This window comes from Lepisosteus platostomus, chromosome 5, assembly GCF_059453375.1.
Source record: "Lepisosteus platostomus isolate fLepPlt1 chromosome 5, fLepPlt1.hap1, whole genome shotgun sequence".
NCBI classification, from domain to species: Eukaryota; Metazoa; Chordata; class Actinopteri; order Semionotiformes; family Lepisosteidae; genus Lepisosteus; species Lepisosteus platostomus.
In genome coordinates this window covers 28,688,244-28,832,422 of record NC_142615.1, presented here as the reverse complement: position 1 = coordinate 28,832,422, position 144,179 = coordinate 28,688,244, and the positions used below count along the sequence as shown (strand labels likewise).

General features: G+C 39.9%; 1 protein-coding gene across 1 annotated transcript; it reads right to left on the bottom strand.

Moving 5' to 3' along the window:
• Window positions 1-42,496: 42,496 nt before the first annotated feature.
• Window positions 42,497-79,643, bottom strand: LOC148665493 (uncharacterized). The gene is made up of 4 exons (XM_088631630.1): window positions 79,160-79,643; window positions 66,172-66,264; window positions 47,138-47,254; window positions 42,497-43,008 (listed from the first exon to the last, which is right to left on the bottom strand). Exons 1-4 carry the CDS (start codon window positions 79,557-79,559, stop codon window positions 42,986-42,988), a joined length of 633 nt encoding a protein of 210 aa, XP_088487756.1. The 5' UTR covers window positions 79,560-79,643; the 3' UTR covers window positions 42,497-42,985.
• Between the last annotated feature and the right edge of the window lie 64,536 nt (window positions 79,644-144,179).

The window sequence follows — 144,179 nt, the reverse complement described above, 5'->3', positions numbered from 1 at the left end:
GAACCCATGTAAGTTACCAGGTTAAAGATTTTGATGCATAATATATTTATGCATAACTAAAATATGTATGATGAAGGTGGAGGGTTGTTTACTTTTGTCCAACTGAGCAATTTTGCTTTTATAAAATATTCAGAATTGTAAATGTTTAATGATTCACATGCTATAATACACAGTTTAAAATTCTTAAAAGTCTAAAGAGTATACAACTTAAATTCTTAATTGGAAAAAGATTGTCCCTCAGAAGTGACCGTGATTTGAAACCAGGCATTTTCTGGCTATAGCTCAAATACTGTATATGAAACGTTAAGCTTTATTAGCTCCACCTGGCAGTTTTACAAGGCGCTTCCGGATATTATTATCATATTTCAATTAACATGCAGTATGATGCACATATTACATTAGTTATTCTATTGATAAATGCACAATTTCAGTAGATATTGCTAAAAATATTTATGTATATTTTAACATTTTGGACATGTGGATCGCTATGGTAACCTTGTAGCCCATTTGGAAATTTACTGTGGATCTCCTCTTTGTAGGCTGACAAAAAATCTATAGATGGCAGGTATGTGTAACCATTAATTGTAAGGGAAAGGGGGAGCGGGTAACTGTATTCACACAGGACAGTAATCTTGAATATAGCTTCGATGAGTAAATGACCGAGGGGACAGAGGGGAGGTAGCAGTGTCTAGGGGGGTTAGTTATGTTAGGTGTATTGTTATTTACTACTACTACTACTGCAGTGGTAGATTAGTAGAGCTATAATTTTGCAACTTCCTGTGATGTAAGCCTTCATAAATTCTAATATTTGAACCACCTGGTGTGCAATTGTGCAAAGGATTATACTGTACCAAATAATGCAAGCTAAAAAATCAAAAATATTTTTAAAATTGGAACAAATCTCTATGCATGAAATATCAGCAGAAATCAATATACTACTGTCCATTTATTGTATTGTATAGTTACACAAATAACAGTTATGCTGCATTTTTTTAATTGACAGAATCTATTTCGGATGGACACAGTAGTTCATTAGATGAAGAAGAACCACAGATATACACAGAACCAATAAGTACGGTGTTCCCTTTTGTGGAAGACCAATAATAACAAAATACATGTAACACCAGAGTGGAAAGGATCTCATCTTCAAGCAACTTGTGTTAGCAGTCCAATACAGTACTTCAGTACTCTAGTTGAGATAACATACTTGAAGATATAGTACAGCAGTCCAATCTCTTTGCATGCCAGAATGACCTCAGCTCTCCACTGCAGCTGGATATCAAAGAATTGGATCAGTTTTTAGCACATGCTTTTATATGTCCCTCATGGCCATGCCTGCCACAAGGAAATAATGGGGATACAAATTCAACATTCCATAGGTTGCAGATGTGATGTCACTACAGCGCTGGGAGGTCATCAAAAACAATCTCCACTTCATAAAATACCAGTTGATAACACTGACTGCTTCCTCAAAATAAGGCAAGTATTTGACCAAAAAAGGGGCAAGTTGAACAAGGTATGATAGGAAATGTGCCTGTTTGTGGATGAGAAAGTGATTCCATTTAAAGGAAGGAGCAGTCAGAAACAGTTCGTCACTAAAAACCTCAAAAAGTGGGGTTACAAAATGTTCTGCCTTGCTGGAGTGAGTGGCATCATCTATGAATGGAGTTTTGCACAGGGCAAGCAGACCATCCAGCGGATTGGCCCTCAGTTGGCACAAGTGCAGGTGTGGTCAAGCTGTTTGCCCAGACTATACCCCTCACTGCAATTACCAGCTTTTGCTCAACAGCCTGTGCCAAACTAAGATTTGAATGAAGAAGTATTGCCTGCGCATATTTTTCCACTTGATGCCTGGCTGTTATACTGTCGGGCCAGCAGTGATTGTGGCATCGAAAAGAAACATCAGCTCTCCCCCTTCGACTTCAAGTGTGACGTGGCACAGTCCCTCTGCTGGGCAGGCAAAGTCAAAGAGAGAATCAGGCTGAGTGGAAGTGGGGAGAGACCGACAGAAGAACAGAAAGTTCCAGACACTGCCCAACCTGGACTGCAGAAAGGACATGTACAATCACTGGCCAACGTATGAGGAAAAGGCACAGTGCTGCAAGAATGGAGGGTGTCAAAAACTGACAAAAGTCAAGTGTCAGAAATGTGTGACATTCTGTGTTTTGTATCCTTCAGGAATTGATTTATGGACTTTTATAAGTAAGCAGACCTGAGTATGTGGTGAATGACTGTGCAAAGCAATGGCAAGTATGTTCAGTGTTTACATTTTTCCAATATTTTTCCAGTTGTTAATATTAGTTTGTATCATCCACCATTTTTTGAATGTTTCTGAAAAGTAACTGATGTAATGGGAAAAAAATACTTTAAACATGCATTTTATGACATTCAGGACAAATTGCTGTCCCTTTAGGCAATGTAAAACAATTTTCTTTTTAGATTTGTCATTGAGGTAACCACTCAGTAAATGTAAAAATAATTTGTTTTTAAAATGCATCATTTAATTTATTGCTGAAATGAATTATTGAAATGTTATTAAGGTTTCACTTTTAACTTATAACTATTAGTTTCATATTATTTTTTATTTAGTGTTGCTTATAAACTGTCCAACCATTATGGTATAGTGTATATTTGAACATACATGTTTATATTTTAATAAAATGTACAATTGTCCCTAGAAATAGAAACAAACATTGATTAAATTTATGTTTCTGGGACCTAATTCATGGTTGCATTTTTTGGGGGGGTGTGTTTTGAGGTGCATACACCAGTAAGATGTTAAGATGGTCAAGGATGAACAGGAAGTTTCTTTAAAATTCGAGTCCACTACCCTGAGATTAAGGTCTAACAAACTGAGCTAGTCAGGCTCTGACAACAGCAATAAGGACTGTGATGCACCAGGAGTATTAGTGTTATTAAAACACGTAATTACCTCGAAGAGAGATTTTATCAGTTGCATGCAATTAATACTTTCGACTTTTTCTATGATATTAGAAATATTAAATGTTTTCTAAAGAAGATCTCATGAAGTATTGCCAGGACCTGCCACAGTTCAGTTCAGTTTATTGTCATATGCACAAGTATAATGAAATGTAGTTCAGGTGGGTAGCTGCGTCAGCATGCGTAGGCTGCAAAGGAACAAGTAATAGGTTTATTCCATGCTGAAAAAAAGAAGAAAGAGAACACAACGTTTCGGCCGTGGAGCCTTCTTCAGGTGTGAGAGAGACAGGGCAGTAGGCAAAGGTAAAGTAGCGGGAGAACAAAGGTTGAGAGGGAGGAGGAGTGAGAGGCGGGAGCAGGGGACAGAAAGAGAGGCCAATCAAGAGGTGTGAAGTCAGAATGGGTGCAGAGAGGTGTGAAATGAAACTTCCAATGAATGGAGAAAATTTAAAAGAACAGTAATCTGTCGTTAAGGGAAGGGAGAATGTGTGATCCTAGCTGCAGAATAATTTTAGTTTCGGTGGTCTTTCTGATGTATGAGTTCGGAAAACCGTCTTTGAGAACACAGACGGAGAGATTAGAGTGGTCGTGGCCGTCAGAGGTGAAATGAGAAACAATGGGCTTGGAGAGATCTTTAATCTTCACAGCCCTGACGTGTTCTCTGAAGCGGTCTCCGAGTCTCCTTCCTGTTTCCCCAATGTAGATGGCTGGGCATTTACTGCAAGAGATACAGTAAATAAGGTTGCTGGAGGTACAAGATGCTGTCTGGGTGATCCGGAATTGTCCTGAGGGGCCTTGAATGAGTGTGGTGGTGGCTGTGTACTTGCAGGTGATACAGCGAGCTCTTTTGCAAGGGAAAGTGCCTGGTGTGGATGGTTGCTGAGGGCGGTCAAGGGAGCTGTGGACAAGGAGGTTATGCAGATTAGGTGGTCGGCGATATGAGATGATAGGGCGATCAGAAAAGAGGGCCCCAATGGAGGGATCATCCTGTAGGATGGAAAAGTTCTGGTTAATGGTCCTGGGGATAGGAAGTGTGTTAGGGTGGTAAGGAAGCACCAAAGGAATGCGGTTGTTACGGCGGGAGTTCCTGATCGGGTTGATGGTCCGGGGGGTTGATGGTCTGACTGTGTCCTGCTCCTTTGATGAAGGATTTCCCACAACAGTCAGGGTAGAAGAAAGCTTTCCATGTACCCTCACAGTCTGTGGTCTGCCAGTCAGGAAATCCATAATCCACCTGCATAGAGAGGTGTTGATGCCCAGGTCATTAAACTTCCAGACCAGTCTGGAACGAACTAAAGTGTTAAATGCTGAGCTGTAGTCAATGAATAGCGTTCCGACATACAGTATGTGTCATTATCATCCAAATGAGCCAGGCAGTGTGAAGAACCAGGGAAATAGCCTCATCAGTGGACCTGTCATGCTGGTATGCAAACAGCAGGGTGTCTAAGCACTCAGGTACCATTGTATTAATGTGTCATGAGCAGCCTTTCAAAGCATTTCATTATGGTGGATGTGAGCGCTACCAGTCTGTAATCATTAAAACAGATCGCAGTATTTTTCTTTGGCACTGGAATAATGATAGTTTTCTTAGAACACACCAGAACAGGAGATTGTAAAAGTAAAAGCCAACTGGTCTACACAGGACTTAAGGACCCGTCCAGGAATGCTGTCAGGACCGTCAACCTTTCATGTGTTCACCTGTCTGAAAGTTCCCCTAACTTCAGCCTCCGTGACAGACACGCCTGTATCATCAGCAGCCGGGAGCACCAGCACCAGAAATAGAAATCTTTCAGTGGATGTAACACTGCTTACTTTGGCTTTATGGTTTGTTATTGTGCTTATTTTGACTTTATAGTGTGTTACCTGTCTTTATGGTTTGTTATAATTTAAGAAGGACACAATGAGAAACTGATTACGTCTTCAGATTTTAAAAAGGACACATCCACGAAGTATTTAGACGTGTTAGTTAAACCTCTTTTTTAAGAACATGCAGTTGCTTGCTAATGTTAGCTTTTTAAGGCTACACCTGGAGCTCTTCTGATTAGGGTATCATAATATTGGTGCCAAATTTAATTTTCCTGTTCACACAAACGCACAGAACATACTGGCATTAAATGCAAAATCGCCCCCCACCTGGGCAGCAGAGAAACAAAATTGCAGACATTGTTATCCTCGCACCAGTAACAGAACGCTTAAACTCAGCAGACAGGGGTGACTGGAGGTCAAAGTCACTGTATGCGGTCACGTGATCACCTGAAAAAAAAGGCAATGGTACAAAACGGCAAGAATGACGCACTAACGAGTGAGGTGGGTTTCACCATTTGTGGAGTTTGTAGAGGGTTAACTTCACAGAGCAACAGAGTCATGTCGAGGTTGTGACTCTCACCTTGAGCAGCTTGCTTTTCTGTCTGGAGAGGTGGACACTGTTTTGTATTTTTGTATTTGGTTGGTGGTAAATATCCTGTCCGGAATATTAGGGCTATAGGTGGTCTGAAGATGTAGAAAAGACAACAGTGGAGACAGTGTGTCTACTCTCTGTGTGAGAGCCAGGTAATAAGAACAATCTGTGGTCTGGGAAGAAGAGATTCGCTTTGGAAAAGCGGAGGTCCTCACTGGAAAGAATCTTCAGATCCAGAGATGTTTTCACATTTGCAAATTAAGGAGAATCGCAGGAAATTCACCGAGTGTATCGTTTTCACTTAGACTGAGAGTCAGCTACGCTAAAAGACAGACAGTTTCAGTGTTTGAGGTATCCCATAGTTTCAGTCATACATGGCGAGGAGATGTGAAATGTGTGGTATAAAAATCTAGTTTGTAAATAGGCGTGCCATGCTCAGCTCTCTTCAGTCCCCTCAGATGAGCCTCGTGCAGTACTTACACCTCCTCCAGCAGTGTGTGACCTTGTGTACAACAGTAGGGTGTCTGACTCCAAATCAGAAGGCTGTGTGTTCAAATCACGTCAACAAAACAATTTCTGGTTCTGGAAATCACACGGTCCATTCTTACAAGCCTGCTGAACTTGTGTCTGTTCCTTCTCATCGGAACCTGGCGAGGATTTCTTCCACAAGTTACCTGTCAGAAATCACAGTGCAGAATGAATTAAAAAATCCCGCCGATCTCGGCTGCGTTGATTCTTTCATTCAAAATGGAAGCGAATCATTTTAAAAACAGCACCCATGATGTTCAAACCGATTTTGTTACACAGAAGACTGACACAGCTTAACGTTCTGAATCTCTTTTTCTCTTGGTTTTATTTAATTTTAAGCACTGGGATACAGGGATGCTGTTCACGAGCCAATAGCCTTTAAACTACAACACCCACAATGCCTCGACTAAGTGTTTTACACACTAGGCGGGTCCTCTGACCTTTCCCAGCCTTGCTTTGGGTTGTGAAACCTTTTTTATTTTTTTAATGATTTTTATCACCATTAGACGTGCAATACACTGGGATAGTGGGGTCTTCTTCATGACTCAATAGCTTTTTAAGCACAACACCCACAATGCTGCAACTTAGTGTTTTACAAACTAGGCAGGCCTGATCACCTTTCACAGCATTGCTTTGGGTTGTGAAACTTGTATTTATTTTTTTATGATGTTTTCAATACGGCACCATTAGACAGGCAGTACATGGGGATAGGGGGTGCTCTTCACAAGTCAAAGCTTTTGCACAACCATTATGCTATAACCGAGGCTTTTACACACTACGCTCGCCCTCTGGCCCATCACAACCTTGCTTTGTTTTGTGCAGCCTTTCTTTTAGATACCTGGCTATTTTTTCAGATACCTGGATATGTACATTTTGCAAACCCTGGTCTGATCAGGGGATGGTATGCACACTGTCACAGTGGTAGGTTTTGCAAGCAGGAAATGTAGATATAAATTTGAAAGAAACAAAGGATGATAAACAGCATAGTTCAGTGGAAGGACTGATTAAGGACTGATTAAGGATTAAGGATGTTAATCTGCTGGAGTATTGGTTCTGTAAAATAGGGAAAATGAATCCAACAGCAATACAAAAAGGAAACACAGAAGTGTTTATCAATAAATCCAATCTTTTTTAATTGTTGTATTCCTTATTACATGCATGCACAACCATTGCAACAATGGAAATCAGATGCGACAGATTTGATGATAAAATATGTATGCAATTCGGTGTTATATCCAGTAATATGAAAACAAAGTGGGAAATATCATGTCTTCAGGGATGATGTTAAAGACCATGTTGTTTGGTATGTTGGAGCCAGAAATGTTTGGATTAATAAAAACAATAAAGCCTTGTGAAAGTACCCCAAAATGTGTTTCAGTTGTACAGACAGAACAACATTTGTTGTTGTAAAAAAACATCCCTAGCCATAATTTGTTTGCTATAGATATGTTCCCAAAAAGGAATATAAAAAGCCATTTGATTCAAAGAGCTTTGTCAAAATCTATGGATACTTTGCCCTTGAGCTGTGAAGCTTTTAGATTCTTTGGGTCCTTTAAACAGACCTCTCAACTGTGTAGGAGCACCCATTATTTAAAAGATTTCAAAAACTATAGCTTTCATAAAACTGTGAGAGTATCTTCAAGCATTTCTCTTCATAGTACTTTACAGTTAGTTTAAACTACTAAGTTTAATACAGACAGCAAGGGGCAGTTCTTTAGCCAGTTGTGGGTCAACTTCAACAACTGTCCAACTGTATTTTTGATAATTTTACTTGGGATTCTTTAATAAAAATCAGGATAAGGTCCTCAGATTAATGGAGTTTATATAACGAAAGTTCAGGAGGGATGACAACAACCATGCTCAATTGTTCCCAGCTGTCAGTAATTAGCAATCCCACTTCCACCTCTGTAGTGACCCCTTGGTTACCCGGCGTGGGGGTTCTGGCCTCCTCGTCGTATGGCAAGGAGGTCGGCCCTCAGCCAAGCGGGTTAAGCCAAATATCAGCTCCATAGTAGTTAATTACGCTTCGATCTTGGGCATTGTCATTGCTAATGAAATATATTATTAACTACTACATTAGCTAGATTGAGTGAATGGACTCCTGCTGTTTGTAACCTTTCTAATGGCTTTAGATTCCAGGCACTATTGATAAGTAAACAGCCACCCCATACTGCACAGCACAGCATAATAGCTACGTTTGAAAATCAAGAAAATAGGAAAGAAAAGTACATATTTTCTCAGGATAAGTCCCCTCAGAAAGAAACCTAAGTACCAGTTTCAATATGCCCCGAAAAACAGTATGTCTTGCATAAGTGTTAACTTTCAGAACCAATGTGAAACTGAAATAAAGCACACGAAACCCAGAAATTACTGGAAGCCACTTATTAACTATTGTCAGATAAACAATAGTTGGGCCAAAATATCATTGGGCCAAAAAAAGTTCGTCATAACGTCAGAGTCCCTTTTTAATGTGGCTGATCACACTGTTAACATCACAGTAACAGTGAAAAATATTGTACAGTAACTCTGCAAAAAGTTTCACCCTGACCTTAATGTTGATTTTCATTGAAAGCGGGTGCCTAGAGTTTCTTGTCCCCAAAGCTAATTAAGAATGTCCACTCCATATTTAGAAAGCTCAAAGAATCTAACTGTTCTACTGTTCTGACTAGAACACAGAAACACAATAACATCATCCAAGTCCTGTCTTCACTGCACTGGTTTCCCATATGATACCATATACATCTCAAGTCTTTTTTACTCACATACAAAGATTGCTTAGGCTCCTGAGTGACCTTTTGCTTCCGTAAGCATCAATAAGACTGCTCTGGTCAAAGGATGCTGTACTGTATATCTCAAAACCCATCAAATTAACAGAAATGTGCAGGTGACAGAGCTTTCAGTCATAGAGCCCTTAAACTGGGGAATGACTTACCGAACCTTGTTAAAGTATGCCCAATATGCGTCAGCCTCTTTATCAAAGCTGAAGACACATCTCTTTAGTCTTTCTAATCCTGACTACCCAAAACCCCTGCCCCAGCTGAACAGCCACCAAAACCAAGAGTTTTCAAGTGTGGAGGCATATTACCACATTCATATTTGCCCTAATCATTTTTTAACCCCCTTCCCGCCTCTCTTCTGTCATCACGGTGCCTTTAGTAGGCACTGAGCTCCACCCCCAATGACAAGGACTGCTCCTGGATTTATAAAGCGCTGGCCCCAGTGGATATGAATCCCTACCAAACCAAGATCTCTGACAACACAAACCAGTGGATAGGACACATTTGATCTCAGATAATATCTTAATTACTGTGGCACTCTCGGGTTCACGTGAGTATGCGCCCTCGTCAATGCTGCCTCATGTCGGCCCCCCACCGCTGGGGACTCAAATCCGGGCCTCTGGCATCACTCAACAGGGACCCAGCCAGTTGAGCTAAAGGGAAATCTCCCTTCAGCCCGACGGTTGCAATCCCTGCTATTCACAGGGAAGGGCGGTGATGTCACCGCGCTGGTAAGCTGGCTCATACAACCTGCAATGTCCGCCATATGTGTTACAATACAATTCACTCTGTCTCACCATGCATGGCTGTGCATTTGAACTGTTTCTAATAACTGCTTGTCATACACAGCCAGGACCTGAAGAGAAGGTCAACCTCCAGAGATGTATTTTTCTCCTTTGGAGTTTATTGTTTTTCTCTCCCTCATGCTTGATGGTAACACAGTCACATTATCAATACTGCACACCACAAGACATACAGAATACATTTGCTGTGGTAAATTAGTACCATGTATCATGTTAAATCACTTCTTCTAAACAACATTAGCTGGTGCAAGTTTTTCCCATGAAAAAAAAAAATTGTCTCTGCTAAAGGCCGATTGGATTTGTCACCGAAACCTTAACCCTCTTTGTATTTGCAGGAAATGCGAGTGTATTGCGTGTCCAACAACAACAAGTAAACAGTTGAGTACCTAAGTCAATATCACTGGGAATTTCCAATGATGCCCAATATTGCAATTTCCCAGAAAACCATATTCACCAATTGAAAATGATCTTCAAATGGCTGGCGGGAGACATCATGTATACTCCATTGTATCCTCTGCTGAAATGTTTTTAAAATACAACACAGATTTGTTTGAGGACTTGACAAGCTTTATTATGTAAGCACTGTGAAGTTTGGTTTTGATATTTACCTTAATTTTAATATAAATGTAAACATAAATGCTATACAATCTATAGTAATTTTTAAATATTTAAGTTGACGATGCAAAGGTGGGTATTATATCTTGTGAAACATCCAAGACAACTGTTAAATATGCCGGTATTTGAATAATATTGTTGATAAAGTTTCCATTGTAATTTGCGTGCAAATATAACGTCCCTGGAAGAGAGATTCTATCAGTTGCATGCAATCTGTATTTTCAAGTTTTTGTATGGTACTGGAAATATAGAAAAAGTTTTTTTAAGGAAGATCTCATGAAATATTGCCAGAATCTAACTTTAGCGCTCAGTAGGGATAACGCTGCTGGTATTAATAGAGTAAAAATATAAGATGAACTGATGATCTGAGCTAAAACAGTCCTAAAATGTCTCCTGTAACCGCATTTATTGCAAGTAATATTCTTTTTCACCCCAAATGTTGCTATTGCATTAAGCATTATGTGACAATTATTGGTGTCAGTAGCTTCTGGAGATCGCAGTTTTCTAAAATGAATTAAAAAAATTATTCAAGATGTACCATGTACCAGAGTTGTTCATGGGGACTAGTGTTAATATTGTAGTGTTTTCAAGTTCTCACAGGACAAAAGACAGCAAAACAAGCAACTGCTTTTATTCTCCTATTGAAACCACACCAAACCGAACACAACATCTACACACACGTAAGGAGACCGATGGAACACTTACACCCGGTTAGTGTGGAAACTCATTAACAAAAGAGTATACACTTACAAAGCTACACAGAACACTAAAACTAATATAACACTATTTACATACGCAGGGTCAGCTGCTGGTCATCGTGCTGCCCCTTAGACTCCCTCACCCGCTACAACTCCCAGACAGCTTCGCGGTACCATGAGCAACTAGATGCACTTCCTCCTCACCAGCAGGCGAGGGCGCTACACTGCCCCCACCTGAAGCATCTGGCATCCCGCCGATGTCAAACACCCACCTCAGGCTGTACTCATAATCGGCTAAAGGCTGCGGAATTCTGCGTGAGCGGCCGCTGCGCTATGGTGGCTGCTGATGGCCCGCAGACGGCCAGCTCAGGCCCCAGCTGCTCCTCCAGAGCCTCCCCGCGGGGCTCCTCCTCCCGGACCTGGTAGGGTGCCAGGCGGTCTCGGTGCAGGACCACCATGTTCGCAACCAGACCCAGTAGCAAACCTCAGCAGGCCCCTCTCATGACGGCGCCAGCTTAGGGCTGAGGCCTTTGCGGCAGCGAGGGCTGTACACCCAAACCAAGTCCCAGGGCTGTAAGGCAGGCCCCCTGTAGCGCAGGTAGAAGTGTCGCTTCTGCTGGACTCCTGCCTGAGTCAGGCGGGTTCAGGCAAAGCTGTGCACCTGCCACATCCGCTACCGCAGGTCCCACTCGTAGTCCGGTCCAGCCGGCGGTACCGACTCGTCTCTGGGCGGCGGGCCGAAGACCAGGGCCACCGGGGTTCGCATTTCCCGGCCCAGCATGAGCTAGGCCGGGGTGCACCCGGTAGATTCCTGGAACACGGTCCGATATGCCCAGAGTGCAAGGGGGAGTTGGTGGTCCCTGTCCCGTTGGGGCCGGGGCACCAGGGTGGCTAGCTGGGTGGCGAGTGTCCGATTAAACTGCTATACCAACCCCTCGCTTTGGGGATGCATCGGGGTGGTCTGCACCTTAGAGATCCCCAGGCGCTGGCACACTCTGGCAAAGACTCGAAGTTATGCCCCTGGTCACTGTGTAACTCCTCCAGCACCCCTAGCCTGGCAAACATCCCACCTAGTAGGGCATCGGCCTCCGTGGGGGCACTCTAGACCGGGAGGGCATAGGCCTTCAGCCACTTTGTGAAATAGTCTATTGCCACCTGGATGTAGCAGTTCCCAGCCTCTGTGCATGGAAACGGGCCCAAAACGTCCACCCCCATCCAGTCCATCGGAGTCCCCACCTGGTGTTGTTGGAGGGGGGCCCAAGAGTGCTCGGGGAGACCCTTCTGCACCACGCACACTGCACATGTTCACCAATACCAGTCCAAGTCCCAGTAGCAATAAATGGACCCCAATAAATGGAGGAGGCACTGGACCTGATGCAGGAAAGGCTGGCCCTGTGGCGCCGCTGACCAGGAGAGCGACTGGGCCCGGTCGCCACTGATGTAATGTTCCTTGCTCACAGAGGATACCCAGCTTTCCACCGGGAGGAGCAGCAGCAGGAGATGGCTCTCCAGGCCTTTCTCAAGGCTCTCTCACCCGAGGAGCTGCGGCACCACATACAGCTGGCCACGGCAGCCTTGCTGGAGGAGGCCTTGGACCTTGCTACACAGGCTGAGTCCGTGTTTGGGGTGGCTGGAAGCGCCAGCAGACGCAGTGCGCCCTGCCGGCTGACCGAGGCAGCGACAGAGGAGTCCAGTGAGTAGGAAGAGAAGCCAGCCGCGCAGCGACCCCCCATGGAACAGTCCCTCAAGCTGTTTTGCCAACATCGTGGGAAAAGGGGACACCAAGCCCAGTACTGCCGGGCCCCAGAGCCTCGCACTCCTAGATCGGCATCGGGAAACGGGAACAGGGTGGCTCAGCGTGGGGACAGCTGCCCTTGAACACCTCAACCCCCACTCCGGAGAGCACTGTGAAGACCAGCGCCCCGCACGGCACCGTGGGGCGAGTCGGCTGTAGCCGGGGCCCGTACCTCCACTACCAAATCGAGGACCAACCCTGCCTGGCCCTGCTCGACACCGGTTCATCGGTAACCCTACTCCGGCTTGGTGTCCTCTCCAACACCGAGGGCACCAACCCCCCAGGATGGAAGGCCTCCGGTCTGTGATGGGACAGTTTGCTGCAGTCCGGGGGAAACTGATGCTTGCCTTCTGTCTGGGTACAGTGACGGTGCGCTACCCCCTGCTACCTCACACCCATCCAGGAGGACTGCATCCTGGGGCTGGACCTACTGCAGCGAGCGGGGCCCAGTTTGGACTTGGGCCTGCAGGAGTTGGTGCGGCAGGGAGAGCGACTTCACCTAGTGGAGGGCAGGCCCTGCGAAAGCCGAGGGACGCAGGCTTGCCAGAGCCGGGGGAAAAAGAGGCAGCGGCAGTCACCGGGGCCAACTGGGCCTGCAAGCCGGGGAGCGAGCACGCTGGATCCTTCCCCTTAGTCAGCCAGGGGGGCCAGACAAGGCGGCGGTGGCAGGGGCCGAGCGTTGCGTGGAAGCGAGGTGCACCGTTGAGGACCTCAATCGGGACCAGTGACAGCAGATCCAGGCGCTACTCGCCCAAAACGAGGACCTCTTTGCGGCAAGGGATGAGGACTGCACCCGCACTGCCCTGGTCCAACACGACATCGACACCGGCGACGCTCGGCCCATCTGCATCCCACCAGGACACATGGCTCATGCCAAGTGGACTGCCGCCGAGGAAAAGATCTGGGAGATGGTCTCAGCGGGGATGATTGAGCCCCTGGCCAATGCCAGCTGTACTGGTCCAAAAAAAAGACGGCTCATGGAGGTTCTACGTTAACTACCGCGAGCTGAATGAGGTCACCCGGAAAGACTCCTATCTCCTGCCAAGGATAGACGACACCTTGGACTGTATCACCAGATCGACCTGGTTCAGCTCCCTTGATCTCCTCTGCGGCTAATGGCAGGTACCGCTCGCTCCCGATGCTCGCCCAAAGATGGCCTTTTCCATCGGCCTGGGCCTCTGGCAGTTTACTGTCATGCCTTTTGGCCTGTGCAACGCCCTGGCAACTTTCGAGAGGCTGATGGAGAGTTTGCTGGCATTGGTCCCGCAGAACCAGTGTGTGCTGTACCTGGACGACCTGCTGGTTCATGCCCGGGCTTTCGACCAGGCTTTGACGAACCTCCAGGCGCTGCTGGCCTGAGGCTCAACCCCCGCAAGTGAGAGCTCCTGCGGCGGGAGGTGAACTTCCTGGGACATGCTGTTGGACCGTGAAGGGTGGCTACAGACCCAGGTAAGGTCACCGAAGTGAGGGGTTGGCCGACTGCCCGCACCATCGCGGAGCTGCCCAGCTTTCTGGGGTTGGCCTCGTACTACTGGAGGTTCGTCCAGGACTTTGCCAGCATCACTGCCCCACTGCACTGACAAGGGCTGCCGTTTCAATTGGGACTCAGGCTGTGAGATGGCTTTCGGCCGGTTACGTGAAGCTCTGGTGGGGGCCCCTGTGCTGGCCTACCCCGATCCGCGGTTACAGTATATCCAGGATACCAACATGAATGACTCGGGGGTGTGCGAGGTGTTGGCACAGGAGGGGCCATATGGGGAGCAGGTTGTTGCCTACTACAGTCAGGCTTTGAATAAGGCTGAACAGAACTACTGCGTGACCCGTTGCGAGCTGCTGGCGGTTCAACTCTTCAGGCCGTATCGGTTTGGTACCCGGTACCGGTTGAGGACAGACCACGTGTTCCTCACCTGGTTGCTCTACCTTAAAGAGCCAGAGGAGCAGATGGCACGATGGATAGAGGTTCTGCAGGAGTACAACTCCACTGTCATGCATCATGTAGGATCTCATCATCTCAATGCTGATCACAGACTGCCGCTCAGCGGAAGCAGCATGAGGGGGCCGGCAAGCGCCATTGGGTGGGCCTTTTAGACCTGGCGCAGCAAAAGGCAGCTGATCCTGTCTTGGGGCCAGTACTCTGCTGGAAGGCAGCAGGAGTGCAGCTTTTGCAGGAAAAGGTTGCCCTGCACCTGAAGTCCATCAATGTCCTCCACTCCCTTTGGGAGACTTTGGAGGTAATTTTAAGTGCTTAATGTAAAATCTTGTAAAAATATATTTTCATTGTTCAAATATACATTAGGTCTGACTATCATATAATAAGTTAAATACAAAACTAAAGAAAAAATAGGGTTAAATATAATTCAAAATATTTTGCTAACAATGTTAACTGTTTATGAATAATAAAATGTATTAACTAAGGAGTAGGATGGCACAGTTGTTAGTATGTTTTTTGTTTTTTTTTAACCCAATCTCCGGGAAACCATTAGTACGATGGTGAATCGGAGATTCTCAACCCTTGCTGCGTACGACTGGAAAAGAATTCGTGATCGGATCAACGAAATGCTTCGTAGGAGGAGGCGGTCTTTTCCTCTTGTCTAACAGTCTGTCCACAAACAAAACATTCCTGTTAGACAAGAGGAATTGAAAAAAAAACAATGTTGTCAATGAAAACCGGTGTGTGTGTCTCTCCCTGCTGGATGTCCCTCTCACAAACTGCTGAATGAATAAAATAATTTTATTGAAAACGAGTTTGCGATTGTCTGGTCTTTAAATTCTGGAGATACGCGATTCCATATTATATTCCCTTTTAATCAAATTCTAAAAGTATGCTTGTTGACTCCGGTATCGCGTTATTTAAAGACTTCGATGCTTAAAATGTTTAGGGAGAAATGGAATACTGGTGTGTGTTTTTTTCTTTAAAGTGACCAGCCATATACTGTATGTTTATGTTAAGATTTCCCTTCAGTGGTAAAATTAGATATGAATATTCAATACTTAAACGGGCACAGTTAAGACATTAAATATACATATACATATTGTATACAGTACAGTTTGCATACGGTAATATGTTTATGTTACGCGATTAAAAAATAAATAAATAAAACTGGAAGGTCCAGCACCACCATTATGTTTATATGGTTGTTTTTGTTGGTTGGTTGTTATTATGGTTATTAATAATACGACCTATAGTTGAAATCTGAGCCTAAATAAAAAGAAAAAGCAAGTGATTAGGTTTATGAGCAATCTAATTACTTATTTGTTTAAAACGCTATATAAAATAAAGTTTATTATTAATTTGCTGGACAGAGCGGTGAACATTATTATGCATAAGACAAAGATAACGATCCTGATCAGTTTAGAAATCTGTGTACGCTGTAAGGTTTTTACTTCTTAAACTTTTAAAATACACGTTTTGAATAGAAAGAAATCCTCTTCCTGGTAGTGTGTATAGCACGCCAGCACGTCTTTTTTCTCCAATCAGAGGGGTGTCAGATAGTGTCAGCCAATCACCATTCTGCGTTGGGTAGCAACGGGTGACTGTTCTCAGGCGGAAGATGTAAACAGCTTAATGTTCGTGTTAAATAATTTTTTTTTAATTCAATTAAACGGGCACAGTTAAGACATCAAATATACATATACATACTGTATACAGTACAGTTTGCATACGGTAATATGTTTATGTTACGCGATTAAAAAATAAATAAATAAAAATGAAAAGTCCAACGCCAGCTGGATTCAAACACACAACCTGCCAGTTGGTAGTCACGCACCTAGACCAGTAGGCTACAAGACAGCTCGCATGATCAGGTAGGCGAAACAGCCTTACACAGTCCTGCCGCAGTACACGGATATAATCATACCGTTATTAAATTCTTTAGATACGCGATTCCATATTATATTCCCTTTTAATCAAATTCTAAAAGTATGCTTGTTGACTCCGGTATCACGTTAGTTAAAGATTTCGAAGCTTACAATGTTTAGGGAGAAATGGAATACTGGTGTGTATTTTTTTCTTTAAAGTACCAAGACCAGCCATATACTGTATGTTTACGTTCCAAAATTAATATCGTTTATGGCCTTCACACGCGTTACAGTATGCTCCTATTCTTTTTATGCTCAGCTACTAAGATTTCCCTTCAGTGGTAAAATTCCATATAAATATTCAAAACTAAGCGGATTGAAATGTGCACAGTAAACACATTAAATGATTAAATCTTTTCACTACCAACCAATGCACCACGAGTGCCCCTGTTGGTCATTTTGCCCAGCCAATCACTTGCCCTGCGGTGCCCTATGGTGCTTTGCGGGTTGGTTACTGTACCGCGGGTTTTTACTGCTCATTTTGAATGGCTGCATCTACAACGGGCACAGTAAAGACGTTTACAGTAAGTCTTTCTACGACAGACCAACGGACCACGAGTGCCCCTGTCGGTCAACCAATCACGCACCGCGGTATCGCGTGTCATCTTACCTGCGGTGTATGTACCGCGCACTTTGAATGGCTGCATCTGTAACTCGTTAACAACAGACTATACACCTACTATACACCTACAAAGCTACAAAGGACACTAAAACTAATATAACACTATATACATATGCAGGGTCAGCTGCTGGTCATCGTGCAGACTCCAGACTCCCTCCTGGCTACAACTCACAGACTTCTTCGCTGTACCATGAGTGCCTATGTGCGCTTCCTCCTTACCACGGGGCGAGGGTGCTACAATATCAATAGAAAGTACTTCAAAATAAAAGATTTAACTGAAACATTTAAAGAGTAGGCAAGCATTTAAAGTGGAATAAATCACTTCATATGAATATGTCTTTTAATTTTTGAGAAATGGGCGCACACACCACAAGACACTAAAGTTTTTCTTCTTTTGATGATGCATATAAACAGTTGAACCCAAAATGTCTGTAATCATTATTTTGATAAAATTAAATAAATTGTCTCTCAATAGTAAGAAAGTAAGCAAAATGTCATATTTCAGAAACGCTAAACTGTCCAAAGAGCTTAGCAGGTCATTTCTTTATCTTAGTCGGCAAAGCATCAGACTTTTGATTTGAGGGTCCAGGTTTTAGTACTGTACCTGTTTGGGTAGCTGTGTTTCTTGAGTCTCTTGTGAACGCCCTAAACAGTTGATCTATTGTCCTTCAATTTTTCTAATTGTACCATGGATATTTTAAATGTTCAAACTTTTCAGGCTGTTTAAGGTGTTCATGTCGCTGTGCTGGACATAATCTACACGAGAGCGCATGTAACAGTACAGGACATGCATTGAGGACCTCACACAGCTTTCAGCTCAGTGCACAGTGCGGAGTGCTCTCTTGCTTTCCTGAAGATGATATTAAATTTGTTAAAATCATGTGATAGTTCACAAAGCTTAATATTTATTGAAACAGCCAGCACAAATGGTTGCGTTTGAGATTATGTCACTTCTCTACTACAGCAGCGTCAATAAATGACGTTCTGAAAGCATTAAAGCACTGTAAACCTTGGGATAAGCATATTAGGGATTCTGAGCGATGTCTGCATACAAGCAATCCAGTACAAACGCAGAAGTCTTTAAATATCAACTGCCTTTTCTTTGGAGTAAAACTATTCAACTGGAAGAATGTTTATCGCAGGTTTAAAACTTGCCGTTGCTTTTTGGAAAAATCCACAAACTCGTGTTTTTCATGTGCTTTAAAAGACAGCCATACTCGCCGACAAAGTAACGACACTGCTGCTGATTTTTTCCTGAGCCGATGCACAGTTGACTTTTCTGAGCCAATTAATGAAGCCAAGTCAGTGAACACTGTATCGCCCTCGCCCAGTGGTGAGGAGGAAGCACCCCTAGGCGCTCATAGTACCGCTGGGCAGGCTGGGAGCTGTAGCCGGGGAGAGTTTGAGGGTCAGCACAATGACCAGCGGCTGACCCTACATGTGTAAGTAATGTCATAGTAGTTCTAGTGTCCTGTGTAGCCTTATAAATATTGTTAAGTAATTACCACCCTAAAGATGTGTACATGCTCCATCAGTCTCCTCATGTGTGTGTATGTTTTGTGTGGTTGATAAAAGAATAAAGCTATCGCTTGGTTTGTTTATCGCGTCTTCACTAATCCTTTGTCCTGAGAAGAACCTGTAAACGCTACAATACTATAGCTGAAGGTGGAAGAACGTTCAACTTTGTTACTACCGCAACCACAGGTACAACAGCAAAAAGCAGAATCAATTTCCCATTGAATGGTGTTGTTGTTTGAGGTATGTGTTATGAACGTGAGCAGTAAATCCAACAATCTCTTCTAAATGTGGACGAAGTATTTCTGATGGAGCGCTGTGTAAAAAGATTTAACAAGCTCTACTCCTTCCGACGATTCGGTGTGAAGAAGCAGAGCATCAAAGTTTCACAAACAGCAGCAGGCCACCAAAAAGCAACTCAGTCATGATCTCGATAGATGATCTCGACTGAGAGGCTAATGAGCATTTCTGCTAAGAAGACAAAGATAAGCCTTTTTCTGCCTTGATGTTGTTATGTTTGATTATATTTTTTATAGCAGCATTTACTAGTGTTTATTTAGTGTTGGGTTTGGATTTTTGCAGTCATGTTTTATGGATTGTTGGATAATCCATAAGGAATTGAGACAGGGGAGAAATGGGGGAGAGACAGGGAGTGTGTGAAATATCTTTCCACCCCAAACGCTGCTATTGCATTATTTCCTGGTTCTTGAAAAACTCACAATAATTTAGATCATCTTAAAGAGTTCTTTATCTGCTTTTGTGTATGTTTTTTTTTCTATTTTTTCTATCAATGCCAGAGGTATTCAAAATGTTGTAAAAAGAAAAGCAATTTTTTTGTTTTGTAAAAAAATGAATGCTGATTTTTATTTTATACAGGAAATGCATGCATGCATGTCAATCGGATTTTCACTTTTGGAGGAATCAGTGGGGAGATGATATTTGGCTTTCCAACAGTACTAACCACTGCTGTTTTGATGGGGAACTGTAATGGAATTTCTTCACAGTAGTATGTATCATTCTGGGAGATGGATAATTTTAACAGTTTACATTGAGAAAAAACAATGTATCATTGTTAATGTATATGCCACCAATATTAATACACAAAATAGACTTCTTTTGCAGGAATTAGAAGATAATATAAAACAGATTTTAAATAGGCTCTCTGAAGCCAAATAATTCTGGGTGGAGATTTTAATACAATGTTTGATGAGTGCTTGGATAGATGGCCCCAAACGGTTAACTAGAGTGGAAAGTCTATTCATTTGGAAAATTTGTTTGGGCTAATTGATATCTGGAGATGTTTGAACCCAGGACTAAGTCAGTTTTCTTGGAGTAATCAAGATTTCTTGAAACAGTCAAGAATTGATCTGTGGCTTATTTCAAGAGTTGGAAAACTTTATCACCGATGTATATATGAGTCCAGCTATTTTGACAGATCACAAAGGTATTTTTTGTCAGTTATTACATCTGGGTCTTTAAAAATCCCCTAAAATTTTACTGGAAATTTAACAAAACTGTCTTGGACCAATTTGTAAAGGACGCTAAATTAATTACAAGAGATTGTTATGGAATGGCATTACAGAATTTATGAAGTATAAAAAAAGGCAGCTAGCTAGTAAAAGGAGTAAAATCTTTGTTAACTCAAAAGATAAAAAAGAAGAGACTCTTATTAAAGCTATAATTGACCTTACTCAAAGCACTGATTGCAATTGCAATTAGACAAGATTTATATAGAAAAAGCAAAAGGTGCATTTATACGATCCAAAAGGAAGTGGATAGAAGAAGGTGAAAAAAATACCAAATATTATTATAATTTGGAAAAAAAAATAGAATTGATTGACAAAGAAAAAAAGAATCGCAGTATGATGGATAATTTCAATGATATAGCTTTATATGTTACTGATTTTTATAAAAGATATATGGATGCCTTCCTACATTCTATAAGGAGAGATGCTAGATTTATAGATGAGGAATTCCGTATACAGTGTGATCAACAAATTACAGTAAGAACGAAATAAAAATAAACATTAATAAATTGAAAGACAAATAAGCTCCTGGGAATGATGGTTTATGTAGTGACTTTTATAAGTTTTTCCAAGATTTGTTATGTTGTAACAGAAAGAATAAGTTCTGGATCCCGAGATGAAGTTAAACAGATGAGTTTATTGCATGCAAGAAACAACAAAACCAAAGTATTGTTCAAAGTGCCAGTACAAACTTTTAGTTTATATAGCCCTTCCTTGCCGCTTCTGACGTCTCTCCGTACTTTGGTAATGGGGAGAGGTCATGGTGTTTGGACAGTTTACAGTGTTTTGGCCAAGTGGTCAGGGCTTTAGGTTACCCGCTCTCGGGGGTTTCCTAGCTGGCATCTGGAATCCTTATCACTTATCTCCCTTTCCTGCCATAAACTCCAGCTTGTTGCTTAGAAAGGAGTCAGTTAACCCCTTCTTCACATCTTGTATCTTTCTTCAGTTAATTGATTTTTTATTTGGCGTTTTTAAAGAAGCTATACAAAAAAAGAAAACAGGGAGTGATTTTTTTCTTATTCCCAAACCCAATAAGGAAAAGTTATTTTAAGAAAATTGGAGGCCTATAACTTTGTTGAACAGTGATGTAAAATTATTAGCTTTGATATAAGCAAATAGATTGAAGAAAGGTTTGGATCAAAATATTAATGAGACAATCTGGTTTTATGAAAGGCAGGCAAACTTTTAATAATATATTATTATATTATATATTATTTGTGGACTTTTATAAAGCTTTTATGCAGTAGAACATACATTTATTTTTTATGTGTATTCAATTTCTGGTTTTCGTGAATATTTTCAGAATGTTGTTAAGACTCTTTATAATTGCTGTAATAGTTCAGTTAGACAGCATAACAGGACTTCTCCGAGATTAGAAATTGGCAGAGGTGTTAGGCAAGGATGTCCAATATCTCCTTTTTGTGTTTTATTAGTAACTCAGACTTTGGCTCTTCATATTCATAATAGCATTCTGAAAGGCATTAGTCTTGCAAGAAGGGAAATTAAGATTTGTCAATATTCTATGTTTTTTTTAACCTAAATCTCAAGGGTCTCTCAATGAAGCTGACAAAACTACTATTTTTCTTAAGAATAGTAAGGAGGTCTCTAAAGTAATAGAGGTTTTAAATGGTTTCTCATCAGTCTCAGGATTGTCTTTGAATATTGACAAATGTGAACTGTTTTCTCTTAAATATTCTAATTTAGATGTAATAGTTCATATACATGTAAAGAAAGTGTTTCATTATCTGGGTATTATAATCTGTAAAGACCAATATGAAATATGTAAATTGAACTTTACACCTATTTTAGATCAAACTAAAAAAAGATTCCAATCTTGGTTAATAAGTGACTTATTGCTGGCAGATTGTTGAAAGCAGTGGGTATCCCTCACTCTGAATATGCTTCGCTTTCACTGAAAGTTCCTTCACATTTTATTGATGAGTTTGACAAATTATTATATAACTTTATTTGGAAGAACAAACCTCTTTATGTTAGAAAACACCTTCTGGTTAAACCTAAACATCAAGGTGGCATGAATGTTTTAGATTTTTATATGTCAAATATAACAAATAAAATCAATCAGATTAGGAATTATATTAAAAATAAATAAATTATTTGGAACCTTATTCCAAACATAATGTTTCAGAACATTGGTGATCTTGAATTTTTGTTAAAGTGTAACTGACATAAAATAAATCCCTATTTCATTATCTAATTTTCATAAACAGGTAGTGTCTAGGACTTTATTATACAAACATAACTTCTCACCTCATACATATTATATTTGGAATAATAAACCTTATTTTTACAGACCTGGTATAACAACAACATTTATTTAGTGCCTAAACAGTTGAACGAAGACAGTAGATTGTTTACTTATCCTGAATTCCTGGAAAGATTTCAGTTCCTCATTACCCCTAAGGAATATGCAATAGTTTTTTATGCTATTCCGGAAGCTGTAGTGAATTTGTTAACAGTGTAGCGGCAAGGCTTATTAAAAATACAGGAATTACGTTTGCTGCTCCTTTGCCAGTCCCTCATCTCAGTGGTGCTGCATACAGAGTGGCCATTCCATTTAGTTCACATTTAAGGTGTTTTTCTAGCTGATAGAGTTTCCTGATAAGGAACAACTCCCAAAGCTGAGAATCACCAGATGGTAATCTCTGGCACCTTACTATCTGGGAGATTCCAAGGGAGAGTCTCATCCCAGGTTGTTTACAACCCTTAGGTCAGACTGTATTGTTACTCATCCTCCATCTCAATCAGCCAATCAGGAACTGGTAGGGCAAGGTAATCCCACGTGGGTCTCAAATGACAGCGGAACTTTAAACCAATGAATGACCGTAGTTTCTCCAGATAAAACAGGCAGCACAGGGCTCCTCCAGTGCTCCTCCAGTGCCCCTCCAGGACATTCTCACACTTATCTCGGACAATCACATAATGGCCAGTGTGTCCCAGGACCAGGACTTTACTTTGTTCTAAGAGTCGAGAACAGAGGTTGCTGCGTCTAACCAAAGGATCTGTCCGATGTTAGCCCAGCAGCAAGCCTCGTGAACCCACCACTTACATGATCAACGAGTGAACTACGGTAGGAACTGTGGACAGCTGAATCTCAGGATTCAGGACTAGCGCTACATCGGGAACTAACCGGTCTTCTTCCCGTCTGAAGAGTGTGACCTGCTTGGACCCGCAGTCACTTTCTGTGTGCACAAACTCTGCTAGTAAAGCCAGAACTAACTAGCCGGTCTTCAGAGAGTCACTGCTAGCGCGCCACAGCAGACATCTCTCCCTCCTTCTCCTTCTCTCACGTCGAACCAGCACTGCCTGGCACCCGGCCAGAGAACGCTGATTGGACACAGCAACAGCCTGCCGCTGTTCCTTTGTGTCCGTGGGAGATCTGAATCCACACAGATTGGATGAGTATTCAACATTGTGCATTACAGCTCGAGAATTCAATTGTTACCTCAACCACAGTTGATATCAATTTAATTCCTATGAGTGATGTACTTGCTTGGGAGCATCTAGTGTAGAAGTTGTAATCAAAACTCATTAACGAAACGATATAACCGAATGGTATACTGAATGCATGTCCCTCTTGGTGTTTGTAACTCTTCGTTATTGAATATATACGTTTTGTATTCTGTTAACCCTCACTCTTTAGATCTGTTATGCTTATACGCACATTTTATGTATTAATAAATGTATTGTCATGTATTAGTATCCATGTGAGTGTGTTGCTGAGTATCCCGCAAGGTCAGTTTTCTAATAGCCATCAAAGAATCATTTTGTGACTTACTACTACAATTAATAATTGTCCCAGTAAATGCACAAAACCCCTACATTTATTGGTGCCTCGTGAGAGGATGCCTACAACAGCAAATAAAAAATCTGTTAGGAATGTGGGTTTACAATTATTTTATTCTTAGATGGTGTGTAAATAAAGGATAAGAAATTTAACAATACTCATATAAGGAATCTTTGTAATTAAATCCCTCCTTGTTTATCTTTTTGGAATGCAATGTTTGAAAATATAAATTGGAAATTAGTTTGGACAACTCCTGATAGATATTGTATTACAAATATAGTTAAAGAGATATCATTGTTCATAAGTTTTATCTAGTTAAATTAGTACTGTCTAAATTTAAGCATGACCACAATGATTTGTGTGTTTTTTATCAGGCTGAAAAGGAGTCTTTGGTGCATTTGTTTGTTAGGTATATGTTTGTGAAGTTGTTTTGGATGGATTTGTAGAATTTTGTTTGAAGGCATTTAAAGGTATATTTTAGATTTAAGGATTTTGATAACTTGTTATACTGTGTAAGAGGAAATTTGGAAAAAGAACATTTATTTATAATAAATGTATAAGTCATTCTGGGTAGATTTCATATTCATATATCAAAATGGTACAATAATACTCACTCTTTTAGTACTTTTGAGGTGGAGTTGAAATATTATTTAAATTCTATAAAAAACATGAAAAATTCTAAAGCAAGGAAAACATTTGATATATGTAAAAAATTTAACATGCTCATAAATAATTACCTCATTACCTCAGGAAGTTAATTAGTTTTTTTTTCTTTCGTCTGTTTCTTCTCCTCTATTTGTATTTGTAAACTCTTTACACAATTAATAAGAAATAAATAAAAAGCTAAGATGGAAGTTAAGTAAAGGCACACGAATATTCATGCCCTTTCTCCGAGTCTCTCTATTGAACAACAAAAGTACGAAAACAATACACAACAGAACATTACATCGACAACTAAAATGAATCTTCAAGAGAGATGATGAGATCAGAAAACGAGGTGTGCTGGTCTGTTACAAGTGTGACTGAAAACCCAGCGATCGACACTAAGACCCCTGCTCAGACATTCCAGCTTTGTTACTTCTGGATTTCGTTTTAGCTTATATTTAATTTAGCATATTAAAAGTTCCCCATCTGCAAATACTGAGAGGCCTGAACCTGGGTACATCTGTTTTTCTTTTTTTATTTAGCTTGACTGACTCCATGTTGTTTGCTATGGCTACTGTTGCTTTACTGGTGATGTCACAAAGACAGCATGCACATGTTTACGTTTAATTACACTGAAACAGGTCGATTACAGTTTCACTGATCAAATGGTTACCAAAATGGTTTTATACACATCAAAAACATTTTAATTTAAATATTGATTCCTATATGGTGCCACACTCAAGGACAGAATAACAGAATAGGTGTAACAAGTACTTGCTTTTAACATCTTTATTACTGCTTTTTGTCTGTTTTGTAGAATGTATTTTGAATAATTATTTTCTATTTAAATTATTTTTAGCTGACAATATTCCATGATATTGTAAGCCAATATCAGTTTATATGTCTGGATTCTTAATTATAGTGATAAAAAGGAGAAAAAAAGTCACTTGTCACTTTCACACATAGATTTTGTGCACTTTTGGGCTGCAAAAGATGCATGTCTCTCCATGAGATCAGTGACCTGTAGGAATAACAATAGCAGAGCTCTGACACTGACAGCTATCCTGCTGTGGGGGGTTTGGCACCACTGTGGGGTGGAGAATCTCACTGTGACAAGTTGTGATGGACTCATTCATGCTCAAGGTCATGTGATGGACTTGTGCCTCTTTTTAGGTACCAGGATGTTTCAGACAGTTGGAAGCTACAGTATGAGCCAGGTTAGTATATACTGTAGACATCTTGACTGTCAGTAACTGCAGTATTCAAAACTGCTTTCTGTTGTATAGCTCTGACTGGGGACACTCCTATTCTTCACTAGCAATTGAAGAAACACCTGAAAGGAAATAATAATATTGATGAGTGTTGCTAACTTTCATTATACTTGATAAAACATTTGTCTTAGACTCAGGGTGAAAGAGGGTCTCAGCTGCTGGAATTAATAAGGAAAGAAAAAGAGTTGAACCTGTTTAAAGTAATGTTTCAGGAGCTGTAATTGTAGATGATTTTGTGTGTCTCTTCACAGTGATCTTCAGTGTTCACAGTGGAAGTGAAGACAGCGAGGGGGACTCTGACTATGATAGTTAGCACCTCTCTTCTGTGTGTCAGTATGGGCTGGTTGAAGACAGAAGCCACAATATAACATGGAGGTTATTTACTGGTCTTGAATGGGGACAGTGTGACCAGACCCTTTGTATTGAAACTTTAGAGTTTTTTTCAGGTGATTTTTTAAGCTGTTAAAGTTCCTGTAGAAGCAACTACAGGAAGGCACAGTGAAAGCAGTTTTAGAACTTGCTGAAACCTGAAACAAATGTCTTTTACAGGACAAGGATACAGATGAAGGGAACAGTCATTTGAAGAGCTCTGAAGAAGATGGGAAGAAACCCATGATGCTGTGTGGGATTAGTATAAGAAACTGGTGAGTGCGCCATACAGGACTGTAATATAACCCACACTGGCCACAATGGCATATAAGCTTGCTAACAATTTTCAGATTCATAGCAATTTATAGGACTAAGTCTGAGTATCCTTTTCACATTTAGGACTTAAAGCCCAAGCAGTTCCAGTATCTTTTTCATCCAATACAAATCTCCATTCTGATAATGTAACCAATCCTTAAAGTAGAAATACACTGAAGCTGAGAATATACAGTTAAAGATTGCTTTTAAATCAAAATCCTAACCTTGTCTGAACATTTGAAATTACTGAGGCACATAAAACTTTCCAGTCTGATCTGGTTAGGTCACAGAAGCCCAGCAAGGCTTGGCCTGGGCAGTCCAGGGATGACAGTGTTCACCATTAAGGTTGCAGCTGTATTTAGTGTTGGTGGACCAGCAGTTGGTGCTCATCCCTCTGGATTTGAATTTCCAATCCGGTGCCCCACTACTTGGACAGGGGGCACTGTGTTACAGGAGATGCTCTACTTGTATGAGATGCTAAACCAAGGACATTACAACTCCTGAAACACAACTTTAGTCATTAAATACGCCCTGATTCTATTCTTGAGAGCAGGGCTGCTACCTCAGTGTCCTCTCTAACATCCAGTCTGCACCAGTACAACCTGGACTCCTAAAGATCTGCATTGATTCACCTGTCGAAGACATTTTCACCCACAAAGGGGATGAAATTGGTCCCTTTTCATCCTAAAGGCTTCATAGACACGTGAAGCACTTTTGGGAAAAGAGGAGCTCTACAATTGTAAGGAACAACCCTTGTACTACAATTGTAAGGAATAAACCTTGTACATCCATAACACTTTGTGAGGGGTCTTTATGAGTGGGTTAGGATCTCATTTGGACTAATGTACGCAACATCCTTTGAAGAGCACATTGAAAACCTTCAAAAAGAGCTCCTGAAACTTCAAGAACAAGGTATACAGCTCCAGATCCCTGAGAAAAATTACCACTTGCGCCCTGGTAAGTTAGAGATTTTAGCACTGAAGTGGGCAACTACTGAGGAGTTTAAGGGCTATCTTTACCACACAGTGTCAATTACAATGTATACTGATGATGGAGCCTGTTAACAGTTTTTACATGCTGAACTCTGACCATCATACTTGCTTGAGCACAGATGCTTCCCCCCCTGTACTTACCCCCAAATGGTGAATGTTTACACTAAACTCCTGATGGGAAAGGAAGGTTTCTATTTCCTGGAGTTACCTCAAAGACAGGAGGGGGGTGTAGAGAAAGGTATATATAGCTGAGTAGAGCCATATCCCCCCTTTGAGCTACAATAGGTACTATAACTATTATTTCGCTGGGCAAACGTTCCGAGGTCAAATTCTTCCAGCACGGGGGTACCTTTAAAGCGGAGACGACGGCACCGAAATTTTTTGGCGCGCCTTCTCTTTAAAGCCCTGGCCAAATATGAAGACAGTACGTACAGTTATAATTCAAACGGAATTAAAAACTACACATCCCAGTTACCATGGTGGTGCTTGTGATCATTGCGTTTAACCAACGAAACAGGGCGAAAAATCAGTCACATGACTTTGGGGCAGAGTTTCGAAAGCTTAACCTATCAGCAACAAAGCGAAATTTACACGATAGGCTACCTCAAACTGTCAGTTACACGACTGTGTATGTCGCTTAAGCCACTCCTATTTGGCATTTTAGTTCTGGAGGCGAGAAGATTTATGAGCAATCTAATTTCTTGTTCGTTTAAAACAGTGAAATGTCAGCTGCAAAAGATCGCACCAGAAACAGCACTCTCTCTGCCTGTCATAGACGTTCAGGAAAGGCTGAATGAAGTCATGTCAAGTACAATAATTCGGTGATCAATAACAACAGTTGTAGGACAAGAAACAAAAGATAGAGAAAAATTAAGCTTTTTAAGGTTAAAACTCAAATTAATTCTACAAATTAAGGCAAATTAAAATTCAGGACGTTAAAGTGCTAGAGGTGTAAAAAAAATGCACATGAGCAAAAAGTTTTAGAAATGGAGCAAAAAGAAAAAAAGCCATGCCTATAGTGCAGAAGAGGGATGCAGGAACACTTGCTTAGATATACAAAAAAATCACAAAAAGGTGTATGTTAAAAAAGAACATGCAAACATGTTCATCATGTACATGAACATGTACATCAATTTCCCTTCGCGATCAATAAAGTATTATCTATAAACATGAAACAGAGTGAGGAATCAGAAATTAGCATGCATAAAAAACAGCAATTCTGTCAGTGAACCCTAAATGAATTAATAGCAACTATGGTTTCATGGAGGGCTTCTCAGATAGTTGGGCATTCAGGTAAACTGCCAGGTGAAAGGATTTGTAAACATATTTTGTTAAAGCAAGTCAGTTTAGCCTTTGTCACTAATGAAACCACTAAATAAAGACATACATTTTTTTATTTAATGTTGGTAGCAGGATGAACTGTCAGGTTGAGCTAAGTGTATATTTTGTCGCAGAGTTGCTGCAAGATGTTAACAGTGAAAAAGGTATTTAGAAATATTATTTCTATTATTTTTCAGAATAATTGCAAATCTAGCAGGATAGAGAAAGCACAGAAAACTGGCAGTTAGATTGATCAGATTAGTATGAAAAGTCATTTAGCAAAGGGAATGAGAAGAGTGACAAACTAGTATACTTTAGATCTTTTTTCTGAACCAGGGAAAATCTGATCATGTTTCTCTATAACAATAATAAAAAAACTTTATTTTATATATCACCTTTAAAAGTTGCATCTCAAAGCAATACAGTAGATGTAAAACCAGATAAAAGGACCACAGATTACAAAGTAAATACATATAAGAAAGACAAGCAGTTAGAGGTGCTACCAAAATTAGAAAATGAAGCAGATACAGACACTAAGTCTTCTGAAAAGAAAGGTTCTGAGGTTAGATTTAAATGCACTCAGGGTACGTGACTGATATCACTGGGAATACAAATTGAGAGCTCTGGGGTGCAGCTAGAGAAGACCCTGTCACCCACAGAATGTAGATGTTCTTGAGGACAGCTAGAAGACCAGAGTCAGACGGACAAAGGTGGGGAGTAGACAGATAATAAGCCATATACTGTAGGTACTGAATGAGGATGAGGATTTTGAAGTTGATTCGAAACCTGATAGATAACCAATGCAAGGACTTGAAAACAGGTGTAATACATCCCTGATAGGATTCTCACTGTCATATTCTGAACATATTGAAGATTGCTCAGTGTGGATTTAATTTCCCCAGTGAACAGGATGTGCATTTATTAATTCTAGAAAAAAAAACCTTTCTTAGTTCTTAGTTTCTCTAGTTCCCTTTAAAATAAACTATTATTCCACAATGCAGAGTATTACATGGCCAGTATTTACACATGATATTTGTGATTTCAAGAAATTAACACAAGCAGCTTTTGGAGATTTAAGTGTTGGCTGAGTTATTGCAGGATAAAAGACTAGAGATGTTGGTAAGAAGAAGATAATTTTGGGATAGCTGAGGAATACACTGATAACAAGAACACTTCCTAATGGGGTTAGGCATACTTTTGATGAAGATGATGAAGTTAACAGACTGTATGTTTACATAGATACTGAAATGAGGATTGTATTTTAGATTTTGTGTAGTTGCTAGCGTTGAACTGTGTGTTGGATGCACATGAATTGAAGGAATGGGCAAACATAGCTGATGCGGATCCACAGAGCCAGCATATTAAGATGTTTATAATTAGAGGCAATTTGTTTAAATAACTAGGTATGGATACTGATGTGCAAGAGAGGTAGAAAGGCTGTTTCCTTAAGCCAGCACTATAAAATATTTTATTCTCAGTGAGATGCTGCCATTTCATAGTGGGTTTCTAACACTGTGTATAGTTCCATCCACACAGTGCCTTTACTTCCATTTCTAATCTCTTTATCCAGTACAGAGGATTTGGAGCTTATCCCAGTAAGCAACGGACACAAGGCAGAATACACCCCGGTCATAGCGCCAGTCCATCACAGGACAGACAGACACAAACACACACACACCAGGGCCAGTTTTCCCATAAACCAATTAACTTACCAGTATGTTTTGGAGTGCGAGAGGGAGTCAAATCACACAAATGAAGAAAACCCATGTAACCCAGAGAGAACATGCAAACCCCACACACACAGGATGGCAGGAATTGAACCTAGGACCCCAGTGCTGCAAGATAGCAATGCTAACCACTTCGCCACCATTATAAATGGATGGATATCTTAGTTATCTTTCTAGTTCACAGGTTTGCATGCATAATTTAATTTTGAAAGCCACTGAGACATCAGGTACTACTGTTGTATTTATGAAAAAGAAACAAAACAAAAAGCATACTAACAACTGTGCCATCCTACTCCTTAGTTAATACATTTTATTATTCATAAACAGTTAAAATTGTTAGCAAAATATTTTGAATTATATTTAACCATATTTTTTCTTTAGTTTTGTATTTAACTTATTATATGATAGTCAGATTTAATGTATATTTGAACAATGAAATATTTTTACAAGATGCGGGAGAAAGTGCCACCACTTATTACAGTGCTAAATTTTATATTATTGATTGCTAATAGTTTATGCTAACACCTAACTTTCTTAATTAGATGTATTTAAAACAGTGAACTTAGTGTAACATACCATTCAGAAATACAATCGAGAACAGTTTTGTGGCGTTTGTGTGGATGAAACGTTTCTAAAATGTATAACGTAACAAAATTAAAGACGATTAAAATCTGTAATCTTTCCACTTGTAATGTCATTAGACAGAACAACATGTTTCTGCTTTGTCTAAGGATGGTATCAAAAAGTAGTCTTAGTGGTGCGAAAGCTGTGCTTAATGATAATTAAGGGACTTAAAAGTAAAAAGAGATGCTTCATATTGCTTGATTAATTTTAAAAAACTAAGTTATAAATGCAGACGCGATTGCTGCCATAAGCGCTCCAGGCAGCAGAACGTTCGTTCTGCGCCTCCTCCCTCTCTCGGTGCCGCGCCCCTCTCTGATGGAGCGCAGTGGGCGGTACGCTATTTTCAGAGCCTCTGATTGGGAAAAAAAGACCTGCTGATGAGTTTCATACAACAGGAAGAGAAAAGAATGGTATTTTTTCTCTTCGAAACATGTGTTGTCTTTATGAAATTCGTGTATTTTAAACGTTTAATTAAGAAGTAAAAACCTTACAGCGTACACAAAGATTCTGAGCTGATCACGAGGAAGAAAAATCACCCATTTTTCGCGCATAAAAAGTGTTTTTTAACTCTCAAAACCTGTTTTTATAGGTTTTAAAGTCGTGCAATGTCTAAGTTAAGCTGGAACACATCATTATATCTCATTTTTTATTTCTTTTAAAAAAAAATTAAATCGTTTGCCCAGCCTACTATTATGGTTCTTATTGTAGTTCCTTGTATGTATACAATAAAGCTTGGCCTGATGAACAAACACTGACAACAACACCGACAACAACTCATTAGCCTATGTTCTAACATTTGAAAAATTAAATGCCACTGGACTTCGTTCTGCTACTGAGCTTGGAGATTCCAATTTTACCATCATGTATCGTGCTGGGAGACACAACATTGATGCTGAGGTTTTATCCAGAATGCCTTGGGATATAGAGATTTTCATGTCAGATTGTAGGGAAGAGACTCCCACTGAATGCATGACAATCTCCATGGATTACCTCCATCACTTCAAATGTGTCAGCCTTTGTGATTTCTCTACCATTCAGAGATAAGGACATCTTAGGAGAAAAATCCAGTCATCAGGAGTGTACCGCATTTCAAATACCTTGGTGGCAGACCAACAGATCAAGAAAGGAAGAGAAAATCTAGCAAAACAACAGCATTACTGCAAGAATGGAATATGCTTCAACTGCTGGATGAAAACTGGAACAAGAACTCAGTTAGTTGTGCAAACTAAATACAAAAAGAACCTATATTAAGATGCATGAGGAAATGGGACACATTAGAACTGAGATAGTTGTCTAACGTGCTCCAGAACAGTTTTATTGTAGGTCTTTCAGCACTAACGGTCAGTTGCAGAACAACTTCTTTTGCACGATGCATTTTACTTTTAGCCTATCAGATGTCAGCTTTAGCCTAGGTTACATACGTCTGTGCCACAACTGATTCTTACCGTAAATTCATTTGGATTTTTGTTGCCTACTGTGACTGATTCAGTCACGCAAATGGCGTCTAGTATATGCTATCTTGTTTGAAAGGTTTCAAAAAGTTATAACTGATAAATTATAACTGTAAGTTATTCCTGCCATGTTGAAAAAAAGAAAGATCGATGCAGAGGGTCGAAAATTCAATGACAAATAGTCAGAAGAGTACTTTTGTGTCTCTTGGAAAGAAAAAGTCTTATTTATCAGGAAACAATCACCGGGATTAAAGTATACAACATAAAAAGGCCTTACAAGACTAAACATCTTTTTCGGAACAGGGGCAGCAAAAACTGTGCAAGAGAATATTCGAAGAACATGTTGTGGATACCCGAGCTACTTATCAAGTATCACAGCTTCTAGCAGCAGCTGTTAAACCATTCACGGACGGTAAGTTTATTCAGAGGTGTATGCAAAAGGTTGCGAGGGAGACGTGCCCGAAGAAATGTAACCTATTCCAGTCGGTGAGTTTATTGGCTAGATAGAGGATTTCACTCAGATGGCCCAGCAAGGTTAGCAAAAAGTTTTTAGTGGCCCTTGCTCTAAAAAGTCTGCCAACCCCTGCTGTAGTGCAAGTGAAATGTGAGCTGATCTGATGTCACAATGACATTTTCCTTCACATGAGCCATCAGGTATGTGCGTTTCTCTATGTACATGTCTAAAAGCAATATTGAATACTTAAATGCTAAAGAATTCTTAAGTGTTGTAAATGTTTGGGACATTTAATTTGTTGGGGGAAGAGTGTAGCACCCAGTGAAAACTGCCATCTTCTATGCGATGTGTTGTGTATATTAATACAGTATAAACATTGTGTATTGTAAGTTTTGAGTGCCTACTGTTACCTCACAATGTAGAAGCTAGAAGTGAAAATTGTTTTTTTTAAAAGAGAAACAGAAAAAGTTTTTTTTTTCTTTAGGAGTGTGCCCTTCACAGAAAAATAAATGTTGTACATCCCTGTGCTCCTCAGGTGCCTCTTTAATAAAGACCCTTCATATAAATTAATAAGAGGTGTCAAAGTTCGTGGAGGTAACACACATAGAACACTTCATATAAACTACAAGCCTGTAATATAACCCACAGTGCCCACTGATGGCATATAAGCTTGCTAACAATGTATTAATTCACAATCCTATAAATTGCTAAGTGAGTATGTTTTATACATTAAGGCAGTTCAGGCAGTTCTAGCATCTTTTTCATTCAATATAAAACTACATTCTGATGTCTAACCCCATGTCCATATACCCTGAAGCAGAAACATACTAAAGCTGATAATATATGTTTAAAGACTGCTTTTACATCAAAATTCTAGTCTATTCTAGTCTGAACAGCTGAAATTACTGAGGCATTTACAACAGCAGTATCACCACCTTCTAGTCTGAACTGATTAGATCTCGGAAGAACAGCTTTGGTCTCCAAAAGATCTCCACATATTCACCTGGTGAAGCCATTTTCACCCACCCAGGTGGACACTGCACTTTAGTGATGGATGAAGTGGTTCCCTTTTCATTCTAAAGGCTTCATATACTGTAGTTCAGGTGGGTAGCTGTGTCAGCATGTGTAGGCTGCAAAGGAGCAAGTAATAGGTTTATTCCGTGCTGAAAAAAAGAAACGTTGTGTTCTCTTTCTTCTTTTTTTCAGCATGGAATAAACCTATTACTTGTTCATATACTGTATATGTGAAGCCCCTTTGGGGTGAGAGGAACTCTCAAGAAATAACTATTATTATTGCAGCTTGAAATTATAACCTGCATTAAGGAGACAGCTGCTTGCTCATAAGTGAATTATTAGGTCTCAGTCCTAACTTGCTTTTTAATCTCAAACAGAGCAACATGATAGTTTATCTCATGAAATTCAGAAAAAGCTAAAGTTATGACCTACACCTGTGATAAGTATTATAGAAACTCATTCTAGATCATTATCAGAAAAAAGCAGTATTTTTCTTCTTCCAAGGCTGCATATACATTTCACATTGAGGACACCTCAATGAAGATGAGCCGATTAATAACTGGAAATTCAATGGAACGGAAATTCCAAGGTGATTTTTTTCCTTTGCGCTCCCTCTCTCTACCAGTATTGGGCCATCAAATTGCAAATAAATCTAATGGCAAATCTAAATTCTAACACATCACTTCCTCATAGATTCATAGATAAGAGAGCAAAATGGAAAAAAGGAAGCACCTGGACACCATCAGAACCATATTGTGGTAGCAGTGTGGTACATAGAGGTGATGCTGTACATTGGTGGTGGTGGAGTCCCCATTACCTGTAAAGCACTTTGAGTGGACTGTCCAGAAAAGCACTAGATAAGTGTAAGCAATTATTATTACAAACATTAGACATGCTTTGATTTTTTTTTCTTTTTTGCAAGGATGATTGTCTTAAGCTGTTTAAGTCAATATAGAATGTTTTGTGTCAACAAAGTTATAAACAAGTATTAAGGATTCTTTTAAATTTTAGATGAAATAGCCAAGGGCAATCAAACATGCTAAACATGTTTCATAAGGTTGTGAACATCAACTATGCTTGTTATCTTGCTAAGCCAAATTAACTTCCAATACCTTGTGAAAAAATATTTAATCATTTAATGATTGACAAAAATCTGCATGTTTTTAAATTGTTCTGTTACACAGTTCAGTGTTATTTCTAGTTCTTTGGTTCCAATAAAAGAACAAAACATTTTCATTATTTTGTATTTTGTATACAACTCAACATGCTTTACTAATGATGAAATCAAACTTTGAGAGAATCTCCATATATAAAAATGCAAAATAGTTTGTGGTATACTGTTGTATGTTTCCCAGAGGTGGTACCCAACCTTAGTATCTAGTAAACCTTAATCACATGTTTTGGTGAAAATCAGCAGGAGAGGAACAGTAGCACAAAAAGTGGCCATGTGGCCTATTGCCATCATCCGGTTCTGTTTCTGGTCCAGTAGTTAGAAGTGGTTAAACCCTCCACAGTATTTCAGATGAAGATGAGGAAAATAATTTTAAACCAGAAAACACGACAAAGCTTAATCCTGGCTGAAGGCGGAATACACTCAAAATAACAAACCCCCAAATCCAGTCAAACCAGTGATTTCTATCGGCCCCTCAATGGCCTGCTGACTCATGAAATCTGCTTGCCTGAACAAATGCTGGCCACCTCCAAGCTGATGTTGTTCTTCAGAGATCTGAGAGTTTAATTTTGTGTGTAACTTTAATTTTGTGATTTTTATCCCCCTGGTGAGCTCGTAGAAAAGACATTTAATTGCCGGAAACTACTGCTGCATGCTGTATTGTTGTGCATTTGATAAATAAACTTTGATTTGATTTTGATTTGAGTCTTCACAACGATATGACATACTATATGGAGACTTTTGTGCTCTATTTGAACTCACTGCACTCACTTCCAAAATGTCCACCTAGAAAAGTAAGTAAAAACCTGGAAGGTAATAATCCCCATCTATGAATGAATAGGTAACAAGATAACAGAAATTCCACAGATGTAGAATTTGCCTAGATTAAAGGCAATAAGTCTTTTGAACTCTCCATGGGCATGAAAAACTGTCCAAAATGGGCTTTGTAACAACCTCCCGGAATTGAACTGAAAGGTGTAGGCAAACAATATCTGGTTACAACAAATACACAAAAGTGTTCAAAGTTTAAAAGATCAGGAGCTAATAGCTGCATACCCACCCAATCACAACCTAGATTATCCCAAAAAAACTTTCTAATTGGTCTTAAATTTCCAGACTTGAAACTCTTTTTTTAACACCGAAGACCAGCGGCCCTAAGAGATAGAATAGAATAGATAGAACAGGTAAGAATGTTTTGTGTCAACAAAGTTATAAACAAGTATTAAGGATTCTTTTAAATTTTAGATGAAATAGCCAAGGGCAATCAAACATGTAAAACGTGTTTCATAAGGTTGTGAACATCAACTATGCTTGTTATCTTGCTAAGCCAAATTAACTTCCAATACCTTGTGAAAAAATATTTAATCATTTAATGATCGACAAAAATCTGCATGTTTTTAAATTGTTCTGTTACACAGTTCAGTGTTATTTCTAGTTCTTTGGTTCCAATAAAAGAACAAAACATTTTCATTATTTTGTATTTTGTATACAACTCAACATGCTTTACTAATGATGAAATCAAACTTTGAGAGAGTCTCCATATATAAAAATGCAAAATAGTTTGTGGTATACTGTTGTATGTTTCCCAGAGGTGGTACCCAACCTTAGTATCTAGTAAACCTTAATCACATGTTTTGGTGAAAATCAGCAGGAGAGGAACAGTAGCACAAAAAGTGGCCATGTGGCCTATTGCCATCATCCGGTTCTGTTTCTGGTCCAGTAGTTAGAAGTGGTTAAACCCTCCACAGTATTTCAGATGAAGATGAGGAGAATAATTTTAAACCAGAAAACACGACAAAGCTTAATCCTGGCTGAAGGCGGAATACACTCAAAATAACAAACCCCCAAATCCAGTCAAACCAGTGATTTCTATCGGCCCCTCAATGGCCTGCTGACTCATGAAATCTGCTTGCCTGAACAAATGCTGGCCACCTCCAAGCTGATGTTGTTCTTCAGAGATCTGAGAGTTTAATTTTGTGTGTAACTTTAATTTTGTGATTTTTATCCCCCTGGTGAGCTCGTAGAAAAGACATTTAATTGCCGGAAACTACTGCTGCATGCTGTATTGTTGTGCATTTGATAAATAAACTTTGATTTGATTTTGATTTGAGTCTTCACAACGATATGACATACTATATGGAGACTTTTGTGCTCTATTTGAACTCACTGCACTCACTTCCAAAATGTCCACCTAGAAAAGTAAGTAAAAACCTGGAAGGTAATAATCCCCATCTATGAATGAATAGGTAACAAGATAACAGAAATTCCACAGATGTAGAATTTGCCTAGATTAAAAGCAATAAGTCTTTTGAACTCTCCATGGGCGTGAAAAACTGTCCAAAATGGGCTTTGTAACAACCTCCCAGAATTGAACTGAAAGGTGTAGGCAAACAATATCTGGTTACAACAAATACACAAAAGTGTTCAAAGTTTAAAAGATCAGGAGCTAATAGCTGCATACCCACCCAATCACAACCTAGATTATCCCAAAAAAACTTTCTAATTGGTCTTAAATTTCCAGACTTGAAACTCTTTTTTTAACACCGAAGACCAGCGGCCCTAAGAGATAGAATAGAATAGATAGAACAGGTAAGAAATAAATCAAACTAATCTGTCCAAGGACTTGAGTCTTAACTCTAATGACAAGAGTGTTTCATTTCAGACTGTTTTGAAAAGTCTATAGTTGTCCTTTAATCTTATTTGAAGACTAGGGTAACAGAAATCAAAACCTAAAGACAGAGCACAGCTGACTACTGGAGCTTGTCATTCTCTTTGCCAGCAGGGATTTCTCTTTTTTTTTTCAAGTATCCAAATGTACAGTGCCTTCAGAAAGTATTCAGAGCCCTCCACTTTTTCCACACTTTGTTGTGCTGTAGACTTATTTCAAAATGAATTGAATTGATTATTTTTGCCCTCAATCAACACCAATACCCCATAATGGCAAAGTGAAAAAGTTTTTTAGAATTTTAGAAATTTATTACAAATAAAAAACTGAAATCTTCCATTAACAAAAGTATTCAGACCCTTTAACACTCCAAATTGAGCTCCGATAGATCCTATTTCTTTTGATCATCTTTGAGATGTTTCTAGAGCTTGATTGTTATCGACCTGTGGTAAATTTACTTGATTGGACTTGATTTAGAATGGCACACACCGGTCTTTATAAGGTCACACAGTTCACAGTGCATGGCAGACTAAACACCAAGCCATGAAGTCCAAAGAACTCTCTGTAGACCTCCAACATAGGATTGTTTCAATCTGTCAATCTGGATATGGGGGTTAAAAAAAATTGGCAACTCATTGAACATTCCCAGGAGCACAGTGGCCTCCATCATTGTCAAATGGAAGAAGTCAAATGGGTATTTGGGCAAGAAGGGCCTTGGTCAGGGAAGTGACCAAGAACCCAATTGCCTCACTAATAGAGAGTCAGAATTCTAGTGTAAAGATGGGAGAACCTGCCAGAAGGACCATCATCTCTGCAGCACTCCATCAATCAGGTCTCTTTGGTAGAGTGGCTAGATGGAAGCCACTCACGTAAAAGGCATATGACAACCCACATGGTGCTTGCCAAATGGCACTTAAAGGACTCTGAGAGCATGGGGAAAAAGATTCTCTGGTCCGATGAGACAAAAATTGAACTCCAGTCTGACAAAAACCAGGTACTGTTTATCACCTGGCTAATACCATCCCTACGGTGAAGCATGGTAGTGGCAGCATCATAATGTGGGGATACTTCTCAGTGGCAGGGACTGGGAAACTGGTCAGGATTGAAGGAAAGATGACCAGAGCCAAATACAGAGAGGTCCTTGAAGAAAACCTGCTCAAGAGTGCACACAAACTTGGACTAGGGCGAAGATTACCTTTCAGCATGACAACGATCTGAAGCACACAGCCAAGACAACACTGGAGTCTGGCGCAACAAGTCTCTGAATGTCCTTGAGTGGCCCAGCCAAAGCCCAGACTTGAACCCCATAGAAAATCTGTGGAGAAACCTGAATATTGCAGCTCACTAACACTCCCCAGCCAATCTGATAGAGTTTGAGAGAATCTGCAGGGAAGAATGAGAGAAACTGCCCAAATCCAGGTGTGCAAAGCTGGTAGACATATACTCAAAATGACTCACAGCTGTAAGCACTGCTAAAGGTGGTCCTACAAAGTACTGAACAAAGGGTCTGAATACTTATGTAAATGGGAGATTTCAGTTTTTAATTTTGGATAAATTTGCAAAAATTCCTATTATGTGTTTTCACATTGTCATTATAGAGGGTATTGTGTGTCGACTGATGGTAAAAAAGAATCAATTCATCCATTTTGAAATAAGTTTACCACAACAAAGTTTGGAAAAAGTGGAGGGGTCTGAATACTTTCTGAAGGCACTGTATAAATCTCAATTTGAGTTTTGATTCCTCCTTTAACACACCACGGACAACTTTCAACAAATTAACATCTCTATTCCCCCAGAACCATCGGTGCCGCACATGCATAGTAGAGGGAGGAGTCGTGCTTTACACTTCTCCCCGATTCACCAAACAAGAATGACTATAAATGAAATACAGTATATTTAATGGTAAACATTCTCACTTGTTTCAGATAAAATGTGTTAGATATTGTTCCAGATGGGTTAAGAACATTAGACCTGTAAGGTCTGAATTTATGGAGATATAGAATAACTAAGACTTGAATTAAGGTTGTTTGTCTCCCTCTCTGTAATCACAAAGGTACTTCTTTACTTAAGATCCCTGCAAAGAATATTTGTAAAAGGGATAAAAATAGGGAGACAGGTAGAGAAGCTGGGAATCAGACCGCAGGGTCAGCCATTTATGCAGAGATCCTGGAGCAGCTGGGGCTAAGGGCCTTGCTAAGGGTCCCAATGGAGTAGGATTCCTCTGCAGCCTGTGGGATACAAACTGGCAACCTTCCAGCCACAGGCGCAGATCCTTAGCCACAGAGCCCCTTCTTGTTGTTGATGTTGCCTTTTCAGTGGCTAAGTGCATTTGGTAGATATTTATTTTAAAGATTTTTTCATTCTTGGTTTGCAGCTTGAAGACATCTTGTGATCTCATCTGTCCCTGCATAAAAGTAGTGACACATTGTGTTCATTCATGTTCAGCAGGCTCGACTCAAAACGGGCGAGTTAACTCAAAACTTTGGAATACTGCTGTTTATTCAAATCTTTGTACTACTAATTACATTTCATCTCGTCTGTCCCAGAACAAAAATTACAGTGCAAGGAGCATAACCCGTTATATTCAAAGTAAACCAAATAAGGTAAATGTGGCAATAGCACAAAGCTTTGTACTATTATACGATTAAATATTCCATGTGTTGAAATAAAAAAATAAAGTTGAAATAAAAGCCTTATGTGAAAGCTTCATATCTAGAATACAAAGAGTAGCCTGAGTTTTAAATGGCAACTACTCTCCATTTTGATAGGATGGAACAAACATCACCATTCTGCAGGGAACTGGGGGCAATTCTCTTCAGCGGAGTCCGCTTCAATGCAGCCCTCAGAGAAGGGTGCAATAAGGGCACATTGGGGGTGCTCGTGGGCACCCTTGTGACACACATTTAGAAATGGGACCCTAAGACCTTGCAAACTTGAGTGAGAACATGCATACGAAAGGTGCAAGACATATGCTTAATAGGATATGGCCAGGGTGTCGGCATCGATAACATGGATAATAATAATAATAATAATAATAATAATAATAATAATAATAATAATTGCTTATACTTATATAGCACTTTTCTGGACACTCCACTCAAAGCGCTTTACAGGTAATGGGGACTCCCCTCCACCACCACCAATGTGCAGCATTCAACTGGATGATGCGACAGCAGCCATAGTGAGCCAGAACGGTCACCACACATCAGCTATAAGGTGGGGAGGAGAGCAGAGTAATGAAGCCAATTCATAGATGGGGATTATTAGGAGGCCATGATTGGTAAGGGCCAATGGGAAATTTAGCCAGGATGCCGGGGTTACAACCCTACTCTTTTCGAGAAATGCCCTGGGATTTTTAATGACCACATTCTCAAAAGAGGTCATTAAAGGGGTTAAGGAAATGTAAGATCTCTGCATTCTTTGAAATATATTTGAGTCACTACAGACTTATTTAATTAGTGTTTTTTCTTACAGGTTTATCAAGAGGCTGTCCAATTGTCAATGTTAGAACAATCACAGTTTCCAACATGTCATTTTATGTCTAGTTTTCCTCACATAAAAATACAAAACTTTGCATAGAGGTTCCCCAAGTGATCCTCCCCCCCCCGAATAACTGTCCTGGACAGTGGAACTCATCCTTATTTATGGAATATACACAGATTTCAACATCTGCTTGTGAAAGTTCAATAATCCTGCAGATGTTCATTGCTCAGAAATCTGGTGCCTCCCAAACACCAACAGATCAAAACTTTTCACCAGATCACAACCTATTTAACTCAATAAAGACAAATAGAGCTATCCATCACTAATTGTGAAAAAGCTCCTCAGTAAGAACCAGTAGAATTCACTCTTAAACTTAAATTAAAATTCTTAAATTAACGAACCTTTAATCTGCAACAAAGGTGCAGTTGTTGTTCTTAATATTATCTTAATATGTTTTTAAATTAATATTTTTATATAAATATTAATATTAAAAGAGAAAATGTCTTCCTTTTCCATTAATTCAAATTCATGTTCTTTGAAGTGACCAAGAAATAAAACAGTGAAGAAGTTGATCCTAGGTGAATCTCTAGCCAAAAGGAAAACAGTCAAGTTACCTTATACCTCCTACACAATGCTGGGAATATCTGTCTCCACTGACTGGATAAACGATACCTCTGTAAACCTGGGTCCTTGTTCAACACACTGAGTAACCTGAAAGTTGCTGCTGTGTACTCACATTTGAAAAGCTGCACTAAAACCAACATACCTGAGACTTAAAATTTACACACAAGCATTACAAAATACAAAAATATATATATGCAGGTAGATTCGGCACACAGAAATTTCAAATTCGTGGAACTAATTTAAGATTACAGGCTGCTGTATGTGAATGCCTGAATTTAAAATGAAAATCTAGTAGCAAAGGAAAAAAAAAAACCTTTGATATGTATCAAATGTACTCAACCCAAATTCAAATTCAATAACAATAAGATAAAAATGAACATTTAAAGGGGAATTGCAATGGTATTTCAGGGTTAGCAACAATCAGCGTTTACATCACGTCAACTTGTGGGAACTTGAATGTGAGTTTGAACCAACACAGTGACTTACAGTACTTTTACTAAGTTCACAATTCTGTGCTTTATTTGAAATTTGTAAAAAAGTTCTTTAACGTCAATGAGTTTATCTTGTTACTGAGATTTAATAACCAAAATCTGAGAAATTGGGATAGCAGTTCCTATTTCAATGAGAAAACGATGCCACAAATACATTGCAAAAACAAATAAGTTTTACAGTTAAATGAAACAAAACATTTTTAAGACACTGCTGTAGTGCAGCACACTAGGATGAAAAAACCGACATGCAAGGACATTACATAAAAACGTAAAAATATTACAAAAGTACAAAATTACTCACATTTGAAAAGCAATACAATTGCCATGGAGCAAAAATAGAACCTGTTACTCAGTCCAGTTTCTCTCTTCCTGGGGTATTGGCCATTGGTTGTTCATCTTCAACTAGGCTCCCTTATCTGTGTCTAAGGAAAGGCCAAATTATCGCAGCTGGTTTTGGTCTGTCCAGCACGACAGCAGGCCCAGCCTTCTTCACTGTGTCCACTGCGTCCCGTCTGTACTGCAACATGAACACGAAGATTAGTCCAGATTACTGCTGTTGAATCTTACTGCTGGGGTTCAAAGAAATGTCAGTGAGGCCAATGTCATCTAGAGCAAACAGATTCAGTTTCCCATCAGCTTTTCTGCTGCTGTGAGGGCAGGGTCCTGAAGTTGTTACCTGCCAGTTGATGCATGGAGAAGCTGAAAGACCCTCCATGCTGTCCGTGTCACTGATGCAGATGGAAAAGGTGGAACCTGGGATACTATTTTATTGGTTCTGAGGGGCCAGGAAGCTCTGTCACTGCTGTTACAAAGTGGGACAGACAGGTTATCAGTGCTGCAGGCAGATGCAAGTTATTGTGGAGGCACATTACCAGCATTTTGCAATATAGATTCTCTATCTTCTCTGTCACAGAATCTTCAAACTGCAGATTTCACTGCTGTTGCAACTCTTTTGGAGCTTTGCAGCTCACCCTGTCCTCTGGTGTAGCCAGGGTGTCATAGAGTGTGCAGTCTGGCAAAGACACAGACCACTCACATTCTTCTTCTGAGTCCATATCTCTTGTCTAACCTGTTGGCACTGGGACTCCGCAGCTCAGGCAACTGACGCAAACAAAGCTAGGCTTACTGGCTTTAAGAAGGCTGCTTCTTTCGTCTGTTGATGCCTGTTGGGTTTCCTGTCTATTGTAGCTTGTCAATATCAGGCGCTTCGGAGAAGGAGGATTAAGGTGAGAAAGGCAAAGATTCACTCGCAAGTATCATCATTCCTTTGGTGGTAGAGGGATGTTGCTGTAGACCTCTGAATGGCGGCCTCAGGTCACTGTTTGTAGTCTGTGGAGCACTAGAGGATTTACTGAGGACTGCGCTCGCTGCCCCTGAATTTTGAACAACAGCAGGGACCAGGAATTGAGTATTTACAGTGTTAATCCCAGGTAAAACAGTTGATTCCTGTTTAACAAGCTACTCACACTTCCCTGCTTCTGCTCTGCCTAGCGGGTTAGCTCTAGGCTCACACACTTTTACCTCTTTCACTGTAACATCCACGTTTTCTGACCTTATTGACTTTACTGCTCTATTAGTCTGATTAGCAAATCAATTATCAATGTCATTCCTTAGCTATTGATGAGTGTTTTTCATTTCATTAAGTATCTTTAGTAAACATTATCTTTTAAAAACTGGAAAAGAATAGTCATATCATTTTGTGGTATGTCATTGAAAAGTTAAAAAAAATTCCTTTGTAAATGAATTACCCTTTGCACAAAAACTGCTTGAACCAGAGAATCATGTTCTGACATTTACTCATACAAATAGAGTTTCAAAAAATGAAAAATATTTCGGAAAATAGACCAAGCAGTTAATCAAGTAAAATAATCATAACTCCTAAATTGTCAAAGATATTCCAAGAATATACCCAAGCAATCAATATAAATAGAGGCACGTGAGTTCTTTGTTCTCTGACACAGGGTTGGTGAAAGCAAAATAAATAATCCACATTAGGTTAGACAAATTTATATTTATATTGGCAATAACACACACACACACACACACACAACAACTCAACATAAAACACTTCAGTTACTCTATTTACAAACAAGGCATCTCATAGGCCTACATTCTGACCAACATGAAAAACTTAGACAGCAACCAAGTATTTAAAAACCCTATAACACCGACACAGGCCAACAAGAGACCTATATATAATGTGAAATTAAATTTCCCTATAGATCCAGATGCTACAAAGTGAATGGGATTCTACCCCTGTTAAAAATGCAGCCACAAACGAAGAGACCCTTTTTAACATAGGGATTCTTTATATAGGAAATATAAGAAATTCCCAAAAACAAAAAAGTGGCTCTCCTTACGAGGTTCAGATACCTAACTAGAATCTGTTTCTTAACATTGATCTGACAAGGATCCATTTTCTCTATTGTCACCCTTTTTTCTCTTCTGTATTCTTTTTTCTTTTTATCCTGTTTTCTTGGACTGTTGATGACTCTTAATGATATATAAAGAACTTTAATTAACCAAAGTAAACCAGACAATTAATTTGATCAAAGTCTCAGACACGTTACAGCTCAGCAAAAATCTCTTCCTACTTCCTGCTTTGAAGCTCCTAAGAATTGCAAATATTGACACAAGCCAGGTTTTGAACCAATGCAGATTCTTACGACTCAATAGAAACAGAAAACATACATGCTTTACCAGGAAAAATTAAGCTGCTACTTTTTTTTTACTGTGAACTCTCCCTACATTGAAGTTGAATAGTTTATCTCCTGGACAGATATAATGGTATCTTTCACTCAGATATTACAGCAGAAAACTCCTCTCCGACTTGACTTTGTTGGGATTTTTAAGGTACCTGTGTCTTTATATCTCTTCCCACACTGATAACAACTGAAGGTCTTTCTCCAGTGTGAATGCGCTGGTGCTTTCTCAAGTTGCTCAAGTCCCCAAAACACTTCCCACACTGACTACAGATAAACGGTCTCTCTCCTGTGTGGATGCGTTGGTGTCTCTTTAAATCCTTTGTCGTACTAAATCTTTTCCCACACTGACTGCAGCTGAATGGTTTCTCTCCGGTGTGAATGTGCTGGTGTGTTTTTAAGGTGCTTAAGTGTTTAAAACTCTTCTCACACTGACTGCAACTGAACCTCTCTCCAGTATGTATGCGCTGGTGTGTTTTTAAATCACCTGACCGAGTAAAACTTTTCCCACACTGACCGCAGCTAAATGGTTTCTCTTTTGCATGAATGAGACTGTGGGTTTTTAAGGTACCTGCCAAACTAAAACTTTTCCCACACTGACTACAGCTGAATGGTTTCTCTCCTGTGTGATGGCGTTGGTGCCTTTTTAAGCTGCTTGAGTTAATAAAACCCTTCCCACACTGACTACAACTGAATGGTCGCTCACCAGTGTGAATGCTCTGGTGCTTTTTCAAATTGCCCAAGTCACTAAAACTCTTCCCACAGTTACTACAGATGCATGGTCTTTCTCCTGTGTGAATGCGCTGATGTCTTTTTAAGTCCTTTGGAGTACTAAATCTCTTCCCACACTGACTGCAGCTGAATGGTTTCTCACCTGTATGAATGCGCTGGTGTATTTTTAAGTCACTTGGCCAACTAAAACTCTTCCCGCACTGACTGCAACTGTATCTCTCTCCGGTGTGTGTGCGCTGGTGTGTTTTTAAGTCACTTGATCGTGTAAAACTCTTCCCACACTGACTGCAGCTGAATGGTTTCTCTCCTGTGTGAACAAGATTGTGGGTTTTTAAGTGTCCTAAACGACTAAAACTTTTCCCACACTGACTACAGAGGTATGGTTTCTCTCCTGTGTGAAGGCGTTGGTGGCTTGTTAAGTTACATAAATGACTAAATGATTTCCCACACTGATTACAACTGAAAGGTCTTTCTCCTGTATGAACACGCTGATGCTGTTTCAGGTTGCCCAAGTCACTAAAACTCTTCCCACACTGACTACAGCTGAATGGTTTCTCTCCTGTGTGAAGGCGCTGGTGGGTTTTTAAGGTGCTTAAGTGTTTAAAACTCTTCCCACACTCACTACAGCTGAATGGTCTCTCTCCTGTGTGAAGACGCTGGTGACTTTTTAACTGGCTCGATGTACTAAAGCTCTTTTCACACTGAGTGCAGCCGAAAGGTTTCGGGGGGCATCGGTGGGGTTTTGAGGTGCTGGATTGACAAAAACGTTGCTGTTGTCTGTGTTGTAATGACAGTTTGTCCATACTATCTGAGCAAGGCGCTGGTCTGATCGGCTGGCTTTGCTGTGGCTTCTCGCTGTGCAAATGCTCCAAATGATCTTGCTTTGTGCCCTGAAACTGAGCTGTGTTCTCTTCATTATTCACTTCAGTGTCCTGCTTAGCAGTGTCAATCAGGTGGGGCTCCTTCTCTAGCTTTATAGGATTTATAACACCCAGTTCATTCAGTTCCTCCTCTTTGTAACAATGAACAGACATAGAATCCAGTTCAATACAACTTTCAGCAACATTCTTAGTATCAAGATTATTAAGCTTGTCTGTAAAGTTGCCAGGTAACATGACCCCATGTCTCTCACTTTCAGGCTCTGGCTTCATCATCTGTACAGAATCCACATCCTCGACACTCTGTCTGCTCTCTGTGTGCTTCTCACCGAGTTTGTTTTTCTCTTCTGCAGGAGTGAGCTCTGTTTCCTGCATCCGATTGGAGCCCAACTCCTTGTCGCTATGCCGCTGTTCAGGAGGAGTCCTTTCGACAGTGGCCTCTGAACCTGCAAACACAAGACACATGAAAAAAACCTTTAACGTGATTTGAGTAGAGATCAAAAGCAAATATTCTGTACAAGAAAATCTATCTATACTGAGACAGATATAGCCAGATCTATTCCACCCTTCAATGATTCACAAGACTTTCAAAATAGTGGATGATGAGCAGGTTTTAAAAGTCAATCAAGCACAGAAATGGCATCCAAAGTCATCAACTGTATTTCCACTGCAATGTTCCATGTCAGCAGCATGGTGAATAAAAAATAAGACAATATAAGATTTAAAGATTGCAATATGAGGCAAGTACTATACTGCACTCTAGTGATTCTCTTATCCCTCTGTAAGTGTGAAGGAAACCAGGTCAGAACAGGAAGCTGTTTTAAATGGACGGGATCAACACAGTACATTTACTGCAATATCTTTTCTGTTCATGTGTAAATTAGCATAGCTTACTATTCACAATTGGAGTAACAACAGCTAAAGTTCTTGTTATTCAAGATACATACAGACATTCAAGTTTTGCCTTGCAAATAACTTCAAAAACCACATGTAGAAAGTGCAATAACATGTAAACTAAGTAGTATGATGCCACCAGGGGCTGGATCCCTGGAGAATGGTGCCTTTCTCTGAAGTGCTGCACCTTTGATATGCCTTTATTTGGAAAGCTGACAGGAGCCTCTGCCTACAGAGTGTGAAGCAGAGTGAGGAAGAGCTGTGTGTTCCTCACTAACAGAGACGTGTCTGGGAGAGATGAGATGAGAGGACAGAGGGCAGGGGCAAATTCGTGGAGAGAGAGAGAGAGAGAGAGAGACAGAGTGCAAAAGGCAGATGTGTGGGGCTGGGAGGTACATCAGGTGTAGCTAAAGCACAAGCACATGAAAGGCAGATGTGAGGGAAGATGCTGACCGCTGCATCCTGAGAGGAGGCTGTACAGGCAGGGACTCCAGCTGAGACAGAAGGCACTGTCTGTGGGAGAAGTGCTGGGAGACTGCCTGATGCACTACAAGGGAAGTAAATTCTGAGCAACCAGGACTGTGAACAGTTATCAGGAGTCTATGAAAGAAGCCAAACTCTGAATAAAAAGACTTTACTCATACAGTTTGAATTTAATCACCACTTACAACCCAGTACTGATTTGCTTGTGTGAAGGCCAATATGCAGCTACCCGTCTGGCTTAATAGAGACACAAAGACATGATTGCTTTTGAGAGTTCTTTGTGCTCCTCGCTAAATTCACTTACAGAAAAAAACGTCCTTCTTCATATTAAACTATGAACATATACAAAAGAACACTATATTTCTAATTTATAGTTTAATAATCAATGGTGGAAGGGGTGGAGAGAACGATCAACAAGCACCTCCGAACGTGGCAGGGAATCCCTCCAAGCGTCACATCAGTGAGGCTCTACATAAGATCAGGAAAGCTGCAACTCCCCCTATCTTCAATTGTGGAAGCATTCAAGGTGGAGATGTCCTTCAGAATCTACAGAGACGGCCTGGTCAGAAGAGCAGGAATTAGTACCAGATCAGGAAAGAAGTGGACTGCTGCAGACTGCAAATGATCTTAAAGTATGCTGGGCAAACAATTTATTTTTAAATTTTAAAAAATAAATTGAAATAAAATACAATGACGTGTTCCTGCCTAACTTAAACACTGCATGACTTTAAAAGCTATAAAAACGGGTTTTGATAGCTAAAAAACACTTATTAGTGAAAAATGGGTGATTTTTCTTCCTCGTGTTCAGCTTAGAATCTTTGTGTACACTATTCTTTTACATTTTAAATAAACATTTAAAATACTTGAATTTCATAAACTATAAACACATCTCTTACAGAAAAAAACACATTCTTTTCTTTTCCTGTGGTGTCAAGCAGATCAGCAGGCCTTTTTTCCCCCCTATCAGAGGCTGGGAAAATAGTGCACCGCCCACTGTGCTCTGTCAGAGAAGGAGGTGGCACCGAGAGAGGTGGAAGGCACTGAGCTCAGCCATACACAATGAATAAGGCAGTGCGAATGGCACCAATTACATCTGCATTTATAACTTAGTGTTTAAACAACGTAAATAATTTTCTTTGAATTTTAAGTCCCTTAATTATCATTAAGCACAGCTTTCCCACCACTTAGATTTATTTTTGATACCATTGTTAGACAAAGCAGTAACTTATTGTGCTTCCTAATGACATTACATGTGGAAATATTATAGATTTTAATCATCTTTAATTTTTTATACATGTTAGAAAAGTTAATCTATACAAACACCACAAAACTATTCTCAATTATATTTCTGAATGTTATGTCATACTTAGTTCAGTGTTTAAATAAGAATTTAAATAAGAAATAACAGTTAATAGTAAATAAGAAATAATCCAAATAAGAAAGTTAGGTGTTAAACTATTAGTAAACATTTATAATTATTAGTAATTATAATAAAGAAAAAAAATGTGTTAAATATAATTCAAAATATTTTGCTAACAATTAATAATGTTGCAAAGGAACAAATAATATGTTTATTCCATGCTGAAAAAAAGAAGAAAGAGAACACAACGTTTCGGCCGTGGAGCCTTCTTCAAGTGTGAGAGAGACAGGGCAGTAGGCAAAGGTAAAGTAGCGGGAGAACAAAGGTTGGGAGGGAGGAGGAGTGAGAGGCGGGAGCAGGGGACAGAAAGAGAGGCCAATCAAGAGGTGTGAATTCAGAATGGGTGCAGAGAGGTGTGAAATGAAACTTCCAATGAATGGAGAAAATTTAAAAGAACAGTAGTCTGTCGTTAAGGGAAGGGAGAATGTGTGATCCTAGCTGCAGAATAATTTTAGTTTCGATGGTCTTTCTGATGTATGAGTTCGGAAAACCGTCTTTGAGAACACAGATGGAGAGATTAGAGTGGTCGTTGCCGTCAGAGGTGAAATGAGAAACAATGGGCTTGGAGAGATCTTTAATCTTCACAGCCCTGACGTGTTCTCTGAAGCGGTCTCCGAGTCTCCTTCCTGTTTCTCCAATGTAGATGGCTGGGCATTTACTGCAAGAGATACAGTAAATAAGGTTGCTGGAGGTACAAGATGCTGTCTGGGTGATCCGGAATTGTCCTGAGGGGCCTCGAATGAGTGTGGTGGTGGCTGTGAACTTGCAAGTGATACAGCGAGCTCTGTTGCAAGGAAAGGTGCCTGGTGTGGATGGTTGTTGAGGGCGGTCAAGGGAGCTGTGAACAAGGAGGTTACGCAGATTAGGTGGTCGGCGATATGAGATGATAGGGCGATCAGAAAAGAGGGCCCCAATGGAGGGATCATCCTGTAGGATGGAAAAGTTGTGGTTAATGGTCCTGGGGATAGGAAGTGTGTTAGGGTGGTAAGGAAGCACCAAAGGAATGCGGTTGTTACGGCGGGAGTTCCTGATCGGGTTGATGGTCCGGGGGGTGTTTTTGGCTCGGGCAAGGGCCCTGTCAATCACACTGCTGGGGTATCCTCTGTTACAGCTACCTCCTGTACAATTCCGGATCACTCAGACAGCATCTTGTACCTCCAGCAACCTTATTTACTGTATCTCTTGCAGTAAATGCCCAGCCATCTACATTGGAGAAACAGGAAGGAGACTCGGAGATCGCTTCAGAGAACACGTCAGGGCTGTGAAGATTAAAGATCTCTCCAAGCCCATTGTTTCTCATTTCACCTCTGACGGCCACGATCACTCTAAACTCTCCGTCTGTGTTCTCAAAGACGGTTTTCCGAACTCATACATCAGAAAGACCACCGAAACCAAAATTATTCTGCAGCTAGGATCACACATTCTCCCTTCCCTTAACGACAGACTACTGTTCTTTTAAATTTTCTCCATTCATTGGAAGTTTCATTTCACACCTCTCTGCACCCATTCTGACTTCACACCTCTTGATTGGCCTCTCTTTCTGTCCCCTGCTCCCGCCTCTCACTCCTCCTCCCTCCCAACCTTTGTTCTCCCGCTACTTTACCTTTGCCTACTGCCCTGTCTCTCTCACACCTGAAGAAGGCTCCACGGCCGAAACATTGTGGTCTCTTTCTTCTTTTTTTCAGCATGGAATAAACCTATTACTTGTTCCTTTGCAGCCTACGCATGCTGGCGCAGCTACCCACCTGAACTACATTAATAATGTTAACTGCTTATAAAAATCAAATGTATTAACTAAGGAATAGGATGGCACAGTGCTTAGCATGCTTTTTGTATGTTTTTTCACTAATACAACAGTAGCACCAGATGTCTCAGTGGCTTTCAAAATTTAATTATGCATGCAAATCTTTGAACTAGAAAGATAACTAAGCTATCCATCCATTTCTAATGGTGGCGAAGTGGTTAGCGTTGCTATCTTGCAGTCCTGTGTATGTGGAGTTTGCATGTTCTCTCTGGGTTCCATGGGTTTTCTCCAGGTGATATGATTTCCCCTCACAGTCCAAAACATACTTGTAGGTTAAATGGCATATGGGAAAGCTGGTCTGTCTGTCTGTCTGTCTGTCTGCCCTGTGATGGACTGGCGCCATGTCCAGGGTATATTCTGCTTTGTGTCCATTGCTTGCTGGGATAGGCTACAGTTCCATTAGAAAATGGATGGAACTAAAGGCACTGTGTAACTATACATAGTGATAGAAACCCACTATGAGATGCATCACTGAGGATAAATTTTATAGTGCCGGCTTAAGGAAACAGCCTTTCCACCTCTCTTGCACATCAGTATCCATAACTAGTTATTTAAACAAAATGCCTCTAAATATAAACATCTTAAGATGCTGACTCTGTGGATCAGCATTAGCTAAATTTTCCCATTCCTTCAATTTATGTGCATCCAGCACACAGTTCAATGTTAGCAATTGCACAAATTTCTAAAATACAATCCTCATTTCGGTATCTATGTAAACATTCAGCTTGTTAACTTCATCATCTTCCTCTGCAGTCTATAACATCTCCTGTCAATCTGTCAAAAGTATGTCTAACCCTATTAGGAAGTGCTCTTGTTAACAGTGTATTCCTCAACTTTCCCCAAATTAGCTTCTTAATACCTACATCTCTAGTCTTCCATCTGCAGTAACTCATTCTTCACTTAAATCCGCAAAAACTGCTTGTGTAAATTTGTTTAAATAACAAATATCATATGTAAATACAGGCCATATAGCTCTATGCATTGTGGAAACATCACACTGCTTTAGTTTCTTTTTAAGGGAACTAGAGAAACTAAGAAAGGCTTTTTTCTAGAATTAATAAATGCACATCCTGTTCACTGGGGTATTTAAATCCACAATGAGCAATCTCCAATATGTTCAGAATTTGGCAGCCAGAATCCTGATCAGGTCGCAAGCAAGCAATCACATTACGCCTGTCTTCAAGTCCTTGCACTGGCTTCCTCTCAGGTTTTGAGCCAACTTCAAAATCCTCATCCTCACTCAGTACCTATCTGGCTTATCTGTCTACTCCCCCCACCTTGCAACCTTTGTTCGTCTGACTCTGGTGTTGCAAAAAACTGACTTGCTTTAACAAAATATATTTACAAATCCTTCCCCCTGGCAATCAAGCTAAATGTCTAACTATTTGAGAAGCCTTCCGTGAAACCATGTTTGCTATTAATTCATATAAGGCTCTCTGACTGAATTGCTCTGTTTTTCATGTGTGCTAATTTTCTGAATCTATCCCATCAAACCTTCGTACTCTTCCTGCCAGAAATGCACCTGATCATTCAAGCCCCTCACTCTGCCAAATCTACTTCAGGTTCACATGTTCTTTTGTAACACACACCTTTCTGTGATTTTTTGTACATCTAAGCTTTTGCAAATGTTCCTGCATCCCTCTTGTGCACTATGTCTGGTCATAGCTTTTTTCTGTTTGCTTATGTCCAAGTAACACCTGCTCCATTTCTAAAACTTTACTCATGTGCATTTTTGAGGTGGAGCGGTGGCTCTGTGGCTAAAGATCTGTGCCCATGGCTAGAAGGCTGCCGGTTCAAATCCCGCAGCCGGCAGTGGAATCCTACTCTGTTGGGCTCCTGAGCAAGGCCCTTAACCCCAACTGCTCCAGGGGTGCTGTACAATGGCAGACCCTGCACTCTGACGAGAGACAGGGCTCTCTCCCTGTCTGTGTGTCTCATGGAGAGCAAGCTGGGGTATGTGAAAAGATAATTCCTAATGCAAAAAATTGTAAAGGGTTAATAAAGTGATGTTGTTGTTAGTATTTTTACATTACTCTGTGAACTGTTTAAACTGTGATTACTCACCCAAATATTATTGCACTTGACACGACTTAATTCACCCTTTCCTGAACGTCTATGACAAGCAGAGATAGTGCTGTCTCTGGTGCGATCTTTTCCAGCTGAAATTTAACCGTTTAAACTAATAAGAAAATACAGATGCAGCCATTCAAAGTAAGCGGTACAGACACGTATCGCAGGTAAGATGACACGCGATACTGCGGTGCGTGATTGGTTGACCGACAGGGGCACTCGTGGTCCATTGGTCTGTCGTAGAAAGACTTACTGTAAACGTCTTTACTGTGCCCGTTGTAGATATAGAATTTTACCACTGAAGGGAAATCTTAGTAGCTGAGCATAAAAAGAATAGGAGCATACTGTAACGCGTGTGAAGGCCATAAACGATATTAATTTTGGAACGTAAACATACAGTATATAGCTGGTCTTGGTACTTTAAAGAAAAAAATACACACCAGTATTCCATTTCTCCCTAAACATTGTAAGTTTCGAAGTCTTTAACTAACGTGATACCGGAGTCAACAAGCATACTTTTAGAATTTGATTAAAAGGGAATATAATATGGAATCGCGTATCTAAAGAATTTAATAACGGTATGATTATATCCGTGTACTGCGGCAGAGCTATGTAGGGCTGTTTCGCCTGCCTGATCATGCGAGCTGTCTTGTAGCCTACTGGTCTAGGTGCGTGACTACCAACTGGCAGGTTGTGTGTTCGAACCCAGCTGGTGCTGGACTTTTCATTTTTATTTATTTATTTTTTAATCGCGTAACATAAACATATTACCGTATGCAAACTGTACTGTATACAGTATGTATATGTATATTTAATGTCTTAACTGTGCCCGTTTAATTGAATTAAAAAAAAAAATTAACACGAACATTAAGCTGTTTACATCTTCCGCCTGAGAACAGTCACCCGTTGCTACCCAACGCAGAATGGTGATTGGCTGACACCATCTGACACCCCTCTGATTGGAGAAAAAAGACGTGCTGGTTTGCTATACCAGGAAGAGGATTTCTTTCTATTCAAAACGTGTATTTTAAAAGTTTAAGAAGTAAAAACCTTACAGCGTACACAGATTTCTAAACTGATCAGGATCGTTATCTTTGTCTTATGCATAATAATGTTCACCGCTCTGTCCAGCAAATTAATAATAAACTTTATTTTATATAGCTTTTTAAATGAATAAGTAATTAGATTGCTCATAAACCTAATCACTTGCTTTTTCTTTTTATTTAGGCTCAGATTTCAACTATAGATCGTATTATTAATAACCATAATAACAACCAACCAACAAAAACAACCATATAAACATAATACCAACCAAAAACATAGATAACAACCACAATACAAAATCAAATAATCAAACCATTTTACACTCGCAAAGTCCTCCAATTATCATAATCCCGCCCCTTATGCAAAACCAAACCTTCCTCCCATCCCAGTTTATCCTGTTTATCATAAACAAAATCCACCTCAATTTTCAACATAAAGCATTACACAAAATCAATACCTCAACACTCCATACTCAACAACGATAATTCACAAACAGCCAGAACATGTAACTACACATTCCCAAACATACCTACTTTCCATAGCCCCGCCCCTTATGCAAAACCAACATCCCTCCCCTGTTCTCTCTCTCCCCTGGCGGTTGTAATTGTTTTTATTTTCAAATAAATTTTAGCAAAGTCATGTATTTTAAAAATCTTAAGATTTTTCTATTTATGTCTTTATTTAGTGGTTTCATTAGTGACAAAGGCTAAACTTTCTTGGAAAAATGTCTTTTATGTAAACAATGTTTGCTATTAATTCATTCAGGGCTAAAATATGTTCATTGTCTTCTAATGAAAGAAGGGTTCCTTTCACCGTAGTCGGGAGCCTAGCCTTTAACTAGTAAGTACTGTATTTACTGGGTTTTTGAGGGAGGGGGGGGGGGTGTCTTTCGCTGGAAATCTCGCCTCCTACTTTGAAAATACCCGTGAAACCGGTTCAATTCGTCACAGCCAGCACTCCTGCAGAGAGTTGGGTTGTACAGTACTTGCAGTGTATACAGTACACGCGTTATGCTCTTCGTTAATGTCTGTGAAGTTTTATGTAATCTCTGAGCCTTACTGATTCTTCTGGAAGCACACCAGTATTCCACTTTCTCCCTAAACATTTTTAGGATCAGAGTCTTACATGTGGTTATTTCTCTGTCAATTTCCGCAACTGGCGATCAATTGATCACCCAAGGTTTGCAAATTCTGTTCTGTCCTCCTTATCCTGTTTCTCTTCCTCTGACCCTCTAGAGGACAAAATACAGTTACTTGACAATGCTCTTTTATCTACCCTCGACACCTTTGCTCCTTTAAAAACTCGAACCATCTCCTTCTCTCACCCTGCCCCCTGGTACAATGACCATCTGCGTTCCATGAAGGCAGCCTCTCGCAAACTTGAGCGTAGGTGGCGTCTTTCCGGCCTCAATGTACATTATCAGGCCTGGAGAGATTACTTATCTGATTATAAGGTTACTATAGAGTCTGCTAGATCCACCTACTTCTCTCACATCATTGAAAATCACCAAAACAATCCCAGACATCTTTTCTCCACCATCAACAGACTGCTCAAGCCAAACTGCCCCACCACATTACCTGCCTCATCACAACTTTGCAACACATTCTTAGATTTCTTTAGTTCTAAGATTGACAACATCCGGCATCACATTCTCTCCACTACGGATATAATTTCCATACCTCCTTCCTCCTCATCCAACTTCTCTGGTTCCCGTCTCTCCAGCTTCTCTCTTCTTGACTCAGCATCCCTAAACAAACTAGTTACGCGCATGAAACCCACCACATCTATTTTAGATCCCATTCCCACCACTTTATTCCAGTCCTGTTTCTCTTCTCTCTGTCCCATTGTCCTCAATATAATACATGAATCCTTGAGCACCGGCATTGTACCAACGGTCCTCAAAACTGCTGCTATTACCCCAGTGCCAAAGAAGCCTAACATGGCTCTCGACAATCTTAACAACTTTCGCCCCATCTCCAACTTACCCTTTCTCTCTAAAATTCTAGAACGCGCTGTCACACTTCAGTTACATAACCACCTCATGACAAACAACCTTTTCGAACCCCTCCAATCTGGCTTCCGTCAACTTCACAGCACAGAAACCGCCCTAGTCAAAGTCACCAACGATCTCCTAATAGCTTCTGATTCTGGTTCTCTTTCCATACTCATCCTTCTTGATCTCAGTGCTGCCTTTGACACTGTTGACCATAACATCTTGCTTTCTCGTCTCGAGACTGTGTTTGGAGTCTCTGACACTGCCCTCAAATGGTTTAAGTCTTACCTCACTGATCGCTGTCACTTTGTCTCTCTCAATGGGTACAGGTCTGAAATTGGTCTTGTCAAGTCTGGTGTCCCTCAGGGCTCAATACTGGGCCCCTTGCTCTTCAGCATTTACATGTTCCCACTTGGTCAGCTTTTAAGATCACATGGCCTCAGCTTTCATTTTTACGCTGACGATACTCAAATATACATCCATACCAAACCCGACACTGATGTGGCTGTCTCTATTCTATCTAATTGCATCTCTGACATAAAAATTTGGATGACTCAAAACTTCCTTCATCTTAACTGTGACAAGACTGAAGTCATGCTTATTGGTACCCCCCACCAACTTCGTAAAGCCAGTCCTGTAACCCTGTCTGTAGATGGCTCTGTACTTGAGCTCCAATCAAAATTGAAAAACCTTGGGGTTATATTCGATTCTGGCTTAACATTCGACCCACATGTACAGCATACTGTCAAAACATCTTTTTTTCACCTTAGAAATATCGCAAGACTACGCCCTATGCTATCATTAACTGTGGCTGAAAAGCTGATCAACATATTTGTATTCTCTCGAATTGACTACTGCAATGCTCTGCTCCCTGGGGTATCTAAATCTACTCTGAACAAGCTGCAGTATGTCCAAAATTCAGCAGCCAGAATCCTGACCAGATCTAGTGCAAGTGTTCACATTACTCCTATCCTGGAGTCCTTGCACTGGCTTCCGGTCAAATTCCGCGTAGACTTTAAAATCCTCATGCTCACCTACAAGGCTTTACATGGCTTGGCACCTCAATACCTGTCTGAACTTTTATCGCCCTACTCCCCACCTCGCAACCTCCGCTCTTCAAATTCTGCCCTCCTTACTGTCCCCCAAGCCCGTCTACATTGTATGGGCGACAGGGCCTTCTCCTGCTATGCCCCCAAGCTCTGGAACTCCTTGCCCAAGGATATTAGAGAGTCACCTTCTCTAAACTCCTTCAAATCCAGACTCAAAACCCTCCTTTTCAGAAAAGCCTTTACTTAACTGGTTCCATTCTTCACCCCTCTGCTCTTCTTAATACCATCTTCCACGGTCTCCTCTATTGTTATTGTTGTATTGTTGTAATTATAATTGTGTCCTGTCTTGTGAAATTTTCTTATTTATTGTTGTAGTCTTCTTATTTATTGTTATTGTCATCCTGTAAAGCGCTTTGAGAAGCCACCTTTAAAGGCGCTATATAAAATAAAGTTTATTATTATTATTATTATTATTTCGAAAACGTTTGTACGTGCTCCTTCTTACCATGTTACTGTTTACCGTTACTGACCATATTAAGTTTAAGTGCCTGTGGGCACTTTTCCTGTCCGTGGGGGGTGGACCGTCTTTCATTAGAAGGTTAGTCTGTTCTACTCTGAGAATGTAGAGGGGGTGGGAAGTGCCTGCGGTCATTTAATTAGTATTAAAATCTTAGTTATCTTTCTAGTTCACAGGTTTGCATGCATAATTTAATTTTGAAAGCCACTGAGACATCAGGTACTACTGTTGTATTTATGAAAAAGAAACAAAACAAAAAACATACTAACAACTGTGCCATCCTACTCCTTAGTTAATACATTTTATTATTCATAAACAGTTAACATTGTTAGCAAAATATTTTGAATTATATTTAACCCTATTTTTTCTTTAGTTTTGTATTTAACTTATTATATGATAGTCAGACTTAATGTATATTAATGTATATTTGAACAATGAAAATATATTTTTACAAGATTTTACATTAAGCACTTAAAATTAATATGGTTAATAATAGTAAACTGTAACATGCTGTAACAAGATCGGTTAAACTTCGAAGAAAATCCTTTCAGAGAAAATGTTTCAGGTGTGAAGAACAAACCTGTTCCCACACACCCTGCCCCCACTACCATTAGAATATACACAAACATTTTAGCGTTTCATTCTGAGCAGAAGACCCTCACACCTGAAGAGTGCTGGCTGTGACGAATTAAACCAGTTTTACAGGTTTCAATCACAGATTGGGACTCATTAAAGTAACACACAGCGCCACTGGATTTGATAATACTGTACCTAACCAAAATCCGCAATATGGAAACAGAACCTGTGTAATTGTTGATAGATGATGTACTCGTAACATTTTTTCAAGACGAACTACAACATTTAAAAAATGACTTGTATGTACTTGATATCTCTAATCAATCCACGGGTTCCAGCACAAAACGAAACTAAAACGCATACCGTTTAGCGCTTCTTATTAGTCGCTCAAAAGTAATTTGACCGTATGAAATGCATAATATAAACCTAGAAACATATACGTGAGCAGTACTTAAGCACTGTAGTATCGGTGTTAAGACATACCTCTCAAATACTGTTAATCAAGTTAAAAATATCTCAAGACCGATTCTGGTCGTAATGAAACCATGTTTCGTGTATGTTTTCTTTTTCATCTTGAAATAACTCATTTCTAAATACCTTTTTCACTGTTAACATCTTGTAGCAACTTTGCGACAAAATATACACTCTGACAGTTCATCCTGCTACCAACATTAAATAAAACAAATCTTAAGATTTCTATATTTATGTCTTTATTTAGTGGTTTCATTCGAAGCTTACAATGTTTAGGGAGAAATGGAATACTGGTGTGTATTTTTTTCTTGAAAGTACTGAGACCAGCCATATACTGTATGTTTATGTTAAGATTTCCCTTCAGTGGTAAAATTAGATATGAATATTCAATACTTAAACGGGCACAGTTAAAACATTAAATATACATATACATATTGTATACAGTACAGTTTGCATACGGTAATATGTTTATGTTACGCGATTAAAAAATAAATAAATAAAACTGGAAGGTCCAGCACCACCATTATGTTTATATGGTTGTTTTTGTTGGTTGGTTGTTATTATGGTTATTAATAATACGATCTATAGTTGAAATCTGAGCCTAAATAAAAAGAAAAAGCAAGTGATTAGGTTTATGAGCAATCTAATTACTTATTCGTTTAAAACGCTATATAAAATAAAGTTTATTATTAATTTGCTGGACAGAGCGGTGAACATTATTATGCATAAGACAAAGATAACGATCCTGATCAGTTTAGAAATCTGTGTACGCTGTAAGGTTTTTACTTCTTAAACTTTTAAAATACACGTTTTGAATAGAAAGAAATCCTCTTCCTGGTATAGCACGCCAGCACGTCTTTTTTCTCCAATCAGAGGGGTGTCAGATAGTGTCAGCCAATCACCATTCTGCGTTGGGTAGCAACGGGTGACTGTTCTCAGGCGGAAGATGTAAACAGCTTAATGTTCGTGTTAAAGAATTTTTTTTAATTCAATTAAACAGGCACAGTTAAGACATTAAATATACATATACATACTGTATACAGTACAGTTTGCATACGGTAATATGTTTATGTTACGCGATTAAAAAATAAATAAATAAAAATGAAAAGTCCAGCACCAGCTGGATTCAAACACACAACCTGCCAGTTGGTAGTCACGCACCTAGACCAGTAGGCTACAAGACAGCTCGCATGATCAGGCAGGCGAAACAGCCCTACACAGTTCTGCCGCAGTACACAGATATAATCATACCGTTATTAAATTCTTGAGATACGCGATTCCATATTATATTCCCTTTTAATCAAATTCTAAAAGTATGCTTGTTGACGTATCCGGTATCACGTTAGTTAAAGACTTCGAAGCTTACAATGTTTAGGGAGAAATGGAATACCGGTGTGTATTTTTCCTTGTGACATTTTAAGCTCTAGTTGAATGATAGGTGTCGCATTTTAAATCATTCTCGTAGCTAGAAATTATGAAACGCCCTGTTAAAAGCAAGGAAGTTTTTATGCCCCGTTGAAGTAAAACAAAATGTCTGACAAAGTATGGCTTGGACAGATTCCAAGTGCTTGTACAAATGTGCTAAAGAAATTATACTTTGAGTATACAGCTTGTCCAAAGTCATCCATTATTAATACTATTAGTAATATCTTCAGTAAAGGCTTTGATGCATAAATATTTCTGATAAAGGTAGGTTGTGTACTTTTGTCCAACTGAGCAATCTTGCTTTCATAAAATATACCAACATTTGAATGACTGATGATTAACATGCTGTAATACACAGTTCAAAATTAAAGGCTCGAATGCTGTACATGAGCGGTTAAGCTCCCCCTGGCGGTTTTACAAGGCGACGCCGGATAGCTAGTCACGTGACACACGTGATACCGCGTGATACCCCGGTGGGTGTGTCGCGGTATGCCATGAAATACCTCACCCATTTTGAATGGCTGCATCTGTAGATTACTCATAAATCTAATCGCTTAACCTATATAAACACAAAGAAATTGTTCTCTGAAAATGCTCTTTTTTGTTTTGGAGACCTTGATCAAAACTGATCTGAGATGTCAAAAAGGATTTATTTTCTATGTGTATTTCTGTTCCTGAAAAATTGGGCATTTCCTACATTGCTTTATCAAGATTTTAACTTTAAATTAAGGCTCAGATTTCAATTATAAATCTTACACTAAATACTAGCAGTAAATACTAATGTTTTTCTTCCCTTTATCACAAAAATCTATTTGTATAGTAGCTGGGATTCACTTTTTATCGTAAGTGTCTCTCCCTACTGTGATTCGGACATGGAATGGTTAAAGATGGTGACAAGTCAGGCACCCGGAAGGGGGGGGGGGTTGTCTTCCTGCCTTCATAACTAAAAATCCTAATTAATTTTGGCTTAAGCACCATACAGTCCTGTAACTGACAGTTTAAGGTAGCCTATCGTATAAATCGCGCTTTGTTGCTGATAGGTTATGCTATCGAAACCTTTCGCATTGGTTAAAAGCAAGGATCACAAACACCGCCATGTTAACTGGGATGTGCAGTTTTTAAATCAGTTTGAATTTTAATTGTATATGCTGTCTTCGTATTTGGCCAGGGCTTTAAAGAGGGTGCTGTCGTCTACGCTTTAAAGATACCTCGAATGGTTACCCAGCGTACTTAAAGCTTCGGGATATCATTGGGAACCCATGTATTGGCAGGCAAGGCCTGGGAACTACATACTTCCAGCAGTGGGGAAAAAGCCAGCTTAAAAGAGAGGAGAGTTATGGTACAGGAAGAAGCGAGCAATCGGGAGGAGAAGAGCTGAAGGTCCAGAGCAGTGGAGTTGGGAGTGCACAGAACATGAACAAAGTGGAATCTTCCTCAAAAGATTAGCTTGGACAGATTTGTGGAGGCTAGGGTTCTCCTGCATCTCGTCCGGTTGCGGCCACCCTCCTATCACCAACAAATCTGTACAAGTTGGGTATGAAGGAAGATCTACTCTGTGGAGAGAAGGGTGCCATGACACATATCCTCTCTGGGTGCAGAGTAGCACTTTCCCAAGGGAGGTACAGATGACACCATGACAAGGTCTTGACAACACTGGCGGAAATCCTAGAGAAAGTGACAGAAGGCACAGCAAGCTCATAGAGGATTTACAAACACAGTTGCATTTGTCAGGGAGGGTGAGACAAAGTCAAGGAAAATCAAGGATTCCATCCTGCATAAAGCTCCATCCTGGGAGATGAGGGTGCACCATGGAGGAAACTGCAGTTTCTCAAGGTTGTACAAACATCCCTAAGGAGAGTGTGGTGATGTTGTCCCCAGAGGCAAGGAAGATTATCCTCCTTGAACTGACGGTGCCACAGGAGGAAGGATGTGAGGAGGCCTCTGAGAGAACAAGTGTCAAATACAAAGATGTGGTACAAGAATGCAAAGATAAAGGGTGGCAGACGTGCTTGTTCCAGAGGGGTTGGGATGCAGAAGATTCCCTGTACAATCAGTGTGGAGAATGCCAACAGCTGTTGGGTTGACTGGGAGGGAAAGATAGACAGCAGTCCAAAGGTTGGGAGAGACACCAGAGAGAGCCTCGTGCTGGCTCTGGAGCAGGAGAGAGGAGTCAGGAGGAGGCTGGGAGGAGATGAGCAGTGACCAGCAGGAGGGCGTCATGGATTTGGGTCGAAACGCCTAACGAAAGCTCGGTTCCATCTGGCGACATCAATTCCTGGTCAACAGCAGTAGTCAATACAACTATTGACTGCTAGTCTACTATTGACCATCAGTAGACGTATACAAGAAGTTCACATACAGAATGTTGAATATAGTTTTAATGAACATACTACTTATTATATGAAATCGCCGTGTAAAAAAACATTTTACAATATATGGCCAACACATGCCAGCTCCTGCACAAAACCCACAGCCCCGCCACGCGCCAGCTCCTGCGCCCAGCCCACAGCCCGCCACGCGCCGGCTCCTCCGCCCAGCCCACAGCCCCGCCACGCGCTGGCTCCTGCGCCCAGAACACAGCCCCGCCTTGTGCTGAGCCCACAGCCCCGCCACGTGCCGGCTCCTGCACCCAGCCCACAGCCCCGCCACGCCCCAGCTCCTGCGCCCCGCCCACAGCCCTGCCACGCGCCAGCTCCTGTGCCCAGCCCACAGCCCTGCCATGCGCCGGCTCCTGCGCCCAGCCCACAGCCCCGCCATGCATTGAATTCACCCGATGACCTAAATAGAATGATTCTACAGTGCAGTCAGACTGGCCCACAGCTGTGAAAGACAAGACAGGGCTCTACTTATTCCAGTTTAGCTCAATGGTTACAATACTGGTTTGTATTCAGCACTTCTTTGCAGCATTGCAATTTCAGGTTTCAGTAACTGGAATTTCTGACTAACTCAACCTAGATATATCCTCTTCAATAACACAGCTTCTAATAATAAACCTTTAAATAATACATTCATAACCCTCTTTCTGTTGCAGAAAAACAGGTTAAAACTGACATGCTGACTAGACACTATAGTACATTAACACTGAGAGAGAGGGGTTTATACAAACACATTGATTGACTGGACACTCCAGTACATTAACACTACACTGAGAGACAGGTATGTTTATACACACCCACTGACTGGACAGTACATTATAACCACATTGAAAAAGAGGCGCTAAGACAGAAAAAAACAGACAAACTAGACACTCCAGTAGATTAACACTGCAAAGAGAGAGAGAGGGGTTCATACAGACACACTGACTGGACACTCCAGTACATAAATAGCCCCCTGAGCGTGTGGTTAACACACCAAATGGTCACTACAGGTCAAAACACTACACAGAGTTAATACAGACATGCTGACTGGACACCACAGTATATTAAAACTGTAAAAAGATGCTTCAATGAGAGTGAGGTATTAATAATTGTGGTATAGAGTAGAGCTCATTTGCCACATTTAACCTGTAAAGAGAAAACAGTCACATGCTGAAAAGAAAAGAAAGGAAACAACGTTTCGGCAGAGGAGCCTAACACCTGCAGAAGGCATGGAATTCAGTTTCTGCTTTTCCATGTTTTTCAGCATGGCAAAAACCTTTACTTGTTCCTTTGCAGCCTACACATGATGACACAGCTACCTACTTGAACTAAAATAGTCATGTTTGGCTTCAAGTCAACAGAAAAAATCTCATTTTTGTACAGACGATTTCCTGGGTCTCCTGGGTCCCATTTCCTGGGTCTACATCTCATTCTTAGAATCTCCTTAGTACAGTGTGGAAATTCTTCAGTATCCACAATGAGATCTGCCATTACCAGGGCCAGGGAAATGTGATGCTCTGCGGTAACCTCAATGCACAAACAGGTATACACCAGCACACAGGGAAACAATTCATATATTTGTACAATCCCCTCTGTATTGGTCACTTCAACCACGTACAGCCATCGAGCTGTCAACACGATCGAGCGCAAGCTGCTACAGCTCTGTCAAGGACTGGGCCTGTACATTGTCAACGGCAGGACCAGAGGGGACTCTCTAGGCAGGTTCACCTACAGCTCAGCTCTGGGCAGCAGTGTGGTGAACTAGGCTGTCACTGACTTGAACCCATCCTGTATTAGAGCCTTCACTGTCAGGCCACTAACTCCCCTCTCTGAACAGTCAGATCACACTATACATCAAGAGATCATACCAGCACAATGACAAAGGGACACAGCCCAGTCAGCTGTATGAACCTGGCAATAAAAAGATTTAAATAACATAACTGAGAAACAATCTTTAAAATCAAAATTAAAAAAGAATTAATAAAAAACACACTCAAAAAACAAAAGCAAAGGAAAAATGGTTTGATACAGATCGCAGACAGAACAGTAAAGCATTGCAAGGAATATACAACCAAAAACACACCCTAAAGAAGAAAAGAAATGCACACATACAGTGGATATAAAAAGTCTACACACCCTTATTGAAATTGCAGGTTTTTGTGATGTAAAGCCAGAAATCAAGAAGCAAAAGGTGCTTCCACAAATTATTAGTTGGGGGGGGGGGGGATGTGCACACTTATGCAACCAGGATGTTGGAGGTTTTTTTTATTTCAATTATATGTCCTAATAATTATCTATTTATTTTTCTCTTGAATTTTGTTAGTTGCAAGGTCACATTAAAGATGGAAAAATGTCTGAAATGATTTATCTTGATTTCTGGCTTTACATCACAAAAACCTGCAATTTCAACAAGGGTGTGCAGACCTTTTATATCCACTGTAAATAGACAGCTCTTGGAAAGCAGGAGCAGTACTGTCAGACCTGGGTACTGACAGTCAATCTGGAAAAGACCAAAGGTCTTGGTTTTCCAGAAGAAAGCCTGATCTCAAGGAAACAGGTACCACTTCACACTGAACAACAACACAGTGGAACACACAACCAACTACACATTCCTCAGACTGACAATCAGTTAGTCTAGGAGTTTTGACCTGGCAGGGAAGGCACTGAAAGAGAAGGCATGCAGGGCTTTCTACACTATTAGAAGGAGGCTCTACAAGATCAATCCCCCTAAATATGTGGCTGCACATATTTGAAAGTGTAATCCAATCCATGGCCCTATATAGCAGTGAAGTGTGGGGTCCTCTCACAGAACCAGTTACACTAAATGGGAACAACATCCCATACAAACTCTACACACAGAGGTCAGTCAAAAGATCCTTCATGTGCAGAGAAAAACTCCTAACAATGCATGCAGGGCTGAAATCCCATTACAAATCAGCATATAGAAGAGAACAATAAAATACCACCACAAGGCCCTGTTGAGCCAAGAGCTGAGCCCAGAGAAGAGTCTCCTCAGCCAGCTTGTCCTGACTTGACCTCACTGGTCCTCATTGACACCAACCAGCCTCAGGACAGCACAGTTGAAGCAACACAAATCAAAATCAACCAAATAACAGCACAAGCCAAACAACACTACCTCACACACTGAAACACACACACACAAACACAAAATAACATGGAATGCTATAGGACGCTAAACAGATAAAAAGACACTAGTGGAGTCTATGACCAGGGGTAAGAAACAGCAAATAGAAACATACCTTGGTGAAGGACAGGCTCAGCGACCACAGCCTGGCCATAGAAACTGGGCAACACAGGCAGACCTGACTTCCCAGCGAGGACAGGCTGAGCCGCTACCACCAGTAGGGAGAAACAGAGACAGAGATGCACTTTAAACATTCAAACAAACATTCCTCGCTACAAAAACAAACTTAGTCCCAAAAAATCCCACACCTGCCAGAATCAGAACAGCTAACAAGACTGAGAGAAGGAGGAGGGAACTCATTTGAACTAGCAGCCCAATATGTAATCTCCTGTCACAGTCTGAGGAACAGTGAACCTATCTCTTTGATAATGTTGTATGTGTTGCATGTTGTAAATAAATGTCCTATGATGTGTTTGCATTTGTATTGCAAATGCCTGTAGATGTTGTACTGGCATTTTAGCAACACTGTAACTTACTGGTCATGCCAATAAAGCTGTTGGAGTTTGTTAATACAGACACTGACTGCACACTATAGTGCATTAACCAAGTAATGAGATGGTTAATAAAGACACACTGACTGGTCACAACAGTACATAAATAATTACTGAGAGAGAGGTTAACAGAGACACCCTTACATAACACTGCACTGAGAGAGAGGGGTTTAATATACAGATGCAGCCATTCAAAACGAGTGAGGTACACCACGGTACCATGCGGTGGGAGTGTCGCATCCTAACAAGGTATGACACAGTGTAACGCGTCATATGACGTAATTTCGAAAAGTATCTGGAATCACCTTGTAAAACCGCCAGGAGGAGCCAATAAAGCTTAACCTCTCATGTACAGCATTTGAGCTTTTAAATTTAAACTGTGTATTACAGCATGTTAATCATCAGTCATTAAAAAGTTGGTATATTTTATGAAAGCAAGATTGCTCAGTTGGGCAAAAGTACACAACCTACCTTTATCATAAAATATTTTAGTTATGCAGAAATATTTTATGCATCAAAGCCTTTACCGAAGATATTACTAATAGTATTAATAATGAATGACCTTAGACAAGCTGTAAACTCAAAGTATTACGCTGGTCCACATTATTTGTAACCGTCATTTTAAATGAAAATACTTTATTTTTTCCATCGACAAAAAGTAACACCACAGCAATTCATTGATCTAACTAACAAGGACGGGACATGGCTAGCCAATATGATAAAGGAATAAATTACTTTTTTGTTTATTTCTTTAGCACATTTATTTGAACATTTCCATTGATTGTACAAGCACTGAAAAACTGTCCAATCCCTAGTTCGTCGGGCATTTTCTTTTAGTATAACAGACATAAAAACTCCCTTGCTTTTAATAGAACGTTTCATAATTTCTAACAACGAAAATTATTTAAACTGAGATACTTATCATTCAACCAGAGCTCAAGGATCCTCAAGAGCAAAACAAAGACTGTATTAAAAGATACTTGTATCAGATACATGAGAATCCAAGCTTTTTATCACTGCTTAAGCGACCGATTTACAGTACTGTATAAATTTGAGGTCGAGTGTTCAAATCCAGCAATCGCTATGAGTTTTCTTTTAACAGAAACACTTCTTTGAAAAACTAAAATAGCAAATATTATTGACACTACAGTATATTGACATTTTTTATATTTCAAAATAACACGTTCGTACTGTATGTACAGTACACAGCGGTAACGCAGGTTGAACTGTAGGGCGCAAATCCACCTGAGCCCAAAAGCCCAACATATTAATGTGCATTCGCCTGGGGCTGTGCAGTTTTCATCACTCTCTGCGGGAGTGCTGGCTGTGACGAATTAAACGGTTTCACAGGTATTTTCAAAGCAGAAGGGGGCGAGTCTTCCAGCGAAAGACACACCCCCCCCTCCAAAACCCCTTTTTTTTGCTTACAGTAGTAGTACTTAAGTACAGTAGGTACTTACTGTACAGTACTACCGTAAGTAAGTACTTCTCGCGTTAAGAAAGCTAGGTGTTAGCATAAACTATTTGTAATCAATAATTTGCAATTTAGCACTGTAATAAATACTACATAATAGTACTAAATACTAATAATAAATTATATTCTATTCTTAGAATGTATGGGGGAGGAAGAATGCCCGTGGTCTTTTTAGTGATAAACTTGTCAAGCTGTCAACAAAAAACAGCTGTCAAAAATAAAAGTTATTTTTAAAAAAAAAAGTCAATTGTGTGTCCATAATATTGCTATTTTGATATTGCTAATTGCTATTGCTACTGAGTGTCTGTGTCTACAGTACATTGTTTATGAACAAACTGGTATCACAGGTATTTTCAACCCCCAGCCACTGTTGTTTCATCGGTTGTTATCCTGTAAAGCGCTTTGAGGAGCCACCTTTAAAAGGCGCTATATATAAAAGTTTATTATTATTATTGATCATATTTTTCCTCCCAGAACTTGTAAATTGTTGTTGTTATTGTTGTTGTTATCCTGTAAAGTGCTTTGAGAAGCATACTGTCCAGCTTGTTAGGTGCATTCTCTTGTAAAATAATAAGTAGAGTTTTGGGGTTATTAGTGCTCCACTTACAGCAACCCAATGTAAATACATTTTGTTTCCAAATCCACCACCACTTGTATGAATCATAGCCCTGCCAAACGATGCAAATTCCGCTGCAATGGTGGTGTTCAGAAATTATTCAGTATGGCATCTCCATGTTCAAGTAAACACTGCTCTCTGTGCAAATGCAAATGCATTTAAAAAAAGTTTTTTTTTTAAAAGCCACCTTTAAAGGCGCTATATAAAATAAAGTTTATTATTATTATTATTAATAGGGATAATATTCTTCCTCCCAGGATTTGTAAAATTGTTGTTGTTATTGTTATAATCCCCTAAAGCACTTTGAGAAGCATACTGTCCAGTATATTGTATTTCATTGCACTTTGACAGATCGTCTTATAATCACTGCTGCTGGCAGGTGGTGACGGAGAAGAAATAAAGCAGTTTTTAACTCCACAAGTCTGAGTCTCTGTGTTTGTCCTCAACGAACCCAAATTCATTACATTGGTGTCAGCAGCAGGATGACGGGGTGCTGCGCCGGGAGTGGCGGGTGCCCTCCAGCGGCGAGGTCAGGTGGCAGTTTGTGGTGTCGTGGTCACTCCGTGGGCAGTTCTCCAAGCGGGGCACGGCCAGCTGGAGGCCGCCAAGCAGTGACCTCGCCACTGGAGGGCACTTGCCACCCCCGGCGCAGTACCCCATCCCTCACCTCCAAGGCCTCCCACAGTGCACAGAGTGCCTTACAGACTTTGGGTAGGGGCAAGCTTATCTCACCGTCCTGGGAGTCAGCCAACAGGGCCAGGCGACGCCCGCTGCTGCCACCTGACCTTGCTACTGGAGGGCACCCGCCACCCCCGGCGCAGCACCCCGTCTCTCACGCCCAAGTCAAGGCAACTACCCACCTCGCAGACTGGGGCAAGGTAAAAGGGATGTTTCACCCTCGCAGCCCCAAAGTACACGGTGAGCACCCTGGGGATCCGGCTGCCTCGGCGCCCGGCAGGAAACCAGGTCGCAGCAGGGTGATGGTCGAACCGGTGTCGACGAGGGCCTGGTAGGGTCTGCCCTCGATGAGGCTGGGAAGAATTAAGCCCCGGCTGTGGCCAACCTTTCCCACAGCAGGCGGGGTGAAGCACTCTTTCCTCAGTCGGTGCCAGGTCCCAGAGGAACGCCCTATTATAACGGCTAGGTCTCACCGGCGCAGGCTAGAGCAGGGGTGGCGTAGGTCACCATGGGGTAGCCCTGATAAGGGCTGTGGCTACTGGTGGTGCTGAGGGGTCGTCCCGGCAGCTGGCAGCTGCTGCTCGCCCCCAAAAGGCACTTTAGGGGGTCACTCAGCTGCTGGGGGAACCGGTGCTTCTCCGAGTCCGACATCATCAGCCATTCACTGTCCATCCTCCCGCTTCTGACACCAATGTAATGAATTTGGGTTTGCTGAGGACGAACACAGAGACTCAAACTGTGCTTTATTTCTTCTCCGTCAACACCCGCCAGCAACACTCCCGCGCCCAGACGAGAGAGAGACACAAGCCAGAGAGAGAGAGAGAGAGAGAGAGAGAGAGAGAGAGAGAGAGAGAGAGAGAGAGAGAGAGAGAGAGAGAGAGAGAGAGAGAGAGAGAGAGAGAGAGAGAGAGAGACCAAGGGATGCGGAAGCAGGGAACTATTTACATGGGAAACGGGCGATCTCCCCAGACTGTACGCCCGTTTCACTCTTACCTGGATACCTCTTGGGGGATATCCTCTTGGGGGGATATTTTAACAACAAGTGATTATAAGACGATCTGTCAAAGTGTAATGAAATGCAATATGCTGGACAGTATGCTTCTTAAAACGCTTTACAGGATAACAACAATAATTTTACAAGTCCTGGGAGGAAGAATATCATCAATATTAATAATAATTAACTTTATTTTATATAGCGCCTTTAAAGGTGGCTTTTTTGCATTTGCACATAGAGCAGTGTTTACTTGAACATGGAGATGCCATACTGAATAATTCCTGAACACAACTGTTGTAACAGAAGAAATAAGGTTCTTGATCCCGAGATGAAGTAAAACAGATGAGTTTATTGCATGCAAGGAACAATAAAGCCGAAGTCTTGTTTCCCGCAAGAAACAACAAAACCTAAGTATTGTTCCCCGTACTGTTACAAACTTTTGGGTTATATACAGTTTTCTTCTCCGTTTCTGACGTCACTCGGTCTGATGGTAAAGAGGGGGGTTCATGGTATTTGGCCAGTTTACGATGTTCTGGGCAAATGGTCAGTTTAACATTACACCCAGGGGGGTTCCTAGCTGGCATCTGCAATCCTTATCAGTTAACCCCCTTTCCTGCCATAAACCCCAGCTTGTGACTTGGAAGTCTAAACCCCCTACAGAAAAGATTAAATTCAAACCCCCGTCTTCACATCTTTTTTCATTCCCCCCTTATAAAATATGGCATACGTCAGTGTAGCCTATTTTTATACATACAATGTCAGGGCAGATCTTTCCTTTCTTGGCGAACAGGTATGTATTGCCATGACATTGTACGTTCCACGGTTATGGCAAGATGTGATACATGTTTTTGTGCACGTGATGATTACAATTATACATATAAACAATACTATTCCTACAAATAAACACTGTAAAAAAGTTCCGCCCCAGGCCCCAAACACAGACTTTACCCAAGATCCAATTCCCAAATTTTCAGTATAATAGTCCTGATATTTCTGTCCCTCATTGTAAATGTGTTGGGCCAGATCTGAGATGTGCTCAGAATTATCAGGGATATATGTGCAGCATTCAGTGCCAATTACTGCACAAGTTCCTCCTTGGGCCGCCAGTACATAATCTAAAGCTAGTCGGTTCTGCATGGCCACTGTTCTGAGGGCTACCATCTCATCATTAACAGCCTTCAGACTAGATGAGGTAGAATTTGCTAATTCTTCTAAAGTCGAGGCCATTTGAATTTACTCTCGACTCAGAAAGTTCATGGCGGCTTGTGGAAATATTATACCTAAATAATATTCCCAATCAGCCAATTTTCTTTGTGGTCTGTGGTTAGGTCCGAAGGGGCTGTGGGTTTGAACACGGATATGAGGAACCACATATCCTAAATAACATGTGCCAGACCACTGGGCTGGCAACCATGGGTAGGCTCGTTTTCCACAAATGAAATATGTTCCGTTTGGCACTCCCCATGCTTCTGAAAATAAGAAACTTATACCGAATTGTGGGGTGTGCCGATCCCATCCTGGAATTTGGAAGGTAGAGGTGGATATATTTGCAGCGATGGTAAGGTTGCAACGACTCCATCCAACCAAGTGCAGACCATTAGTGTGCTGAAAACATATGTTTCCCTCACGTTCCTTATTTAGAGTCAGGTATGGTGGTGTATGGCTTCTGTTATATTTAGGAGCGTAAGAGCCTGTGAAACTCGTGGGCTCTAAGCCTCGCTCCTGTAGATATTGCAATGTTGTGCAGGTTAAAGTCGTGTTATGGCAACCCCCATAGTTTGTCATATTAAAATCTCCTAAATTATCCCTTTAAATGATCATGCCTATGACTTCCTCGAGACGCCAAGGAATGGCCCCCATAGGAAGTCCTCCCTGTACATATTTGGGTAATGCGGCACACACCCAGCAGGCACTTTGGTTGGTTTTCTTAGCTGTCAGATAGGAGAGGCCTAAAAAGGAATTAATTCCATGTTCTCCTTTGTGGGAGAGATGATCATTAATCCCTGCGGAACATAGTTCTACAGCAACAATTATCATTATTGACAGAAATGATTTCATTCTGGGTCTGGGGATGAGGCTCGTCGGCAGTGTGACGCGTGGATCCAGCGATCTTTTCCTTCCACTGGAACCGCAGACTCGGTTGTCAACAGGATCTGGTAGGGTCCGTCCCACCTGGGCTGGAGAACCTGTGAAGGAAATTTCCTGATCCACACCCACTCTCCTGGGATGAGGTTGTGCCCTCCTTCAGGTGGAGGTCCCCACGCCTCCAGAACCTGCTCGCGGGCTCCTTGGGTGGCCTCTGTCAGCAACTTGCAATAATACAAAGGAATGGTTGATCCATCTGAGGAAACCCCAGTCTCAGCACCTGTAAGAGAGCTTGTTTCAAATTATTACAGGTGGCTTTTGCTGCGGGAACCAAGGCAATCTTGTCCTTGTACTGCACTCCCCCCTTAAGCAGATCTGTTAAGAGTTGTGCTCACCCTGTAAAAACATTGCACCCAGGCCTTGTTAAAATTTCACAATGCTAGACACAAAAGGGCCTTATCATAACTGCTTCTATTAGACACTCTAAAGCTGAAGCAACTCAGACTTGTGGGTTTCCTCGTCAGGGGAAGCACTCAGAATACCATCAACATACTGAGTGATCACAGCCAGTTGAAGCCATGTGATACCCTGTTCTGGATAGTCATTCTTTGTAATGCATAATATTCAAACCCAATAGATCTGGAATAAAACCACCCATTAAAATCTGGTACTCGGCAAGTAAAACTTGCTGTCCCAATACTCCTGTGGTCTCCTGCCGTCTTCCCATATACATTAATCTATAGCACACCGTCGAACAGAGGAGTGAAACAAGCATGACAGTAGTGCTCCAGTATCCCCTAACAGAGAAACCAACACTCCATTAACAGTACATTTTTAACCACTGGACTGGGACAGACTTAGGGAGGCTACAAGGGATTTACAGGATCTAACCGTTAGGTAAACAGATTTTCTCACAAGACGTTATTCTCCCCAGTCTCGATTCTAAACCTACAGCGTTTCAGCATGTCTGGTTTCGAGACATTCGAATAAAACCAAATTGTTTCCATTATTGCAACTAATTGTATAAAAATACAAAAACTGTTTAACTACTTTTACGTCCACCTGTACTGTACTTATACATTTCAGACGCTCTTATACGTTTCAGACGCTCTTATATTTTCCAATCTCCTTAAGTTGATTTTCGTCAAGTCTCTTTAGTTACGTCTCTAGCCAGTCCCGCTGGCTAAACACACTCACACCGTCTTTTAGTATACCAAACCTCACAGTTACACACATACATGCCGGCACAGAAATTCATAAAACACACATACACATCGAGAATATATTTTTCTCTTCGTAATACAATGTGCTGTATTCTTGTTTTACTTCTACATGAATCTTTTAACTCCTGAAGTGCACTCCAGGTTCGCTGCATTTCTAATTTCGGGTGCGGTACTTTAGCCCACCGGTCAATATCTTACGGTTTTGGATTTGATCGTATGGGGGAAATCAGGGAAGGTAGGTGCGATTGCAGACCCCCTCGACGGGGTGCGAGACAGTGTTAGAGTGGCGCTGTCATCAACGGCGCCAGCCCCTGCTACATCAAGTCCTTTCCCACTTCGAGTGAGAGTACAGATCTGCGGGCGATTCCCTCTAACAGGGGAGACCCTGATCCGTCTTTATCACACTCATACCAAGTGTTATCCCAATCAGACCCCCCTTCTCCATATGGCCACTGAGGGAATTGATCCCAATTATTTTCGTTTCCTGCCTGTTTGTTCCCCTGTGGGAGAGCAGGACATAACTTAGTCGCCGGCTGCAGCACATTAACCAGTGCAGCGTGACCAGGAGTTAATTCCTTCATTAGTTTCTCATTCTCCTGTACTGCCTCTTCTAGCTTTTTTTTCTATACTCTTTCATAGCGAGTAAAGTATCTTTTCTTCCGGGTTTTTGTTTTCCCCGTAAACACACTTTTAAATCACATCCCAATTTCTTTTCTTTTTTTTCTCATGTATCTGCCACCACTGGTGCCGGCCGTGCACCAGGGTGGGAGCTACATGCTTGTGCTTTTGCCAATCAATACTCATATGCTTTCTTTACAGGCGTCTTCGCCCCAAATTCCCTCTGACAAACTCAGCTTTTTCCATATTTTTCTCCTTCTTTTCCGTCAACTTACACTTTTCCGATATTTAAACATCAGTTAGCGCACATGTTCGGTCTCTTTAAGATTTACTTTTGTCGTGTGTGAGGTAACAGCTCATTCAGTAGGGGGATGTTTTCACTTGGAAAAACCTGTGCATTACTGCACTCATTCAGCTAAGGGCGTCTGTTACCTCCAGATCTAAATGCCTCTCCGAGACTTTAGAGAGGACTTACACCGCACTGTTCACAGGTAAGAAACGAGACCTCGAAAACCCCCTTTCTTGATCAGTAATTCACCATCCCCAGAATGCCAGCATCGCTGCTTTTGCCCCGGGGTGGACTTACGCACTGAGCTAAATCAGGGCGATTCTCGGGTCTCAACGTCCTTTAAATCCTGCTACTTAATGCTTTGCTCTTTTATTATGAGGTGTGTTTATGTTAGTGTCGTGCGTGTGTATATGTATTTCACAAACAAGGAAAACACCAAAAACATACGTACATATATCTCTTCTACTCCTGTTTCCTTTAAAACAAAAAAAAAACCACGCCACGCCAGAAACCACGCCACTCCAATCTGTGCACGATCAAGGCGTAGCTAATCTCAGGACCCCGGGTGTAATTAAAGCCCACACCAATCCTGGATTATACGTGCATTTAATGCACCACATGGCTCCAGAACCCCGGGCGCAATTAAGGCCCACACCGATCCCGAGCCACAGAACTCCGGGTGCAATCAAGACCCACACCAGTCCTGAACTACGTGCATTTAATGCACCACTTGCTCTAGAACCCCGGGCGCAATTAAGGCCCACACCGATTCTGAGCCTCAGAACTCCGGGTGCAATTAAGACCCAAACCAGTTCTGACCTTCAGAACTCCGGGTGCAATTAAGACCCACACCAGTCTTGAACTTCACGGTAAGGGTCCAGATCCCGTTCAAAACTCCACGCGCAATTAAGGCATACACCAGCTTCGAACGCCTGTACACAATACCGCGGAACCCCTGCCAGACAAAATTCTGGGCTTACAGCAACCAACCCATTACATACACCGGTGCCTTCCCCGGGCCAGAGGAATCCAGAAACTCACGTTTACTCCGTCATCTCGGGCGATTCTCGCAGGGAGCAGAGATTTCCCAATCGGTCAGAGAGAGTCGGGACTTTTAAATAAAAGAGGAGTCCTTACCTCTTAGTTATGTGCGCGCTGACCGTCTCTCCTGCCGATGGGAAGTTCTGCGCCTTCTGGAGCATCCGCCGACTACGCCAAATTTGTTGTAACAGAAGAAATAAGGTTCTTGATCCCGAGATGAAGTAAAACAGATGAGTTTATTGCATGCAAGGAACAATAAAGCCGAAGTCTTGTTTCCCGCAAGAAACAACAAAACCGAAGTATTGTTCCCCGTACTGTTACAAACTTTTGGGTTATATACAGTTTTCTTCTCCGTTTCTGACGTCACTCGGTCTGATGGTAAAGAGGGGGGTTCATGGTATTTGGCCAGTTTACGATGTTCTGGGCAAATGGTCAGTTTAACATTACACCCAGGGGGGTTCCTAGCTGGCATCTGCAATCCTTATCAGTTAACCCCTTTTCCTGCCATAAACCCCAGCTTGTGACTTGGAAGTCTAAACCCCCTACAGAAAAGATTAAATTCAAACCCCCGTCTTCACATCTTTCTTCACAACCATTGCAGCGGAATTTGCATCGTTTGGCAGGGCTATGATTCATACAAGTGGTGGTGGATTTGGAGACAAAATGTATTTACATTGGGTTGCTGTAAGTGGAGCACTAATAACCCCAAAGCTCTACTTATTATTTTACAAGAGAATGCACCTGACAAGCTTGACAGTATGCTTCTCAAAGCACTTTACAGGATAACAACAACAATAACAACAACAATTTACAAGTTCTGTAAGGAAAAATATGATAAATATTAATAATAATAATAAACTTTATTTTATATAGTGCCTTTAAAGGTGGCTCCTCAAAGCGCTTTACAGGATAACAACCGATGAAACAACAGTGGCTGGGGGTTGAAAATACCTGTGAAACCGGTTTGTTCACAATGTACTGTAGACACAGAGACTCAGTAGCAATAGCAAAATAGCAATATTATGGACACTCAATTGAGTTTTTAAAAAAAAAAACAATTTTGACAGCTGGTACAGCACCCCACCACACCCGCGCGCCAGCATTATATTCTAATGTACGGTGAGAATGTGTTCATTGTCTTAAATGAAAGATGGGTTCCTTTCGCCGAAGTCGGGATACATTAGAAGCTTGCCACGCCCGGACTGTTACACCAACGCATTAGCATGTTAAAGCAATTCCATTGAGGAGCCGGACGCGATAATTGTTTTGTTCCTTGATTTTCTGATCTGCAAGGCCATTTGGCTCCAGCGAATGTGAATTCTGTCTGGCACTGCCAGATTGTGAAAAAATAAAAGTATTTTAATAAAGATGGGGGGTAAAGGAATCGTCTCTATGACACTCTCCATTATAAAATTAACGTGAAACAAAACAAAAACTAAAAATAAGATACAATCTACAGACATTCACAACACAATATATACATTTTTAAAGATATGTTTGTTAAATTATTACTTTAAATATATACTTTAAGTTACTGAAACAGCCAGTTAATAAAATTGTTTTGTTCTTGTTTGGAGGTGGGGATATTCTGACAACAATTGATTTAAAGATAATCTGTCAAAGTGCAATTAAATACAATATTACGCTGGGTAAACGTTCAGAGGTCAAATTCTTCCACGACGGGGTACCTTTTAAGCTGAGACGACGTAAATAAAGTTTATTATTAATTTGGTGGACAGAGAGGTGAACATTATTATGAAGAAGACAAAGATAACGATTTACGTTGCATTGCCGGATTGTGAATCAATACAAATATTTAATTAAACACGGGTTTGCGATTTAAATGGCAATGGGGGTGACGGGAACTCTTAATCTAAATAAAAATAAAATAAATAAAACAGGTTTCAATAGTTAATAACCACTTTTTATGCGCGAAACACGGGTGATTTTTCTTCCTTCTGATCAGTTTAGAAATCTGTGTACGCTGTAAGGTTTTAACTTCCTAATTAAACTTTTAAAATACGCATTTTGAATAGAAGCAGCATATGCTTTTGTCCTCCTGCTATGTGGAACAGATCAGCAAGTTTTTTTCTCCAATCACAGGGGTGTCAGATGGTGTCAGCCAATCACCATTCTGAAGCCTTCCGTAATCTCTGGTATAGGGACACCCCAGAATTCTGTCGCATTTTCATTTTAGGAAATTATGAAACGCTTGGTTTTAAAAGCAAGGGAGATTGTCCGTTATAGTGGACATAAAAACAAGAGTTTGCTGCAGTGTAATTGGAAACCCAATTTAAACACAAATCGCCGGCATTATATCCTAGAAGACACAGAATAAAAGCATACAAGAAAATGCAGACAAACTAGGGATTGGACAGTTTCCAAGTGCTTGTACAATCGATGGAAATGTTCAAATAAATGTGCAAAAGAAATTAAAAAAACATTTATTCCTTTATCATATTGGCTAGCTAATGTCCTCTCTTTGCTAGTTACCTGTGGCTGTTTAATGTACACTATAGTAAATTAACACTGCACTGAGAGAAAGGGGGTTTAATACAGATACACTGCACTGAGAGTGAGGGGTTAATACAGACACACTGACTGGACACTACAGTACACTTACTCTGCACTGGGAGAGAGAGCAGTTAATACTGACACGCTGACTGGACACTACAGTACATTAACACTGCACTGAGAGAGAAGAGCGTTAATAGAGACAGATCGATTGTCTGGGCATCTATCTCCTCAACCTCAAACCAGATGCATGTTGTGTCACATATTCAATTTATACTCAAGAGCAGCAGTAACTGCAAACAGCTAAAAAAAAGGCATCTTAAAGTACAGCAGAAGAAAACAAGAAGAAAAGATTTGCTCAAGCAGTGTATACTTTGATTATTTAATACGTATTCTAATAGCAGAATATAAGTTTTTATTCTTCGGAAACTGCAGTTTGAAAGCAACTCCATTCTGGAGGACTAGTATTTTAAAACTTCCTGATAAATAAGTGCATTTTCTAAGCACTGGTAGGATTTTACACATTTCTTTCGGTGTTTCGCAAGAGACAGCTCCATGCCGTTTCTCTATGCGCAATCATTTCGACAAGAGTTTGCACACATTAAATTTAAAAGTTAATTTGTTAAGATAAACCAGAAGAAACGCTGAATATATACAGTTCTAATGCTACTATTTTCAATTTTTATATACTTTACATTACAGTGAGACAAAATACAGAGCTTTTTATAATTGGTTTCTTTTTAACCTTTGTTCTTTTGAAAAGTTTGTGTGTTCGCTTTTCTTGATGATACATAATTATATACAATTTAGACATCTAAATAAATATATCAAATACTTGAACTTGAACTTTATTGCCATATGTAACCGGTACTGGTACAATATAAGGCAAATAAACGATTCACAAGTGTTTCACTACTGATATCGTTGATACAATAGAATCTTACAGGTTAAAACGGCAAAGAACTTAAAAACAGTTTTTAAATACCCCAGACATTACTATATACAAGTCACCACACTGACCTGACAGCTCCAGTTTCGTGACCATTTCTTCTTTTATCTCTCCAGTGACTTCAGAGGGAGGCATGCATCCATTATCTGTCTGTCCCTGCTCTCCGCCTGCTCCCGACTCCTTCTCCCAGAACTGCAATCTGACCTTTAGGGTCTCGTTTTCTTTTTTCATTTGTGTTATTTCGGTGCCGAAACTGTCCTGGACACACTGTGTGATTTTAATCACCGCCCGTCTCACCAGAATCTGAGAGATGCTGCGGAGTTTGTTTTGAATCGAGTCCTCGGAATCAGACATTCTGTTCCGGAAAACTTCTGAAACTTCATACACGATCGATTTAAGCAAAACCTCCATAAAAGGTTGAAGATCGGTTTCCAGGTTAAACAACCAATCCTCCATTTTTTCAGAGTCCATCTGACAAAGAAGCAATAAATGAAGGTGCGGGTTTAAACATGCGAGTTTGAACACACAACCACAGGAACAGGAAGTCTCGCGTTCACAAACAGGAACAAATCCCTCTTCCACTCAGAAGAGTTCCGGGTTAAGACGCACTTCCTTAGTGACTGTTGCTATGAAACACAAATATGGGACTTCGGTGTTATTCACCCATTTTTGTCATTCGATTTCGGTATTATTTTCAATGTTAATGCAGTATCTCCGCTGAGCTTGTCAATTCAATTAATCAATGTGTTCTGTGATAATAATGCATTAGGAAATATGCAGACCCATGCATTCACTATCATGCGAAGTTAAAACGGTGTAGTGCCTTGAATGTCAGGACACTGTTCAATGATTACTGGCTGATAATATTGACAAACTAACAAATTATCAGCAAACGATGAATATTCTGTATATTGTAGTTCCCATTATTTTGCCTGTAAAAGTAAAGTGTAAAAGTAGGATCCATATTCTTATTGAGACCAAAGATTGTGAAACCTACTGTTGGTGTAAACTATTTATTCTTGTAGGTATGCTTTAACCTTTATTGAAATTAGGTAATCAATATTGATACAGTTTTTATATTTGTCAACAAAGGAACAAATAATAACAAGATAATTCCTGAAATGAACAATAACAGATAATAATATTTCAGCTGTTAAGTCTTCTTCAGGTGTATTTTGTTTTACATCATCATCATTTTTCTTTTGATGGCCAACGCACATATTTTACTTTTTCCAGTCTTCAAAATGCTGAAGATGTTTCTGCAACATTTATGACAACTTAAAATGTCATAAACTGTCTGCAACATAATAACAATTTAGGACATTGTCTCACCTGCCTGTGTCTGGAATGAAATACAGGTTCTGCACAATTTTTTATCATTTAATAAATTTAAAATGTGTCTCAAGGAGACACAGAGAACTCACAGTGTGAACAACTATCCTTTCTTGTCCAGGGTCTCTGCAGTGACAGGGGATTGGAGCCCCAGTCCCCTACAGCCCCAAACACAAGACCATCGCTCAGGGCCAGCTGAAGCACTCCATGGCTTCAGCAGCCCTCACTGCACCTGTGACTCTTAGTCCTGCAGGAGGCTCCTCAGTCCTGGTTGAGTTTGACAAATATAAATAAAGATAACAAAAATCTCTACACAATGGGTAAGTATTGTGTAATAGCCTACAGCCAGATTTCTGGATAAAATAGATTCTAAGACTCTCTATGAGATACCATCAGTGAGAACAAATAGTCAACTGGAGCTTCTTTTAAAGACAATCCAGTGAAACAGAGAGGCATCATGAATACTTTATGGAAATGTCAACAAGAAACACATTACTGACAAAAAGCACTTCATATACTACAGGCAGTTAAGTGTTTTCTAAAGGTCTGCACAGTTTCTGTGATACTTTAAATTTTCCCTGAAAACTAGTTGGATGGGAATTGGTTTGGTGAGCTCATACAATCAAAAGACACAGAATACAAATATACAACATAAAGCAAATAACAGACAGCTTTCACCCAGCACATCTTCACATGCTATCCTTAACACACACCAGAAATAAAATAAATAAAACTGAGTAATAAAATATATAACACCTTTGCACACAAATAGCCCTGCAAAAACTTGATGTAAAACAAAATGTATCTCACAGTCTTCTTGAAGGTGCCTAGCAGGGAGGGAAGGGTCGCTGAGGATCTTCAGAGCTGTGCGGTTCAGTCTAGAGTAGCAGAGCGAGTCCACAGAGAGAAGGTAGCATCCTACAATTTTGCAGGCAGTACACACTAATCTCTCTAGCTGCTCCCTGTCCTGAGCAAAAGTGTTGCCATGCCACACAGTGATGTAGAAGATCAAAACTGCCTCAGTGACACTCTCAATGTACCTGACATTACATGGTCACCATCACTACATGATCCACAGCACTGAGTGAGCAGTGTCCACTGGGAGACTGCACATCCCAGGACAGCTTGTGATGGGGAAACATTAGTCCCAGTGGGAATACTTGAAACAGCTGAAAAACTGGAAGCACTCGGGAGTCTGATAAGTGGAATATGACCAGTGATTCAAGGATTTGACCTCCTTTTTGCATGACTCACATGCTGTGAGCTGCTGTCCTGGATGAATTTGTCATGTGGGAGATGAGGAAGGAATTTGACCACATCAATTCTTTTTGAAGCAGATCCCACTAGTGATGGTCACTGTCTTTTCTTTTGGGATCTTTGCACAAAATTCTTTAACAAACACAGGATTTCTCAGAACTAAAAATGAGGAGGAGGATCAACATGCTTCGATTACTGAATACGGCTTTAGGGTTGAATATTGAAGAACTGGGCTTGGGACTCATCAGTTGTAATGACGTGGTCCGAACACTCAGCAGGACTGTACTCCTGCAGACAGATCTTTACAGAAACTACAGGTTAACCCACAATAAAACATCAACATCTTCCCTGCAAAATCACTCTTTCTATCACTCTTCAAAGCACCCCTGTTTAATTACTGGCCAGGAGACTAGTATCAATGTCGAAGAAGCACCTGAGAAGACCTACAGTCCCACTGCTCTGTGTCTTTACCTGGATGACCTCTGTGTTGGGGTCAGTGGGGTGGAGCAGCACGCTGACCAGAGAGCTGTGTGCCTTTTTCTTCAGTGCAGCATCCTCAGATCCCAGCCTGATCAGCTGCTCCAGCAGAACTATAGTGGCTCTGCGGACCTCAGAGCTCTCCTGCAACACAGACACGGGACAGGAGGGCAACTTTACACACAGACACATTCACTGTGTATCCACTTCTATTCTCCTCTGCCAGCAGGAATTATGGAGAAGAGGTCAGGGCTGGACACTGTTGCTCAAACAGCAAACATTGTAGATTGTACATTGTAATTGGGACTATTCAATTTAATACATGTAAAATAGTTATTCTTGGATTTAATCTAGAAACAAAACTAAAAAGAGTTGAATACAGAAAATACCCAAAATAAATCCTCAATAAAACTTAATACAATTTTTGATGCTTATTACAAGTCTGACATATGGCTCAATTTTGTGTGACAGGAAACAGGAGTCACAAAAGTTTTTTTCAAGGTTTTCCTAAATTCTTTAAACTTTTTATCTCTGTATAAAACAAGAACTAATAGACAAAACATTTTCAAACAACCCTTCCCACTATGGTGGGTTTCATATAAAGTAGTCTTCTTAAAAAGGTTCTGTCAGTACTACTGCTGGAGTTTTATGCCTACAGTTGTGAATTTTGGCATTCACAGAAATAAGCAGAAGGAAAGCAACACCTAATATTAGCCCTCGTGACAATGGGTGCTAGGTTTGAAACGGTTTATAAAGCCACCCTCCCTAGAACTAAAAAGACTGACCTAGCCTAAATAACACTAACCCTCCCATGACCATAAAATTTCAAAATAATTTTTGTAAATGAAAAGTAGATGAAATAAATTGTCTACAGAAAGTTTATGCCCCTGTACAGGCTGTGCAGTAGATATGGCAGAAATGTTCAAACATGATCTGCAGGCAGAGCCAACAAGTAAGTGGTATTTGTTGGCAAAACAGTCTGGAATTAAAAGAGATGTATTCAAAAGGAACAAATAAAGGTTTAATCCATCCTGAAAAGAGGACAAAGGAAACACAAGGCTGTGGAGCCTTCTTTGGGTGTCTTCGGATGTATTCACAAGTCTGCTTGTTTACAATGTCATAGGAGTGCACACGTCACCAGACGTTTTGTTGCATCATTCTGAACCACATGCATGGCGCTGCACACACCTGGAAATATAATCTATTTTGTCTATTTTGTTACATAAATTGGAGGTTTTACACATTACTGTGTGCATTTTACATTCACTGTGGCTTGAAATGCACTCATCAATGGTGATTCTTTCTAACCCTGAATTATAACAATAGCGTTGCAGTTCCTCTTTAACCGAGGCCTTCTCCCTACCTACAGTACACTACATTCTCCATACTTTTAAGGGAAATAAACTGAAATGTCAGAATAGGGTAAGTCTGAGCCCATGTAAGTTAATACCCATGTGACCTGGTGGTAGCAGCTATGGCAGCATACGGCCGACATTACAGGTTGTGGAGCTGGCTTACCTACGCGGTGACTTCACCCCCCTCCCCTGTGGATAGCAGGCTCCTCAGCCGGCGAGCTGGGGGGAGATCTCCCTTTAGCTCAGCTGGCTGGTTCCCTGTTGAGTAACACCCAGGTTCGAGTCCCCAGCGATGGGGGGCTGACCTGAGGCAGCAGCGGCGAGTGCGCATACCCACGTAAACCCAAGAGCGCTACACTATTAACAAATAAATCATTCAAACACTGTGATGGATAAAGTAGTTACAAATGGGTGGACACAGTTAAAAAAAACTGATCACAGTATTAACCTAAAATAAAATCTTTATACCCTTATCAGAATCCAGTTCTGCCACTTAGTGACTCTGGGACTCGTTATCCTCACCTCTGGGCTCTTGGTTGTGTCTTAGAGTCCAGAACCGTTGGCTTGTTCGTTCTTGGGTCTTTAGCAAGGGTTACTCCTGCAGAGCTCTGCTGTGCAGTGTCTCTTGCCTGTCAGCGGGTACCTCACACACCTGCTAGGAGAAAGCAGACGTTTAAGTACAGAGCAGAGCAGTCGTAAGGTATTAGAATTACAAAGACCAACAGCTGCCACCGCGATTAGACTGACTGCTTGTTGCAATGATATTCTGTGTATGATTTCTGTGAACAATAATAGAGAAAATAAGCTATTTTTTCATAATTAGAAACTGAACATGAAACACTAATGTACAAATGATACGAGGCCATGCAGACCATCCTGCTATTTTGGTTGCTTTTCAAAGATCTCATTTAGCCATTTGTTGAAAGAAAATAGATACATGCCTGGGTACCTTGTTCCAGACACCTACAACCCTTTAACTGCAAGAAAACTAATGCCACTGACCCGCCACTGGTCACGTTCCATATTTAACAGTTTGAAACAGAAAGAGCCAGAAAAAGTTCAAAACAAATGTCTTATATTTTGCTCTATGTAAAAAGCAAAAGTAAAACAAAGAAAGCACAGCTTTGTTTTTATTGAAAACAAAAATCCTACATGTCCATACCTTAACACCATTTTACTGTGTTGTGCCAGTGTTTGCATTGACTTTTGTGACTGGTGATGTCACAGAACAAATATCAGAATCACAGCAGGCTGAAGTGTCACCAGTTTAAAAACTGTAAGTCCTCCCTCAAAAAAATTGAAATTAGCTAAGTAAAGGCAAAAAACGTAAAAGAGAACTACAAATTATATTGATAAAGAATCATGTCGTGTTGTTGGGAAATGTAATATCTTTATCATTATGTACTGTACTGGCTTCACTGAATGTAGCTCTTGTCCAGGTATAGAGTCAGCTAAACACTTATCCAAATAACTCTTGGAAAATGCATCTCTGGTTCAAATAATTTACTTGAACACAAAATGTGATACTGCAAAATGCAAACAGCATGAGCACTTTATCGATACATCATCAGAACAGATTCTCTGACAATAATAATAACAACAACAGAGACACTAGCCCTAAAGAGATAAACAATTTGAACTGAATTGTAGTACTGCAGTATGTCCAAAATTCAGCAGCCAGAATCGTGACCAAGTCTAGTGCAAGTGATCACATCGCTCCTATCCTTGCACTGACTTCCTGTCAAATTCTGTGTGGACTTTAAACTTCTCATGCTCACCTCTAAGGCTCTGCATGGCTTGGCACCGCAGTACCTGTCTGAAATATTGCCCTACTCCCCACTTCGTAACCTTTGCTCTTCTAATTCTGGTCTCCTAATTGTCCCCCAGGCATGTCTACGTTCTATGGGTGACAGGGCCTTCTCCGGTTATTCCCCCAAGCTCTGGAACTCTCTCCCCAAGGATATTAGAAAGTCAGTTTCTCTAAACTCCTTCAAATCCAGACTTAAAACCTTCTTCTTTAGAAGAGCCTTTACTTAACTGGTTCCGTTCTTTACCCCTCAGCTCCTACTGTATTTAGTACCACCATCCAAATTCTCACACATTCTCATCGTGTTTATTTTTTTATTGGTGTTGTTGCCATTGTCTTTCTGTAAAGCGCTTTGAGAAGCCACCTTTAAAGGTGCCATATAAAATTAAGTTTATTATAATTATTATTATTATGATTTACTGGATCATGTGGAGTGTTGGAGTGATATCTCTGTAGTGAGCAGTTGGTCCAGTTGGGATTCCAGCCCCAGTCTGGCAAATAGTAGGGGTGCATGATGCATCGCAGGCCGATATATTATTCTTCAATAAATCCGAAAATTTCATTTTTTTATCATTCTGATATTGTCAATTACAACTGATAATGCAGCACCCTATTTCTGTTTGCGCAATTAGTTTATTTTATGTGCACACACTGACGCACTAGACTGGTTACAGTACAGTAGCTGCAAAGTGAAAATGTTGGCAGTGTGGAACTTTTTCACCATTACAGCAGCACTTGAGGACCAACCCTTTTCGATTGTGGAGGATAGAGGATTCTGTCAACTAATTGAACGTTAGGAACCCCGTTATACTCTCCCAAGCCGCAGCTACTGTTCTGATGTTGCTTTGCCACCCCTGTATGATGTTGTCGTCACACACACACCTACACAACCTGATCAAAGCTGATCAAAGCTAACGTCAGAGACATTAGCTTCACAACAGACATATGGACATCTGACATTAGTCCAATAAGTATGCTAAGCTTTACAGATTTTTAGCTTTCTTACCCTCATTACACATGAACTGTAATTAATTGTAGATTAAATGTATATTATAGTGTGAACTTTTTTTTCTGAAAAAAAGGAAAATTATCAGTTATCGGTATCTGTATCGGCCACAAGCTGTTAATTATCGGTTATTGTTATCGGCCCAGAAATTCCATATCGATGCATCCCTAGTAAATATACAACACAGAAATGAAAAGCTCATACTTTTGGCTCAGAAGATGCCAGCCATTTGTACACTCCATCTAAACCAGGGCTTATGGCATTTGAATAGTCCTGGACACACCAGCTGGGAGCCTGGAACTGAACATAGCTCTCCTAGGGGCTTCCTAACGCTGAAGACTCAAGACAGAAACACCTGATCAGGCAACTGTATGCTGAGCTGCACAACTTATTTCTCCTCAGGACAGGCCTTGTGTTGAAGCAGCATTTTTGCTTCTTTTTGTTTTCTTTTTCTCTTCTCCTGTCCCACCTTGATGATTCATGGGGGCGGGTTGAGTTTTCTTTTGTTTTTGGCCTTACTCCTTTTCTTCTAGTTTGGACCCCGCTAGACAGGGAGAGTTCAGGCTGGATCCTGCTATTCCAAGCGGAGAATTTTTCCCCAAGACTAAACCCTGTTAAATAGGGTCCACTCTGGATGATGCTGTGTAAAGTGGTGTATTTTTTTTCTTTTTTGCTAACCTAGCAGTGGTCAATCTGCCTCTGCCTCCTCAAATAGGGCATTCAAATTTTACTGGTGTTCGCTACGGCTCCTCTCCCTCCCTTATTGTTACAGTCTTGTCAATGGATTGTCAGAGTAACTGAGCATTTAAAACAAATGTCTCCCTAAATGAGATGGCTTTCACACTTTCCAAAAGATATCATTGTCTCTTGCAATGTCACAAATTGGGATGAAAACACATTTCACACAGAGAACAAGAGTCACGATTGCACCACAGATTCAGTGGGTGGTTCATTAAATAACACAAAGCCTTCAGAATGAGGTCACTTATCATTACCTCCAAACTACTACAATCATATATCACACAACCATATTTAAGCCATACAGAAAACAGATATAACACTGACTGAAGTCACCTCTTTATGGTTTTTCTGACCCCAACCATAATGGGACACTTTCTCTAACCCTAGACTGTGTTCATTTAACACTGGTTCAAATAAATGTCAGAAAAAGGTATTGAAGTTCTTCTAAAAAACATCTCCTTTGTGATTATTACCTAGGACACATGCATCCAAGGAGATCAACCTTAAGAATGTTCTGCCTAAAATGTGCCAGTGGTGTACAAAGTTCAGCTGCACTAGTAGTGTTACAGATAGAGGTTATGGAATAATTAAAATAAATAATCATAACCCACAAAATGTAAAGATTATGCCAAGAATATACTGCACTATAAATAAAATAAAGATTACATACTAAAATAAAACGTAAAATGTTCACGGTTATAAAAAACACAACTTCTTGTCTTCAGGGGTGAGTTTCCCGAAAGCATCGTAGCGCTAAGAACATCGTTAACTTGCTCTTAAGATCGATCGTTAATTTACGAGTGTTTCCCAAAACCTATCGTAACTAAAGTAGAATGTTAAATCCTTCATAATCTACGTGCTCCCCGACCCACTCGTTAATCACTAAGTGCTTCTTAAACTGTCTACCTCTTACGCCAACCTTAGCGACAGAGATCGCCAGACAGAGCACATTCAATTCACGTCATGGGAATTCTCTGGAAATATAGAATACTAAGATTTTATATTAAGGATTTTGATATTTTGTTGTATTATGTAAGAGAAAATTCGAAAAAAAGAACATTTATTTATACAGTTATGAATTTATTAGTCATCTTGGGTAAATTTTATATTCATAAGTCAAATGTTTTAATAATACTCCCTCTTTTAGTACTTTTGGGGTGGGGTTTAAATTGTATTTAAATTCCATAAAGAACGTGAAACATGTAACATGTATTACAATGTAGAGCCACGCAGGGTGGGCTGAGAACAGCACCTGGGGACTACCAGACTGTATATAGTGGGACAGAGACTGGGATACAGTCTCTTCCCTTTGTGTGTGTGTATGTTAGTGTAGGTGCAGTGCTGTAACCCCTGTCCCTGTGTGTGTACCTTTCCCGATTCGAGTTATTAAATGTGTTGTTCAACCCCATTCCCTGAGTCCCACGCCTGCTCCATTCCGTACCGAAACCCGCGGTCGATACAATATTTTAAGTGCAAAAGCCATTTTATACTCAGTCTTGACTGTTGACGGTAAAGCTTAGACCTACTTGTTTTTAAATTTGATTACAGGTCCTGTATTTGTTAAGTGACACGTGCCAAGCTTAGTAATTTTTCCAGATGTCATGTTAATAAGACCAATTAAAATGGAGTTCCAACACACCCAACAACTTTAAATAACAACAGTATTTTCTCATGAAACACTGTGATTCTTAACAATGGCAGCGTGACAAAAAATATTGCTTTAAATCAAAGACGTCGTGCAGGATGCATACACTGTCCACACAGTTAAACTTGGTTTTCTTTTACGGCATGTCAGTCATTTATTTTATTTTCTCTTAGAAACAATAAGGGTCCCATTTTGTGCCTATCTATAAGCTTTCACTTAAATGGTTGTTAAATTATGATGTCATGTTTACTTCATATTCCTTTTCACAACTTTATTTCATCACACTGAAGGACCAAAACCGACACCATATAATGAAAGAATTGTTACGCTTACGGCCGACAGGCACTGTGTAAGAGCCGGCTTACCAGAGCAGGTGACTTCACCGCCCTTCCCTGTGATAGCAGGGACCCAGCCCAGTGAGCCAAAGATCTTTCTTTGGCTCAGCGGGCTGGGTCCCTGTTGAGTGACACGGGAGTCCCGGGTTCGAGCCCCCGACAGTGGGAGGCCAACCTAATGCGGCAAGGGCACCCGCCTGAACCCCTGTTGCGTTACAGTATTGTCAATCGACTTGTGATGCTTTTTGCTAAGCGACTTCAGGGGCGGGGTTAACAAAGAAGTACTGTACTTTTTACTCGCTCGTAAAATGATCGATTAAGAGCGGTTTTGGGAAACGCACGAAAAAGTAGCAAGTACTACTACGTACATCATAAAGTTGCTCGTTAGTCTCTAAGATGCGTGGACAGTGTATGCATCCTGTACAACGTCTTTGATTTAAAGCAATATTTTTTGTCACGCTGCCATCATTAAGAATCACAGTGTTTCATGAGAAAATACTGTTGTTATTTAAAGTTGTTGGGTGTGTGTTAATTGGTCTTATTAACATAACATCTGGAAAAATTAACTACTAAGCTTGGCACGTGTCACTCAACAAATACAGGACCTATAATCAAATTTAAAAACAAGTAGGTCTAAGCTTTACCGTCAACAATCAAGACAGAACATAAAACGGTATTCGAACTTTAAATATTGTATCGACCGCGGGTTTCGATACAGAATGGAGCAGGCGTGGGACTCAGGGAATAGGATGGAACAACACATTTATTAACTCGAATCGGGAAAGGTACACACACAGGGACAGGGGTTACAGCGCTGCACCTACATGTTTCACGTTCTTTATGGAATTTAAATACAATTTAAACCCCACCCAAAAAAGTACTAAAAGAGGGAGTATTATTAAAACATTTGACTTATGATTATGAAATTTACCCAAGATGACTAATAAATTCATTACTGTAGAAATAAATGTTCTTTTTTCGAATTTCCTCTTACATAGTACAACAAAATATCAAAATCCTTAATATAAACTCTTAGTATTCTATATTTCCAGACAATTCCCATGACGTGAATTGAATGTGCTCTGTCTGGCGATCTCTGTTAGCGCAAGAGGTAGCCAGTTTAAGAAGCACTTAGTAATTAACGAGTGGGTCGGGGAGCATGTAGATTACGAAGGATTTAACGTTCTACTATAGTTACGACAGGTTTTGGGAAACACTCGTTAATTAACGATCTATCTTAAGAGCGAGTTTACGATGTTCTTAGCGCTACGATGCTTTCAGGAAACTCACCCCTGTCTGGCAATCTCTGGCTCTAAGGTTGGCGCAGGAGGTAGCCAGTTTAAGAAGCACTTAGTGATTAACGAGTGGGTTGGGGAGCACATAGATTACAAAGGATTTAACGTCCTACTTTAGTTACGATGGATTTTGGGAAACACTCGTAAATTAACGAAAGATCTTAAGATCAAGTTTACGATGTTCTTAGCGTTATGATGCTTTTGGGAAACTCACCCCTGATTCATTGGGTAAGGCACTATATACCAGCCAACTACTTTGATCATACCCACAATTCACAGCGAGAGCCACTTTCAAACCTACGAGTGGTGACGCAGGATTCAAAATCTTACAAACCCCTGTTACGTCAACACGCCACACGACCGCGGACAGCTCAGTCGACACTGAAACAATTGGCCATCAGATGGACAGATCTCAAGCTCCCTTCAATATTTTAAATTTGACGAATTCAATATTTTACTCTTTAAAAGCAAACCTGTTACACCCGAAAAAAGGTAGGTTGATGTTTTATTTTGTCCTGGGCTTGTGTTGTTTTTGAATACGGGAGAAACACTGCGCAAATTAAACCAATTGCTGAGCACCGATCGAGAGGCAATAGCTTTACAGTCCTGTCTTTTATTAAAATATATGTCGACACCTGAAATGAGTCTTCAGGTGAGATGATGAGACTGGAAAAGGAGGTGAGCTGCTTAGTGACAAGTGACGGGGACCGGCATTCAGCACTCAGAACCCCGCTCGTCCATTCTGGCTTCGTCACTGCTGTATTTAGTTTTTAATTAACAGCTTTATTTTGATCATATTAAAAGACCATAAATACGGATTGGACTGAACCAGGGTTCATTTCCGTTTTTGTTTTCTGTTTAGCTTGACTGACCCCATTTTGTTTGCTATGGCTACCGTTGCTTTGCTGTGATGTCACAAAGACAGCACGCACGTTTTTACGTTTAATTACACTGAAACAGGTCGATCAAACTGTTACTAAAGCAGTGTTTTATACTCGTGAAAAACAACCTTCAATTTAAAAGTTAAGCGCTATCCATTGCCATGGTCACGGATAAAATAACAGAACAGGAATAATAATAATTACTTATTATATAGCACTTTTCTTGACACTCCACTTAAAGCACTTTACAATTACTGGGGAATTCTTTTCTATTAAAATTAGTTTTAGCTGACAATAGTGCATATAGTAAATCTGATTTTATATGCTACATTTTAATATCTGGATTTAATACCTTCATTATACTGATTAAAAAGAAATTAAAAACCACTTGACTGTCACTCTTTGATTTTGTGGACTTCTGTAGTTTTTTATCACAGAAAACAACAAGAGCTGCAGGTCTCTCTGTGCACTGCACTACACAACAGATCAGTGTTCCCTTCTGAACCACTGTCAGAAGGGAAGATATGTTCAAAATATCGCAAATATCGATCATGTTGCGATATTTTGAAATCTAAAAGTCAATTGATTGTCCATAATATCGCTATTCTATTTTTTCGAAGAAATGTTTGTTAAAAGAAAAGTCCAGCACCAGCTGGATTCAAACACACAACCTGCTAGTTGGTAGTTACACACCTAGACCAATAGGCTACAAGACAGCTCACATGAACAGGCAGCCGAAACAGCCCTACACAGCCCTATCGCAGTACACGGCTATACTCATACCGTTATTAAATTCTTTAGATACGCGATTCCATATTATATTCCCTTTTAATCAAATTCTAAAAGTATGCTTGTTGACTCCGGTATCACGTTAGTTAAAGACTTCAAAGCTTAAAATGTTTAGGGAGAAATGGTATACTGGTGTGTATTTTTTTGTTTAAAGTACCAAGACCAGCAATATACTGTATGTTTATGTTCCAAAATTAATATCGTTTATGACCTTCAGATGCGTTATGCTCCTCTTCTTTTTATGCTCAGCTACTAAAATTTCCCTTTAGTGGTAAAATTCCATATAAATATTCAAAACTAAGCGGATTGAAATGTGCACAGTAAAGACATTAAATGATTAAATCTTTTCACTACCAACCAATGCACCACGAGTGCCCCTGTTGGTCATTTTGCCCAGCCAATCACTTGCCCTGCGGTGCCCTACGGTGCCTTGCGGGTTGGTTACTGTACCGCGGGTTTTTACTGCTCATTTTGAATGGCTGCATCTGTACAAGGATGTTTCAGACAGATGGAAGCTACAGTATGAGCCAAGTTAGTATATACTGTAGGCATCTTGACTGCCAGTAACTGCAGTATTCAAAACTGCTTTCTGTTGTCAAGCTCTGACTGGTGATAATCCTATTCTACAGCAAGCTTTCTCCACTAGCAATTAAATAAGCAATGAAAGGTAATAATAATGAGTGTTGCTAACATTCATCATACTTGATAAAGCTTTTGTCTTGGACTCAGGGTGAAAGAGGGTCTCAGCTGCTGGAAAGTAAGAAAGAAAAAGAGTTGAACCTGTTTAAAGTAATGTTTCTGGAATTGTAATTGCAGGCGATTTTGTGTCTCTTCACAGTGATCTTCACTTTTCTCAGTGGAAATGAAGACAGCGAGAAGGACTCTGACTGTGATAGTTAGCACCTCTCTTCTGTGTGTCAGTCTGAGCTGGCTGAAGACAGCAGCCACAATATAACATGGAAGTTATTTACTGGTCTTGAATGGGGACAGTGTTACCAGTTTTTTTCATGTGATTTTATAAGCCGTTAAAGTTCTGAAACAACTACAGGAAGGCACAGTGAAGGCACAGTGAAGGCAGCTTTAGAATGTGCTGAAGACAGCGAGGGAGGAGGACAAGCATGGAGTCAGTGTTACCAGACCTTTTGTATTGACAAATTCAAGGAATTTTGCATTATTATCTGTTAAAGTGCTGTAAGAATTACTGGAAGTGCAGTAAAGGCAGATGTAGGACAAGGTTGCAAATGAAGTAAACTTTCATTTGAAAAGTTCAACAGCACTGTGGGGAGCTCAGAAGAAGCTGGGAAGAAACCCATGATGCTGTGTGGGATTAATATAAGAAGCTGGTGAGTGTACCATTCAGGGCACTCTATATAAACCAAAAGCCTGTAATATAACCCACACAGTCCACCGATGGCATATAAGGTTACTAACAATTTTCCATTTTAAAGCTTAGGCAGCTCCAGGACTTTTTCATTCAACATAAAACTACATTCTGATGAACCCAACACAGGATAGCATGGTAAAATGTGTATAGTCCAAGTCCATACGTTTTTTTCAGGCACTGTACACGTGAAGCCCTTTTGGGATGAGAGGAGCTCTACAATTATAAAAAATAACAATATTACGCCTATTTGAAATTCTAACTTGCATTACAGACAGAGCTGCTTACTCACACCTGAAATATTAGGTGATATGGTCTCAATCCTAAATTTTCTACAAACAGAGCAACTAAAGAACAGAACAGCTAAATTAAACCCAAACAGAGCAACAGGGGAGAAGGCTTGTCTGATTAAATTCTGAACAACATGCTAAAAATAGGACCTGCACCTGTGGTAACCTGTATTAATGAAACTCTTTAATCTTTTCAGAAATAAACAGTATTTTACTTATTCCCATCCTCTGTCCCACTTTGGTCATACCTTTCACATTGAGGACATCTGTAAACCAAAGTTGATTCACAACTGGAAATGCCAAATTTATGGTTTTTTTCCCTTGCCCTCTCTGATGTCCAGTTGTGGGCCATCCAGATTCTAGGGTATTGCAGGGAAATATAAAATGCCAAATCCAAACTCTAACACATTGCTTGGTGCTCCTCTCACAGATAAGGAAGCACCTGGACACCATCAGAAAGCAGATTATAGCAGAAGTGTGTTACATTGAGGTGAGTGTCTTCTCCTTCATTTATTTAATGGGCGAGGAAGTAAAGTCCATGTGCCAGCTGTAGCCAGTGAGACTGAGTCTATATATTAGCTGATGTTGCTTCAACTCTTTTTTTTTTCTGCTAAATACTGTCTGTGGCAATTTGTCACATCGGATGAAGCACATCTTAGATGCATTACATCTTACAAAATTGTTATACAAATATCTGCTATATTTAAACTGAGATCAAGTTTTAGTGGAACTAATTAACCGTCTTTAAGTTTAAGAATAGCTATAAATAACAATTACCACATTTCTCCCTCAGCAGAAAGCTTTCCTCACATCAAAAGCAACAGCGGAAAGGCTAAAGGCCCTCAGGTCTCTGTTCACTTCTGTTCGTTTTCCTCAGAGACACTGGGATTGTGCACAGACCTGTTGTTCAGAAGCCTCATGCAGACAAGACAGTTACTAAAATAAGAAGATTTAGAATTGAGACTGTAGGATACTTATAGTACGCTGGGCAAACGTTCCGAGATTGAATTCTTCCGCGTCAGGGGTACCTTTAAAGCGGAGACGACGACACCGAAACTTTTTGGCGTGCTCTCTCTTTAAAGCCCTGGCCAAATACGAAGACAGTACGTACAGTTATAATTCAAACTGAATTAAAAACTACACATCCCAGTTACCATGGTGGTGCTTGTGATCATTGCGTTTATCAAATGAAACAGGGCGAAAAATCATTCACATGACTTTTGAGTTTCAAAAGCTTAACCTACAGATGCAGCCATTCAAAATGGGTGAGGTATTTCGCGGCATACCCCGGTGGGCATGTCGCGGTATCACGCGGTATCACGCAGTGTCATGTGGTTAATCGCGCGTCATTTGACGCTCTGCCGGAAACTATCCGGCGTCACCTTGTAAAACCGCCAGGGAGAGCTTAACCTCTCATGTACAGCATTTGAGCCTTTAATTTTGAACTGTGTATTACAGCATGTTAATCATCAGTCATTAAAATGTTGGTATATTTTATGAAAGCAAGATTGCTCAGTTGGACAAAAGTACACAACCTACCTTTATCAGGAATATTAATGCATCAAAGCCTTTACTGAAGATATTACTAATAGTATTAATAATGGATGACTTTGGACAAGCTGTGTACTCAAAGTATAATTTCTTTAGCACATTTGTACAAGCACTTGGAATCTGTCCAAGCCATAGTTTGTCAGGCATTTTGTTTTACTTCAACGGGCATAAAAACTTCCTTGCTTTTAACAGGGCGTTTCATAATTTCTAACTACGAAAATGATTTAAAATGCGACACTTATCATTCAACTAGATCTCAGAATATCACAAGGATCCTCAAGACCACAGCAAAGAGTGTATTAAAAGACACTTGTATTTATCAATGCTTTCTTTTCCGTATACCAGATTTTATGGAACCACTTCAGAACGGTGTCAGCCAGTCAGATTCCAGGAATCTGTACTTTAAAGGAAAAATACACCGGTATTCCATTTCTCCCTAACGATTTTAAGCATCGAAGTATTTAACTAGCATGTGAAATAGCGTGTGAAAAAGTGGTAGTTTTAAGCTTTTCTGCCAATATAATATGGAATTCCGTATCTAAAGAATTTAATAACGGTATGATTATATTCGTGTACTGCGACAGGGCTGTGTAGGGCTGTTTCGCCTGCCTGTTCATGTGAGTTGTCTTGTACCCTACTGGTCTACATGCCTGACTACCAACTGGCAGGTTGTGTGTTTGAATCTAGCTGGTGCTGGACTTTTCTTTTAACAAACATTTCTTCGAAAAAATAGAATAGCGATATTATGGACAATCAATTGACTTTTATATTTCAAAATATCACAACATGATCGATTTTAAGTCATTTTTGATAACAATGAATAGTCACCTTCTTCCCTTCTGACAGCGGTTCCTGCTTCTATTGTGTGTGTGTGTGCAATAGAGTAAATTTTTATAGAGAAATGGAGGCTGGACAGTATGCGTTACAATATAAACATTTATATTGATTTAAATCGTGTTCTGATTTAAATCGCAAACGCGTGTTTAATTATGTGTTTTTTAAGCATAATCAGGCTAATGCATTTTTACATTTCTGTATGAACCAGCTTAGAGGTTCATACAGAAAGACAGCTTGTGTTTAAATTGAGTGTAAGGTAATTTATGCTTCTAAAGTCATGGTCAGCATTTATTATTGTACTGTGCTGTAAACTTTTTCTGTGCCTAGTCACATTATTTTATAGCATTTTTATTGCGTTATTAAATCCGGTGGTGCTGTGTGTTAGTTTCCTGACTCCCATGTCACATGGTCTGTGATTGAATCCCATGGAACTATGACTTTATTTTTTAACAAACATTTCTTTGAAAAAATGAAATGTTTCCCTTGGTCAGAGATTAAATAAAACCTCACTCGCACCAAACAAATTTATATTTCTAAATATCACAACATGATCGAATTTAAGTCTTTTTAATAACAATGAATAGTCACCTATGCGTTACAAAATATACATTTATATTGATTTGAATCGCGTTTTGATTTAAATCGTAAACGCGTGTTTAAATATATGAGTTTAAAGGGGATATACTGTATAAAAGCGCTGATTCCTATGGAATGTGTTCCGCCGGGGATTCAAAAAATTTATTTTAAATAAGCTGATAAAGCTTAGACTAACTGTATTCTAGCCTGTATTACAACAGAACATTGGACAATGCAACGTAAATTGCAAAAATGCACTTGGAATCTGTCGAAGCCCTCCTACGAAAATTATTTAAACTGCGACACTGATCATTCATCTCTAAATAAACTTTATTTTATATAGCGTTTTAAGCGAATAGGTAATTAGATTGCTCATAAACTTAATCGCTTTTTCTACATAAACACAGCGTGATTGCTCTCTGAAAATGCTTTTCCTTTATATTTAGGCTCAGATTTCAACTATAGATTGTATTATTATAAACTTTCTTGGAAAAATGTATTTCATGTAAACCATGTTTGCTATTAATTCATTTAGGGCTAAAATATGTTCATTGCCTTCCAATCGAGTCGAGTTGACATTGGAAGCTTGCCACTCCCGGACTGTTAAAGCGATTCTATTGAGGGAGGAGCCCAGCTACCACTTAACACTGTACTTCCTACTGTGAAACCGGTTTAATTCGTCACAGCCAGCACTCCGGCAGAGAGGGGGTTGAGTAAAGTGGAAGCAGGCGAGATTTCCAGCGAAAGACACCTCCCCCCCCAAAAAAAAACCCAGTAAGCAGTAATGCTTTTAGTTGAAAATTGAGGTAGATTTTGAGGATGATAAAGAGGATAAACTGGGATGGGAGGAGGGTTTGGTTTTGCATAAGGGGCGGGATTATGATAATTGGAGGAATTTGCGAGAGTATAATGGTTTGATATATTTGATTTTGTATTGTGGTCGTTATCTAAGTTTTTGGTTGGTATTATGTTTATATGGTTGTTTTTGTTGGTTGGTTGTTATTATGGTTATTAATTATACGATCTATAGTTGAAATCTGAGCCTAAATAAAAAGAAAAAGCAAGTGATTAGGTTTATGAGCAATCTAATTACTTATTCGTTTAAAACGCTATATAAAATAAAGTTTTTTATTAATTTGCTAGACAGAGCGGAGAACATTATTATGCATAATAATACGATCTATAGTTGAAATCTGAGCCTTAATATAAAGGAAAAGCATTTTCAGAGAACAATCACGCTGTGTTTATGTAGAAAAACACAGCGTGATTGTTCATAGGTTTATGAGCAATCTAATTACCTATTCGCTTAAAACGCTATATAAAATAAAGTTTATTTAGAGATGAATGATCAGTGTCGCAGTTTAAATAATTTTCGTAGGAGGGCTTCGACAGATTCCAAGTGCATTTTTGCAATTTACGTTGCAATTTAGAGCTTTCTGGCAAGAGGAGACACCCAAATTATAATGTAACATAACAACATAAAAACAATAACAACAATAGTGGCTGGGCAAATGATTTTTTTATCAAAATACAAAATGAGATACTGTATAATGATGTGCATGAACAAAGGTATATTGCAATTTTCCTTAGATACGCGATTAATGCTTCGTAGGAGGAGGCGCTCTTTTCCTCTAGTCTAACAGTCTGTCCACAAACAAAACATTCCTGTTAGACAAGAGGAATTGAAAAAAACAATTTTGTCAATGAAAACCGGTGTGTGTGTCTCTCTCTGCTGGATGTCCCTCTCACTCTCTGCTGAATGAATAAAATAATTTTATTGAAAACACGTTTGCGATTGTCTGGTATTTAATTTGGTCCCTTTTAACTGTTTTTCGATCTACTGTATTGCTTTGAGATGCCACTTTTAAAGGCGATATGTAAAATAAAGTTTTTTATTATTGTTATAGAGAAACATAATCAGATTTTCCCTGGTTCAGAAAAAAGATCTAAAGTGCTACACATAACTTTCTTAATTCGATGTATTTAAAGCAGTGAACTACTGTAGGTGTCACATAACATTCAGAAATACAATCACGTATTTGACAAATAAAAACGATTACAATCTAATCCTTCCACGTTTGATCCCAAAACCCCAAGAAATATAAATCTTGACGGGTAGAAATCTATGCTGAAAGTTTATTAAGATACTTAGAAGACAAAGATACTGTATCAGTTTATGTTGCATTAGCCTGATTATGATTAAAAAACACATATAATTAAACACGCGTTTGCGATTTAAATCAGAACACGATTTAAATCAATATAAATGTTTATATTGTAACGCATACTGTCCAGCCTCCATTTCTCTATAAAAATTTACTCTGTTGCACACACACACACAATAGAAGCAGGAAGCAGAAGCAGGGACCGTTGTCAGAAGGGAAGAAGGTGACTATTCATTGTTATCAAAAATGACTTAGAATCGATCATGTTGCAATATTTTGAAATATAAAAGTCAATTGATTGTCCATAATATCGCTATTCTATTTTTTCGAACAAATGTTTGTTAAAAGAAGAGTTCAGCACCAGCTGGATTCAAACACACAACCTGCCAGTTGTTAGTCAGGCACATAGACCAGTAGGCTACAAGACAACTCGCATGAATAGGGAGGCGAAACAGCCCTACACAGCCCTGTCGCAGTACACGAATATAATCATACCGTTATTAAATTCTTTAGATACGCGATTCCATATTATATTCCCTATTAATCAAATTCTAAAAGTATGCTTGTTGACTCCGGTATCACGTTAGTTAAAGACTTCGAAGCTTAAAATGTTTAGGGAGAAATGGAATACTGGTGTGTATTTTTTTCTTTAAAGTACCAAGACCAGCTATATACTGTATGTTTATGTTCCAAAATTAATATCGTTTATGGCCTTCACACGCGTTACAGTATGCTCCTATTCTTTTTATGCTCAGCTACTAAGATTTCCCTTCAGTGGTAAAATTCAATATCTACAACGGGCACAGTAAAGACGTTTACAGTAAGTCTTTCTACAACAGACCAATGGACCACGAGTGCCCCTCTCGGTCAATCAATCACGTACCGCGGTACCCAACGTCATCTTGCGTCATGATACGCGACAGCACAGCCAATTACCTGCGGTACGTGTCTGTACCGCGCACTTTGAATGGCTGCATCTGTATCAGCAACAAAGCGAAATCTACACGATAGGCTACCTCAAACTGTCAGTTACACGACTGTGTATGTCGCTAAGCCACTCCTATTTGGCATTTTAGTTATGGAGGCGGGAAGACGCCCCCCCCTCCTCTGGGTGCCTGACTTGACGCCATCAAATCAGAGAGACCCTGCGAAAGAAAAAAAATGAATCCAGAGAAAACGCTTGTGTGCCCTGGTGGTAAGGGAAAGCAATACATCAGTAGCTACTTTGAGGAATAAGGGATAGATGTAGAATTAAAATCTGAACGAATAAAAAAACTAGATGTTAAAATCTTGACGAACAGAGAGATGAAAAAATCAAATAGGAAACAGACACTTTTTGATATTTTAAATCACAATTTTGTCTAAGAAATGAACAGGAAAAAGAATATTTTCAGCGAGTGATTAGTTTGTATGTACAGAGGATCATCAATAAGAAATCCCGCTTAAGAAAAAGTGAAAGGGAAGATTTTGACAGCCAGATCTTTGCTCTGCCCCTAGTAAGAAAGGAGAGCAGTGAAATTTCAGCTGCAGAAGATGCACAGCAAACAGCGAGCACTAGCTCTGCTTGTGATGTGAGATCAGGAACGAGTGAATTAAGTGATGTAAAGTGCACTAATGAGGTAGTTAGTGAATTAGGAGCACAGTTTAAAAATGTGCATAGATTAATGGAAGAATGCAGGAAACTACATGATGAAAGAGCTAGGATAGACAAGAAAAAAAAGAGAGAGGACTTATGCTTTATAAGGCTGAAACTGAAATTAAAGCTCTCAAATAAATTTAGCAAGGCAAATGAAAAGTTAGGACATGGAAGTGTTAGAAATGTGAATAAAAGGCTTAGACGCAGGGATAGTAAAATTCGGACACTTGAGCAAAAAGTTGTGGAGTGTGAGCAGACAGTCATTTTGAATGAACTGGAGAAAAGTGAGTTAGAGAAGGAAAAGGCACAGCTAGAGAAGACTATTGATGAATTGCAAGAACAGTTGGAAAAGCTTAGATATACCAAAAAAAAAAGGAATCGCAGAAGGTTGCGTATTATAAAAGGTTTTGGCACATAGGGTGAGGGACCTAAATGAGGAGGTACAGTTCTAGCAGGGAGAATACGAAGGCTTGAAAACAGAGATAGACAGGATAGTGAGTCACAATATTAGCACGTATGAAAAAGGCAAGTATAGTGATGCTGTAAGAGAGGCTTATATGGATTTAGTAGCAAACATGGGCGTTAGTGTATGAAAGGCTTCTCAGATAGTCAAACTAGTTTTGTATAAATTGGTAGTTATTCAGGTAGATAGATTACCAGGGGAAAGTTTTTGTAAATATCTTGTGTTAGAAGCGAGGCAAGTTTCTTTGCAACATCTGACAGAAAACTGTTGCAAGAAAGTAATTTAACCCTTGCCACAGATGGGACCACTAAATATGGCCATAAATATGGAACTGCAGGGATTTCTTTCCAGGATGGTAGCAGAATGCATTTAGGACTCAGAGAGCAGACATCAGGTTCAGCTCAGTGCATATTTGACACAGTTAGAGAGATGGTGAAAGATGTTGTTAACAGTGGAAGCAGGGATTCGGATGCAACACGTTCTGAGAAGGAAATTTTCTGCAAAATTACAAATCTAATTGGCGACAGGGCAAGTACAGAAAAGAAATTTAATGAAATTCTGGTTCAGTACAGAACTGATATCTTGCCTGAAATTGTAGATGGATTTGATGACCTCAGTGAGACAGACAAGGCTAGGATCGGAGTTATCAATGAGTTGTTCTGTGGATTACATTTAATTGATGGCCTGGCACATCAGGCAAATGTTACACTTTCTGTCTGGGAAAGAATCATTTTTGGTTGTGAAAAGGTGGGCAGTGTTAGTTTAGATTGGATGCATACAGATGCAGCCATTCAAAATGCGCGGGCGATACCGCATTATTTTCCGGTACGCTGTACGCAGTCTACCGCAAGCTACCGGTAAATACAGCAAGTTACCGTAAATTCTCCTATAATATGACAAGCAAAATAATAGTATCCGGAATTTCTGCAAGGTGGAGCTAATAAAGCTCAACCTCTCATGTTTGAGCTGTGGCCATCAAAGTCTTTAACGAAGATATTACTAATAGTATTAATAATGAATGACCTTGGACAAGCTGTAAGTGTAAACTCAAAGTATTGCCCTGGTCAACATTCTTTTTTTCATTGACCGTCTTTGTAAAAGTAACACCACAGCATTTCGCAATCACGCATTTGTTTCCAATCATGCAAAGTACAGTAAGTTTTGAGAATCGATTCACCATGCCTTTCACATGCTCATAAAAGAGATTGATTTAGGAACATAAACATATTACCGTATGAAAACTGTACTGTATACAGTATGTATATGTATATTTAATGTCTTAACTGTGCCCGTTTAAGTATTGAATATTCATATCTAATTTTACCACTGAAGGGAAATCTTAGTAGCTGAGCATAAAAAGAATAGGAGCATACTGCAACGCGTGTGAAGGCCATAAACTATATTAATTTTGGAACATAAACATACAGTATATGGCTGGTCTCGGTACTTTAAAGAAAACATACACGAAACATGGTTTCATTATGACCACAATCGGTCTTGAGATATTTTTAACTTGATTTACAGTATTTGAGAGGTGTCTTAACACCGATACTACAGTGGGTAAATACTGCTCACATATGTTTCTAGGTTTATTTTATGCATTTCATACGGTCAAATTACTTTTGAGCAACTAATAAGAAGCGCAAAACGGTATGCGTTTTAGTTTCGTTTTGTGCTGGGACTCTGCTTTTAACAATGTCGCCGTGGATTGATTAGAGATATCAAGTACATACAAGTCATTTTTTAAATGTTGTAGTTCATCTTGAAAAAATGTTACGAGTATATCATCTATCAACAATTACACAGGTTCTGTTTCCATATTGCGGATTTTGGTTACGTAATATTATTTTCTAGATTTCATGTTGTGAATATATGATTTGGGCAAACAGAGCCGCAAAGAAGTACATTATGGGTTGTTGTTTTTTTTTGCAGTTTTATCTAGAACAAGCGATGCTTAAACCTTTGTCTGATTCTAGTGAAACTATCCACACGACAGTTACAGTACCTAGGAGTTGACTTCAGTGATGTCACTGATGGGATGTTTCTAAAAATCCATCCTCTGTAAAATGTCTTCTCTAGTTGTCCTGCATATGTATTCGCTAATGAAGCTGTGTGTTCTGAGCCTGGATCTCTACCTTTCTGTATGAACCAGCTTAGAGGGCTAAAGACAGCTTGTGTTTAAATTGAGTGTAAGGCAATTTATGCTTCTAAAGTCATGGTCAGCATTTATTATTGTACTTTGCTGTAAACTTGTTCTGTGACTAGTCACATTATTTTATAGCATTTTTATAGCGTTATCAAATCCGGTGGCGCTGTGTGTTAGTTTCCTGACTCCCATGTCACATGGTCTGTGATTGTATCCCATGGAACTATGACTTTATTTTTTAACAAACATTTCTTTGAAGAAATGAAACGTTTCCCTTGGTCAGAGATTAAATAAAACCTCACTCGCACCAAACAAATTTATATTTCTAAATATCACAACATGATCGAATTTAAGTCTTTTTAATAACAATGAATAGTCACCTATGCGTTACAAAATAAACATTTATATTGATTTGAATCGCGTTTTGAACCAGCTACCAGTTAACACTACTTTCTAATTTGAAAATACCTGTGAAACCGGTTTAATTCGTCACAGCCAGCACTCCGGCAGAGAGGGGGTTGTACTCGTAAAGTAGAAGCAGGCGAGATTTCCAGCGAAAGACACCTCCCCCCCCCCATACTATTCAAATTGTATTACAGCATTGTAATTACACATTGTAATTGTATTACACATTGTACACATGCTTAAAAGAGAAGAGAGAAAACGCAAGCCTTCTTCAGGTGTGAGGGTCTTCTGCTCAGAATGAAACGCTAAAATGTAATGTAGGCTCTGAATGGGTTCAATTATGATTTGGGCTTGATTAAGGTCGCTGCCTTTCTTCTAAAACCCTACTTGAATCCTTCTAAACTAAAAATCAGTGTTAGTGAGTTCTAAATAAAGAGGTATCCAGGTAACAGTGAAACGGGCAGACAGTCTGGGGAGATCGCCCGTTTTCCATGTAAATAGTTCCCTCTCAGTGGGCAAAAGACGTATAATATACGTCTATTAAACGCATACCTTAGACGTCTAAATGTGGTCTGCAATTCATCTAGAATGAAATTCTAATGTACGTCTAAAGTTATACGTCAATTATAAGTCTATGTTTAGACGTTCATTATACATAAATGGTTGGAGTTCTATTATACGGATAAATTTAGAGGACTATTATACATAAATGGTTGGAGTTCTATTATACGGATAAATTTAGAGGACTATTATACATAAATGGTTGGAGTTCTATTATACGGATAAATTTAGAGGACTATTATACATAAATGGTTAGAGGACTATTATACGGATATGGTTAGAGGTCTATTATACGGATATGGTTAGAGGTCTATTATACGGATATGGTTAGAGGTCTATTATACGGATATGGTTAGAGGTCTATTATACGGATATGGTTAGAGGTCTATTATACGGATATGGTTAGAGGTCTATTATACGGATAACTTTAGAAGTCTATTATACGTATATGGGTAGAGGTCTATTATACATCAAAGATAGGTTTTATAGGTGTAGAAACAAGTAAACCAAGCCAATGATTTGGTTTAGAAATTTATTCTGAAAATACACATTCACACCTGAAAAATTAAATTATACATTGTATGCAATCAGTCAACAATCAACATATGGGCAATAATCATAAAAAAACACAACTAGTCTTAAATTTCAGCTACAAATTCTGGTAACATCAATATACAGTATAGTAATGACAAACAAACTAATTACATTAACACACTATCTAACTCAAAACCACATTTTGATTCAAATATAAATTTTAAAATGTACAACTTATATATTTCCCCAAAAAAAACAAATATTACAATGGAAGTTAAGACAATTTTTGTGCACCATTTGCAAACCCTGTCTTATTGTCCTAACAGGACCAGAAACCTATTATTTTCAGTGTCCAGATCTCCTGGCCCCCTGCCTTGCATATGCATTCTTCAAGTAACGCATTGCGTGCTCCTTTATATCTTTTTCTTTCGATGTAGGGTGGGACTTCAGCACCACAGCTAGGAGAAAATTATATACTATTACTACTCAAATAAATGATGGTTAATATCTTCTTGAGTATAATCTCAAAAATGAACCATTAAGGTTTACTAAGCTCAAAGCTGAAATAAACGGATAAAATGTGGCTTGCATCACAGCAATTGAGCAATAAAGTCTGTCCTAATTAAAGAGTACCCAAAGTTTGAAAGTACAACATAGAATAGGAGTACCTTTAATTACTCTATAAAGATTTGTGTCTCCCAGCCCTCTCTTTTGTTGTTTATCTTTTCGGTTTGTGCCAGCGAAGTTGAATTCTGTCATCAGTTCATTTGTCATAAGTCTGAAAACCAAATTTTCACTGAGTTTAGACATTTTTTCAAGTGAGTTTCCACTCAACATTTATTTACTCAAATATTTAGGATCAAATGTAGTACTGTAATCCTTATATTTTAAAAGACAATTTTGCAGTTTTACACCTTGCACATTCAGTGGTTAACACATAGGTATCTATAAGCTCAATTCTGTGGATATGTTAATTTGATCGAAGTAAAAATGTAATGTAAAAACATTTTAAAAAATCAATAAGCAATACCTTGACAAGACTGAAAACACTCTCTCTGACTTCACTGCCGCCTATTCTCTGAAGTTGGTTTATCTGGAAATAATATTATATTAGAAATAATATTAGAAGCTATTTTTACTACTAGATCTTCATTAATCAACTAATCAGACATACCCATTTACACATTCATGGAACAAACACATTTTCACGTATTAACTGCACTTTTTTGCAGTATTATCTCAGTCTAAAAATACAAAGTGACCATTTTTCAAAGTAAAAAAAAATTGTAGTAACTTTTTAGAACATAAAAACACTTTATTTTGCCATTAAAGGATAAGCAAGATTATACACTATAAACTAAAAATATGAACTTATGCCAGAGATGGATCATATTAATCAAATGTAGGCTATAAAATTATGACCCATCTGAAACCTAGAATATTGGCAGTGAATATTTCCTACATCACAGTGAGAATATAATATCATACCAGCAGGTTTTGATTGTCCATGCTGTCAAGTGCTTGCTCGTATGCACAGAACTCTTCCATTGTGGTCAGCCTCCTGATGTGGAATTGGGAGTCCACCGGTTCTGTGGACCTACCCAAACGCCTCAATTCATCCCTCATCTCTATCAGGAGGCCCAATACCCGCTTCTGAAACTCTGAAATAATTTACATTTTATGTCAGCATTTAAAAGGAATTGGGTTAGGATTTTCTTACACTATTGTCACATTAGCATTACTGTAGTGTTGCTAATGTGCTACATGCAATTTATAATCTTAAAAATAAAAAATTCCCACATCTGTAGTTCATTTTAACTGTACTTAATTCCTTCTGAAATAGGATATCTCTCTCTCTTCTCTTCTGGTCTGGACATGGTCTTCTGCCTGGGAGACTCTGAAAAGAATTCAGTTATGGAAAACATTTACTTTATCACATAACTTAATATTTCAATTTAGTCATTTAGTTTGTCATTGAACTTCATCTCAATTTCATAGAGTAATTAGATGTGGGCAAAAAATGTAGTAATACCTTTAGGAATGTTGAAGCCAGAACTCGGCACCATTTTTTTCCTTGGGGAGGTTCTCACCTTTGATGGTTGGGCTTCAATAACATAAAAAAATGGTGTTAACTTGTCTTTAAATATGATTGATGATGGTTATCTTCTAAGTACATTAAGAAAACATTTTAACTTTAATTCCAATAACCTACCTTTAAGCGTACTTGAACAGCTGAGTGAGCTCTGGGAGACACTCTTCCTAGGAGAGAATCTCAGTTTGGGGGGTGGCACTGGCAGCTTCGGTGGCTTTTTCTTTTCTAAACAGAAAAAATATGGCAGTAAAATATTTCATATCAAATTAAATTTAATCAACTTGATCTGTAACTTTTTACAATGAATTTATTTCCTTTATTTTGTGAACTTTGAAGGGAGAGAAACTGACTTACTTGGAGTAGCAGCATCAGAATCAAAGTCTGTAATACAATAGAAAATTATCATATTTCAATATAATACTGAAAATTAGTTTAACATAGAATAAGCTAACCAAAATGTTTAGCAATTTCCATTATCAACAAATCTGATAAGATTTTTAACATTTTCATACAGAACACCTTTCAAAATGACTTATTTTAAAGAGTTGTAAAAAAATCAATAACAAGGTACAAGCTAAATGAGGCATCAGTTAATATTAAGAACTGTTTAAAAATATAGCTATTGAGATTGAGATTGTTACTTTTACATACCATCTGTAACGCTGCCCTGTAGAGGTGAAAAGGATCCGATGCAGATGCAGGAGTCGCAGGGAGGTAAGTAAACGTACCGAGCAAATCCAGGAGCTGAGTCGTAGTCCGAAGGCGAAGGTAAGTCGAGATCTGGTAAAGGCACTGGTGGCGAACAATCCAAAACGTGAGACAGAATCGTAGTCGAAAAGAGAGCTACAGGGTCAAATCCAAAACAGGCAATGATAGCAAACAATCCAAGGGGCGAGACGAGATCCGAAGTCCGAAGGCAAAAGGTGCAGGCAGAATTCCAGGAAGGCAAAAGAGGGGTAAGAACGCTAGGCTGAGCAACAAGTAGAGAACTCAATACCGAGCAACGGGAATCAGGTACGAATGGTATAAATAACCCGGCGTGCCGCACGGTAGAGCGATTGCAGGTGTGTTAACTCGTGCGGCGGCGCTTGTTAGTAGTAATCCGCTGCTGGTGCTGATTGGCTCGCTTACGTGTTGATCTCCGCTGGCTGGTGGTCGTGACAGTACCCCCCCCCTTCACGGGCGGCTCCCGACGCCCGAGACGGCCGATTAGGATAGTCCCTGTGAAAGTCACTGATTAGTGTAGGGTCCAAAATATCCTTCTCTGGAACCCAAGATCTCTCCTCGGCACCAAAACCCTCCCAGTCGACTAAATACTGAAGGGTACCGCGGTTCCATCTGGAGTCAATGATCTTGTGGACCGTATAAGCCGGGCGCCCCTGAAGAGGATTGTGAAAAAACAGCACTACTGACACTAACAGTAGGCAGTGGGGGAGCTCGAGGTGGATGTGGGGGTCTCAAAGGACAAGTAGCGAGCAGGTGACCCGACGCAGAGCAGTACAGACACAGCCCCTCCTGACGGCGCCTTTCCTTTTCCTCCAAGGACAGGGGTGCATGTGGCAGGGTGGGCGCCACGAGGGGAGGACCCATGGGGCACACAGGTCTGCTTCCTGGGTGTCTCTCCGCTCTCCGCAGCTGAATGCGAGTGTCCAATTCCACTACCGCAGCGATAGCCGCCTCTAGAGACCAGGTTGGTAAGGACATGAGCACCAGGTGGTCCTTTAGATCCTCCGAGAGACCCTTAGCGAAGAGGCAAACCAAAGCTTCCGGGTTCCAGGCAGACTCCGTGGCGAGGGCTTGGAATTCAGCCACATAATCTTGCAGTGGTCTGTCGCCCTGGCGAAGAGAGGAAAGCCGAAGGCAAGTCAAATCCGGGTTGCTTTGAGAAAAACGCGCAAAAAGCTGAAAGTCAGAGAACAGCTGATCTCCTCTAGCAAGCAATACTGCAGCCCAATCCAATGCTTTGCCTGTGAGCAAGGAAAGTGCGAATCCGATCCTCTGTCGAGAAGTAGAAAAACGCTCAGGCTGCAGCTGAAAAGCCAAGGAGCACTGGGCAATAAAGCCCCTGCAGCCTGCAGGATTGCCGTCATACTTCTCCGGGAGTACAAATGGTAAAGTTGAGGGAGTGGTGGGCGGGGCCGCGGTGGTTGGAGCAGGTGTTTGTAAAAAAGGCGTTGTAGGAATCGGTGCGGGAGCCGGCGAAACAGGGGAAGAAAAAAGCCAGGCGACTTGGTTAGTGAGCAGTTGGAGAGAAGATTGAAGCTGGGCGATGGTTTGGGATTGCTGCGGGAGAAGGGAACGAAGGGTCTGTGCGTCTGCGGGATCCATAATCAGGCTCGGTATTCTGTAACGCTGCTCTGTAGAGGTGAAAAGGATCCGATGCAGATGCAGGAGTCGCAGGGAGGTAAGTAAACGTACCGAGCAAATCCAGGAGCTGAGTCGTAGTCCGAAGGCGAAGGTAAGTCGAGATCCGGTAAAAGCACTGGTGGCGAACAATCCAAAACGTGAGACAGAATCGTAGTCGAAAAGAGAGCTACAGGGTCAAATCCAAAACAGGCAATGATAGCAAACAATCCAAGGGGCGAGACGAGATCCGAAGTCCGAAGGCAAAAGGTGCAGGCAGAATTCCAGGAAGGCAAAAGAGGGGTAAGAACGCTAGGCTGAGCAACAAGTAGAGAACTCAATACCGAGCAACGGGAATCAGGTACGAATGGTATAAATAACCCGGCGTGCCGCACGGTAGAGCGATTGCAGGTGTGTTAACTCGTGTGGCGGCGCTTGTTAGTAGTAATCCGCTGCTGGTGCTGATTGGCTCGCTTACGTGTTGATCTCCGCTGGCTGGTGGTCGTGACACCATCAACGTAATCGGAGAACACCCGCTTCTTACTTTTGCGTTTTGGATTGGGTGTCTCATCCTCGTCTTCAGCATCCGTAGAGGTGGTTAAATCAAAGAGATCACACTCTGATTTCTTGTCTACAAATAATTATATTTACATTGCATATGATCAAATATGAAAAGGGTATTGTTGCACTAATACATGTACATAGACAGTTACTGTAAATATTCAATCGGAATTTATAATAATTAACAGGAATTTGCTCTTATTTTCAAAGAAAGCTATACCTGATGTATGTTTAACTTTAATGAGCTTGAAGGTAACCCAAGTATCTTTATTAGGGTTGGCCTTCTCTTTGTATAGTTTTGTGGCCTGCTTTGGATCATTCGGCCACCACACATACTCTCTTCGGGCATCCACCCACTTTGAGGGCAAGACTCCCTCAACCTCCCCCTCCTGCTCTATCCAAACAGCGCGTGTCCACATCACCTGAAACAGACATACACATTTTAATTTTGAGTCTTAATTCAGATTTTGGTGCTGATTACTAAACTTGTGTTCGCTTATAATGATTATACTCAATAAAAACACATAATTCAATAATAAACATTCTGCTTTATTTATACATTTGTAGTTAGATGGAATTCACTACATGCAATTCCTCACAAACTTTAAAATTTAAACTTCACCATGAGAAAAGAGCAGACTGAAGCATCCTGTGTGAATCAAAGTTGCAACTTCTTCATGGAACAGGATTATGTTCTATGCCATGAAGAAGAGGGAAAAGGACATAACGAGCACCATATGGGAGACACACTACTTTTCTGTGCAACTCTTTTACAGAGAAGAATTTCTCCCTTGCATGCACCTCCAGACTATTAACATATACAATATTAAGCAGTTTTGACTCACATGGTTCAGTGAAGAATTTACAAGTCTGAGTCTGTCGTACAACATCACATAGAAGACTTCTGTCTGCTCTTTTCTCCTTCACAAATGCAAAGTCCTCATTATCCAACAGGAAACAACAGTCTTTTTGTCTTGACGAAATATACATCCGTGAACCAGATGCTTCATAGTTGCTCTGTACTCTTTCCTTCTCCTTCATTCTCTTTACTACTTGAGCTAAAGGGTTATGACTGTTCCGCACTAGTTTCTTCAAGGACTGTAAAAAGTTTTCAAATGGGAATGCAGATACATAATTTAAGGAACAATTAAATTGTACCACATCCTGATGTAGATGTCTCAAACTGTGCACATTGTATACAACAAATGTTGGTCCATACAAATGCTGAGCATTGTCATACAAGGTATCAAGCAGTTTTTGGGCATAGTTGAGATTGGCATTTCTCTTTCTTTCATCCGAGTCCAACATAATGGAAAGAGCAACTGTTAGCATCAGAAAATGGGTGTATAGTTCCTTTGATACAACATTACGAAGCACAATGGGGCCTGTATACAAAAGGAACTGGCGGAACTCTGTAGCCTTCCATCTGTCAAGCTCTGAGAGGGATCTTGGCTGTCTAGCAAATTCCCCAGGCTAGGAAATTCCGCTAAGAATTTCCAAATTATCAGAAATTTCTTTCCTCTGCCTGACAGACAGTCGACATTTAGGTGGTCCTTGCTTTAAGAAAATAAGAATTCTTTTGCCAACACCAAGACAAGCTAGATGCATGTAGTCAAGGGAGAATTGGCTTATGCACCCAATTCCAGCAGCAGCTAAGGGAGAAAGTCTTTGTTGGTGTTCCTTGTACTCAAAGTTCTTGAATTGTTCATCTGTATGATCATTACATGCCTCATCCCCTGTGAAAACAACTCTTCCCTCCCAGCTCCCTTTAATTATGCATCTTTCACAGCCAAAGTACGAATTGTGTCCTTTGCAGCATTTCAGATATGAGCGTGCAGGGGCATCACATATAAAAGCCTTCACAGTAACATTACTCTATCTTCAAAGTGAATGCAATTATTGGTGAGTAACTTTAACTCCTCTAAAAAGTCACTCACATAATCATCAACTGATTCAGGCTTGGACCCTCCACAAAATAATGCTACAATGAAAGGCTGGAATTGGTGAAAAGAGCACAAAATAGGCCAAAATTGCACAGATGTAGATTTGAAGAGAGGAACTCCATCAACATTGATACACAGGTCTACAGAATGCATGCCTTCTTGGAATGTTTTAGAAGAAGATATGTTTTTCAGGATTCCTTTCTTAATCCAAAGTAAATGTACTGACCGCCGCATTTATCACTGATTTGCACTTTATTAGGTGTTTGTAGGAGATTCCTGCAATCCTTTGGAAGCTTGATCCCCTGACGTCTCAATATCTCCAATAAATCATTGAAACACTGTCTTTTACAACCATGCTTTGCAGACCAAGCTACAAGTTTGGTAGATAGATTTGGCCTTGCTGGGTCAGTCTGTGCCTCATCTACAAGGTCAGTAGATTCAGGACTGGGGTCAGTTACATCAGATTCATCAGAGTCAGAAATTTCAACCTCATTCAAGATTTCTTCTTCAGAAGTAATAACTTCTTCAGTGTACCAATAGTCATTTGAATCCTGGTGTGTAATGTCATCACTGACACAAGCACCCATATCACCAGACGACTGTTCCACATTCTCATCCTTGGTGTCATCTATGTGAAAACTGTCATCTTGATCATCACTGCTGGATTCTGCAAGAGCATTTAGCTCTGGACGTCGCTTCCTCCATCGGGATAAATAGTGCTTTGACATAAAGTCTAATTTGGTGTGCCCCCTGCAAATAAACAGTAAATAAACAGTGACTGTTGTATGTAAGGTACTATAAGGACGATGTAATATAAAAGGAAATGGTATCAACTTTTCTTAAGAAAATATAAATAGAAATATTGTCATTCAAAGAAATCAACATATACATTTTTTTTCAGGCAGGTGGCAAGACTCCCTCGCGAAACTCCTGTATGCAAAGCTGTGTAAATAAATTACATACAGCACAGTTGCACATTTTAGACCATAACGTACGCTCGGTAATTTCCCGCAATTCCTGTCATCAGTTTTATTTTTGGGATTTTAACAGAGATTTTCTACTGTTTACATTTATTATAATCTAATTTGATTAAGAGAACAAAATGACTGCGATAAAAATGTTGTTAACTTTAAAAGGGTGAGTAAGAAAGGTCACACTACGCAGGTATTTCCCGTATATCATTGCCTAGTTAAATTTAGAACACTAACATTATTTCAGAAATCACACAGAAAGGAGTATAACACCGCAATTATTTTATTTCCCATAAAAACATATCGTTATTCCTTAAAGTTGTCTTGCTGAGGCAATTCTAATTTCTAAGAATATCCATATATTTTTAGGAGAATCAGAGAAAATTATCATCACATACTTTACAAATCCATGGGGTACTATAACATTAAGGGTTGTTTAGCACTGACGTTGTTAATGGTACATGTTACATACTTATTTTCAATGACCTGTTGAACATGTGCTGTTTTTTCTGATTCTCAAATTAGAGAAACGGCAAAACGATTTTGTGTAATCTTCCCCTTCACACTATTTTTATGTGCCATTTTTTGCTTATTAACATACTATTTTAATCAAAATAATATTAAGTAAGATCTGTATGTATTCAGATAGTATTATTATTATTATTATTATTATTATTATTATTATTATTATTTATACTTACTCGTCAAAAGAGGATTGCTGAGATATTCGCGGACTTCTTCTACGATTGAAAAATGTGGCCAAAATGGCGACCAACGAATACTAGCAATGCATTGTGGTATATAACCGGAAAATATGCTGGGTTAGATATTTTCTCAAAGTACGCGTTTATTAATGTTGTCGATATTATGGTTGAGATTTATTATTGATAATACATCGTGGCTATGTGCCCTGCTATGTGCTGATGTGCAATTTTAACGCATACAGTTAGTAAGGATCGGTCACTGTTATTATATACAATATAATGACATTATGGAATAGGATGGGGACAGGCCTGGCGTCACCGGGGGAGGGAGGAGTGTCGCCCCTTCAGTTTTGGGCAAAAGGATTTACTTTACTTAACTTGTGCCCTAAAAAAATAGTTGTACTTTGTCTATGGTCAGACAACACTAAATGACACTAACAGTCACTCGGACTGTTTGATGTGCAGGAGGGCTCTCCGTCCAGGAACTGCACATATCAGTGTCGTTATTGAGTGTCATCATTACGATCCTGTTTGCTCAGTTGGACCGATTCCTTGCAGTAGTTTATCATTATACTTAAAATCGTTATATAACTAGGACTAGTTATAGCAGTCTGTGCTTTCTGTTGGTTTTACAACATTTTTTTCTTAACGATTCAGAACGTCCATGTAGCTGCAAAAATGAACGCTTATGGTACTTTTCGCTCCAGGCAATACAAACCGTGAGAGTGACGAAAAATGTGAAACTGAACTTCATCGCAAATACCAGATTGCTAGTCGTTATCTTCTATCATGAAGCAGTAATCAATGGCATAGCTGCGAGATTTCATTTGGGTAGCTGCACCGTACAGCTCCGTTTCAACCGAAATATCACCCCCCTCAGAATTTCAGACGCCCCCCTACAGATTTTTCCCCGGGCACTGCGCACTGATCGGGGGACGGGGTGTCCAGGAAATGGTATCAACTTTTCCCAAGAAAATAAAAATAGAAACTCTATAGGCAGTCAAACATTTTACTATTTTTTTTCAGGCAGGTGGCAAGACCCCCTCCGCAAAACCCATGTATGCCAAGCTGTGGGCATTGATTCGTCGAATATACGTATATTCACGGTGAAAATACGGCTATACGTATATATACGTCGCCTCGACGTATAATCAACGTCGAATTGCAACCGTAAAATCGATGACATGAATAAACGCATATATAACGTCGAAAACACATCTAACACAGTGCCTGAGGCTTTTTACTGTATGTAACGTGTGTGCCGCAACTAGGAGTATACGGCACTCTGCACAGTGTACGAAGTAAATTATTTTCGAAGTAATTAATTAACACGTGTATAATAAATATAGTAAATATAATAAATTAATTACTGCGAAAATAATTTACTTCGTACACTGTGCAGAGTGCCGTATACTCCTAGTTGCGGCACACATGATACATACAGTAACAGGCGACGTATATATACGTTTAGCCGTATTTTTGCCGTGAATATACATATATTCGACGAATCAATGCCCACTGGGCTGGTTCCGCTCCCCTTGGTGTTTCTCTCGCTCTCTCTCGGGTCACCTGATCATTAGCTCGAAAGATTTGAGTGCTTTGTGTATATTCTAATGGTAGTGGGGGCAGGGTTTGTGGGAACAGGTTTGGTTGAAATTGCATTGGAGATCTAAGTTCTTCACACCTGAAACATTTTCTCTGAAAGCATTTTCTTCGCAGTTTAGCCGATCTTGTTACAGCATGTTACAGTTTACTATTATTAAGCATATTAATTTTAAGTGCTTAATGCCATTTTTTGACCAGGCACGAATATTCTTAAGTCCATATCTTCGCAAGGGAATCAGTGTGAATTGCAATACTAATTAAATGACCGCAGGCACTTTCCACCCCCTCTGCCAGCAGGAACATTCCTATTCTTAGCTCAGCAGCTCACCGGGTTTTTTTACACAGCGATACAGCTTTGCGTTGTGAATCTGTTTTTCCGTGTTTACAAAGAAAGTGGAATACAGTGATACTACCTGCTATACAGATACATATGTTTAGATATTTAGACCCTTAAATTAATATCATTATTAATAATAATGATTATAATGATAATCGGCCAGTGAAAGCTCTGTTGTCCTTCACATCAATGCCTGAAACATTTTACCGAACCCAGGATTTTACAGAGAGGGAGGAGGCACGGAGCTCAGCAGCACAGAACAAACATTCTGCTGCCTGGAGCGCTTATGGCAGCAATCGCGTCTGCATTTATAACTTAGTTTTTAAAATTAATCAAGCAATATGAAGCATCTCTTTTTAAGTCCCTTAATTATCATTAAGCACAGCTTTCTCACCACTTAGACTACTTTTTGATACCATCCTTAGTCAAACCAGAAACGTGTTGTTCTGTCTAATGACATTACAAGTGGAAAGATTACAGATTTTAATCGTCTTTAATTTTGTTACATTATACATTTTAGAAATGTTTCATCCATACAAACACCACAAAACTATTTTCGATTGTATTTCTGAATAGTATGTTACACTTAGTTCACTGTTTTAAATACATCTAATGAAGAAAGTTAGGTGTTAGCATAAACTATTAGCAATCAATAATATTAAATTTAGCACTGTAATAAGTTGTTGCACTTTCCCCTGCATCTTGTAAAAATATTTCATTGTTCAAATATACATTAAATCTGACTATCATATAATAAGTTAAATACAAAACTAAAGAAAAAATATGGTTAAATATAATTCAAAATATTTTGTTAACAATGTTTACTGTTTATGAATAATAAAATGTATTAACTAAGGAGTAGGATGGCACAGTTGTTAGTATGCTTTTTGTTTTGTTTCTTTTTCATAAATACAACAGTAGTGCCTGATGTCTCAGTGGCTTTCAAAATTAAATTATGCATGCAAACCTGTGAACTAGAAAGATAACTAAGATATCCATCCATTTATAATGGTGGCGAAGTGGTTAGCATTGCTATCTTGCAGGAGTGGGGTCCTAGGTTCAATTCCTGCCATCCTGTGTGTGTGGGGTTTACATGTTCTCTCTGGGTTACATGGTTTTTCTCCATATGTGTGATATGACTCCCTCTCGCACTCCAAAACATACTGGTAAGTTAATTGGTTTATGGGAAAACTGGCCCTGGTGTGTGTGTGTTTGTGTCTGTCTGTCCTGTGATGGACTGGCGCTATGTCCAGGGTGTATTCTGCCTTGTGTCCGTTGCTTACTGGAATAAGCTCCAAATCCTCTGTACTGGATAAAGAGATTAGAAATGGATCGAAGTAAAGGCACTGTGTGGATGGAACTATACACAGTGTTAGAAACCCACTATGAAATGGCAGCATCTCACTGAGAATAAAATATTTTATAGTGCTGGCTTAAGGAAACAGCCTTTCCACCTCTCTTGCACATCAGTATCCATACCTAGTTATTTAAACAAATTGCCTCTAATTATAAACATCTTAATATGCTGGCTCTGTGGATCCGCATCAGCTATGTTTGCCCATTCCTTCAATTCATGTGCATCCAACACACAGTTCAATGCCAGCAACTACACATAATCTAAAATACAATCCTTATTTTAGTATCTATGTAAACATATATTCTGTTAACTTCATCATCTTCATCAAAAGTATGCCTAACCCCATTAGGAAGTGTTCTTGTTATAAGTGTATTCCTCAGCTTTCCCCAAATTATCTTCTTCTTACCAACATCTCTAGTCTTTTATCCTGCAATAACTCAGCCAACACTTAAATCTCCAAAAGCTGCTTGTGTTAATTTCTTTAAATCACAAATATCATGTGTAAATACTGGCCATGTAATACTCTGCATTGTGGAATAATAGTTTATTTTAAGGGGAACTAGAGAAACTAAGAACTAGAGAAATCAAGTAAGGCTTTTTTTCTAGAATTAATAAATGCACATCCTGTTCACTGGGGAAATTAAATCCACACTGAGCAATGTTCAATATGTTCAGAATATGACAGCAAGAAGAGACCTTGATCGAAACTGATTTTAGATGTCAGAAAGGATTTATTTTCTCTGTATTTCCTACATTGCTTTGTCGAGATTTTAACTTTATATCTAGGCTCAGATTTCAACTATAAATCGTACAGTAATAAATAGCAGTAAATACTGATGTTTTGCGCCCTCTTACCACAAAAATATATGTTTTGTAGTTGGGATTAACTTTATTTTGTACGCGTAGCTACTCCGATTCGGACACCGAACAGTTAAAGATGGCGGCAAATCAGACACCCAGAGAGGGGGGGGGCGTCTTCTCACCTCCATAACTAAAATGCCAAATAGGAGTGGCTTAAGTGACATACACAGTCGTGTAACTGACAGTTTGAGGTAGCCTATCGTGTAAATTTCGCTTTGTTGCTGATAGGTTAAGCTTTCGAAACTCTGCCCCAAAGTCATGTGACTGATTTTTCACCCTGTTTCGTTGGTTAAACGCAATGATCACAAGCACCACCATGGTAACTGGGATGTGTAGTTTTTTATTCCGTTTGAATTATAACTGTACGTACTGTCTTCATATTTGGCCAGGGCTTTAAAGAGAAGGCACGCCAAAAAATTTAGGTGCCGTCATCTTCGCTTTAAAGGTACCCCCGTGCTGGAAGAATTTGACCTCGGAACGCTTGCCCAGCTAGAAGACACAGACCGGCGCCAGACCGGTAAATGCCTGATGAACTAGGGATTGGACAGTTTCCAAGTGCTTGTACAATCGATGGAAATGTTCAAATAAATGTGCAAAAGAAATAAACAAAATAATCATTTATTAAAATGTTTAGGGAGAAATGGAAGACTGGTGTGTATTTTTTCTTTAAACTATCAAGACCAGCCATACACAGTACAGTTTATGTACATACAGTAATGTTTATGTTCCTAAATTAATATCGTTTATGACCTTCAGATGCGTCATGCTCCTCTTCTTTTTATGCTCAGCTACTAAAATTTCCCTTTAGTGGTAAAATTCCATATAAATATTCAAAACTAAGCGGAATAAAATGTGCACAGTAAAGACATTAAATGATTAAATCTTTTCACTACCAACCAATGCACCTCGAGTGCCCCTGTCGGTCATTTTGGCCAGCCAATCACTTACCGCGGTGCCCTCCGGTGCCCTGCGGGTAGATTACTGTACCGCGGGTTTTTACCACTTATTTTGAATGGCTGTAGAACAGTAGGAGAGAGTGGTACAGTTAGATTGATCAGATCAGTGTGCAAAGCCATCCATGAAAGAGGGTGTGAGAAAAGTGGCAAATCTGTGCAGTTTAGATCTTTTTTGTTGAGAAAGGGCGAATATGATGTCCCTCTGGTTCCCTTTAAAGGAAACCGAATTAATGCAATGTTCCACAATGCAGCCGGAGTTTATTTTTTGCATGCTGAATTGCTGGAATTCATGCATGATATACGTAATGAAAATAAACGAATAGAAGCAGTGTTTGAGGATTTGAGTGTAGGTTAGTTTATTGCAGGATGCAGAGCACTGGGAATTATTTGTAAATTAGTGACAGAGCCTTTGTGGAAAGCTCTGGGAAAAAAAGAGCATGTTTTAAAAATGAATGCAATATACAGGGAGTTAATGTGCAAACTGAAAGAATGGCAGGCTGATAGCAGTAAAGTAGTCATAGGTGAGGTACTCTTGTTTATCGACATAGAGGTACATTCTGGACCTGTTCTGCAGAAGCTAACAGAACAGAGGAGCCCTGAATTTGAGGACATGACTAGACAGGCTGTGGAACTGATCCTTGGTAGTTTTGTAAAGGTGTGTTGTAGGATGGTAGCAGATCATTTAGAATATATCATGTATGATGAGGTTTCAGAGGAGATGTTTGAAAAGTTTGAATCAGCACCCAAGACGAATGTTAGATGTGAGAGGGATTTTTAATTTACTTAAAGTTAAGGCCAGAGCAACAGCATTAGCTGTCGAGGGTATGATTATGTTCAAGGAGAACAGGTCTTGGCAGTGGCTTGAAAAACTAGATTCTGAAAAGAAGGCAGAAGTTTTATCTCACGCTAGAGAATCAGTTAAAGAGCAGAGGGCTGTGTTTTGTGAGAGGATGGCTAGGATAAGAGATGCCAGGTTGCAGACACTTAGAGAAAAGAAGGAAAAAAAGATAGAAAAGGAAACAAGAGATATAAGGACAAAGGAAGTACTAGCAGTAGAGATAAGAAAGTATGGGGGACTTTGGAACAGTGAGGAAGAAATAGAAGAGCAACTGAGGAATTTAGATGAGGACAAGAAGCTTCCTGCAGTTACAACACAGTTGAAGTTTAGGAGATTTGTGATAGGAATGAAAAATGAAAAAGGAGTTTTCAATTTTTCAAAGGATGGGAAAAGGCTTAGTCTAGAACAGCTGATTGCTAACTTAAAAAGTGTTGCCTGCAGGCCAGAAGAAATCCCAGGTACATCTAGAGAAGAAAAAGATTATTGTTTGGCACCATCAGAACGTATTGTTGAAGAAAAGGCAGAGTTTTTAAAGGAGGCTGTTAAGCAGCATTTTAAGGCTAGAGATCTAGGTAGAAAAAAGGTTGGTATGGAAAGATTAAGAATTCCTATGTTAATTAAACCAGAACACTTGTTAGGAAAGAGAGTTAGACATGCTTTTGATGAGAAAGATAGGAAGGTGTGGTACAAGGGCACAGTTGCTGAAATGAGACTAGATGGCCAGGAGTATATTTTTAAAATAAAATATGATGGATTTAGAAAAATGTGGTGGTTTGATTTGTGGAAAGATTATATGGATAGTTATTTAGAATTGCTTCCTGTTAGTGCAGAGGACTTTGTAGGCAAGAAAGTAGAGCACATGTTTGTGAGTAGTGAAGATGGGAGTGAATGTTGGTGGCCAGGCAGGGTAGTAAATGTAAATAGAACAGGAGACTTGTTTGTTGTGGATTATGTAGAAGAGGGTGATGATGAAGTTAGTGGCATAATTGAGTATCCATTGTTAGATGATTACATGAATAATGACGTGAGGATTGTTGCTTAGGGTTCTTAAGTTCCAGGCTATTGCTAATGTTACACTGTGTGTCAGATGCAGATAATTTTGAGGAATACGAATAGGAAACATCTTGTAGCCGATGCTGATGCGCCAGGGAAGCTGGTGAAAAGCTGATCCCTGGAGCCAGCATCTTAAGATATCTGTATTTGTAGATACCTAGGGAGTACATTTATTTGAAAACATACAGATTATGGATGCTGATGCGCCAGGGAGGTCAAAAGGCTGATCCCTGGAGCCAGCAACGTGAAATTAATCCTCTATACTGTATATAACTGCTGATGTAACTTCCCTGTGCCTTCTGATAGCAGGTTTCCAGCATTGTATATAGTTACTCGTTAGTTATAATTTTTAACATTTACATTATTCATTGTTCATTGTTATTTATTGAATATTTTTGCTGTTCAGTTTTAGTTTATATACTTTTAAGATTTATTTTATGATGTAGCTGTGATAATGCCTTTTTCCCATCAGGTCCAAAGAAAGTGTATGTCTTCGGCGACTCTATGTTGCGGGGCCTGGAAAAACTGATGCCAGCAGAGCAGGTGTGGCTGCACCCTGGCACAACCCTGCAGCGCAATGCCCACCAGCACCTGTACCACCTCCAGGCCCTGACAGAGGATATATTACTGATCGTTCACATAGGGACAAATAACATAGCTCAGGGTGACTCCCCCTATGACATCCTTAGAGCTATGAAAGAACTGATTGTGGCAGTAAGGAGAGCATCTCCTTGTAAGGTACATTTAGCCATTTGCTCAATTTTGCCATGGCTCTGTGATGACTCATTTACGGCTAGAACTGTGAAAGAAGCTAACCGGACTCTTTCACAGCTCCCTTCTCAGATGGACCATGTGCAGTTCCTCAGGAGTGACAGAGTGCTTCTGAAGAATAAGCAGCCCGTTGCTCATTCCTTTGCTGCTGATGGGCTTCATCTCAGTGCCGATGGGAAAAGGAGCATTTTTCAGTATATATTTCTCATTATTTTAGAACTTTAGTTTGATTTATTTTACTAGTGCCACATTTTATTTCATAATTTACTTTTTGTTTATATTTTTATTTTGTCAGATCAAATGCACATTTGACCAAAGTCTTGTAAATGATTACGTTTTGTAAGACATGGAAAAAAGTGCAACAATTCCAACACAGTTTTATTATTACTATATTTGTCATTTATACCTTATATTATGTATGATAATTATATATTTATAATTTGTTCTAACACTGTTTTGTATAGATGAAACCTTTCCAAAATGTATAAATCATTAAATATTATTAAAAACGTATTATTTTCCACGTGTAATATAATTAGGAAGTACAATAAGATGCTAACGGGTATAAAGTGATACATCTAATTTGTTGAAAAGCTGTTTGTTTAATGATAAGTAAAGGACTTAGAAGTAAAAGGAGATGTTTCATACTGCTTGATTGATTTTAAAAACTAAGTTATAAATGCATAAGCGCTCCAGGCAGCAAAACATTCGTTCTGCGTCTCCTCCCTCTCTCGGTGCTACGCCCCTCTCTGACGGAGCGCAGTGGGCGGTACGCTGTTTTCAGAGCCTCTGATTGGGAAAAAAAAGACCTGCTGATCAGTTTCACACAACAGAAAGAGAAAAGAATGGGATTTTTTCTCTTCGAAACATGTGGTGTCTTTATGAAATTCATGTATTTTAAACGTTTAATTAAGAAGTAAAAACCTTACAGCGTACACAAAGATTCTGATCACAAGGAAGAAAAATCACCCATTTTTCGTGCATAAAAAGTGGTTTTTAACTCTCGAAACCTGTTTTTATAGGTTTTAAAGTCGTGCGATGTCTAAGTTAAGCAGGAACACATCATTATATCTCATTTTTTATTTCTTTTAAAAAAAAATTAAAAATCGTTTGCCCAGCCTACTTATAGGCTATCTGGTAACCTTTACATATTTTGCCAAAATGCAGCATGAAAAGAGGCCATGTGGCCCATCGCCATTGTCCAGTTCTGTTTCTGGTCCAGTAGCCAGAAGAGATAACACCCGACCCCACACACACAATCTTTCAGGTGATGTTTTGTCCATCCTGATGTATTTTAGTTTCTCTGTACAGATGTCAGACTACCTTCGAAATAGAAAGGTCAGAGCTCTTGAGTGCCTCCTTTGTTATTCTTAGTCTGGCACAGATCATCACTTATTTCTGAATAGTCATATTTTGGGAAACAATAATATTGGAAGTTGTGCACTGGATCTGATAAGATCCTTTTTTCTTGAGACAGAAATTGCAACAGAAACAGCTGCTGCTGATCAATCTGAATGAGACAGTGGGGAGCAATAAGATAAGAAAAATTCAAACACACCTGTCCAAGATCTTGAGTCTTAACTCTCATGACAGGAGTGTTATCTTTTGGACTGTTTTGAAAAGTCAACAGTTGGCCTTCCTGTCCAGATGTCATGAGTGTTACTGAGGTTCTTATTTGAAGACAAGGGTAATAAAAATCAAAACCTTAAGACAGAGCACAGCTGACTACTGCAGATTGTCAGTCTCTTCACCAGCAGGTTGAAACAGAATGTCTGCAGAAAAAGATCTATCTGAGAATAAAGATGATTTACAGTAACCAAACCCTTCCCTAATCTGTGAAGCCTTATTTTGTATATTAGTAAGTACATTTTTATAGTCATTATCAATTGCCTTATGCAGTTCAGGTGGTTAGCTGCGCCAGCATGCGTAGGCTGCAAAGGAACAAGTAATAGGTTTATTCCATGCTGAAAAGAGAAGAAAGAAAACACAATGGTTTGGCTGTGGAGCCATCTTCAGGTGTGAGAAAGACAGGGCAGTAAGGTAATGTAGCAGGAGAACAAAAGCTGGGAGAGAGGAGGAGCGAGGGCCAGAAGCAGGGGACAGAAAGAGAGGCCAGGTGTGAAGATAAGTGAAGAGAGGTGTGAAATGAAACCTACAATGAATAGAGAGAATTTAGAAGAAAAGTAGTCTGTCAGAGGTGAAATGAGAAACAATGGGCTTGGAGAGATCTTTAATCTTCACAGGCCTAACGTTCTATGAAGCGAGTTAGAAACGGGAAGGAGACTCGGAGACCGCTTCAGATTCAGATACATTGGATAGCAAGAGTCTTTACTGGGTAAATTCGATATATTATTTTGTATGAAGCCTCCTTAAGATTATTAGTTATACAATATTTATTGGGCATCATCCATTTTTTTTCCAATCAACACATTTTCCAAATGAGGAATTTGAATATATTGTAACAGCAAGTAAATAATTATTTTTCAAGAGCCACCACTCAAAATGTCCTTTCCTTGTAGTCTAATGTGAGTTGTAATTTCTTCCAACATTTATAAAGGGCTACTATTGCAATTCCTTAAAAGATTTAATATTTCCCCAGAAATCGCATTAGTTACAGTACATTGAAATACTAATCAAAAGTAATACAGATATTGTATCCATTAACAAAATCAATGTAACTATATATTTCACCATTAGCATTGATTAATTGTTTAATCCAAATTATACCATTCTTGACACAATGTTTAAAAAACAAGGTTTTATTTCTAACTTTTTCTGTTGTTCCAAATGGTAAATCTATGAGGGGAAATGTTACGTTTTTACATAGATGACCATGTTAGAAGTACTTGTTTATGAAAACTAGTACATTTCAAGTGGATTTTTCCAATGTCAAAGTTACACTTAAGTAAAAACTCAATACTTGAAATATCAAATTGGGAATTATAATGCCATAAGATTTGCTTATTTTTAAATAGTTTTGTATCCACTTAATCTTAAAAATAGCATTAGATGTCCTAAAATCTAAAGCATTTAAGCCCCCTTCTGCCTTTGAATGACAAATAATCTCTTTTTTAATACAATGGGGTTTATTTCTCCAGATAAATTTGAAAAGTTTAGAGTCAATTTTCCTAATAACTGAAGGTGGTACATCCAGAACCAGTGAAGCATAAACTAATCTAGATAAGACCTCAGATTATGACAAAAGTATTTGACCATTTAAAGAAAGGTCTCTTAACAGTCATAAGTCAAGTTTTTTTTCTCAAATGAATGCATGACAGGAAAAAAGTTTAGATCATTTCTAATTTGGGGATTTTTGGACATCTTAATACCAAGATATTTAACTACATCTTTTACAGGAATATTACATATGGATAAAACATCACATTTCCCCCAAGAGCCATCAGTTTACATTTTGGTAAATTTAAAGAAAGACCAGATACAGAGGAAAAAAACAGTATACACTTAATTGCCTTCTCAATCTCTGCATGGTTTCTTAAAAACAGCATTGTGTCTTCAGCTAATTGGGAACACTTAATCACTCTATCATGTATTGAATACCCTGAACCACATCTTTTTTTTTATATGAATAGCCATAACTTGTGTTACCAGCAGGAATAGGAATGGGCTTATGGGGTATCTTTGTCAAATTCCCCTACCAAATCTAAATCTGTGAGAGGTTCCATGAGCCAATTTAACAGAGCTGTTACTGTCACGATTGCAAACCCCTCCTCTTAAGGGTGCTCCAGCCCTTCCAAGTTTGCCTCATTCCCCCCACCTGTTCCTTGTTCCTACCCCGTTTCAGTCTACCTTTAAAAGCCAGGATTCCTGGATTCGCCTACGGATTTATTCTTTGGATTGTTTGCATCAGCCGCACCTTCCCCATTAACCAGCACACCAAGGACACACGCTGTCTCCATTCCCGTTTCCTGCATGACTTTTTTCCCCAGTGTTTCCTCACAATTCTGGATTGTGTCGTCTGTATAGGGTCCAGAAAGAACTGTTTTGTGACAATTACCTTGATTGTACTAAAGTTCTAATTATCTTTTGAAAATATTCAGCAATGCCAAAAAAGTTGAGAGTCTCAAAAATATGTTAAGTTTATGAAGAGATGTATAATCTCCATTCTTTTTCCAAATTGTAAACGTATTTTGAGTTTTTTTCACCTTCCTCCAACCATTGTCTTCTGGATCTAACAAAAGCTTCTCTTGCTTTTTCTATTTATAGTTTATCCAGTTCAACTTGCAGACCAACTAATTTACATGCAGCTGTTTGATCAGTATTGCTGTCATCAGTAATATCACAAATTGCCTTAATAACTTCCTCTTCCTCTAATTTATTAGATTTTGCAACATCTTTACTTTTTTATAGCAATTAATCTTATCTTTACTTCATAAATTTCCAGCTGTGGCTATATGAATTTGTTAATTGAACTCAATATTGAACTTGAATATGTTTGTATTTCTTCATTTCCATTTTAAAGTGGTCATTTTCCAAAATCCTATTATTAAGTTTCCAATAAGTTTTAGAGATTTAAAATCTAATCCTCATTTTTACTCAAATTAACAGAAAGATAAATTGCTTTATGATCAGTTAGTACTGATGGTTCAATAGAAACCTTGTTATTCTGTCCTTCTAATGAGTTTGAACTTAACCAAAAATCAATTCTTGACTGTTTAGATCTGTCCTTATTACACCATGTGAACTCCTTTTGTCCTGGATGTTTACATCTCCATATATCAACAATTCCTTAGCCTTGTCATAACCTGTGCAACTCCATATCAGGAGGGGGAGATCTAGCAGGTACAGGGAATCTATCCATCATGACATCAAAGACCTTAGACCCATCAAAATCACCCCCTAAGATAATTTCAATATCCTGGAACTTGTCCTTCATCTTATTCACTTCTTCCTATGTACCTCCTTAAGGTGCATAGCAACAGTCACTAAGGAAGTGGAGTTTGACCCAAAAGCGGTATGGGAGAGAGACACTGTACTTGACCTCAGTATCGTGAAGCTAGTTACATTAAGTGATGCAAATGATCTGGAAGTGTATGTAAATTGCTGAATTGCAATCTAAATAAAAGTCTTTCAGCTACCACAGTAACGTATGAGGAGTATAGCCTCAGGTAATAGAAAATCACCTTGGTTTTGTCAGATAATTGTCTCTGTCAAAGCTGCTGGGGTATATAGAGCACCTCCTATTCCCCGAGTGGGACTGTGCAGTGATGGACAGGGAACGATCTCACTCCCAGAGAGAGTCTCTCTCTTTGGTTGTCCCAACCAAACAAAAATGTGTGCCTCTCCAAAAGTAGCTCAGATCTATTCTACAGACTCTCAGCAAATACTATATAACCATGGTTTTGCCAGATAAGTGTCTTTGCAAATGTTGCTGGGGTTTATAGGACCACTACTTGTTCCCAGCCAGGGACCATGCAATGATGGACAGAGAGTGGTCTCACTCCCGTGAGACCACTTTAGCAAACAAAAATGTGTGCTTCTCCAACTATACCTCAAATCTATTCCTCAGACCCCCAGCAAATAGAAATTCACAGTGGTTTTATACACAGCATGGTTTTATTACACAGATAAGTGTCTTTGCCAATGATGGACAGGGACGAGTGTAAACAACAACCGTGATCCCAACCAAAGTAATGCTGACACTGAAGATCATAGTATTGCGACCAAAACCATAGCTGTGACATGTAATAACCATACAATAAAAAAAGCCTCTTAGGCACAGAGTGGATGACTGGCAATGTTCCAAAAAGGCAGAAACTGTAATGCATCTGTAAATTACCCAAAAGACAAAAAAACCAAAGGTGGAGAATGATGCTTGCAATGAGTGGTTTAACTTTGGTTGTGTGGGTATTACATAGAATGATATAGATATTGAATCTGTATGGTTTCTGTTTTGCTCATAAAAATATAATGTTAAAGTCACGGCATTAAAAGCTGGGTTTGGTTTCATGAACAAATGTGAAGCAATCAGCACTGTAATACATAATAAGTCAGGTGTAATAAAAAAAAGTAAAATCAATGTATCACATGTCAGTATTGGTGCTCAAACAGCACTGGAGTATCTCATTTTTATTTTATTTTTTTGTGGTAAGACAAACAATAAAAGGACGGTTTCCCACGATAGGGAGATCGAGCTTAATGGTGACACAGAAGTGGTAAGTAATATTGCATATAGTGCATCTGTCACCCAAGGAAATGTTTCCTCATGTCATTCGCTCTGAAAGTGAAATGCACAGTATGGATGCCTGCAGATGTGGTGTCGATGGTATGAATCTAGATGGTAGCTGTTATGAGAACACCCCTGAAATTAAAACACACAAGATAGATACTGAGGACCTGACGCTAGATTGCAAGCACAGTGGTGAGCACCAGCTATAATAACCAGGGAAATTTGCAGAGTACAGATGCAGCCATTCAAAGCGCGCGGTACAGACACGTACCGGAGGTAATTGGCTACAGCGTCGTGCATCGTGACGCGCGATGACGCAAAATACCGCGGTGCGTGATTGGTTGACCGACAGGGGCACTCGTGGTCCGTTGGTCTGTCGTAGAAAGACTTACTGTAAACGTCTTTACTGTGCCCGTTGTAGATATTGAAGGGAAATCTTAGTAGCTGAGCATAAAAAGAATAGGAGCATACTGTAACACGTGTGAAGGCCATAAACGATATTAATTTTGGAACATAAACATAGAGTATATGGCTGGTCTCGGTACTTTAAAGAAAAAAATACACACCAGTATTCCATTTCTCCCTAAACATTGTAAGCTTCGAGTCTTTAACTAACGTGATACCGGAGTCAACAAGCATACTTTTAGAATTTGATTAAAAGGGAATATAATATGGAATCGCGTATCTCAAGAATTTAATAACAGTATGATTATATCCGTGTACTGCGACAGGGCTGTGTAGGGCTGTTTCGCCTGCCTGTTCATGTGAGCTGTCTTGTAGCCTACTGGTCTAGGTACGTGACTACCAACTGGCAGGTTGTGTGTTTGAATCCAGCTGGTGCTGGACTTTTCATTTTTATTTATTTATTTTTTAATAAAAATGAAATAAAAGACGAATTAAACCAGTTTTACAGGTTTCAATCACAGACCATGTGACATGGGAGTCAGGAAACTAACACACAGCGCCACCGGATTTGATAACGCTATAAAAACGCTATAAAATAATGTGACTTGGCACAGAACAAGTTTACATCACATTACAAAAATAAATGCTGACCATGACTTTAGAAGCATAAATTGCCTTACACTCAATTTAAACACAAGCTGTCTTTAGCCCTCTAAGCTGGTACATACAGAAATGTAGAGATCCAGGCTCAGAACACACAGCTTCATTAGCGAATACATATGCAGGACAACTAGAGAAGACGTTTTACAGAGGATGGATTTTTAGAAACATCCCATCAGTGACATCACTGAAGTCAACTCCTAGGTACTGTAACTGTCGTGTGGATAGTTTCACAAGAATCAGACAAAGGTTTAAGCATCGCTTGTTCTAGATAAAACTGCAAAAAAAACAACAACGCATAATGTACTTTGCGGCTCTGTTTGCCCAAATCATATATTCACAACATGAAATCTAGAAAATAATATTACGTAACCAAAATCCGCAATATGGAAACAGAACCTGTGTAATTGTTGATAGATGATGTACTCGTAACATTTTTTCAAGACGAACTACAACATTTAAAAAATGACTTGTATGTACTTGATATCTCTAATCAATCCACGGGTCCCAGCACAAAACGAAACTAAAACGCATACCGTTTTGCGCTTCTTATTAGTTGCTCAAAAGTAATTTGACCGTATGAAATGCATAATATAAACCTAGAAACATATACGTGAGCAGTACTTAAGCACTGTAGTATCGGTGTTAAGACATACCTCTCAAATACTTAAGCACTGTAGTATCGGTGTTAAGACATACCTCTCAAATACTGTAAATCAAGTTAAAAATATCTCAAGACCGATTCTGGTCATAATGAAACCATGTTTCGTGTATGTTTTCTTTTTCATCTTGAAATAACTCATTTCTAAATACCTTTTTCACTGTTAACATCTTGCAGCAACTCTGCAACAAAATATACACTCTGACAGTTCATCCTGGTACCAACATTAAATAAAACAAATCTTAAGATTTCTATATTTATGTCTTTATTTAGTGGTTTCATTAGTGACAAAGGCTAAACTTTCTTGGAAAAATGTCTTTTATGTGTTGCGGAAAAAACTGACTTGCTTTAACAAAATATGTTTACAAATCCTTTCACCTGGCATTTTCGTAGTTAGAAATTATGGAACGCTCTGTTAAAAGCAAGGGAGTTTTTATGTCCGTTGCAGTTCTTTTGCAACATGAATATAATTATATCGTTATTAATTTCTTGAGATACGCGATTCCATATTATATTCCCTTTTAATCAAATTCTAAAAGTATGCTTGTTGACTCCGGTATCACGTTAGTTAAAGACTTCGAAGCTTACAATGTTTAGGGAGAAATGGAATACTGGTGTTTATTTTTTTCTTTAAAGTACCGAGACTAGCCATATACTGTATGTTTATGTTCCAAAATTAATACCGTGTGTTGTTACGCAGTGGTGGCCTGGCAGTGGTAAAATTAGATATGAATATTCAATACTTAAACGGGCACAGTTAAGACATTAAATATACATATACATACTGTATACAGTACAGTTTGCATACGGTAATATGTTTATGTTACGCGATTAAAAAATAAATAAATAAAAATGAAAAGTCCAGCACCAGCTGGATTCAAACACACAACCTGCCAGTTGGTAGTCACACACCTAGACCAGTAGGCTACAAGACAGCTCGCATGAACAGGCAGGCGAAACAGCCCTACACAGCCCTGTCGTAGCACACAAATTCTTTAGATACGCGATTCCATATTATATGTAGCGGCGAGGCTTAATAATAAGGCAGAATTAAGTGTTCTGAGCCTTCCCAAATGAGGCCCCATTTCTCTGTTCATCTCTGTGGTGCAGCCACAGAGAAACCATTCATGCAAGATGTTTTCTTTTGATAAGGACAGCTCCCAAAGGGGGATGCACTTAGCTAAGCCTGGCTATCATGATCAATGGTCATCCATTGGCGCCTATCTGTCTAGGGAGTGCCAGTTGGACATCTGGACTGCATTACTAAGTGTCAGGAGTAAGTGACTCATATCTCACCTTGATCAACCAATCAGGGACTGGTAGGGCCGAGTAACCCACGTGGGACTCTGATAATAATAATAATAATAATAATAATAATAATAATAAACTTTATTTTATATAGCGCCTTTAAAGGTGGCTTCTCAAAGCGCTTTACAGGATGACAATAACAATAAATAAGAAGACTACAACAATAAATAAGAAAATTTCACAAGACAGGACACAATTATAATTACAACAATACAACAATAACAATAGAGGAGACCGTGGAAGATGGTATTAAGAAGAGCAGAGGGGTGAAGAATGGAAGCAGTTAAGTAAAGGCTTTTCTGAAAAGGAGGGTTTTGAGTCTGGATTTGAAGGAGTTTAGAGAAGGTGACTCTCTAATATCCTTGGGCAAGGAGTTCCAGAGCTTGGGGGCATAGCAGGAGAAGGCCCTGTCGCCCATACAATGTAGACGGGCTTGGGGGACAGTAAGGAGGGCAGAATTTGAAGAGCGGAGGTTGCGAGGTGGGGAGTAGGGCGATAAAAGTTCAGACAGGTATTGAGGTGCCAAGCCATGTAAAGCCTTGTAGGTGAGCATGAGGATTTTAAAGTCTACGCGGAATTTGACCGGAAGCCAGTGCAAGGACTCCAGGATAGGAGTAATGTGAACACTTGCACTAGATCTGGTCAGGATTCTGGCTGCTGAATTTTGGACATACTGCAGCTTGTTCAGAGTAGATTTAGATACCCCAGGGAGCAGAGCATTGCAGTAGTCAATTCGAGAGAATACAAATATGTTGATCAGCTTTTCAGCCACAGTTAATGATAGCATAGGGCGTAGTCTTGCGATATTTCTAAGGTGAAAAAAAGATGTTTTGACAGTATGCTGTACATGTGGGTCGAATGTTAAGCCAGAATCGAATATAACCCCAAGGTTTTTCAATTTTGATTGGAGCTCAAGTACAGAGACATCTACAGACAGGGTTACAGGACTGGCTTTACGAAGTTGATGGGGGGTACCAATAAGCATGACTTCAGTCTTGTCACAGTTAAGATGAAGGAAGTTTTGAGTCATCCAAATTTTTATGTCAGAGATGCAATTAGATAGAATAGAGACAGCCACATCAGTGTCGGGTTTGGTATGGATGTATATTTGAGTATCGTCAGCGTAAAAATGAAAGCTGAGGCCATGTGATCTTAAAAGCTGACCAAGTGGGAACATGTAAATGCTGAAGAGCAAGGGGCCCAGTATTGAGCCCTGAGGGACACCAGACTTGACAAGACCAATTTCAGACCTGTACCCATTGAGAGAGACAAAGTGACAGCGATCAGTGAGGTAAGACTTAAACCATTTGAGGGCAGTGTCAGAGACTCCAAACACAGTCTCGAGACGAGAAAGCAAGATGTTATGGTCAACAGTGTCAAAGGCAGCACTGAGATCAAGAAGGATGAGTATGGAAAGAGAACCAGAATCAGAAGCTATTAGGAGATCGTTGGTGACTTTGACTAGGGCGGTTTCTGTGCTATGAAGTTGACGGAAGCCAGATTGGAGGGGTTCGAAAAGGTTGTTTGTCATGAGGTGGTTATGTAACTGAAGTGTGACAGCACGTTCTAGAATTTTAGAGAGAAAGGGTAAGTTGGAGATGGGGCGAAAGTTGTTAAGATTGTCGAGAGCCATGTTAGGCTTCTTTGGCACTGGGGTAATAGCAGCAGTTTTGAGGACCGTTGGTACAATGCCGGTGCTCAAGGATTCATGTATTATATTGAGGACAATGGGACAGAGAGAAGAGAAACAGGACTGGAATAAAGTGGTGGGAATGGGATCTAAAATAGATGTGGTGGGTTTCATGCGCCTATTTAGTTTGTTTAGGGATGCTGAGTCAAGAAGAGAGAAGCTGGAGAGACGGGAACCAGAGAAGTTGGATGAGGAGGGAGGAGGTGTGGAAATTATATCCGTAGTGGAGAGAATGTGATGCCGGATGTTGTCAATCTTAGAACTAAAGAAATCTAAGAATGTGTTGCAAAGTTGTGATGAGGCAGGTAATGTGGTGGGGCAGTTTGGCTTGAGCAGTCTGTTGATGGTGGAGAAAAGATGTCTGGGATTGTTTTGGTGATTTTCAATGATGTGAGAGAAGTAGGTGGATCTAGCAGACTCTATAGTAACCTTATAATCAGATAAGTAATCTCTCCAGGCCTGATAATGTACATTTAGGCCGGAAAGACGCCACCTACGCTCAAGTTTGCGAGAGGCTGCCTTCATGAAACGCAGATGGTCATTGTACCAGGGGGCAGGGCGAGAGAAGGAGATGGTTCGAGTTTTTAAAGGAGCAAAGGTGTCGAGGGTAGATAAAAGAGCATTGTCAAGTAACTGTATTTTGTCCTCTAGAGGGTCAGAGGAAGAGAAACAGGATAAGGAGGACAGAACAGAATTTGCAAACCTTGGGTGATCAATTGATCGCCAGTTGCGGAAATTTACAGAGCGTGAGGGGGAAGTGTTAGAAACAGGTAATTCCAGATTGAAGAGAATGGCTAAGTGGTCAGAGAGGCCTAGATCAAGGGGGGAGCAGTGGGAGACAAAGGAGTCATTTGCAATAATTAGATCTAAGGTGTGTCCTTTGTTATGTGTAGGGGTACAAACAAACTGAGCAAGGTCAAAGCATCCCAAAAGAGAAAGGAAGTCTTTAGCCAGACTGGAAGAGGTTGAATCAATGTGTATATTAAAGTCCCCTAGAATAAGGATCCTTTTAAATGTAAGGGATAAGAATGAGAGAAAATCAGCAAACTCACCTAAGAAGACTCCACTGGGTTTGGGTGGTCTGTAAACTGTGGCAATAATAGTAGATTGGGGGATAGAAACATTTAAAACAAGACACTCAAAAGAAGAGGGAGGAGGTATAGCTATAGGACTTAGACTGTAAAAAAGGTTGTAAATAACAATGATGCCCCCGCCTCTGCCTGAAAGACGCGGAAGGTCAAAGAAACCATATCCAGGAGGAACTAGTTGGTTGAACAGGAGTCCATCGTTTTGTTTGTGCCATGTTTCGGTTAAGCACAGAAGGTCCAGTTGTTTTTCTTTGATAATGTCACATAAAAGAAGAGCCTTGCTGTTATCGGAGCGGGTGTTGAGTAGCGCTGATCTGGCCAGTCTCGGTGATGCAGGGGGAAGTGGAGTGCGGTCCAGGTGCGGTAGTGAGAGGAGATTTTTTAGATCGGCGCCCATGGAACTTTCAGCCAATCAACGAGCTGAAGTTCCTCCAGGTAAAAACAGGCAACACAGAGAGCCTGTCAGATTGAGATTCAGATTCAGATTCAACAAGACTCAGTAAGATTCTGGAGAGGATTCTGTGGACTGTTCTAAAGGGAATTCAAAGGAGAATTCCAGGGCAGGACGGCCCAGGAGCAGAAGGCTCCCAAGGGCAGGACATTCTCGCAGCGCGCCTCCTGACCATCCTGAGACTCAGCCCGGACAACCACGGAATGGCCAGTGTGTCCGAGTGCCAGAACTTTCCTTTGTTCTAAGAGTCTAGAGTGGAGGTTGCCAGAGAGTAACCAGCAGCAGGCCTCGTGAACAGGTCGGAACTGTGGACAGCTGAATCACTATTCAGAACTAGCTCTTCATCAGGAACGAACTGGTCCTCTTCCTGACTTGCTGGGACCCACAGTCATCTTTTCTCCTGTGCACAAACTTTGCTAGTTAAAGCCAACAGTGAGCATCAGCAGCGCACCGTCGCAAGCCGCACAGCACAGCCTGGCACGGAGCCAGAGAGCGCGGATTGGACAGCAACAAGCCTGCAACTGTTTCTTTGTGCCCGCAGGAGATCTGAATCCCCAAAGATTGGATGAGTATTCAACTTCAATGCATTACAGCTCGAGAATTCAATTGTTATCCAAACCAGTTGATATCAATTTAATTCCTAAGAGTTATGTACTTGTTTTGAGTATCTAATGTAGAAGTTGTAACCAAGTTCACTTTACGAAACGGTCTTAATGAATGATATACTGAACGTATGTCCTCTTGATATGTGTAACACTTCGTAACTGACTGAATATATATCTTTTGTATTCTGATAACCCTCTCGAAAAGATCTGTTAGGTTTACATGCATATTCTATGTATTAATAAATGTATCCTCGTGTATTAGTACCTGTGTGTGCGCGTTGTTTGAGTTATGTCGCATGGTTGGATTCTAAAGCCATCAAAAGAATCAACTTTGTGATTTACTGCTACAATTAATAATTGTCTCAGTAAATGCCCAAACCCTACAGAACTGGTGCCTTCAGAGAGCCACTATGATTACATATTTGGCGTCCCTGAACCGGTTTTCCCTACATTATTTGGCGTCCCTGGGTCGGTTTAATCTACATATATTAGCAGAAAAGCTTAAAACTACCACTTTATCACACGCTATTTCACATGCTAGTTAAATACTTCGATGCTTAAAAGCATTAGGGAGAAATGGAATACCGGTGTGTATTTTTCCTTTAAAGTGCCGATTCCTGGAATCTGACTGGCTGACACCCCTCTGATGTGGTTCCATAAAATCTGGTATACGGAAAAGAAAGCATTGATAAATACAAGTGTCTTTTAATACACTCTTTGCTGTGCTCTTGAGGATCCTTGTGATATTTTAAGCTCTAGTTGAATGATAGGTGTCGCATTTTAAATCATTTTCGTAGTTAGAAATTATGAAACGCCCTGTTAAAAGCAAGGAAGTTTTTATGCCCGTTGAAGTAAAACAAAATGCCTGACAAAGTATGGCTTGGACAGATTCCAAGTGCTTGTACAAATGTGCTAAAGAAATTATACTTTGAGTATACAGCTTGTCCAAAGTCATCCATTATTAATACTATTAGTAATATCTTCAGTAAAGGCTTTGATGCATAAATATTTCTGATAAAGGTAGGTTGTGTACTTTTGTCCAACTGAGCAATCTTGCTTTCATAAAATATACCAACATTTGAATGACTGATGATTAACATGCTGTAATACACAGTTCAAAATTAAAGGCTCAAATGCTGTACATGAGAGGTTAAGCTCCCCCTGGCGGTTTTACAAGGCGACGCTAGATAGTTAGTCACGTGACACACGTGAACTGCGTGATACCGCGACACGCCCACCGGGGTATGCCGCGAAATACCTCACCCATTTTGAATGGCTGCATCTGTATTTTAGCAGAAAAAGCTGAAGTGAAGTTTTTCAGAAGCACAATACTACAAACAAAATCACTTTTCCCTTTCTCAGGAACTGCCTTTGCTGCCTTAGAGCAGCATCTCAAGGAAAGGTACTGTACTTCAGGAAGTATACATAGGAACATGTGTTTGCAGCAAAGAATAATGAGATGAACCAATATTGTGTCATAATGTTTAAGTCCCGCAGTTTTTACAACTGTATTAGAAGACTTTCTAGGAACCCCTGTATCTGAAAATAGATGGATACTGTGGTCATAAGTCCTGTAAAATGAATTTTGTTATCACCTCTGAAACCCTGCAAAATCTAATGTTTCAGGTAGTTTACAGAGGGCTGACAGAGCATCCTTGTGAGATTTTAAAAGCAAGACCACTTAGAAAACATAAAAGACAGAAATTGGGGGAGGAAATGATAAATGTATGTAATTTATGTAATGAGCTGCTTGGAAAGGTGGATATAACATCTTTAGCTGCTTTCAATGGAACTGGGGTTGGGTGCAAAACATCCACTCTAAGAAAAATTAAATCTGAACATCGAGCAAGTAAGCTACTTGATAGTAGCTGCAGTTCGAATTTTGAAACAGGCACCTGAAAGTGGAGATAAAACTAGCAAGTACGTGAAAAGATTTATTCAAATTATACCAGCTGAACTATTAAAGGTGGTATGTTTCATTGAATCAGGTGTTTGATAGTGGCATGACTTGACAAGCAGCAGCCCAGCTTTTCGGGATGCAACACAGGGAGTTGTTAAATTGCATTTGGCCAAGCAAAAAACATTGTATTAAGAGGCGATTGTATGGAGTCCTGTCCCACCATATACGGTTGTGCCCATAGCGCTCAAAGTGCTGTCGAGCAATTTTTCACAGCATAGAGACCAAGAAAAGAGGCATAAAACACTACTTTTTCAAATTAAAAGTGATCGCTCCATAGTGTTGCTCGGAGCATGACTAAATATTTTCAATGGGGACACTATGGAAAGCTATCTCAAAAGGTGTTGGAAAACTATCAATTAAGGTGTACTTTAGTTAGGGCCGGTTAAAGTCATGTTACGAGGCAAGCTAGTGAACTCTGTAAAAAGCAGTATAGTGGATAGTGTCAAAGATACAATGTCAGCATTGTATATCTTCAGTGTCGTTGTTAATTCCACGGGGTTAGAAGACCTGTCTGCTCATATTTATGACATCTGCATTATCATGGGTAGTAGATACAATAACATTCTTGTCACAGTCTATTTCCAATCTCAAAAGTCGAGTGTCACAACTGAACACTAGCAGTGTCCCCACTCTTACAGGTCCTGAGGACTCAGATGTTGATTTTGGTTGCTTAGAGAATGTGAATTCTCCATTGACCATTTTCAAAAAATGTACATTAAAGCAATGGCAGATATAAACAGACAGGAGAAAAAAGGGCCCAATGCATATTTTGGTTCAAAACTTTTTATGGAAAAAAATAATTTCCTGTCAATCCCAATATGGACAGGCATACTAATGTGCAGATTTCAGCAATACCAAAAAATGGATGGACTACATCAAGTTCTGAGGTAAATTAAAAACATTCTCAACAACACTTTCTTAATAATGAAAAATTCAGAATCGATGAATGTGTGGAGAGGATAGGAACTCTTTACAAAGCACATTAAGGGTAATTTTGTGATAAGATAAGACTAGAATAAATAAATCTCCTGCCCTTGTGGAAGAGGAGGAATGGAGCAGATAAAAAAAAAATTCTACAATCTCAAGCATTCATTCCCCCCTATCTGGACAATCAGAAACTTTATAGTCTAAATGATGAATGCGAAATTGATGGTCATCCAAATGATCACAACATGCCAATTATCGTTAAATTCTCAAAAACAGGTCAAATTGGCAATCTTGATTTGTGTCAGTAAAATATGTAGATTTGAGAACGCCCTAAACAAGTGCTGGTTTAATTCTGTCTTGTAGTTTATCACTTATATGAATGCAATACAGACCAAAATAAATCTGGAATTCTATTCTAAAGTTTTTGGAATATGCCTGGCTGTTTACTAAATTTGGTCAAAACTGCCATTAACAATCCTAGCAGCTACTTTTCATAGTCCCAGGTAGAGCCAATGTTAGATGAGATATGCAAAGCAATATCTTCAGTAGATTTCAAGAGACAAAATGACCCAGTCAATTTAATAATTCCCCTTATGCCCTGGCTTGTTTGAGGCCAAGTAAACAGTACCTTTATGACTTCCCATGTAGACTTTTGCTATAACTGTAGTTTCTTGCATACTGAAATATGTGAAGTCAGTCCTTTTTTGGTTGCACAGATAGGTGAATTTCTCATGGGTTTATTGACCCTCATACACAAGTCTTTGATAGAGAACACAGTCACACAGAATTGCTCAAAGTGTAAGCAAACAGTGCTCTGGAAGCAATGATTTAGCTCTTGTCCAGAAACTATTGTGATTCAGATTCCCAGAGCACATTCCACAGGTGTGATGCGCACCCGGATTTCCACCAGCTGCAAATTGCAATTGGAATTGGAATTGGTAAAGTGCAATGTACTATTAAATCAACAATATGCCATGAAGGAAAGTCTATAAGCAGAGGTGGACATTATTTGGCGGTACTTTTGTGCATTGGACAGAAATTTAGAATTAAAGTAAATGACCAAACATCACAACACAGCTATCACATTGCATAGACTAAACTAATAATAGGTTTATTCCATGCTGACAAAAAGAAGAAAGAGAACACAATGTTTCAGCCATGGAGCCTTCTTCAGGTGTGAGAGAGGCAAGGCAGTAGGCAAAGGTAATATACAGTGCCTTGCGAAAGTATTCGGCCCCCTTGAACTTTTCAACCTTTTGCCACATTTCAGGCTTCAAACATAAAGATATAAATTTTTTATTTTATGTGAAGAATCACCAACAAGTGGGACACAATTGTGAAGTGGAACGAAATCTATTGGATTTTTGAAACTTTTTTAACTAATAAAAAAAAGAAAAGTGGGGCGTGCAAAATTATTCGGCCCCCTTGCGTTAATACTTTGTAGAGCCACCTTTTGCTGCGATTACAGCTGGAAGTCGCTTGGGGTATGTCTCTATCAGTTTTGCACATCGAGAGACTGAAATTCTTGCCCATTCTTCCTTGCAAAACAGCTCGAGCTCAGTGAGGTTGGATGGAGAGCGTTTGTGAACAGCAGTTTTCAGCTCTTTCCACAGATTCTCGATTGGATTCAGGTCTGGACTTTGACTTGGCCATTCAAACACCTGGATACGTTTATTTGTGAACCATTCCTTTGTAGATTTTGCTGTATGTTTGGGATCATTTTCTTGTTGGAAGATAAATCTCCGTCCCAGTTTCAGGTCTTTTGCAGACTCCAACAGGTTTTCATCCAGAATGGTCCTGTATTAGGCTGCATCCATCTTCCCCTCAATTTTAATCATCTTCCCTGTCCCTGCTGAAGAAAAGCAGGCCCAAACCATGATGCTGCCACCACCATGTTTGACAGTGGGGATGGTGTGTTGAGGGTGATGAGCTGTGTTGCTTTTACGCCAAACATATCATTTTGCATTGTGGGCAAAAAGTTCGATTTTGGTTTCATCTGACCAGAGCACCTTCTTCCACATGTTTGGGGTGTCTCCCAGGTGGCTTGTGGCAAACTTTAGACGAGACTTTTTATGGATATCTTTGAGAAATGGCTTTCTTCTTGCCACTCTTCCATAAAGGCCAGATTTGTGCAGTGTAAGACTGATTGTTGTCCTATGGACAGACTCTCCCACCTCAGCTGTAGTTCTCTGCAGTTCATCCAGAGTGATCATGGGCCTCTTGGCTGCATCTCTGATCAGTCTTCTCCTTGTCTGAGCTGAAAGTTTAGAGGGACGGCCAGGTCTTGGTAGATTTGCAGTGGTCTGATACTCCTTCCATTTCAAGATGATCGCTTGCACAGTGCTCCTTGGGATGTTTGAAGCTTGGGAAATCTTTTTGTATCCAAATCCGGCTTTAAACTTCTCCACAACAGTATTACGGACCTGCCTGGTGTGTTCCTTGGTCTTCATGATGCTCTCTGCGCTTTCAACAGAACCTTGAGACTATCACAGAGCAGGTGCATTTATACAGAGACTTGATTACACACAGGTGGATTCTATTTATCACCATCAGTCATTTAGGACAACATTGGATCATTCAGAGATCCTCGCTGAACTTCTGGAGTGAGTTTGCTGCACTGAAAGTAAAGGGGCCGAATAATTTTGCACGCCCCACTTTTCTTTTTTTTATTAGTTAAAAAAGTTTCAAAAATCCAATAGATTTCGTTCCACTTCACAATTGTGTCCCACTTGTTGGTGATTCTTCACATAAAATAAAAAATTTATATCTTTATGTTTGAAGCCTGAAATGTGGCAAAAGGTTGAAAAGTTCAAGGGGGCCGAATACTTTCGCAAGGCACTGTAGCGGGAGAACAAAGGCTGGGAGAGAGGAGGAGTGAGAGGAGGGAGCAGGGGACAGAAAGAGAGGCCAATTAAGAAGTGTGTGAAGTCAGAATAGGTGTAGAAGGTGTGAAATGAAACTTCCAATGAATGGGGAAAATTTAGAAGAAGAGTAGTCTGTCATTACGAGAAGGAGGAAGGTGTGATCCTAGCTGCAGGATAAGTTTGGTTTCAATAGTCTTTCTGATGTATGAGTTCGGAAAACCGTCTTTGAGAACACAGACAGAGAGATTAGAGTGGTCGTGGCCGTCAGAGGTGAAATGAGAAACAATTGGCTTGGAGAGATCTTTAATCTTCACAGCCCTGACATGTTCTCTGAAGCGGTCTCCAAGTCTCCTTCCTGTTTCTCCAATGTAAATGGCTGGGCATTTACTGAGATACAGTACATAAAGTTGCTGGAGGTACAAGATGCCATCTGGGTGATCTGGAATTGTCCTGAGGGGTCTTGAATGAGTGTGGTGTTAGATGTGTACTTGCAGGTGATACAGCGAGCTCTGTTGCTAGGGATGGTGCCTGGTGTGGATGGTTGCCGAGGGCGGTCAAGGGAGCTGTGGACAAGGAGGTTGCACAGATTAGGTGATCGGCAACATGAGATAATGGGGTGGTCAGAAAAAAGGGCCCCAATGGAGCATCCTGTAGGATGGAAAATTAATAGTCCTGGGGATAGGAAGTGTGTAGGGGTGGTAGGGAAGCACCAAAGGAATGCAGTTGTTACGGCTGGAGTTCCTGATTGGGTTGATGGTCCGAGGGATGTTTTTGGCTCAGGCAAGGGCCCTGTCAATAACACTGCTGGGGTATCCTTTGATGAAAAAGGAGTACATTTTGAGGGCTTGGTTCTCGAAGTCGATGTCGTCACTGCATAGTTGTCATAGCCGAAGGAACTGTGAAAAAGGGAGTTTTTAGTGTGTTTGGGGTGAAATCAGCTGTACAGGAGATAGCTGTGTGAATCTGTGGGTTTGTAATAAACTGAAGTGGAGAGTCGGGGGTAGTTGATGGAGAAGTTGATGTCTAGAAACGGAAGAGTAGTGGAAGATATGTTAACCGTATATTTGAAGGACGGGTGGAAGTTGGTGAAATGATGCAGGAAGCACTCAAGCTGGTCATTGGAGAATGTGGCAGCACTGACGCAGTCATCAATATATCGCTTTTAGAGGTCAGGGACATAGCCAGTGTAGGAAGCGAAGAAGCATTCTTCTACCCAGCTGACAAAAATATTGGCATAGCTAGGTCCCATTCTGGTGCCCATGGCAACTCCACTCACCTGTTGGTAAAAAAGGTTATTTAAAGAGAATGCGTTCAGTGTGGGGACCAATTCTGCAAGGCGTACCAGGGTGTGGGTGGGTGGATCAAGCACTGTGAGTTTGTCCAGCGTGTGCTTGAGGGCTGTAAGGCCATCATTATGGGGAATGACGGTGTAAAGAGATGTTATGTCCATGGTAAAAATTTCGCATTCGGTGCCCTGAAATTGGAAATCATTAAAAAGTTGGAGCGCATGGTTGGTGTCTTTGATGTATGAGGGAAGACCTTCAACCAGCGGTCTCATGAGGCTGTCGAGAAAGGCTGAGATGTAAGTAGTCGGACAGTTACATGCTGATATGATGGGGCATCCAGGAGTGTCCGGTTTGTGGATTTTGGGGAGGAGGTAAAATTGAGATACCTGCGGATGTTCAAAGATGAACCGGTTCGCCTCCTGGGGGAGCTCATTACTGCTGATAAGAAGTGAAATGGTGGTTACCACTTCCTTTTGGTAGTCAGTGGTAGGGTCCTGTTGGAGATGGAGGTAGGCAGAAGTGTCAGTTAGTTGCCTAGAGGCTTCAAAGATGTATAGATCCTTACGCCACACCACAACAGCGCCTCCTTTGTCTGCTGGTTTGATGACGATATCATCTCTGTTGCGGAAAGACTGGAGCGCCTGATTTTCTCCTTGGGTGAGTTTGGACCTGTGTTTACTGGGTATAGAGAGTGCCTTGGGAGCTTGATTGGTGCATTGGTTAATGAAATAATCGACTGGTGGAAAATGGCCAGAGGGGGGAGTCCAACAGCTCTGTTTGGGATTAATGTCGTTAATGACATCAATAACTGGATTGTTATCAGCTGCCTATGAAGAGGAATCATCAGCAAAATGTGCTCTGAGACGGATCCTGCGGTAAAAGCAATTAAGGTTGACATTGGTCTGGGGATGTTTGTTTTTGCCGTTTCTGTGACAAGAAGAAATGACATGGCTTTCCAAATGTATGATATTCTACATGTGAAACTGTGGAAAAATGAATTGTACATAGGTTTTTGTCTGCTATTTAGGTTTGAATGGAATTTGAGTGTAATAATTACATTGTTGTTACCTTTTTTTTCATTATGCCAGTGGATTGTTGATCTTTTTTTTTTTGCTAAATCATATGAAACAATCAAATAACCTATTGTAAGTAACTTCCCATTGATATTTTCTGAGCTTTACACCTGTGTAGTATTTTTACCTTTTTTTGTTATTCTTTTATTATTTGTGCATTTTACAGAGCTCTTTTGATATATTGTGAGTGTTATAGTATACTTTTAAAATGATTTTAATAGGAATATTGATAATTCTGAATATTAAACATGTGAAGGTAGTTATTCTGACCTTAAACTTTCAACCTGCATATGAGGAGTGAGGTTATTTGATTTTAAATTGGTTGATTTGGGGGAAAATATAAACATTAATTTCTTTGTAAATATCACCTGTGGTAAACTTGGAATTTATGATTAATTGCAAACTTTACTGGAAGGCTTTTAGACTGGTATAGTAGTGATGGAAGGAGATTTAAATTACACATTTGACAAATCAGACAGGAACAGTATAGAATCTAAAATGGTGGAACCTTCTAAGTTACTAAATATTTTTTTCATATTAATAATCTACAGGATATTTGGTGGATGCTCTGCTACATACCGTGCCATACTTTTATAATGTGCACATATCTGTCCCATTTCTTCTATTAGTTGTTATGGAGAATTCTTAAATCTCGAGTTTAGGATCAAGCCAGAAAAATAATGATGACAATTAGTAAGAAGAAAGATACAATGTACTTAATATGTAATATGTATTCAATGTTAAAATAGGAGTAAATACCTAAGATGTCATATAAACAATGTGAGGTATAATTTTCAGAGATGGAAGAATCTACTTATAAATATAAAGAAGAACAAATCTTTTTTTAGTGTAATATAGTTTTTTTTCAATGATCCCAGTAACTCTTCCTTAAACATTTTTCAGAACAGCTTCTTCAATTATCAAATATTTTATATGGTCTAAACGTCCTCAAAGAGTAAGAAGACAACTTCTACATCTGCCCAGCTCAGGTGGGTTAACACAGCACACCACCAGAGTCTTTTGCTAAAACACCCAATCAATGTGTTTTAAGAATTTAACAAAATTTTCACAAAATTGACTCTCTCCTCCTTACTAGGTGGCGCTAGCAATGAGGTTTTTAACCGTTTGCAGAAACTCCTCTTTCTCCGCACAGCTCCTCGCTGTTTTTTTAACGCTTTTATTTTTTTATTAAAATAATTGAATTAAACTTCTTCAGATACGCACACTATTTTTTTGCTGCATCACTTAGCATCCAATACGCTCGATTAAGATGAATTAATATTAAACATGAGTAGAACTGTAGTTCTGGCTTTTGTTCGAATCCTCGGTTGTTGTGAAGCCGCGGCAGCGCTAACCTACGTCGTCATCATACTACGCTGCTTTGCAGATATTTCACCCACGTGACCATGATTGGAACAGTTGCTATAGCTAAATAATAAAGTAGGAAGTAATTCTGTTATTTTAAAATAACTTTCAAGGTTTGAATACGGTAGGTCTTGTCGGCCGTGTAAATATTTGAACAGATCACAGGCCTGAATACAGGATCTGTGAAGAATAAAAATAAAAAAGAAAGTTTATGGGTTTAAACTCCGCAAGGTAGCCTTTGTTTCTGACCGACTCTGAGTGCTTGTTAAATTTGAAAACCGAACTTCACTCTTTCATGCAGGTTTTGCTCAAATCGATCGTGTATGAAGTGTCAGTCGTTTTTCCGAAATAGGATGTTTGATTCTGAGGACGGGTTTCAAGACAAACTCCACAGCGTCTCCCAGATTCTGGTGAGACGGGCTGTATTTAAAATCACACAGTGTGTGGAGGACAGTTTCTAGAGTGAAATGGCACGGCTGAAGAAGGAAAACGAGAACCTGAAGTGGAGATTGCAGCTGTGGGAGAAGGAGTCGGGAGCTGGAGGAGATCAGGCACAGACAGATCATGTTGGACACACGCTTCCCTGTGAAGTCCCTGCAAAAATAAAAGAAGAAATGCACAGAAACTGGAGCTATCAGGTCAGTGTGTGTTTAAAAACTGTTTAACTTCCTCACTGGTGAATATATAGTGAAGAGATGCAGACT

Bases quoted from the DNA above. Each gene is read 5' to 3' on its own strand.
- LOC148665493 (XM_088631630.1), bottom strand. From the start codon at position 79,559: ATGGACTCTGAAAAAATGGAGGATTGGTTGTTTAACCTGGAAACCGAT. The intron at 66,265-79,159 runs GTCAGTGTGGTG...TACTGGTGGTAG, and splicing joins CACGAAACTGGAGCTGTCAG to CGGCTCAGCCTGTCCTCGCT. The intron at 43,009-47,137 runs GTGAGAAGCACA...GTTGCAGTACAG, and splicing joins AGAAGAGAAAAACAAACTCG to ACGGGACGCAGTGGACACAG.